Source organism: Hypanus sabinus, chromosome 5 (assembly GCF_030144855.1).
Source record: "Hypanus sabinus isolate sHypSab1 chromosome 5, sHypSab1.hap1, whole genome shotgun sequence".
Classification (NCBI taxonomy): domain Eukaryota; kingdom Metazoa; phylum Chordata; class Chondrichthyes; order Myliobatiformes; family Dasyatidae; genus Hypanus; species Hypanus sabinus.
Genome location: NC_082710.1, coordinates 78599165 through 78743343, shown reverse-complemented (window position 1 = coordinate 78743343; position 144179 = coordinate 78599165). Strand labels below are relative to the sequence as shown.

General features: G+C 40.6%; 1 protein-coding gene across 13 annotated transcripts; it reads right to left on the bottom strand.

Moving 5' to 3' along the window:
• Window positions 1-44984: 44984 nt before the first annotated feature.
• Window positions 44985-119764, bottom strand: LOC132394268 (zinc finger protein 420-like). 13 transcript variants are annotated; one of them, XM_059970186.1, is made up of 4 exons: window positions 117575-119764; window positions 116113-116383; window positions 110828-110875; window positions 97084-106053 (listed from the first exon to the last, which is right to left on the bottom strand). In XM_059970186.1, the coding sequence occupies exon 1, from the start codon at window positions 119516-119518 to the stop codon at window positions 118061-118063; it is 1458 nt and encodes a 485-aa protein (XP_059826169.1). In that variant the 5' UTR covers window positions 119519-119764; the 3' UTR covers window positions 97084-106053; window positions 110828-110875; window positions 116113-116383; window positions 117575-118060. The 13 variants fall into 13 exon arrangements, with proteins under 13 accessions (XP_059826172.1, XP_059826168.1, XP_059826166.1 ...); XM_059970189.1 differs by lacking the exons at window positions 97084-106053; window positions 116113-116383 and adding an exon at window positions 44985-45884; XM_059970185.1 differs by lacking the exons at window positions 97084-106053; window positions 116113-116383 and adding an exon at window positions 91266-95509.
• Between the last annotated feature and the right edge of the window lie 24415 nt (window positions 119765-144179).

The following is a 144179-nucleotide window of genomic DNA, read 5'->3' as shown; positions in this document are numbered from 1 at the left end:
TTCTCCTTTTTTGATTTTGCCCCCCCCCCTTTATGTTGCAACTCATGCTTTTGACTGCAATTTTGCCCTACCATCAGCCTCTCCTTTGTCTCAGGAGTCTCACTACACATTGCCTCTGTTTGTAAACCAACTACCTCATCTTCTGCCCTCACATTCCATCTCCCATCCCACTGCCAAATTAGTTTAAACCCACCCAAACTTTATTTCTGGTTAGCGCAGAGGCTGGTGCTGAGGTAAAAGACCAGCCATGGCCTTATTGAACGATGGAGCAGGCACAATGGCCTGAGTAAGACATGGTTCAGGAGCAGAAGTAGTAGAGGAGAGTGACAAATAGGGGGAAGAAATATTGTTCAGCATCTTTACAAACAGATAATTCACCTGGCCCTGATAAACACATCCAGGCCTGTTCAGAGCAGGATGGGTGGAAACAGCAGAAACTCTGCACATCATTTCCCAATCTCTCTGGTTGCATGTGTGGTGCTGGAGGATTGGAGGCTGCTGACATTGTGTCCGTGTTTACCAAAGTAAATGGGGATGGGCTGAGTAGTTACAGATCAGTCAAATTCCAGACAATGATTGGGAGGTAATTCTGAGTGACACCAGGAAACATTACTGAGAAAAGAATATTCTTAAACATCTTCAATGGAAGGTTGGACGATGTTTGATTATTTGTCAGGAGAGTTGATGAAGTTTAATCCTGGCAAGTGTGAGCTTAAATGTGAAGGAAACATACACATTTAATGGCAGGACCCTTCCCAGCATTAATATACAAATTGATCAGGGGGTCTAAGTTGAAACACAGATAGGCGGAATGGTAGAGGATATGTACAGTCTGTTTGCTTTCATCATTAGAAGCACAGTATACAAGAGTCAGGAAGTCGTGACTCAGTTGTAGAGTTTCTGCTCAGGCTACATTTGGAGTGTTGTGTGCAGTTCTGGTTGCAGGAAGAATTTGGAGGCTTTTTAGAGAGTTCAGAAGACGTTTATCAGGATATTGCCTGGACTAGGGAGGATGTGCTGTGAGGACCAGTTGGACAGAATTGGATTGTTTCCTCTGGAGCGTTGGACCTGAGGAGAGACCTGACAGAACTTCATAAAACTCTTATCTTTTTCTGAGAGTTGACACATTATGTATTTGAGGGCATAAGTTTAAGGGAAGAGAGGTAAAATTTACAGTAGATGTTTTACAGTGGTGGTTACATGGGACACACTGCCTTGGATGGGGCTGATAGCAGAGTTTTCAGCTTTTTAATACCAGATCAATTTGCAGGAATGGGGGGATATCGATCCTGTGCAGGCAGAAGGGATCAGTTTAATTTGGCATCATTGTGGGCTGAATGGCCTGTTCCTATGCTCAACTGTTCTGTCTGTGCAATGTGCTTGATGTAGTTCACATTGATGTTGGACCAATCCCACAGGGCAGAGTGATCCCACAGGATCTAAGGCAAAGTGACAAGTTGGATCCCACTCTGTATCAGTGAGACGGAGTGAGGGGAACTGTTGACAAGTGTTTTAGTGCCTGTTTGCAGTGGGACTCTCTGGTACCAGTGCTGAGGCCTTGCTTTGGATGAGAAGGAAACTCTGCTGTCAGTGTGGGCACCCGATGAAGGAGTTTGTAGATGTGACAATACTTTTCCATGTGGGTGACCATGAGGAGGAAAGCTGAAGACTGCAGGAAAGGGTCAGTGGATTGAGCAGGTGGGCAGGCAGGAGGCACATAGAATTTAATCTGGGGAAGTGAGGAGATGCAGGTGGGGATGGCAAACAATGCCGGGGACACACATAGGAGAATATGGGGAAGGCTGAGGAACCCTGGAGAGCATGAGGGCAGGTCATGTCTGAAGGCAGTCGGCAGGTCAGTCGATGGGTTAAGAAGGCAGACGGCAGACTTGCATTTGTTGTCTGAAGGCACAGAGTGCCAGAGCAGGGAACTCTGCAGGAACTGTATAAATGGAAGTGGGGTCTCAGATGCAGTCCTGGTCACCACACCACAGAGACATACAGAGACACCCACATCCGAATTATGAGCAGGAGTCCCCACTCTGCCCCGCCCACCTGCTCTGTCATTGATTGAGGTCATGGCTGGTCCCACTTTAACACTAAACTCCTCGTTCCTGTCTGCCTGCAAGAACATTTCACCCCCACCTTATAATTATCCTAATCTCTTGATTTTAAACAGATTCAAAGACTGCTCCTGACAACTTGTGAGTAAAATGAATTCCAATGTCTGAGGACAAACTAAGATTCAGAAAATGATCGTAAGCTCAGACTGGGCTCCAAGAACAATGGGAACAGCAGGTCTGCTGCATCAGGGATCTGTTTGTTGTTTGGAGCCGCCGTGGGGCTATCAAAGGAACCTGTGGACGAAGCAAGTAAGTAGAGACCGGCACTCAGCTGAGAGAAGGAGAAGCTGGGCTGGAGAGGATTAGGAGGAGCTGTCCTGGGTGCAGACTGTACTGTTGCCTGGTACTCAAAGGCATTGGAGTTGTGTGAAAACAGCGTGATTGACGGTCCTGGATGTTTCACTTGCATTTGCAAAACCCTGTTGAACATTAATAATGTGAGATTCCGCAGGCCTGTTTCCCTTGTTCAGTGGTGAGACGGGCGATGAGGCAAAAGCGTGGCCTTGATTGCAGCAAGGGCTAGGCCTCAAGCTGTGGGCTTACTTGCAGTTGCTGTCCAGGTGAGGCGACGCTGCAGGTGGTGTAGTGTGGAGTCCATGCTGGGTTGGGAGCTGGCCTCTCCCATCAGTGCTGCCCTCCAGTGTTTGAAAGCTGAGCCTACTGGGCCTGAACAGCTCCCTCAACAACTGGATACTAGACTTCCTGACTGGGAGAACTCAGTCAGTCCAGATTGGAGGCAGCATCTCCAACACCAACACGCTGAGCACGGGGGCCCCCCAGGGCTGTGTGCTTAGTTCACTGCTGTTCACTCTTGACCCATGACTGTGCTGCAACACACAGCTTGAACCACATCATCAAGTTCGCCGATGACATGACCGTGGTGAGTCTCATCAACAAGAACGACGAGTCAGCAGACAGGGAGGAGGTGCATCAGCTAATGGACTGGTGCAGAGCCAACAACCTGTCTCTGAATGTGAACGAAAAAAAAGAGATGGTTGTTGACTTCAGGAGGGCACAGAGCTACCACTCTCTGCTAAACATTGACGGCTCCTTGGTAGAGATTGTTAAGAGCACCAAATTTCTTGGTGTTCATCTGGTGGAGAATCTCACCTGGTCCCTCAACACCAGCTCCCTAGCAAAGAAAGCCCAGCAGTGTCTCTACTTTCTGTGAAGGTTGAGGAAAGTCCATCTCCCATCCCCCATCCTCATCACATTCTGCAGAGGTTGTATTGAGGGCATCCTGAGCAGCTGCGTCACTGCCTGGTTCAGAAATTGCACCATCTCCGACCACAAGACCCTGCAGGAATAGTGAGGTCAGCTAAGATCATTGGGGTCTCTCTTCCTGCCATTGCAGACTATATTACATGCTGCATCCGCAAAGCAAACAGCATTATGAAGGATCCAACGCAAACTCTTCTCCCTCCCGCCATCTGGGAAAAGGCACCAAAGCTTTTGGGCTCTCACAACCAGATTATGTAACAGTTTCTTCCCCCAAGCTATCAGACTCTTCAATACCCAGAGCCTGGACTGACACCAACTTACTGTCCTCAACTGTGCCTATTGTCTTGTTTATTATTCATTGTAATGCCTGCACTGTTTTCTGCACTTTATGCCAGGTCGGTAGTCTAGTGTAGCTTTTTTTTTCTTTGTTGTTTTTACGTAGTTCAGTGTAGTTTTTTACTGTTTTATGTAGCACCATGGTCCTGAAAAACATTGTCTCATTTTTACTGTGTACTATACCAACAGTTATGGTTGAAATGACAATAAAAAGTGACTTGACTTGATTTGATTGGTGGAATAACAGTCTGGATTGCTGGGAACTGTAACAGCAATCTGCATGTCACTCAGGGATTGGCCTATACATGTGATATCTTGCATAATAATGTGCTTTTCTTTCTCTTTCTCACAATGTTGAATGTATATTATGCACCTTGGCCCCAGAGGAATGCTGTCTCATTTGACTATATCCAGGTATGGTTTCAATGGTAATTAAAATTGACTGGATCTAATGTGATTTTAAAGGAATCCTCTCATCTTACACTCAAATTGTTAAACAGTGGTACCCGATTCTGGTTCTCCCACAGAAGAAAACTTCCTCTCCCACATGCTCTGTCAAGACCATTCAGGAAGGTGCATGTTTTATTTGGTTATAGGTTTATTGCTGACATATGGTCCAAGGCGGAGGAACAGTGTTTGTTGATGTTATACCCAGACAGACTATTCTACACACAAGTACATGGAGATAGAGCAAAAGGAAAATACCAACAGAATGCAAGACCCCTCTCTGTCTTTTAAACTCCAGATACAAGCCCAGACTATCAAACCTCTTCTCATCAGACAACCGGCCCATTGCCAATATTGGTCCAGTAAACATTCTCTGAACTGATTCTGGTACAGTAACATCATTGCTTGAATAATGAGACCAATTCTGTAGAAATAGCCTCAGCCTGTCCAATATAAGTGAAGCATAACCTCCCCACATTTGTATTCTGTTCCCTCAATAAAAGGTCACTTTCTGTCCACTACTTGTAGCTGCAAACAGGATTAGGAACAGCTCTTTCAGCCCATGATATCTCTACTGACAATGATGTCAGTGACTACACATAGAGGTGCCACAATAGCATAGTAGTGAGTACAACACTATTACAGCTCGGTGTCAGAAATTCATCCACATTGCATATAGGGTGGGGAAGGAAACTACATTTCCCTGCTCCTCCAGAACACCAGCTTTAGGTTACGGGATATGCAGGATCCCCCACTCCCCGGCTGCTTATCTAACTACCACACCATGCCCACTGCCACATTCTCTGAACTTTGCAATAATAGAATTGCTATATTTTAGGATGACCAACAGCTGATACTAATTAAAAACTGCACAACCTCTTATTGGGGGAAAAAACTCCCTCCATAACCACGTGTTATATCAGCCCTGAAGTTAATTCAAATCCTCTGGTGGGCAAGTACTACTACGGTATAATTCTGAGATAAGAGCCCACTGGCAGGGAACTTTAATACCTTCCTCTGTTGTGCTCCATTCCCTTGGGGTTTGAAATTCCATTCAGTAAGAGAATGATACTTAAGTTTAACTGCTGCCGTTACCCGAACCCATCATGATGCTCAGGGGAAGCCAGCAGTGTTCTCAGGGCATCACTGATCATGTGTTGGATGATAGGTTCCCTAAAGCACTCACCCATCCCTCAGGCAGGATTACTCCGGTACCCCTCTTATCCCATATACTCATTAACTACGGGGCCAAAGTCTCCGAGATCTTTGTCTGTAGTTATCCCCTAAACTCACTAACTCTTTAGCAGAGAATTCTCTGAGCTTTGTCGTCTCGAAGGTATCCACGTACCAGCCCCCACACATTCCAGAGCCTCCTCCCCAACCCCCTCCTGAGAGGAAGAATGTGTGTGTGGGAACGCGTCATCACTGGCCTGGCCCGTTCTGTTTTGAACGGTAATCAATTCCGGCGATCGTTTTGAGCATTAAACTGAGCAGTCCACACTACTGTCTCTCCGTCATTTTAATCATCCAGGCAGATATTCCCATCCCTAGCCCCACAGTAGGATCATCACCCTGCCTCGTCCTGCATGGCTCAAACCTTAACACGGTGGGGCTGCCAACCAGCTTGGCGCAAAGCGTCTTTGTACTGTAGTTTAAAGCTGACAAGCTAACTCTATATTCGTATCCTCTCACTTTGTAGCCCGACGCTGAGTCACGAACAATGATTCTCTCAGAAAAATGCAGCGCTTACCATTATGAATATTCCAATTCATTCTCAGTGAGTCTAATTCAGACTCACTATCGTGTAATACTGATCTGACAACCGTCGCAAACAGCCAGAAAGCATCCCGCCGGCTATCGTTTCTCCTGGGAAATCGCAAAGATTTTACGTATGGAAACAATGTGATGTCACATTTCAACCCCGGTGAAACCTAACCGGTCTGACCAATCAACTGGCATCCCGTAACCCATCAGAAAGTTAGCGACACTTCCAAAGCCACCCTGGGACTCTGCATCTCCCAAACGGAGGGTCCACTCTTTTAAAACAGCCTTTTAATGAAATACATTTCTGCTCAATTAATCATTTACTTACAAACAGTAAAAATTCGACCAAACATTCATGTTTTTTAAACAAAATATACTTTATTCAAAAATAAAATTATTTACAATGAACCATTCAATGACTTTCAATCCTTTATAGACGTTTCCACTACATTGTATACATTTCCACACTTCCAGCGCCTCGTGTGGTTCATCTTTACACACCATTGTTGATGTGTACACTCCCCGCCACCCGACACCTCCCACTCCCATGGGAGAACTCTAAACTGTGATCCTTCCCTACGGGGCACTTGCGGTGGCTGCACCAAGTTTCAGTGCATCCCTCAGCATGTATTCCCGCAGGCGAGAATGTGCCGGTCGTCAGCATTCTCCCACGGGCGTCTCCATGTGCTGGTAGACCATCAACTTTCGGGCCGACCAAAGAGCGTCTTTCACTGAGTTGATGATCTGCCAGCAGATTACGTGCTGAGGGACGCACTCAAACTTGGTGCAGCCACCGCAAGGGCCCGGTGGGGAAGGACCACAGTCTAGGGTTCTTTTCCCGCAGGAGTTGAGGGGTAGGGGGTCGGGCTGTATACCCCTGAACAAGTGTATGTAAATATGATGTAACACATCATATTTGATGTAACCTGGGTGGCAAAAGTGTGGGAATGTAGACTGTAATGGAAACATTTGTAAAGGACTGAGAGTCATTGAATGGTTTATTGTACATAATTTTATTTTTGAATAAAGTATATTTTGTTTAATAAAAAAATTCCCATTTTTCAAGTCTACCCGATGTTTTATATATACAGTAAACCTAGTTGTTACCGCATTTAAGTTCTTCCTTGCAGGATTATGTTCTAAAAGGTGTGATTGATTAGTTGGTAGGGGGATGTTGATGCAAGTTTTATAAGGGAAGGGACAGGACATAGAATTGTGGACGTAAATGTATGAGGCAATTGTAGGTGAAGTATTTGATTCAAGAGGTAGGGGCATTAAAGTAGTATATTTTCCCAAACACTGTGGAAAGCTTTCGGTTGATTTGTTGGGAAATGTAAGTATGGTTATAAAGTGTGGGAATTTTAACACGTAGTTAGTTCACCATGGGGCTTTTCTCAGATTGGTGATGTTTTGGTTACAGAACAATTTTAAATATTTCACATTTTGTGTGTGTTAATGGTGCAAGAGGTACGAGATGTTTCTTTATAATAGTTCAGAAACTGCTGTGAATTTAACTTTGGTTTTGAACATTTTGGCTGCTGTGAGATGTCACAGAAGATGAAACAATGGGGAGTGATTATTTCCCTGTTTTTATAAGCTTGGGTTTGGATTTGGAAAGGGGACAAGAGGCCATTTTCAGTAGGTGGAATTTAGTAAAGAAAATGGGGAGAAGTTTTAATGTTTTATGTTATGTCTATCTGAACTAAATGATGAGGATGATGTGGTTTTCTGCAAAGAAAGGTTGTCACATTATTCATCAAACTGTGGTGGAAGAGATGATATTAAAAAGGGTATTAATAGGGGAAAGGCTGTACCATGGTGGATGGAGGAGTGTGCAGAGGCAGTTATGGAGAGAAATGATGCATTTCGGAAAGTTAAGAAGTATCATACTCTCTGTTACTAGACCACCTACTAAATCTGCCTTAGCTCTCTCTAATTATGGTATCTCTGATATATGGTGTTTCCTTCATCCTACTGAGAGAGATTATTCTTTTTTTTCACATGTTCACCATTCCTTTACTAGAATTGACTACTTCTTACTCGATAACCAACTCATTCCATTTGTCTATTCTTGTGATTATCAGAGTATATTGATTTCTGACCGTGCCCCAATTACTCTGTCTTTAAACTTTCCTGGTCTCCCTCAGAGGAATAAACACTGGCGGTTTGATTCAACTTTATTATCGGATGATGATTTTCTAAAATTTATTAAGGATCAGATAACCTTTTATTTTAACACCAATACATCACCTGAAGTGTCATCCCAGATTGTCTGGGATTCCATGAAAGCATATTTGAGGGGTCAAATAATCTCCTATACAGCAAATCTTAATAGAAAGTCCTGTGCAGATCGATTAGACCTCACTAATCAGATTAAAGAATTGGATCAACTGTATGCTCAAACTAAGAATCCTGAACTATACAAGAAGCGTGTAGAACTTCAAACTAAATTTAATCTTCTGTCTACTCAACCTGTCGAACACCAACTTCTTGAAAGTAAGTGTCGCTTTTACATTCATGGTGACAAAACTGGTAAATTTCTAGCCAATCAGCTGAGGCGTTCCAAAGCCAAACAACATATTACAAAGATCTGGAAGGAGAACGGAGACTTTACATCGGATCACTTAGAAATTAATGACGCATTTAAAAATTTCTATTCTCGACTTTATTCCTCTGAATCTTTGAATGACAATATCTCTGTTGGTCATTTTTTAAATAATCTGAATATTCCTTCGCTTTCATCTGATCTTAAAGCCAAACTTAATGCGCCTATATCATCAGAAGAAATATCTTTTGCAATTTCTGCACTGTCCTCAGGGAAATCTCCTGAACCTGATGGGTTTCCCGTAGAATTTTATAAATCATTCTCTTCACTTCTTTCTCCTCAGTTATTCTCAGTATTATCTGACTCGTTTAATTACGGCAAATTGCCACTGTCTTTTAATGAGGCATCTATTATTCTTTTATTAAAAAAGGGTAAAGACCCAACAGAGTGTTCCCCGTATAGGCCGATTTCTTTGCTTAATGTTGATGTTAAAATCTTGGCTAAAGTTTTGGCTTATAGATTAGAAACTGTTATTCCCTCTATAATTTCTGATGACCAAACTGGTTTTATTAAAAACTGTCTTCCTTTTTTTAACATTCGGCATTTATTTAACATTTTATATTCACCTCCAACTGGGATTCCTGAATGTGTTATTTCCCTTGATGTGAAGAAAGCATTTGATCGTACAGAGTGGAACTACCTTTTTGCAGTTTTAGAAAAATTTGACTTTGGTCAAAGTTTTATCTCTTGGATCAAATTGCTGTATTTGTGTCCTACTGCCTCTGTTTTAACTAATTTTCAGAAATCCCAGTTATTTAACCTCAAACGTGGCACCCGTCAGGGATGCCCTTTAAGTCCCTTTCTCTTTGATTTGGCTATAGAACCTTTGGCGATAGCATTTTGAAATTGTCCTGAATTGACCAGGATTTGGAGAGGGGGTGTTGAGCATAAAGTTTCTCTTTATGCTGATGACTTATTACTTTTTCTTTCAAACCCAGCTACATCCTTACCTCCAATGTTTTCACTTCTTGACCAGTTTAGCCAGTTCTCTGGCTATGAACTTAATTTACATTAGAGCGAACTTTTCCCAATTAATAAAGAAGCACAAGAATTAACATTTCGTGATCTCCCTTTTAAAGTAGTTCATAATCAATGTACTTATCTTAGGATTACAGTCACAAGGAAGTTTAAAGATCTCTTTCGTGAAAATTTTGCCAATCTTTCATATACTATAAAACAGAGCCTGTTACAATGGTCACCTCTATCTATGTCTTTGGTAGGTCGTATTAATGTTGTTTGGTATGTTCTCCCTAAACTTTTATATTTATTTCAATCAATCCCAATTTTTATTCCTAAATCTTTTTTTGATTCCTTAGACTCTATTATTTTGTCATATCTGTGGAAGAATAAGCGCTCTAGAATTAATAAAGTCTATCTCCAAAAACCTAAAAAAGAGGGTGGCATGGCTTTACCTAACTTTCATTTATATTATTGGGCAGCCAATATAGATTATGCTACCTTTAGGTCTTTTTTCCATGGCCAACCCGAGTGCCCTAATAGGGCGGCAATGGAGTTGAGCTCCACTAAAGAATTATCTATCTCTGCACTTCTTGGCTCTGTACTCCCTAGCAGTTTGTCCAGATTAATAGTTAATCCTCTTGTTAGACACACTTTGTGTATATGGGCTCAGTTTAGGAAATTTTATGGTTTCCATGGTTTTTCTGTTTCTAGCCCTATCTTACATAATCACCTTTTTTTACCTACTACGTATGACTCAGCATTCCATGATTGGTATAGGAAGGGCATTAGACATTTTGAAGATCTTTTTATTGATAATCGCTTCACTTCTTTTCAACAGCTCTCTGCTAAGTTCAATCTGCCCAATGCTCATTTTTTAAGATATCTCCAAATTAGACAGTTTATTGTTCCTTTAATTTCTAACTTCCCTGAAATACCTGAGAAAAATGTTATGGACTTATTTCTTTCCATTAATCCACTAGGTAAAGGTTTAATATCATTTATTCGAGATAAATTAGCAGCCTTACGACATGCCCCTGTGGATAAAATTAAAATGGCATGGGAGCAGGATTTAAATACCTCCTTGTCTGATGAGACTTGGGACTCAATTCTCAAATCGGTTAATTCAACCTCTCTTTGTGCTCACCATTGCCTTTTACAGTTTAAGATTGTTCATAGAGCCCATATGTCTAAATCTAAATTATCTCGATTTTACCCTAACATTAGTCCGCTTTATGATAAATGCAAAAGGGGCGAGGCCTCTCTCATTCATATGTACTGGTTTTGTCCTAGCTTGGAGAAATTTTGGAAAGATGTCTTCATAACGTTATCGTATATTCTGAATCACCACCTAGAACCAAACCCTTTAATTGCTTTGTTCGGTTTCTGGGGTGAGACAGATTTATGTCTGAGTTCGACTAAGTGTCGAATATTATCTTTTGCCTCTCTCCTGGCTAGACGTTTAATCCTCCTTAGATGGAGAGATGTTGCCCCACCCACACATGCTCAATGGCTTAACGATATTATGGCATGCTTAGACCTTGAAAAAATTCATTATTCAGTTCTGAATTCGGATTTAAAGTTCCATAAGGTCTGGGGGAGCTTTTATTGAGTACTTTCATAATCTTCCTCTTAACTAAGGTTTTTTTTTTGGTCTCTTGCTTTCAGCTCCTTTTTCTTTTGGTAGTAGGCATTAATATCTTCTGTTGCTAAGTGTACTTACAGCTTTGGGGGTTTGATTGTCCTGATTTATATTCTCTATATTGTGTTGTGGTTTGTCTGGAGTTTTTTTTGTATTGCGGGGCTTGGGGAGGATACTAATTTTACTTGTCTTCAATTTGGGTGCTTTCTCAATTATCTTTCTTTGTATCATATTGTTATTGTATGTTTATTTTTGCACTGTATCAATGTTCTTCATTTCGATCTGGGTTTTTTTTTATCTGTAGTTATATAGAAAATGTATAAAAAAAACTAATTTAAAAAAAAAGTATCATACTCCGAGTGACCTTATGTAAGCATGACAGGTCAAAGGCCATGGCGAGGAAAGTGATGAAGGTTGTGAGAAGGGTTTACTGGAGGTAATATTGTGAGAGTATTGGAAGGACAAATAAACTTGGAGATGTTTGAGGATTGATTAAGGAAATGGGGGATTCATAGGGATCCCAGTGTTGATTAAAGAAGCTAATATAATTTTTACTGAAAGAGAGAATGTTGAGTTACTGGCATGGTCATTTGCTGCAACTCATAATCAAAATCAGTGAAGAAACTAAAGAATGTAGGGACAAGGTTTTAAGAAAATATCTCAATGTAGTGGAAACCAGCTGTAGCAATTAGTGATGTTGAGTTTTCTTTGTGTGAATTTAAGAAAGCTATTAGTAGTGCAGGTTAGATGAGTCCAGGAAAGGACGATATATGTTATTGTATGTTTAAACATATGGCCAACAACTCTCTTGAAATAATTTTACATTTTTTGAAACATAATTGGAGTTTAAGCCATCTTCCCTCCTCATGGAAAATGGCAATTGTCGTGTCTATTCAAAAACCTGGGAAGCACCACCCCTCCACCATCAGATCCTTCCAGTTATAGACCATTATCACTGATGTCCTTTTTGTTAAACTTATGGAATGTATGGTAATTGAGCGATTGCATTATTTTTGGGAAAAGAGACATGACGTAGTGTTGTTAACATACTGGATAAATTTGAGGGGCGAGCACTGGTTCCATGCAATATATCTCAAAAGCAATCAATATTTTTATGCAGAAGACTCAGCAGCTACTTTACTGCAGTGAGCTTCCAATATATATTCAGTGTCCATGTCAATACATGGCCTCCAGTGCTGTTGCAATGAGACAGTGGGAGGAACATCACCTTATATTCCATCTGGGTAGCCTGAAATTTGATGGCATAAACATCGATTTCTTGATCTTCTAGTCATGCTCTCCCCTCTTTCATCATTCCCCATCTCCTTTTCCCTCTTTCACCTTATCTCCTTGCCTGGCCATTGCCTCCTTTTCCCCACTTTTCACTTTCAATATTTTTTGTTAATATTATATAAATTGCATGGATATAACTGCAAAATTAATAAGGATACAAGTAATATGCATTACATTATATTTAAATCACAGTAATATGATCACAGTGTCCCATATTCCAAATCAATCATGTATAAAAAAAGATTGAATTATGAAATTAAATAAAGTAAAATTATTGTATTTTATTAAAAATATATCTACCCCCACTACCAAAATGAACTGGTTGGTGAAAAAAAGAAAAAAAAACTTACCATATAATATAATAATAATAATAATGGCTCAGATCCATACTTTAATAACAGTTCAAACAATATGAAAATAACTCAGAAAGGGTCCCCATAACAATAGAAAATCATGTTTTGAATCAGAAATCGAATAATGAATCTTCTCCAGATCAAGGCACAACATGACTTCAGATAGCCACTGAACATGCGTGTGCGGGGCAGCCTCCTTCCACTTGAGCAAGATCACCCTCCTAGCCATAAGAGACATAAAGGCCAATTCCCGCAAATTAGATTGCTTCAGTTTTGGAATACTATCCTCAGCAATTCCAAACATGGCAGTCAAGGGATTGGGTTTAAAATTAACAATTGAAGAGTACAGAAAACTTTTGAAATTCATCTATTCAAAATTTTACAAGGCTCGGACATGCCCAAAACATATGAATTAGTGTGGCCATTCCATTAGTACATCCATCACAGTAGGGAAATATCTACGTAGAAATGAGAGAGCTTGCCTTTAGACATATGAACTCTGTATACCACTCAGGATTGTAATAAAGAATGATGAGCACACAATGATGAAGAATTAATCAATTTTAAAATAGTCTTCCAGTTCTCTTCAGATATGACAATCTGTAAATCCTTTTCCCAGTCTCCTTTAATTTTATCTGAAGAGGTCTTTCTCAGTTCCAACAGCAGACCATAAATGTGAGATATTGAACCATTGTCGAAGGGTTTCAGATTAAAAATTGTATCTATTATCTTCTTAACTGGGCTTGTAGGAAATGTATGTAGTTGGTATCTTTAAAAATCCCTAATCTGTAAATATCAAATGAAGTGAGTATTGGAAATGTTAAATTTAATTGAAAGTTCACAAAAGAAGAAAAATCCCCTCCATCAAACAAATCCTGAAATCGTTTAATAACCAATCTATCCCATTCTTTAAAAGATTGGTCCATTAAAGACGGTTTAAAAAAAAACACAATTAGAAAGGATGGGACTCGAGGGAGAATCTCAATAAACCAAAATGTTTTCTAAACTGTAACCAAATCCTCAAAGTATGTTTGACCACCACATTGTCAGTTAGTTTATTTAAAGATAAAGCAAGGATTCAAGTAAAGAAATAATGGAAAATTTCATAACAGAATTGACTTCCAAAAAAACCCATATAGGGTAGTGGTCACCAACCTTTTTAAGCCCAAGATTCCCTACCTTTGTCTTAGTGAAAGGTGAGATTAACCCCAGATGCCCACGCATGTGCACCGGGGCAGAAAAGACCGGAAGTAAAACCCTGCAACACAGAAGTAGAAATAATGTATAAACACCAAGGGTACCAACCCTTTTTTGCACCTCGGACCTGTTTAATATTGACAATATTTTTGCGAACTGGCTGACCGGAATACACCGATACTCAAAGCAGGTTCCTTATGTCCAGTCTATTCCGCAATTTAGTTTTCGCGGCTCTCGGCACTTAGCTTCTGTCCCACTTGCTCACGTTTTTTCCGCTGAAAAATCTCAAAGCATTTGTCTTTAAGTGCAGGGTGCTTGGACTCAAGGTGCCGAAGCAGTTCCCGGCCCAAACTGCCCGCCAGATGCCTTGGCCAGATGTGGCTGGTCATGAGTGGGGTGAGAGGACAAGGTCAGAGCCGGTGATCCCCGTACTGAGGCCCCGGCGGTCGCAGTCCAGAGAGAGCGACTGACCAAGCAAGGGGTGTGACAGCATGTGCCCACCCCCCTTGTAGGATCTATCGGCCGACCAAAGTTTGCTTCAGTAGATCGCAACGTGGTAGCTGCTCTGATACTTACAAAAAGCTGAGGTCATCTGTGAATATTTTAGCACTAGGTTCCCCCACAAACATTCAGTGTGGTAAACAAGTTTAGAGGTGGCGCCCATCTGTCCGCGCTCCAGGCTATTTGCAATGGCACTTCCTGTCGGACGCCCGAGGCCAACCATTGATCCCTGCCGCAAGGTTATCACCGTGTGTAGGCGACTGATGACAATGCGTGTATTCAAATTCAGCAGTGGGCATGACAGGGAATGAGGAAAGGTGCAGCTGACTCATATTGTTTCCTCGCGGCCCAGTGGTTGGGGACTACTGAAGTACACTGTGTACTGCAGGGGAGCTACACACATGCACACTGAACGTAACTAAAAGCCCGCAAACCAGAAACAATTTCTCAACAGTATTTGTGTATTTATTTTTCATTTTTTTTTCAGGATCTACTGGGAAAGTCTCAAAGATTGACCAGTCAATCGCAATCAACAGGTTGGCAACCACTAATACAGGGCAATTCTCATGGTTAATGTAATATATCCAGAACGTAATATTTTGTATATTAACTGCCCAATAATATAATCTAAAATTGGGTAAGGCAAAGCCTCAATTCTGTTTGGTTTTTTGAAGGTGAACTTTATTTATTCGAGATTTTTTATTCTTCCATACATCGGAAGAAAGAATTTAATCTAAGGAGTCAAAAAAAAAGATTTAGGAATAAAAACAGGCACAGCTTGAAAAAGGGATATAAATTTACGTAAGATATTCATTTTAATAGAATTAATTTGGCCAATCAATGGTAAAGAGAGAGGTGACCAATTAGAAAGTGCTTTTTTTAAACATAATTCAATAAAGTTTAACATTTTTCCTTAAATAAATCTTTATAATTCTTAGTGATTATTACTCCTAAATACATAATTCGTTTTCTTAAAATTTTAAAGGGAAGGTTAATATCAGATAGCATTAAATTGTTTAAAGGAAACTGTTCATTCTTTTGTAAATTTAATTTTTATCCTGAGAACTGACTAAAGGTAGTCAGTAAATGGAACACAAGTGGTAAAGATGTTGTAACATTAGATATAAAAAGCAATAAATCATCAGCATAGAGCGACACTTTATGAATAGTACCTCTCCTTAAGATACCAGTAATCTCTATAGACTCTCAAAAAGCAATTGTTAAGGGTTCTAATGCCAAATCAAAAAGCAGGGGGCTCAAAGGACAACCTTGTCTAGTTCTAGGGTTTAGAATTCCGAAGATTAATCAGAACCTGAGCGGAGGGAAATAAACAAAGTAATTTAATCCAATGAATAAAATTAGGTCCATGATTTAAATTTTCTGAGGATGTAAAAAGTTGATTCCATTCAACTCTGTCAAAGGCCTTCTCCACATCCAAAGATAACACACATTCTGATACTTCCTTAGATGGAGAATGCATAACATTTAACAAACATCGTATATTAAAATGGGAATGTTGATTTTTAATAAAATCAATTTTTAATAAATCCTGTCTGATCATCCAAAACTATAGAAGATATAATATTTTCAAGTCTGTGAGCCAACACTTCAGATAAAATTTTAGTATCATTAGGTCTATACAAAGAACATTCAGTAGGATTCTTATTCTTTTTGAGAATAAGCGAAATGGAAGCTTTGTAAAAAGAGTTGGTAATCTTCCTACCTTGAAGGAATCTGTAAGGGTAGAACATGAATGTGGTATAAGCAAGGACTGGAGTTTAAAAAGATGAGTAAATTTAACAGCTGGGAGAAAGGAGAGAGAAACACGATGTGACAGGTTAAACAGAGAGGGGGAAGAATGAAGCAATGAGTTGGGAAGTTCATTGGTGAAAGAGATACAGGGCTGGAGAAGAGGGAGTCTGATAGGAGAGAGCAGAAGGTCATGGAAGAAAGAAAAGGGGGGAGAATGGGCAGGCAAGGAGATAAGGTGAGAGGGAAAAGGGGATGGGAAATGATGAAGGAGGGGAGAGCATGACTGGAAGATAAAGATTTTGATGTTCATGCAATCAAATTTAAGGCTACCAAGACAGAATACAAGGTGTTGTTCCTCCCACCTGAGTGTGGGATACTTTTAAAGCATATATCTGGGGTCAGATTATTTCTTATACTGCAAACATCATTTAAAAAGCTAACAAAGAGAGAAATGTACTAGCTAATCAGTTAAAACAACTGTATCGTAAATATGCTTCGGTACCTGATCCTGAAACATTGAGACATATTGAAACCAAAACTAAATATAATCTCCTTTTAACGTATCCAATTGAAAGCCAGCTTTTAAAAGAAAGAAGTCAATTTTATATTCACGGAGATAAAACTGGTAAGCTACTGGCTAATCAATTGAAGCCATTTATAGCCAAGCAGCAAATTAAAGAATTACATAAAATTAATGGGGATATGACAACTGATCATTTTGAAATTAATGACACTTTTAGGGAAATTTATTCCAAATTGTTTAGTTCTGACTCACTGATAATATTGCAATGAATAATTTTTTAGGTCAATTAAACATTCCTAATCTTTCAATGGATGACTGTAGGCAATTGGATCAACCCATTTCCCAGGAGGAAATTGCTCAGGTTATTCGAGCATTCTGGGAAATCCCCAGGACTTGATTCTCTGGAGAGTTTTATAAGGCTTTTTCCAAAGGGTCTCAGCCTGAAACGTCGACTGTACTTCTATCCATAAATGCTGCTTGGCCTGCCGAGATCCTCCAGGATTTTGTGTCTGTTGCTTAGATTTCCAGCGTCAGCAGATTTTCTCTTGTTTATTACTTAATGTCAACAGCATTTCATATGAAAACTGTCAAAGTCCCACTCACTTAGAAACATAGATAGGAAACTCGAGGTTCAGCAGATGCTGGGAATAAACTGTAAAATAACACACACAAAGTGCTGCAGGAACTCAGCAGGTCAGGCAGCATCTCAGCAGAGTAATGTTGGAAAAAGAGAGAGAGAGATACCGCTTCTACCTATTCCAATGATTCTGAGTGAGGCACAGAGAGATCTGTATCTACTGACAATTACCTTTATTGTTCAAACTAACAAATACATGAATTCATACACTAAATACCTTGTGTGTACACCTGCTAAGGATCCCTGACTCTCCTGGATAGTCAAAGAATAGCAAAGGTATTAACCGGGCAGAGGAATTTACGCTGGCCAGGCGCTCCTTGTTCCTCGTGGTCCCGATTCACTCTCCACGTGCTTCACGCAGGGTTCTTCTCGCTTGTATCTGCGATGGTTATTCTTTGAAGTTACCGCGACCGGCACACACAAAGCATCCACTTTTATATCCATTGCTTATCAATTCAAATGTTGCATTCCCGTGTCATTGGCCACAGGTCATGTGTTTGGCCTTTAACATCAGGTCATTGGCTCTGGTCCAAGCCAGCATCCATCTATTATCCTTTTCCCATCAAGGGACAGTTGCTGACTCATGGCTCTTTGTTTTCTGTCAGCAATGAGCTTGAATCGTCTCAGGCATTCACAATCCTGCATGTTATAGCCAACCAAAGAACACCTCACAAATAACTCCTTATTTGGAAATTACCTCCAATCCAGCAGATTACCTGAAGAGTCTTTGTGCCATCTTTAAAACACTAATCAAGTCCAGCATGTCAAGCTCACAAAATGGAGAATCGAGTGTCTTCACAAAATGGCAGCCTCTATCCCCCAAGCACAGGGCAAGAACAAAGACTGCTTCCACTGTCCTTGATTCATTTGAATTCACTGATTTGAAGATTGTCATTCTTTCTGGCCAACAGTAATAAACAGTCTAGACATGATCTTGTCCCATAACATTGACTTTATTCCTTTCCATAGATGCTACCTGACCTACTGAGATCCTCCAGCATTTTGCAAACATGAACCTCTTTTCAGTCAATTTTCCAAATGTTACTGAACTATCAATTGTAGCCTCATCCTCTTGGTCTGATTCCTTCCCACTACTCCCCGTAAACTCCAGCCTCCATCATATCCGGAGCCCCAAAGCCCTCATTTGTGCTGACCACTCTTGTTTCTGCTCCATTGAATATTTACCCACCATTCTGCAGTCATACTTTAGATTTCTTTATTGCAACAGTCCAGTTGTGCGAGGCACACCCTTTGAAATCTGTAAAAATGACCCAAAACATTGAATAGAGCAGGGCAGAAAGATTTTAACCACACAAGTCTTCATCCTTGATCCAGAGCCCTGAGGAATGAGGAATATTTGGGACAAAACCTCAGTGAATAATTGCTCTGCAGTTTACAGAAAGTCATGGAGGAAATTCAAGGTGAACAACAGATTGGTGACCAGTTGTAACTTGAACATTATATGGTGAGTGAGTGGTGAACAGCAGGGATGGATTCGAAAGCTCTGGTGTGGAACAGGAACTCCAGCAGGTACCAGGTGACTGAGTGGCCTCTCTATTGTACATTAGCTGTGTGACAGGCAGGAGGTACCTGAGACACAGGATTTGAAATGGAACTGATTTATTTGTCACAGATCCACAGTATTAAACCCCAGTGTATTTTAAGACTAACATCAGAGGAACAAACCCCTTCATGATGAAACAGGTTCACCCCGAAACTGGCATCTCTTCCAAGGCAATGAGCATCATGAACTTGTTTGTGAATGATATCTTCAAGCGCATCGGGGGTGAGGCTTCCCGCCTGGCCCATTACAACAAGCGGTCGACCATCACTTCCCGGAAGATCCAAACTGCCGTGCGCCTGCTGCTGCCCGGGGAGCCGGTCAAACATGCCGTGTCAGAAGGGACTAAAGTTGTGACCAAGTACACCAGCTCTAAGTAAAGCTTCCCAGTGGGATGATCAAAAACATACCGGCTCTTTTAAGAGCCACTCACAATTTCAGTGCAAGAGTTGTACAAAAATTTAGACAAGTTGCGCATATTTTGTGTCTGACTCTTACAAGAGCTAAGGTGAAGTTGGAGTAACCAGTTCATCTTCCTAGTATAATCCCGGTGCTTTATATTCCTCCCAATTCACTGACTGTGGTGAACTACGTGTGCCTGTCTGGACACACCCCCTGCTGACTGCTCCTTTGGCTCCTCCCACAGGCCCCTGTATAAAGGCGATCTGAGGCCTGGTGCTTGGCCCCAGTCTCCAGGACGTAGTATGATGGTCACTCACTCCTGGTTCCTTCTTCCAGTCAATAAAAGCCGATATCTCGCCTTACGTCTCGGGGTGAGTTATTGATGGTGCATCACTGACCTGGAATTGTTATGGCCCGATTCCCCATCAATCCGTCCATCTCGGTATCCACGTCGAGCGGAGAATTGGTGCCGTTGCTGTTTCAGTTGTGGGTTAAGGAGTTTATTAGTTATAGTTAAGTGGTTTCTCAATCTCATTTCCATTACAGGTTGCAAGAAATTAAGAGCACTGAGTTCCCAGACACTCCACTATTAATTACATTTGCAAAAAATGTGCCGGGTTTCAGTAACAGGAATTTGATTTTAAATGTAATTAGATTTTTGACGGAGATACGCCATTTTGCAGCTCATAGGGTAAGTCGCATTCTTAGCGGCTCACTTTTTTATGTACTTTATATCCCACTGACAGATGCCTATTAGCTTTGATGATTCATTACTTATACTGAAGGATTTCCAAATTAATTACAATGGCTGAAAAAAGTCATTCTGGTATTGAACTGAGAGGCGGCAAGACTTTTCCTGAAACGGAGCAAATGGAACAAACCAAGAAGGCGGAGGAACTTGTTACTTTAGCAGAAATATTTTTTTCAATACAAGACATGAAGTCGGAATTTGGGTCGCTTAATACCACGATTGATAAGCTGACAGGCTCAAATGGGAAGCTTGAAAAAGCTATCTCTACGGTTCAAGATTCTCTGAAAAATCTGGATTTCCAGCTTCAAACACTTCAGCAGACTACAACCGGAATTGAGAATGAACATGACCTATTCAAGCACTTTCTCAGCATTCACCTGAATTACATCCTCACCAATTGTACTCTCCCTGCATTATTATACAACTAAAGAAGCCATACTTTGAGAAGCCAGAAAAAAGCGAGTTAATCTTTAAATCGGCAGAAATTCGTATCGTTGAAGACTATCCTCCTGAAATCTTTGCCGAAAGAAGGAAATACCGAGAAGTCGTAAGTGAAATGTATAAAATAGATTTATACCCCTCTCTTCGCTACCCAGCAAGACTGATAATCTTTTCTGAAAAGTCTCAGTAACTGAGAATCTACTCTCCCCAGGAGGGATGGGAGTACATTAAAAATCTTAAATTTAAACCTACTGAATAAAATCTTAAAGTTAACCCATTTACTCAACAGGTAATTCTGAAGTATTTTGTTGTATGAGATGTATATGAATTTTCTGAGCTAAGTTTATTCTATACTTTTTTTAGTCTCTGGTATGGGATGTGGCTGATAAAATTTTTTCCCTATTAATTATTAGTATATACATAACTATTCTGTAGGGAACTTTTATAGTATTATACTCTGATGGTCTGCACAGGACCTGTCGCATATTAATCTTTTTATTTCTCTTATTTGTTTCAATACTAATATAGTTTTAGGTTTGTTATACTCATGTATTCTTTTTTCGAGAGAAAGAACTTTGTAATATTATTTGCTCGGATTTATTCTTTTTTGAATATGTGATTAAGATACTTTAGCTGATTTTAAGATGCCGTTGCCGATTATGTTTTTATTACTGTTAGACATAACATTGTAGTAGTCGAACTTTGTACTTTTTATTATGGCTATTTTGCGTGGGATTTTTGCTTTAATTTAATATACGTAGCTGCAAAATGGAGAATAGGGTCAAGGGTTATTAGTTTATCATGTGGCCAGCCTATTGGTCATTGGATTTCTCACCTTTTGGGAGGGGGGAGGGGGGCTATTACAGTAGGTTTTTTTCTTGATTGGGCAGTTCTTTTGATGGATTTTTTTCTCGTAAATACGTCATTCCTTCTGGTTGTATCCGTACCTCTTGGTGTAAACTGTGCTTGCGTAACATTTCTTTTATATAATCTTAAATTCAACTTTAAACATGGATGTTAATAAAATTAATATAATATATTGGAATTGGAACAGTGTGAATCACCCCATTAAGCGTAAAATGATATTTTCAGAAATTAAAAAGACAACGCAGATATTTTTGCGCAAGAAAATCATATACGGAAACAGGATGAGGACAGATTTTTTTCAATTTTGGAAAGAACCTTTGTACCATTCGCTGTCGGATAATAAAATAAGAGGCGTATCTATCTTTCTTAGCCCCCAAATCCCTTTTGTACACTTTAATACTATTACTAATTCGATTGGAAGATACTTAATCGTTACTGGTTTATTATGCGGGCAAAAGGCGTGTGTATACGCACCTAATGTAGATAATTCTGATTTTTAAAAAGAAACTTTTTTCTGAGTTATCGAATTTGAACGAATATAAGTTGATTATGGGTGGTGACTTTAATTGTTGGTTAAAACCAACGATTGACAGGTCATCAACCAATCCGTCGCTTCCTAATAAAGCGGCGGCCTGTATTAATTCTTTTTTATTAGAATATGGCCTGGTCGATATCGGGAGATATAAAAACCCAAACAATAAATATTTCTCTATTTTCTCACACGTTCATCATAAGTAATCCCGAATTGATTACTTTTTTTTAGACACACGTTTGTTATACTCCGTTGTTGAGTGTGCATATGACATCATTGCGTTGTCAGATCATGCGCCTTTAAACTTAACCCTGAAGCTTTTGGATAGCGTTTTTAAAATCTCACAGTGGAGACTGAATCCCGTACTGTTACATGATCCAACTTTTGTTAGTTTTATTAAGGAGCAAATTTCTATATTTTTTGAATTTAATACAACTGAAGGAATGTCAAACCTGGTTATATGGGACATGTTGAAATCTTCTATTAGGGGACAGATAATCTCATATTCAGCAGCTTTGAGAAAGAAAACTAAAGCGGAATTGTCAGTGCTTATTAATAAAATTAAAGACATGATAAAGCTTATTCAGTTAAACCTACAGAGGACCTATCTAAGGAAAGAGTCGAACTTCAATCACAGTATGATTTGCTTCTGACCTTTCCCATTGAACAGCAATTTTTTAAATCCTAAAGTTTATTTATATACATGGGGAAAAATCTGCTAAGCTTTTGGCGGGCCAGTTAATGGCTGGGAAGGTCAGAAGACAGATTTTAAAAATTCGTAGACCAGATAGAATTGAAACTTTAGATCCTTATGAAATTAATAAGATATTTATGGATTTCTATTTTAATCATTATAAATCTGAATTCTCTGATAGTACTATTACTATGAATAGATTTTTGTAAAGGTTAGATATACCTCAAATTTCGACTCAAGATGTTGATATATTAGATGCACCTATTAAACAAGAGGACACAGCCAAGGCTATATAGGTAGTGATAGCTGTGTGGAACGAGCTTCCAGTAGAAGTGGTAGAGGCGGGTTCGGTATTGTCATTTAAAATAAAATTGGATAGGTATATGGCCAGGAAAGGAATGGAGGGTTAGGGGCTGAGTGCAGGCCAGTGGGACTAGGTGAGTATAAGCGTTGGCACGGACTAGAAGGGCTGAGATGGCCTATTTCCGTGGTGTAATTGTTATATGGTTATATCCTGTATGCATTTAGGGAAAGCTCTGGGACCTGATGGTTATACAGTAGAATTTTACAAGCCTTTTCATGTGTTACGTACCCATGGGTATCTTGTACTTGTCACGTGACAGTGGTGTTGAAGCTATACTGGACCTAAGGTAGTGGTCTTGTGATGGTGAAGTGACGTCATTTTCCCGCCAGTAGAGATCATGTGACAGGTTTTTTTTACAGGGTATAAAAGGAGGACTCCTCCCTGTGAGGAGGGGCAGTTCATGGCTGGATTTGCCATTTTGACTCCATGCTACTGCGTGTTCCAATATTATGACGCAGTTTGGTTGAAAGATGGAGTTTTATTTCATGCCTAAAGTTTAAAAGGTCATTGCCAGCAGTTTCTTTATAATACTGCCAGTTAAAAGTCAGTGGAGAGTGAAGATCGGAGCTCGGGAGCTAAAAGAACGAGGAAAGTCGATTTCGACGATGAAACAGGTTCGACCTTGTTTGATTCGGAAGGAATTCGTTGGCTGTCCCCATGTTAATCCCTGCGAAATATAGCAGAAAGGATTGGGTATAGTTTTGTAAAGGAAAAGTCAGTGCCTTTAAGCCGTTTCATTTTCATCTTCGTAAATTCTCCGGGAAAAGTATAGTTCGACTGGGAACCGCAACAACATGACGTGAAAGAGAATTTAAATCATCTAAAAAGTCTCTCCTTTAATGGACTGTAAGTATTTTGAATTTTTGCAGTACTACTTTGAAGAACTGTTTAAGCTTTATTGCTTTAAGAACTGTTTAAGCTGCTGCACAGCAGCTGATTTCCGGTTACATTAGTGGTTTGTTTACTTTTTGGGGGTTTGTTTTTCAGTATTTAATAAATGTTTTATTTGTTATAAAAACCCCTGCCTCACTTATATATTTATTGTTGCTGAATCCGTAACACATGCAATGCTTATACCACATCAAACATTTACCAATTCTATATCCTCTGGGAACCTTCCAAAAACTTCTTATGAGGCATTAATTTCATTGATTCCTAAAAAAGGAAAAGACCCACTGGAATGTGTATCCTATAGACCTATTTAAAATGTAGATTTTAAAATTCTCTCTAAGATTTTAGCTAATAGATTTGAGAATTTTTGCCTAATGTTATCTCAAATGATCAAACAGGATTTATTAAAAATAGGTACTCACATTTTAATATTCAAAGATTGTTAAATATTATTTATTCACCCTCAAAGAATCTGAATGTATTGTATCTCTGGATGCAGAGAAAGCCTTTGATAGGGTGGAGTAGCCTTATTTATTTCAGGTTTTGAAGAGGTTTAAATTTGGCCCGTGATTTATTTCCTGTATTAAATTGATTTACCACGCCCCGGTGGCTGCAGTTATAACTAATAATCAAAAGTCTCCTTATTTTAGATTATATAGAGGAACCCGTCAGGGTTGTCCTCTTAGTCCTTTATTATTTAATTTGTGTTTAGAACCACTTGCTATGGCTCTTAGGGATTCTAATTCTGTGCAGGGTATTAAGAGAGGGGATGTACATAAGGTTTTGTTATATGTGGATGATTTATTAGTTTACAATTCAAACCCTAGGAAATCTATTCCTTTTACGCTATCTATATTTAAGGAATTTAGTACTTTCTCTGGATATAAACTTAATTTACATAAAAGTGAATTATCTCCTATTAATTATTATGATTATTATGATCAAGTACCTTTTAATATTGCTAAAAACCATTTCACTTACCTTGGTATCAAAATTACTAAAAATTTTAAAGACCTATGTAAGTATAATTTCTCCCCTCTAATTGAATATACTCATCAAGCACTTTCTAAATGGTCGCCTATGTTGATGTCATTGATAGGTCGAATTAATGCTATAAAAATGGTTATTTTACCGAAATTTTTATATATATTTCAAGCAGTTCAAGTCAAGTCAAGTCACTTTTATTGTCATTTTGACCATAACTGCTGGTACAGTGCAAAGTAAAAACGTTTTTCAGGACCATGGTGTGACATGACACAGTACAAAAAACTAGACTGAACTACGTGATATAAAAAAAACAACACAGAGAAAGCTACACTAGACTACAGACCTACACAGGACTGCATAAAGTGCACAAAAACAGTTCAGGCATTACAATAAATAATAAACAGGACAATAGGGCAAGGTGTCAGTATAGGCTTCGGGTATTGAGGAGTCTGATAGCTTGGGGGAAGGAACTGTTACATACTCTGGTCGTGAGAGCCCAAATGCTTCGGAGCCTTTTTCCCAGATGGCAGGAGGGTGAAGAGATTGTATGAGGGGTGCATGGGGTCCTTCATAATGCTGTTTCCTTTGCGGATGCAATGTGTAGTGTAAATGTCTGTGATGGCGGGAAGAGAGACCCTGATGATCTTCTCACTATCTGCTGTAGGGTCTTGCGATCCAAGATGGTGCAGTTTCCAAACCAGGCAGTGATGCAGCTGCTCAGGATGCTCTCAATATAACCCCCTGTAGAATGTGAAGAGGATGGTGGGGGGCGGGGGGAGGTGGGAGATGGACTTTCCTCAGCCTTCGCAAAAAGTAGAGATGCTGTTCCATCTTTTGTTCCAAAAACATTTTTTTGATAAAATAGATTCTATGATTCTGACTTACAAAATAACAAAAACTCTAGAGTGAATAAAATTTTATTTCAAAAATCAAAACAGAATGGAGGACTGGTCTTACCAAACTTTAGATTTCATTATTGGTTAATATTCGTTATATTACTTTTTGGATTTATGATATAGATAACCAGGATTGCCCTCCATGGTTACATTTGGAGGAAAATTTGGTAACGGAGTTTTCTTTAACTTCTCTATTAGGACCTCCCCTTCCTTTTTCATTCTCCAGATTAGGTAGACAAGCTGTCAACCCTATTGTTAAACATACTTTAAAAATCTGGTTTCAGTTTCATAGATTTTTTGAATTAAATAATTTTTTACTCTCTAGTAATATTTATTCTAATATTTTTTAAACCATCAACTCTGGATAAGGCTTTTTTAACATGGAAAACTAAAGAAATAAAAACCTGTTTAGATTTGTTCTTACCGGATTGTTTAATGTCTTTTTCGCAGTTAATGGATAAATATGACATCTCTAATACACATTTTTTAGCTACTTACAGGTTAGGAATTTTTTTACGTGATTTTCTACCGAATTATCCCTTGGCCTACTCTTCAAATTTGGCTTATGCTATTTTTCAGCTTAAACCATTTCAAAAACTATTAATAGCTATCATTTATAAACAGTTAATGAATGCTGGGATGTTGCCTAGTGATACGGTTCAACGCACTTGGGAACTAGAACTTCAACATTTACTTTCAAATGATCAATGGAGTAAAATTTATTATCTTGTTAATAATTCATCTATTTATGCACACCATTCCTTAATTCAGTTTAAGATAGTACACAGGGCGCATATGTCCAATGATAAATTGGCGCATATTTTTCCTAATATAAGCCCTATTTGTGACAGATGTAACGTAGAAGTGGGTACTCTAACTCATATGTTTTGGTCCTGTGTAAGCTGAAACAATTTTTGGAGGGATGTGTTTAGAATACTATCTAAAGTTATAGATGTGGATATTCAACCCAATTCACTTATGGCAATTTTTGGGATTATTCTAGGGGAAGTAGGTAGAGTATCTGCTTCCACTCAGCATCTAATAGCCTTTTCAACTTTACTGGCTAGGAGAGCTATCTTGTTATTACTGGAAAGATTCTAATCCACCTACTGTCTTTTATTGGCTCTCCTCCATTATGTCATGTCTAAGCTTGGAGAAAATTCTGATCAACAGTACCATGCCACCACCTCTTTTGCCTCCCTCCCTGTCCTTTCTGAAACACCTAAAGCCTGGCACTCGAAGTAACCATTCCTGCCTCTGAGTTATCCAAATCTCTGTAATGGCCGCAACATCGTAGCTCCAAATACCGATCCACACTCTAAGCTCATCTGCTTTGTCCATAATCCCCATTGCATTAAAATAAACACATCTCAAACCATCAATCTGAGCTCGTTCCTTCTCTATCACCTGTCTTTCCTCCCTCGCAGTCTCCAAGCTTTCTCTATTTGTAAGCCAACCGCTTGTTCCTCCATCACATCAGTTTGGTTCCCACCCCGCAGAAATCCTACTTTAGACTCTCCCCAAAAGCCTTAGCAAATCTCCCCGCCAGGATATTGGTCCCCCAGGGATTCAAGTGCAACCCGTCCTTTTTGTACAGATCACTCCAATGATCCAGAAATCTAATCCCTGCCCCTTGCTCCAATCCCTCAGCCACATAGTAATCTCGAGATCACTACCTTTGTGGTTCTGCTTCTCAACTCTTTGGAATTCCTCTCCTTATTGGAGTATCTGGAATGGCAGTTATGGAGGTAACATGCTCCACCTCAGGAGGTGGGAGATCAGGGAGTTGATCAGTGTCCCGGACAACTTCACATGAGGGATGTGCACTGAGGTGCAGCTCCTGACTGATGGTGTGAAGGAAATGGAGCAGGAGATGGACAGACCTAGAATTTCCAGGATGCTGAGACCAGAGATTCAGTGAGTTGGTCACACCTGAGGTCAGGCTGCAGATTGTTGGGTGACCACGACTGGAACAGGGAAGAGTCAGGCAGTGCAGGGTTTCCCTGTGGCTGTGACCCTCAGCAACCAGTGCACTGCTTTGGATACCCCTGGGAGGATGACGAACCAGAGACTGCAGCCCGTCAGGTTGGTGGTATTGACACCCCAGTCTGATGCTCCGCGGGAGGAAAGGTCAAGCAGAACAGTAATGACAGGAGACTCACAAAATGGGGGATGTGTAGGAGATTTTGTGGCAGCAACAGAGATGACACAATGGTGTGTCGCCCCCTGTGTACTGGGATCAGGCACGTCCCAGAAGTGCAGGATTTCCTGAAGATAAACTTGCTGGTTGAGTTGTTAGTAAGGAAGCCAAATGCAATGTTAGCATTCATTTCAAGAGGACTGCAATTCAAAAGCAAGGATGTAAAGCTCAGACTTTGCAAGGCATCAGTCCGATCACACTTGGAGTATTGTGAACTGTTTTGGGCCCCTTATCTAAAAAGGTACATGCTCACATAGGAGAGGGACTAGAGATGGTTCACAAAAATTATCCTGGCAATAAAAGGGTTAACGCATGAGCATTTTTTGATGGCTGTGGGCCCGTACTCACTGGAGTTTAGAAGAATGAGGGAAATTCATTGAAACCAATCAAATATTGAAAGGCTTAGAGTCGATATGGGGAGGATGATTCCAATAGTGGGCAGTTCTCAGACCACAGGGCACAGCCTCAGAATACTACTACATACTAACATAAGGAGCAATTTTCTTAGTAAAGGGTAGTGAATCTGTGCTGCCTATGTCAGGATGTTGTTCACTGACTATAGCTCAGCGTTTAACACCATCATTCCCACAGTCCAGATCAAAAAGCTATGGAACCTGGTCCCTCTGCAATTGGATCATCTACTTCCTAACCACAATCTGTGCAGATTGGTGATAATCCACATAGATTGTGTGGATTAATGGAGACCGGCTAACCCCTATTGACATCAATGGTTCTGGGGTTGAGAGGGTAAACAGCTTTAAGTTCCTTGGTATCAACACACCTGAGGATCTCACATGTGGATTGGTGATAATATCTCCCCCTTGCTGATGACCAGCACTGGTGTATCTCAGGTTTGAATGCTTAGCCGACTACTCTACTCCCCCTATATCCATGACTGTGTGACTAAGTACAGCTCAAATGCCATCTCTAAATATGTTGCATACAACCATTGTTGCTGGAATCTCAGATTAAGGTGACTGGGCATACAGGAGTGACATATACCAGCTACAACTTTGCACTTAATGTCAGTAGGACAAAAGAGCTGACTGAAGGATGGGTAAGGCGAGGGAACACGAACCAATCCTCAGAGGGATCAGAAGTGGAGAGAGTGAACAGTCAATATCTCTGAGGATCTAACTTGGTTGCAAAATATCGATGCAGCTACAGTATAAAGAGGGCAAGACAGTGGATATATTTCATATGTTTGAAGACATTTGGTTTGTCACTTTAAAACACTCAAAAACTGCTATACATGTATTCAATATATGTTATTTCTGTTTTTGTACTGTTTTTGTAATCTATATAATATACAATAATATAAAATATACAATATATAATATACAATAATATATAGCATACATATCCATATACACACAAGCTGTAATTTACTTATTCTTTCTGTATTGTCATGTAAAGCATTGAACTGCTGCTGCTAAATTAACAAATTTTATGACACTTGCGGTGGTAATAAACTTGATTCTGGTTCTGACTCGGAATTCATCCCCAAATATACCCAATGTGGCCAATTCATTGGGTATATTTAATGCGGAGGTTCCAGATTGTGGGGAGGAAAAGAGAGGTTGAGAGCATTCAGAGATCTATCATGATCTCTTATTCCTGGCAGAATGGTGCAGCAGACAGGATGGGTCTAATGGCCTCATTCTGCTCCTGTGTCTTATGGTCCAATGGTCTCGGAGCAGCTGCAGGACATTTGAAATGGAAGGTTGAGCAGCCAGACATCATGGTGGACGGTGCATGTTGGTAATAGCAACATAGGGAGGAGGAGGGATGTGGTCATGTGCAGTGAATTGAGAGAAATAAGACAGAAACTAAAAAATAGTAAGCTTGGTATTACTCCCAGTGACAATTGTTAGTGCAGAGAGGTATAGAGAGATACCACTGATGAAGGTGTGGCTGCGAAGCTGGTGCAGGGGCAGAGATTCAGTTTCATGGATCAACGGGGATAACTTCTAGGGATGATTGACAGAAACTGTTCACTCCCCAGGGTCTTCATGGGAAGGAACAGTTTTCTCCCTCCTAAAACTGCAGGGAATAGTTTTAACATGACAGGTTGGAGGTTTAAAGAGGATCTGAAGGGTGAGGTGATGGAGGTGGATAAAATTATGTGAGACATACAGAGGTTAGAGAGACAGAGTCAGTTTCCCTTGGTATGGGTGTAAAACTAAAGGGAATAGTTTTAATATGGGAGGGGGAGATTTGAAGGGGATCTGCAGGGTAAATATTTCACACAGAGAATAGCTGGTATTCCAAATGAGCCACCAGAGGTGGTGTTGGAGGCAGAAACACACAAAGTCTCTGTTCATGAACACTTCTCAGAAACCTATCATTCACTGTGTTCATCCTGCCCTGGTTCAGCTTCCAGGTGCTGGGTCCATTGTTGTTTTCCATCTGTATTAATGATCTTGATGAGAATGTGGTAAACTGGTTCAGCAAGTTTGCAGATGACACCAAGATTAGGGATGCAGTGGATAGTGAGGACAACTAGCAAATCTTCACATGGGATGTGGACTAGCTGGAAAAGTGGCAGGTGGAATTTAATCCACACAAGTATGAGGTGTTTTTGAACATGGGTTTAACGAGAGAAATGTGTGGTTTAAAGAGGATCTGAGGAAAACTGTCCTCTTTCCCCAGAAGGAGGTTACAATCTGGAACACACTGCCTGAGGGGGTGGTGCAAGCTGGTATTTAAGGACCATCTGAATGAGCATTTGAATCACCACAGCAGGGTAGGAGACAGACCAAGTGCTGAGTTAGTGGAGACAGATTCTCGATGCTCAGTATGGACATGCAGAAACCACTGACTGTGAAAGTGCAGTGGGAACCTGGAACACAGACTTCAGGGTGGTCTTACCTAAAACATTCAGAACCCAGGACGAGAGATTGTTATTGAACAATGGTCACATAGTGAACCAATCCCCTCAAAACGTGACCAAAATGCTCCCATTCCCTGTGCACCTGTAACAATACTTTTATAATGGAATTTGGTGAAGTACTCTGGTTAATACTAGGAGAGAAGGCTGACAGCTTCGTCACAGTGGGAGGGTGCAGATATCTTCTCAGAGGGTAAGGGAACAAGCTCACAACTGAGAATGAAGGTAACAAACCCCTCTGCAGTACAGGACTGCTGTGGTCGGGGTTGTACAGGATAGAAACAGACCCTCTGGCCCATCACATTAATGGTCCCCATCACGCACAGCTACAATAATCCCACTTTCCTGGGTTAGTTTCATATCCCTCTGGGCCTTGCTCACTGAAGTACCTGTGCATATGCCTCTAATTATACAGTTCCCTCAACGTGGCATCACAGGTAGACAGGGTTGTTTGTTCTACTTGCCTTGTCAGCCAAAGAATTGCCTCTCATTAGAGTTCGACAAAACTGTTTAAAGACAGATTAAAAGGGGATCTGAAGGGGAAATATTTCACACAGAGAATAGCTGGTACCCAGAGTTAATCTCCCAAAATAGAATCAATGACTTATACAGAAATGAAACAGTCCCTTCGGTACAACGCATCCACTCCGACCAAGCTGTCGACCTGAACTCGTCCCATCTGCCTGCATTAGGCCCATATCCCTCTCACCCTTTGCTATCCATGTAACTGTGCAAATATGTTTTAAATTTTGTATGTGAGGGAGAGAGAGGGTGCAGTGAGGCGCTGACAGACACTCACTGTTCCATGGGCAGGAAGAGGAGAGGCCGATTCCCACAATAAAGCTGAAACCCCCAACAAGTAGAGACCAACTCCACCATCTCAAACTTTCCGCACTGTGTCCGCACTGGACCGTTTCCGAGGAAACAACGTCGGTGACAGTGGGACCTCTGTGATGTCAGTGTGTGGTGTCATGTGACGGTGAATCACAAGTGGGGGGGGGGCAGAGGGAGCTGTCAATCAGTGGAGCCGCTGGGAAACTTGCGAGCATTGTAAATAGAATCGGTATGGGGTGGTGGGGGCGGCGGATTTCAAGCAACAGTGACTCTTCCAACCAACTCCGGGAATTGGTTGTGTTACAGACTGTAATATTCACATTTTAATTTCACTTTTCGGTCTTATAAATATTTAATGTTTGCATTTTGTATATTTTTGTGTGGATAATATTTTATAATTTTGGGTAAAAAAAGTTGGAACAAGATCACTGAAACTTTCACGAGAAAAGAGCGTCACCAAGAAAATATCATCAAAATATCGTTAAAGCCAAAATTCTAACCCAAAGTAAGTTGTTATCACAGTATGCATATGACGACATAGAGTTCAAATTTCAAAGTAAAATTTATTCTCACTGTACACACCTGTCACCACATTCAACACTGAGCTTCATTTTCTGCGGGCATTCTTAGCAATCCTATACAACAGGAATTGTGCACTGTAAATATGAAGAACTATAAGCTGTAAACAGTGGAAATTCATAAAAATAAATAGCAATAAATAATGAGCATGAAATAACAATATAACATAATCCTTAAATGAGTCTGAAATGAGTGTAACTATCATCTTTTGTTCAAGCTCCTAGATGTTTGTGGGGTAGTAACTGTTCTTGAACCTGGTGGTGCGAGTCCTGAGGTACCTGTACCTTCCACCTGATGGCAGCAGTGAGAAAAGAGCATTGCCTGGGAGGTGAGGATCTTTGATGATGGACACTGCTTTCCTACCGCAGTGATTCATGTAGACGTGCTCAGTGGTTGTGAATGTTTTACCCGTGATATACCGGACCGAATCCACTACCCTTTTGGGATTTTCCACTCAAAGGCATTGGTGTTCCTATACCAGGCCACTATGCAGCCAGTCAGCACGCTTTCCACCACACGTTTAGAAAAGCTTAGCAAGGTTTTCGATGACATGCTGAACCTCTGCAGAGACCTAAGGAAGTAGAGGTGATGCTGTGGTTTCTTCACAATAATATTTATATAATGAGTCCAGGACAGATCCTCTGAGAGAGTGACACACAGGAATATAAAGTTACTGACCTGCTCCACCTCTAACCATCCTTTCATGACTGGCTCATGAACCTCTGGTTTCTCCCTCCTAAAGTCACAATCAACCCCTTGGTCTTACTGACATTGAGTGAGAGGTTTTTGTTATTATGCCACTCAGTCAAGATTTAGATCTCCCTCCTATATGTTGATTCATCATCTCCTTTGATACAGCCCACAACAGTGGTGTAATCAGCAAACTTGTATATGGTGTTGGAGCTGTACTTAGCCACACAGTCACAAGTCAAAAGCAAGTAGAGCTGGGGGTGGGGGTGGGGGGGTAAGCACACTTCCCTGTGGTGCTCCTGTGCTGATGGAGATTGTGGAGGAGATGTTTTTGCCAATCCAAACTGACTGGGGTCTGCAACTGAGTAAGTCCAGAATTCAATTTCGCAAGAAGGTATTGAGGCCCAGGTCTTGGAGTTTACTGATTAGTTTTGAGGGGATGACGGTGTTCAATGCTGAGCTGTAATCAATAAAGGGCATCCAGATGTTTGAATCTTTGCTGTCCAGGTGTTCCAGAGTTGTGTGAAGAGCCAACGGGACAGCATCTGCTGTTGCTTCAGTAGGTGAATTGAAGAGGATCCAAGTCACCATTCAGACAAGAGCTGATATGCTTCAACACCAGCCTCTCAAAACACTTCACCACTGTGAATGTAAGTGCCACTGGGCAATAGTCATTTAGACAGATTACCATGCTCCTATTGGGCACCGATATGATTGAAGCTTCCTTGAAGTAGATGGTTTCCACACACTGCTAGATCGAGAGGTTTAAGACATCCAGCACAGGTATTCAGTTCTCAGCAAGATCTCAGCCAAACCGGATCCTTTCCTTGCATTCACTCTCTTGAAGGCAGCCTGCACGTCATCTTCAGATACTGAGACCAAATGATCATTGGGAGACATGGGGGTGGGTAATGGTTCCTCCCTCTTCTGGTGGTCAAAGTGAGCATAGAAAGCATTGAGCTCATCTGGAAATGAAGCTCTGCTCTCCCCTTTGTCACAAGATTTACCTTTGCAGGAGGTTCTGGCATTCAAACCCTGTCGCAGCTGTTGAACATCCATCTTTTATTCCAGCCTAGTCTGGAATCTCCACTTCGCCCGAAAGATAGCTTTCTGGAGATCACACCTGCACCTCTTGCAGAACTCTTCATCTCCAGACTTGAATGCCTCTGATCTGTGCTCAACAGGTTCTGGATCTCATTGCTCACCCAGGGCTTCTGATTTTGGAAAACCCTGAATGATTTTGAGGGGCACACGCATCCGCAGCTGTTTTAGTAAAGTCTGTAATGACGCCAATGTTATCGTTCAGGTCCTTAGATGAGTACTTGAATATGGTCCAGTCTGCTGACTCAAGTCAATCCTGTAACCGTTCCTCGGCATCCCATGGCCACCCCTCAGTTATCTTGATCTCTGGAGTCTTGCTCTTTAGGCTATGTCTGTATGCAGGTAGGACGAGCACAGCCAAATGATCCCACTTACCAAAATGAGTTCTCGGGAGAGAAAGACAGGCATTCCTTATCGTAGTGTAGCAGTGGTCTGGTGTGTTGGGACCTCTAGTGCAACCGGTTCCTACATATAGATTCATTTTCTTTCAGGTATTTACAAGAAAATAAATATAATGGAATTTATGGTAACTATAAACTGCAAAGACAGACAGACAGCCAATGTGCAAAAGAAAACAAATCGTGCAAATAATAAAAATAAATATTACTGTGAAATTCAGTTGTAGGATACTTGAAAGTGAGTCTGCAGGTTATGGAATCAGTTCAGTGAAGTTACCTATACCGTTTCAAGAACATTACTGGTGTAGCGTAATAACTCATTCTGAACCTGGTGATGTGGGACCTGAGGCTCCTGCAGGTCCTTCCCTTTCTTTCTTTCTAAATCTTTTTATTATTATTAGTAATATGGACAGAATATAAATGATATATTGATAAAGAAATTACCAACATACAAATTCCATTACATATAAAAAAACATACATAATAGTTACAATATAAATGAGTTTACCAAGACATAAGCCATAAAATATATGTATGAACATGGTAAATATAAATATTTCATAATATATGATATAAAGAAAACAGAAAAAAGAAAGAAAAAAAAAATATATATATATAATGCAAAACTAGCTAATCTACTAATCTAATTAATACAGAAGAAAAAAGAAACAAAAAAAAGAGAAAAAAAGGGGGCTGTTTATAATATCTCACAAAAATAAGTATTCATCAATGCCGTCACTTCCGGTCCTCTCAACATACATAAGCTAAGAGCTGGGAAATCAAATGAACTTGGCACAGGGTCATATTACATCATATGAAAATGTTGAATAAATGGTCTCCATAACTTTTCAAATTTAATAGAAGTCTCAAAAGTACCACTTCTAATTTTTTCTAAATTTAAACATAACATAGTTTGAGAGAACCAATTAAATACAGTGGGAGGATGAATTTCCTTCCAATTCAACAATATAGATCTTCTAGCCATCAGAGTTAGAAATGCAATAATTTGACAGGCAGAAGAAGATAAATGCAGTGAGTCTAACATTAGTAAACCAAAAATTGCGGTAATAGGATGAGGTTGTAAATCAATATTCAAAAACGCAGAAATAATAACAAAAATATCTTTTCTTTTCTTTTTCAATCTTTTTATTGAATTTCATATATAAAAGAAACATAATATAATAATAAATAGGTTATAAATGCATAAGACTTGAAATTGAATTAGTAGTAGGATAACAATATCCTATTAAAATATCAACATAGAAACATAGTACATTATCAATCAAGTCTATAATAATTATATGAAAAAAATAAAAAAATAAAAATAATCATCAAAAGAAAAAGAAAAAATTATAAAATACAGGCAAAAAATATAAAAAAATACTAAACTAAACTAACATGGGCAATAATAACAGTTTATTTGTATATGATAGTGCCAAAAACTCTGGAACTCCATACCTGAACAAGGATAAGTAAAGAGAAGGTCTGGAAGAGGCCAAATTAATTCATATGAAAATGTCGAATGAACGGTCCCCAAGTTTCTTCAAATTTAATTGATGAGTCAAAAATAGTGCTTCTAATTTTTTCCAAGCTCAGAAAAGAAATAGTTTCAGAGAACCACTGGAACGTGGTAGGAGGATTTACTTCTTTCCAATTTTGTAATATAGACCTTCTGGCCATTAATGTTACAAAAGCAATCATTCGTCTAATTGAAAGGGAAAACTGATTATCATCCTCATTTGGTATACCAAAAATTGCAGTAATAAAATGAAGTTGTAAATCGATATTCCAAACTGAGGAAATGGTAGCAAATATGTCCTTCCAATAGTTATGTAAAGCGGGACATGACCAAAACATGTGGGTCAATGAAGCCACATCTGAATGACATCTGTCACATTGAGGGTTAATATGAGAATAAAATCGAGCAAGCTTATCTTTAGACATATGAGCTCTATGTACAATTTTAAATTGTATTAAAGCATGTTTAGCACATATAGAAGAAGAATTAACCATTTGTAATTTTTTTTCCCATTTTTCTATTGATATATTATATTGAAGTTCTTTTTCCCATTCTTGTTTAATTCTACCTGATATTTCTGGTTGTATCTTCATAATCATATTATAAATAAAAGCCACTAATCCCTTCTGATAGGGATGTAAGGTAAAAATCATACCTAAAAAGTCCATTGAAGTTGAATTGGGGAAGGATGGTAGAATTTTATGTAAAAAATTTCTAATTTGTAAATATCTAAAAAGGTTAGATTTAGGTAACTCAAATTTGTTGGAAAGTTGGTCGAAAGACATCAAACTACCTTCAAAGAAAAGATCACGAAAACATTTTATACCTTTCCTTTTCCATATGCTAAAGGCTTGATCTGTCATAGAAGGTTTGAAAAAAAATTAAGTAAAATAGGGCTATCAAGAACAAAGTTTTTCAGAGTAAAAAATTTACAAAATTGAAACCAAATTCGTAATGTATGTTTGACAACAGGGTTGGATATCTGTTTATTGAATTTAACTAAATCGGCAGAAAGAGAAGAACCCAGAACGGAGAATAGAGAATATCCCTGTGCCTCATTGCATTCTAAATTTACCCACTGTGGGCACAATGGTGAATCCAAATCTGATTTCCAATAAATTAAGTTACGAATATTATTCGCCCAATAGTAAAATCTAAAGTTAGGTAGAGCTAAACCACCATCTTTTTTAGATTTTTGTAATTGCCTTTTACTTAACCTAGGATTTTTATTTTGCCACACAAATGAAGAAATTTTTGAATCAATGTTATCAAAAAAGATTTAGGAATAAAAATTGGTAAAGCTTGAAATAAATATAAAAATTTCGGTAGAATCATCATTTTAATAGCATTAATCCGACCAACTAATGATAAGGATAAGGGAGACCATCTTCTAGTAAGTTGTTGAATTTGATAAAGCATAGGTAGAAAATTCAATATAAATAAATCTTTATATTTCTTAGTAATTTTTATACCTAAATAGATAAAGTTATCAACAACTTTAAATGGTGTCCTTTCATTCAATAAAGTTTGCGCGTTTAAAGGGAATAAATCACTCTTATCCAAGTTTAGTTTGTAACCAGAAAAACTACCAAATTGAGCCAACAAGGATAAAATAGCGGGAATAGACCTGTCAGGCTCAGAAATATATAACAACAAGTCATCAGCATAGAGTGATAAATGGTATAATTTCTCATTACGGGTGATACCAAAAATATTAGGAGATTCGCGAATAGCAATGGCTAAAGGTTCTAATGCAATATTAAACAATAAAGGACTTAAGGGACAACCTTGTCTCGTACCACGAGATAATTGAAAAAAGGAAGATCTGTAATTATTTGTAAGAACAGAAGCAACAGGTTTATGATATATTAGTTTAATCCATGATATAAAATTAGGACTAAAATTAAAATATCTCGAAGTGTTAAATAAGTATACCCATTCAACTCTATCAAAGGCTTTTTCAGCATCTAGTGAAATAACACATTCTGGAATTGTGGGTGATGAAGTGTAACTTATATTAATCAATTTTCTAATATTAAAAAAGGAATTCCTAATAAAACCAGTTTGATCTTCTGAAATAATCTGTGATAATACCTTTTCTAACCTAATAGCTAAAATTTTTGTAAGAATCTTAGAATCTACATTTAATAGTGATATAGGGCGATAAGATGCACATAGAGTGGGACCCTTATCTTTTTTAAGAATTAGAGAGATAGTAGCTTCATAAAAAGACTGAGGTAATCTCTTCTTAACAAATGCATCATTAAAAATTTCACATAGCCAAGGGGAAAGCAAAGAAGAAAAAGTTTTTAAAAATTCTATAATAAAACCATCAGGACCAGGAGCTTTCCCAGAGTTCATTGATGAGATGGCCTCTCCTATTTCGGCCAGAGAGATAGGAGCATCAAACAAGCTACGATCTTCATCTGTCAGTTTGGGAATATTCAAATTGTTAAAAAAGTTATCCATCATGGACAGATCGCTGTCAAATTCTGATTGATATAAAGATTTATAAAAATCTTGAAAAGTGTTATTGATTTCTTTATGATCAGTAGTCAGATTTCCGTCTTGTTTACAAATTTTAATAATTTGTCGCTTAGTCGAAATAGCTTTTAATTGGTTAGCTAATAATTTACCAGTTCGATCACTATGGATATAAAATTGGGCCCTGGTCCTAATTAATTGATTCTCAATTGAAGAAGATAATAATAAGCTATGCTCCATTTGAAGCTCAACTCTTTTCTTATAAAGTTCTTTGGTAGGAGTCACGGAATAAATCTTATCAATTTCTTTAATTTTATCCACTAATAAAGCAATATCTAAATATCTTTGTTTTCTTTTACCAACAGAATATGAGATAATTTGTCCACGGATAAAAGCCTTAAAAGAATCCCAAAGTATTCCTCTGTCAATCTCTTCTGTATAGTTTGTTGAGAAAAACAAGTCAATTTGCTGTTTTATATAGGTGATGAATTCTGGATCTTGAAGCAAAGTAGCGTTAAGTCTCCAAGATCTAGTATTATTCGAAAAGTCCGAAATCTTGATAGATAACTTCAAAGGTGCAAGATCCGAAATAGCAATAGAATCATATTTACAATCAATAACATCTGTTAATAAACGATGATCAATAAGAAAATAATCAATTCTAGAATAACTGTGACATACATGTGAAAAAAATGAAAATTCTTTATCTTTAGGGTTCAAAAACCGCCAAATTTCAGTGATTCCCGAATCAACCATAAAAGAATTAATAAGTGAGGCTGATCTATTCGGAAGAATTCGAATAGGTTTAGATTTATCCATTGAAGGATTCAAACAACAATTGAAATCTCCACCCATTATCAACATATATTCATTTAGATTAGGAAGGGAAGTAAATAAACGTTTAAAAAATTCAGGGCAGTCAAAGTTTGGAGCATAAATATTAACTAAAACCACTTTTCGATTAAAAAGTGAACCAGTTATCAACAAAAATCTGCCCTGTGGATCAGAAATAATTTCATGATGTGTAAATGAAATTGAAGGGTCTATAAAAATAGACACACCCCTAATTTTGGCGGTAGAATTCGAGTGGAATTGTTGACCTTCCAGAACCTAAAAAATCGTTGATTATCCTCCCTCCTAATATGGGTCTCCTGTGCAAAAATAATATTAGCGTTTAGTCTATGGAATACTTTAAATATTTTTTTACATTTAATCGGATGATTTAAACCATTAGCATTCCAAGAGATAAAGTTAACAGACGTATCCATCATGCCAATACTAATTGTGTATATCATAAAAGGTTAAAAAGACACATAACCCATAAATCAGGAAGAAGGAACAATGATTCAGGAGCAACCGGAGAACATGACACCTCAACAATATTAATAATTTAAAGTCGGCCCATAAACTAAAAGCAAAAAAATAAAAAGCAAAAGCATGAAAGAAGATCCCTACCCGCTCCCCGAACCCCACGGAAAAAAGCCAAGCGGCAGGCACACAAACTAACACTAATATTAGCCCCATTTTCAAGATGGCGACTTCATGAAAAGAAAGAAAACAGAAACTATATAACACCCAGATATAAATACAGGGTTGTAAACAAAAAGAATATATATCAATCAAAATGAAAAAATAATATAAAAAAGCAAAAAATCATTAATAAAAAAGGACAACCTTTGAAGTTTAAAATAGTGTAATATGCCTTTAAAAAAAATCCATATTCAAATATAAGGAAATGACGTTTCAAAAACAAAGACTTATGGGAAGAAGAAACGACATTTTGAAAATATAGATGTAAATTCACCAATCTTATTTTTTTAAAAAAAGGTTATCAAAATAGAATTTTAAAAGGGTTCAATAACCATTACAATATATATATAAAAAAAGTTCAAAAATTCAAAACATTTGTCCCATTCTCAAATACAGGCAAATAAACGCTTATGGAAAGCAAAGTCTTATGGGAAGAAGAAACGACATCTTAAAAAATCATTATTACAAAGTCTTAACATGTATATCTAATCCAGAGGGGAAAAAAATAATTAAGAAAAAAGAGATTATAGTAAAGTTAAAAAAGCATCTGTAAATCATGATAATAATAATAAAAAAAAACCAGGTCTACAGACCAAAATAAAAAGCTATACCGCAGCTTCATAAGTTAAAGCCTAAAACGGAATGGCGTCTTCTCTCCAAAAGTTCTTCCACATAACACATAGTTCAAGTTGTACAAGAAGAGCGATATTCTTCAACAAATTTCTTCGCTTCTTCCGGAGTATTAAAGAAACGCTGACTGTTGTCGCTCAACGTAATTCTGAGATTTGCTGGATATCTTTAAGCTTGTTTAAGTCCAATCGAATGAACCTCCGCCATCACCGGTTTAAAAGCAATTCTCGCCCTCATTACCTCGAATGAATAGTCCTCCACAATACGAAACTTGTTGTTTCTGTGAGAAATCATACCTTTCTGACGAGCTGATCGAATTAAAAGCTCTTTCTCCCGAGGATAATGGAGACGGACAATCACAGCTCGTGGCTTGTCTTTCGCAGCCGAAAATCTCAAAACTCTGTGGGCACGATCGATAGTAGGTTTAACCTGCAAAGTGTCCTCGCCAAAAATTTCCCACAATAAATTAGAGAAATATTCAGTTAAGTCACCAGACTCGAGATTTTCGGGAAATCCAATAATACGCAAATTCTGTCTGCGAGACCGGTTTTCAAGATCGGTGATTTTAAACTTGTACTGCTCCACTATTTTAGCGGTCAATCGTACCTTCTCCTCCAAAGTTTCGATTGTACGTATTTTTTCACAAATTATCTTGTCAAGAGCCGCAAACTTTTCTTCATGACATTCAATAACTGCTGCCTGCGATTGAAGCTTGATATCAAATGATTTAATGACTTCTTCAAGCTCCGATATTTTCACAGTAAGTTTGTTTTCCAGACTTGCAAGTTTAGTATCCAGTTTAGTATCCAGAAGATTGGAGATTGCATCGAGAGTTATAGGGTCTTTAGACGATTTCTTAGGTACAGACATTTTAAGTTTGAAAAAATTAAATCCAGTGTTATTTTTAAAAAGAAAAATAAATCATAAATATCAACCCATATGATTAAGTACGAAAAGATTTGATTAAAGGGTGATTATAGCTTCAAAAATGAAGAGTGCCTAAAAGGCAGATGTCTACGTCGCCATCTTGAAACTCCCCCAAAAATATTTTTCCAATATTTCTCCAAAAATGAACAAGACCAAAACATATGAGTTAAAGACACAATTTCAGATTGACATCTATCACAAATAGGACTAATATGAGTGTAAAAATGAGCTAATTTATCCTTGGACATATGGGCCCTATGTACGACCTTAAATTGTATTAATGAATGTATTAATTAATTGAAGAATTCTATCCCAATTCTCACTAGAAATAATAAGACTAAGCTTTCTTTCCCAATCCTTTTTAGTCTTATAAAGAGGCTCTGAACGTATCTTCATAATTATATTATAAAGTTTTGAAATAAGCCCTTTTTGAAAAGGGTCTAATTCAAATAAACTCTCCAAAATATCTGAAGGCACAAAATTTGGAAACATAGGGAGTACAGAATTTAAAAAATGTCTAATCTGTAAATATCTAAAAAAAATGAAATCTAGGCAAGGTATATTTGTTGGATAATTGCTCAAAAGACATGAAACAATTGACTAAAAATAAATCAGAAAATCTTAGTAATCCCTTAGTTTTCCAAGCCGAATAAGCTTGATCTATAATGGAAGGGTGGAAAAAACAATTAGATACAATAGGACTATTTACAACGAATTGAGTCAACCCAAAAAATCTCCGAAATTGAAACCATCATTCGCAAAGTATGTTTAACTATCGGGTTGTCAATTTATTTCGGCAATTTAGAAAGAGCAAAAGGGAGAGAAGTCCCTAAAATAGAACCCAGAGCATAAGCTGATACAGATTTAGTTTCTAAACTCACCCAACAAGGGCCGAAAGATCCACCCCCATCTTTCAACCAACATAACAAATATCTAATATTGACTGCCCAATAGTAAAATCTGAAATTAGGTAATGCTAACCCGCCTTCCTTTCTTGTCTTCTGTAAATATATTTTACCTAACCTGGGATTTTTATTCTGCCATATATATGAAGAAATTTTAGAGTCAACATTAGTAAAAAAAGATTTCAGGATAAAAATTGGTATCGCTTGAAAAATATATTAAAACTTATGTAAAATAACCATCTTAATAGCATTAATCCTACCTATTAGGGATAAAGATAAAGGTGACCACTTATTAAACAAACCTTTAATCTGATCAATTAAGGGTAAAAAATTAAATCTAAATAAATCTTTATGGTTTTTTGTGATTTTGATCCCTAAATAAGTAAAAGAATCATTAACTAATTTAAAAGGTAAATTTCCATAAATTGGGACCCGTTTATTCAAAGGAAACAATTCACTTTTATTAAGATTTAACTTATACCCAGAAAACTCACTAAATTGAGCCAATAATGATAAAACTGCTGGGATGGATTTCTCCGGGTTAGAAATGAATAGTAATAAGTCATCTGCATACAAAGATAACTTATGAATATCTGTCCCACGATTAATACCCAAAATATCCTGTGATTGTCTGATGGCAATTGCCAAAGGTTCTAAGGCAATGTTAAATAGTAATGGACTAAGAGGACATCCTTGTCTAGTGCCCCGAAATAGGTGAAAAAAGGGAGATCTTTGATTATTGGTCAACACTGAGGCTACTGGAGTATGATAAATCAATTTAATCCATGATATAAATATCGGACTAAAATTAAACTTCTCCAACACATTAAATAAGTAAGGCCATTCAACTCTATCAAATACTTTCTCCGCATCTAATGAAATCACGCATTCTGAAGTGTCATGTGAGGGAGTATAAACAATATTCAACAATCTCCTAATGTTAAAAGAAGAATAACGATTTTTAATAAAACCGGTTTGATCATCTGAAATAATTTTGGGTAATACCTTCTCCAATCTAGATGCCAGTAACTTGGAAAAAATCTTGGAGTCTACATTCAATAAAGATATAGGTATATAGGAAGCACAGTTAGTAGGGTCTTTATCTTTCTTCAATATTAGAGAAATGGAAGCTCTATAAAAAGATTGTGGCAAATTCCCCAATCTAATGGCTTCCTCAAAAACCTTACCTAACCAAGGGGAAAGAGTAGTGGAAAAAAAATTTAAAAATTCAACTGTATAACCATCTGGACCCGGTGCTTTCCCAAAATTCATTGAGGAAATAGCCCCTTTAATTTCTACATCCGTAATAGGAGTATCCAATATCAAAAGATCATCAGATGATAATCTTGGAAAATTTAATTTCCCAAGAAAATCAGACATGGTATTGTGATCTTGAGGAAATTCAGATTGATACAGGGAGGTCTTGAAATGCCTTATTTATCTCATCATGATTAACTGTCAGATTCCCATTCTGCTGACCAATCTTAGTGATTTGACGTTTAACCAAAGCATTCTTCAATTGACTAGCTAACAGTTTACCAGATTTATCGCTATGTATATAAAAATCAGATTTAGTTTTCATTAATTGATTTTCAATTGAGGATGTAAGTAATAAACTATGTTCCATTTGAAGTTCAACCCTTTGTTTGTAAAGCTCCTTACTAGGAGCAATCGATTATTTCTTATCAATTTCTTTAATTTTATCAACCAATAAAAGAGTTTCCATCTTAGTACGTTTCCTCAAACCAACAGAATAAGAAATAATCTGTCCACGTATATACACTTTAAAAGTGTCCCAAAGTGTTCCGCAGGAGATATCATCTGTAGAATTAGTTGAAAAGAAGAAGCCGATCTGCTCCTCCATAAATTTTATAAAGTCAGAGTCTTGCAACAAGGTAGAATCAAATCGCCATTGTCTGGCATTAGAAGCTGTATCTGAAAATTTCATAGAAAGTAATAATGGAGCATGATCAGAGATAGCTATAATATCATAGTTACAACCGATTACCAATGGAATAAAACAAGAGTCTACAAAAAATAATCAATCCTCGAATAAGAGTGATAAACATGTGAGAAAAAAGAAAACTCTTTGTCTTTAGGATGCCGGAATCTCCAAATATCAAAAACTCCATTGTCAGTCAAAAAAGAGTTAATACAAGTGGCCGACTTATTAGGTAAAGTCTGAATAGATAAAGATTTATCCATCAGAGGATTTAAACAACAATTAAAGTCACCACCCATTATTAACTTATATTCGTTTAGATTGGGTAAAGAGGTAAATAAGGACTTAAAAAAGTCAGGACAATCCACATTCGGAGCATAAACATTAACCAAAGCAACCTTTTTATTACAAAGTAAACCCATAATTAACAAAAATCTACCATTCGGATCCGAAAAAATATCTTGTTGAACAAATGGAATAGAGGAGTCAATAAAAATTGAAACTCCTTTTACTTTAGCATTCGAATTTGCGTGATACTGTTGACCCCGCCAAAATCAAAAAAAACGAAATTTGTCCTCCTTCCTCACATGAATTTCTTGTACAAAAATGATATGAGCATTAAGTCTTCGGAATACTTTGAAAATCTTCTTTCGTTTAATTGGATGATTTAAACCATTAGTATTCCAAGACACAAAATTAATGGTCTGAGCCATAATTCTAAAATCAACCCTTTGGTATAGAAAGGGTTAACCAACTTATAAACTCATGCACCCGGAAGAGGAACAAAAGTAATGAGAAGACCCAGAAGTGATGACAACACAGACATATTTGAAGTTCAAAGGTCCTTCCCGATGGCAGCATTGTGAAGAGATGATGAGGTGGATGAAGGATGTTGTTGATGATGGATGCAGTTTTCTTGTAGAAGTGCTACTTGTAAATGTACTGAATGATGGAGAGGGCTTTGCCTGTGATGAACAGGGATGTATCCACTACATCTTGCAGACCTTTCCATTCCTGATATTGTGTTTCCATATCAGGCCATGATGCAACCAGTCAGGATACTCTCCACTGTGTATGTCAAAGTTTTATTTGACTTGCCGATTGTAATCAAACTTCTGAGTACAGCTGTAGCCATGCCTTCTTTATAATGGCAGTTATGGATAGTCCTGGGACAGACCCACCTCCAAACCCTGATGATGACTCACTCTGGACCTTGTTTCCTTCACCTGTGGTCTGTGACTAATTCTTTGTGTTTGCTGATGTTGAGTGAGAGGTTGTAGTTGTGACTCCATTCAACTAGATTGTCCGTCTCCCTCCTGATGGCAAATTTGTCACCACCTTTAATTCATCCACCAACAGTGGTGTCATCTGCAAACTTAAATATGGCATTGGATTTGTACTTAGCCGCACAATCACAGGTATAAAGTGAGTAGAGTAGGGACCAAGCACACAGCCTTGACGTGCACCAGTGCTGATGGTGATTGTGGAGGAGATTTTGTTGACTTTGAATGCAAAGTCCTTAACATGGACAGAAAATAGAAATTACAACCGTGGGAGAAGATTACATTAGAATATGAGAATTAAAATTAGATACTATTTCTCAGAAATATGAAAATAGAGGCCCCACTTCCATACTAACCAAAATCATCTAAGTTGGACCCATCCGGCTGCATTTGTCCCACATCCCTCTCAGCCTTCACTATCCGCATACCTGCCCATGTGTCATTTTACATTCTGCTATTGTACAAGCTTCAACCAGTTCCGCTTTCTGCTTGTTCCATAACCCCACCACCTTCATGTCCTTGTCCTTCATGTTTTAAATCTTGCCCCCTCACCTTAAACCTCTGCCCTCCAGATCCAATTGCTCTTTGCTAAAAATACGTTTCCATTCACACTATCAATAACCCAGATGAATTTATGTACCTCAAATTTAAAAAACCAACAGGGCTTTTGAAGGCATTGGTCAGACTGCACATGGAGTATTGTCAGCAATTTTGGGTACTTTATTGAAGGAAGGATGCATTTTTGTTGGAGAGTGTCCAAAGCAGATTCACGAGAATGATCACAGGAATGAAAAAGTTAACATACCAGAAGCATTTGATGACTCTGGGCCTGTACTTGCTGGAGTTTAGAAGAATGAGGAACAATTGCGTCATAACCTATTGAAGTGCTGAGTGAACGTGGAGAGAACGTTTCCTGTAGTGGATTAGTCCAGCACCAGATAGCGTAGACTCAGAGTAGAAGGACATCCCTTTAGAACAGAGATGGGAAAAATTTCTCAGTCCAGAGGGTGGTGAATCTGTGGAATCATTGCCAAATGTGAAGGAGGCCACACAGTGAGCACGGGATACACTTAATGACCTCAACAGGCCTGTAGGTGAAGATTTGCTTCTTCTGAAATGATTCTGGGATCCCGAATGATGGTGTAGGAGCAGGTGCAGCATATGTCCCGGTTCCATGGTGAAGTGCCAGCAGTGAGATCAGTGGGGATAAATGAATGGAGAAGGGAATCACGGAGAGAGTGATCCTGCTGAAAGTGGAGAGTGGGAAGGATGTGTTTAGTGCCAGGATCCTTTTGAGGATGGTGGACTTAACGTAGAATGATGTGCTGGCTATGGACTCTTGTGGGTTGGTCCATAAGGACGAGGGTACCTCTAACCCTGACAGGAAGAAGATGGGGCAAGGGGGTAATGTCTGAGAAATGGAGGGGGTATATGAGGCTGAGGATAGAAGCAATGAGAGAGGGATTAAAAACCCCTTTCTTTGAAGAGAGAGGACACAACAGATGTTCCAGAAAGGAAAACTTCAGCCTGGGAAGAGATGTGGCAGATACAAAGAAAAGGGCGGTACCTTTACATGACCCAGGGTGGGACAAGGTATAGACAAGGTAGCTGTGATCAGTAGTTTATAAATGATATCAATAGACAGTTTGTCTCCAGAGATAGAGATAGAGATACTGTGAAATTGGAAAGATGCAAGTGGATTTAAGGGCAGGGTTGAAGTTGGGGGCAAAGTTGATGAAATTGACAGGTTCATCATGGGTGCATGAAGCAGCACCAATATACACTTCAGAGTGACACAGAAAGAGTTGGAGTTCTATACAAGTGAAGGCTTGAGACATGGACTGATGTGTGTAGACAACAAAAAGGCAGGCATATCTGGGGCTCATGCCTTTTTCTTCTTTGGCCCTTTTATCTTTCCCATGTATCGCCTTCCAGTTTCTCACTTTCCCATCCACCTTTCCCCTCAACTGGCTTCAACTATCACCTTCCAGCTTGTACTCCATCCCCTCCCCCCACCAGTTGATTATGGTTTCATCCCCCTTCATTTCGAGTACAGATGAAGGGTTTTGGTCTGAACTGTCAACTGTGCATACCTCTCCACACATGCTGCCTGACCAGCTAAGTTTCTCCAGCATGTTGTGTATGTTGCTCTGTGTTTCCAGCATCTGCATATTATCGTCTGTATTTAATGACTGCGTACAGCGCTTTCACCCTGTTATAGGGAAGATGTTACAAAACTAGAAACTGTGAAGAAATGATCTACTAGGATTTTGGCTAGACCAGAGGTCGGCAACCTGCGGCTCCAGAGCCACATGCGGCTCTTTGATCTCTGTGATGTGGCTCCCCGTGGTTTGTTAGCTTTTGAAATGTAATTCGAAATTTGAAGATTATGGTGATCTTGTACAATATGAAAACTTTGCGGAGACACCGAACCGGCTCACAATTAGCTACCGTTCCGGCTAAGGGAGATAGTCTACGGGGGTTTGTGAGTACGTGTCTTTTGGAGCATCCGCGCCCACGGGGACGGGTTGAGGGAGGCTTTAAAGCAAGGCTGTTTAGTTCGAATAAAGTTACCTTTGACTGCAGTCTTTATTTTAGCGCTGCGTGTAGCACACCGCTACAACGTGTTTTTTTATCGCTATTAATATACATCACAACTTCCAATGCCTGACACCCGCCAGTGCGCGCATTCTTTTAATTCTTCGATCTAAGGTAGGCTACCTACGGAGTAACCTTCAACCCAACGTCTTTTTTTCGGAGTTCAAAATGTTTTTGTTGCATGCAGAAATGTAATTTCGTTTTCTCTGCAGGAGTTCATCAATTTCATAAATGCAACACATTATAGTTTGTTTATACATAGCATAAAGGCAAAAAAAACCCGTTGTATGCAGTGTTATTTCATTTTGTGGCTCCCAGTGTTTTCTTTTCTGTGGGAAATGGGTCCATATTGGCTCTTTCAGTGGTAAACGTTGCCGACCCCTGGGCTAGACACAGAGGGTGGAGATAGTAGGAAAGGTTCTGTAGACAAAGATTTTATTCCCTGGAACGTAGGAGATTGAAGGGTCATCTGACTGAGGTATGTAGTGAGGGCAGCCAAGTGATAGACAGGATGAAAGACCATTGTATTTTCCCAGGGATGAGGGTTGAAATCAACAGCACAGAACATTAATGGGGGGAAACAAGAGAGTTAAAATGGAATAAGGGGCAGTTTCTTCATACAAAGATTTGTGCATATTTGGAATTTGGAATGAGCTGCTGAATCACAGAAGTGGGCATATGAACTGCATTTAATAGTAATCTCCCTCTCCCTCTGGGCAACACAGTCAGCATGGACATTTGGCCAAATGCCTTGTTTCCATTAGAGTACAAGACATAAGCACAGAATTAGGCCATTTGGTACATCGAGTCTGTTTCTCAATGCTATTTGGTACCAGAGTAAGGAAGTCACACTGCAGCAACGTGAAGTTTGAAGCAGGCAAAACTTGGAGTATCGTGTGCAGTTCTGGCCATGCCATTACAGCAAGGATGGACACTCTGGAAAGGATGCAGACGTTTTACCAGAGTGTTCCCTGGATTCAAGTTCAGCAGCTCGAAGGAAAGGTTGGACAAACTTGTGATCTCATTAGGACCTCAGAGACTGGGGGGAGATCTGACATGGTTTTTGTTTTAATTTGGAGAGACATGGATAGGATACAGAGTCAGAATCTTATTCTAACTGTAGAAATGTAAAATACCGAAGGATCTGAAGATATGCTTTTAAGGTTGGAGGGGGAAATTTAAAGGCCATATGAAGAGGAGTTTCTTTTTTAAATTACAGGGAGTGATAAGTGCTTGGAATGGATTTCCATAGGTAGTAATAGAAGCAGATAGTCTGGTGGGATTTAAGAGGTGTTTAGGTAGACATGCATATGAACAGAATTGAGGGATATGGATGATACATGGGAGGGCATTTAGAATAAATTGGAATCATGGTTCTCACAATATCATGGCCAAATGGCTTTTCCAGTGCTGTACTGTGCTGTTCTATGTTCCTAGAGAGGGAATTATAAATACCAGAATGGAACATGAAATGTTATCACTGAGATTAAGAAAATTCAAAGGTATTTTAAAAATGTGTCAGTCTCTGGAACAATGTAAGAATTGGGGTTCACACTGCATCTTCCAATCTCTCTTGCAGTGTAACAGTGTAAAACTTCTTTGAGATTCATTCTAGCAGTTGAATTTGTTGATTAAATCTGTTTTTCATTTTAATCGATACCACAGAGAAAATGTCACTGGTTACATTGAACTAATCTTCAGGTACTTTGCAGCAGAGCATCCATAGCAACAAGACCGGACCATTCAATCAAACACTATTCTGTGATAAACATGTAACTTTCCACGCATCTCTGTGTGGGAGTGTTTGAATGGTGTGTATTGTTGTTCCACAAAACTGATACCCAATAAGAATAACCATGATAGGTGGATGCTGCAACTATTTGGTTTCGCTTGAACAAATGGACCCGGACTCGGTAATTCCACCGAGACTCACTTTATCGTTAATTCAGAGAAGAAAATAGAGAGTTACAAGAAATGCTTTATATTGTGCACTACCTACACCATTGGTTCCAAGGTTGACATAGCCGGAGGTGGTAATGAGGATAAGCTCTCACTACCTATAAAGTGCTTCCACATGGCTTACGTCTCAAATAGCCTCTGTCAACCAAGTCCAGCTCCCGGCCTTCACGTGGCAGAACTGTTCCTACCAACGGGAGAAGGGGCAAAGGTGGGTCTCTGGCACCTCAAAACCAGATGCTTTGGGCAGGTGGGGCTTGTTAGTCCACCTAGGAGAAGGAAAACTCTGATTTTAAAACCTCCGCTGCCTTGTGGCCACACCCAATCATGGGAAAGGCTATGGGAGTAAACCCTGAGAAGAAATCCAGAGCCGGAGTCCCATAGGCAGTCAATAGGGAGGACTTCATCAATCTATTGTCCAGCAACTCCTGCAGCCAAACAGGCCACCATCTGTAACGATCTTCGTGCCAGTGGGTGCTGACCTCCAAGACCGAGAGAGTGGGACTGTCTCCGTGCTAAGGCTTTTTCACTATAATATCTTCCATGCACAGGTCCTTGTGTTGTGCATCTTCATCTTCTTTCTCTCTTCAAAAGTCCTATGGCAATGAGAGAGCAGCGAACCAACAGGTGGAGGTGACCACTGATTTGCAGTTGCAAACCTGCACGTAGGCGGCCCTTGGACAGATGGTTGTTCTCCTCTAAACCCAGGACAGTAGGGGAGTCTAGCAGCATCCAGGGTGACTGGGCAGCCCTTTTTAGGACAGTGCTGCCCACCCTGTGATCAGGGAGGGGCCTAGAAAAGGTGGACTAAACATCGCCTGCCCTAGAACATCTAGCCAGTTAACCGCGACTGATGGATGACCTAATCATTACAGTCAAAATCAAAATCAAAAGAAAAAGATTCTCCGTCTAGGAGCATGGAATATTCGCACCTTAATGGATAAGGAAAACACTGCAAGACCTGAAAGGAGAACAGCTCTCATTGGTAAAGAACTTGCTCACTACAACATTGACACGGCAGCGCTGAGTGAAACCAGGTTGCAGATGAGGGATCCATCACTGAGCTTGCCAGCTGCTACCACTTCTTCTGGAGAGGAAGGGCACAGAACGAAGACAGGATCCACGGAGTGGGCTTCGCCATAAGAAGTACCCTGATGAAACAGCTCCCCGACCTGCCTGTTGGCATCAGTGAAAGATTGATGAAGCTATGTCTGCCCCTCAGCCAAAATCGACATGCAACTATTATTAGTGCCTATGCTCCCACCCTGACCAGCCCAACTGAAACCATAGAGCAGTTATACACCGAACTTGACTCCATCCTGCGCTCAGTGCCGGCCAGTGATAAGCTGATCTTGCTGGGAGATTTTAATGCCTGAGTCGGCCAAGACCATGATCAGTGGAGTGGAGTGCTCAGCAGACACGGAGTCGGGAAGATGAACAGCAATGGCCTTCTGCTTCTCAGCAAATGTGAAGACTATGACCCCACTATCACAAACTCAGTGTTCAGAATGGCCAACAAATTCAAGGCAACATGGATGCACCCTAGATCCAAACAATGGCATCTGATCGATTATGTCATTGTCTGTCAACGTGACATCCGTAGTCATCACATGAGCTATGCGAGGAGCAGAGTGTTGGACGGACCACAGACTCCTCCACACCACCCTCAAGCTACACATCGTTCAATCTCACAAAAAGCGTCCAAAGGCAGTACGGCCACCCTTTAACACCTCCAAACTTCAGCACCCTCCGTGTCTACGCGAATTTCAAAATACTTTTAAACAGAAACTATCAACAAACCAACCACTCACAGGTAACTCAATCCAGAAATGGAGCCACTTCAAAAATGCTATAAATGAAACGGCAAAATCAACCCTAGGCCGCAGAAAGCGCACCCACGAAGATTGGTTCAATGTTTTTTGCCATTTGCAGCTGTGGAGGCCAGGTTGTTTGGTGTATCTAAAGCAGAGATTGATAGGTTCTTGATTGGACATGGCATCAAAGCTGATGGGGAAAAGGCCTGGAAATGGGTTTGTGCAGGAGAAAGAAAGGATCAGTCATAATTGAATGTTGGAGCAGACTTGATGGGCCAAATGGCCTAGTTCTACTCATATGTCTTATATTCTTATGGTCTTCTGTTAACAGAAAGGCAGTATCTGTTCAGAAAGGGTAAATCATGTTTTACTAATATGTTGCAGGTCTATGAAGAGGGAACTAACATTTATGATAACAATAAAAAGGTGATATCATTTACTTGGGCTTCAGAAGGATTTTGCGAAGGTACCCCAGAAGAGGTTAATATGCAAATTACAGGATGTAGGGATTCAGGGTATGGGATGCGAATGTCTGCAGAATTGGCTCAAAAACAGAAAGGAAAGAGTTATGGTGGGAGGATCATTTTCACACCCGCAAGATGTTAAAAGTGGGATTCCACAAGAATCAGTTTTGGGCTGCTGCTGTTTTTATTTACATTAATGATTTGGAGAAGCACAGAACTAATAAACTAGTGAAGTTTGCAAACAACACAAAATTAGAGAGATGGGCTAATAACATTAAGGCAGGAGAATTAATACTGGTAGATCTAAACAAAGTCCTGATGGGGGCAGATAAATGACTGGTGAAAACTAATGTAAATAAATGTAAAATATTACATATAGGAAGTAGAAATATTAGATATAAATATATAATGGGGGGTCTTGAGTAAGAAAGTGCATTATATGAGTAGGATTTGAGTCTCCTGGAAGACATCACTATCAATATCTAGGCAATGCACTGAAGCAATTAGGAAGGCTAATATAATATTGGGCTAAATAATGCTCTCAGAGGGGTTCAGAGCTAGAGACTTTTCCTTAAGCTGTTCCATGCACTTGTGAGGCCACAACTAGAGAACTGTGTACAATTCTGATCTCCATATTTCGTGAGGGATGTGAAGGCACTGGAAAGAAATCAGAAAAGGGTGACTACGGTACTCTCATTGCAGGACTGCAGGTGTGAGCTATGCAGAAAGACTGAGAGAACTAAATCTATTTGGCCTAAGTTGACATATAAGGAGAGGAGGTATGATAGAGGTGTTCAGAATCATTAAGGGTAGAGGTAAGTAGGATGTCAACTGCTACTTCAAAGTTAATCCATCATCAAGGAAACGTGGAGAATGGTTAAAGGGAGATTTCAGACTAACATCAAAAAGCAATTCTTTACAGAGTGATTTGACAGATACACAATGAACTCAACATTTTCACACAGAAGCATAGACCGACAGGCACAGAATAAACCCCACTCTCACATTGTATCGGAGACTGACAGGTACAGAATGAACTCCACACTCTCACACTGTAGCATAGACTGACAGGTACAGAATGAACTCCACACTCTCACACTGTAGCATAGACTGACAGGTACAGAATGAACCACACACTTTCAGAATCAGAATCAGGGTTATTTTCACCAGTATGTGACGAGAATTTTGGCATTTTGACTCACCTCTTCAGTTCGCCTGCCTATCGCCTCTATAGTGGGCTCTTTCTTATCTTTTCCCCATGGACCACCCCTCTCTCCAATCGGATTCCTTCTTCTTCAACCCTTAGCCTTTTCTAACTATTACCTCCCAGAGTCCCACTTCATCTAATTTTGCTATCCACCCACCTTCTTCCCTTACCTATCTTTCCCTATCACGTTCTAGCCTAGCTTCTTCCTCCAATTTCCTTCCCTTCCTTTGTAGTCCTGATGAAGGATGTCTCAAAATAGTCAACTATTTATTCCTCCAGATAGATGGTACCTGACCTGTTGAGTTCCTTAGGCATTTTGTGTGCCCCACTGATCATTTTGCTAGGAATGACCATTTTTGCCCGTCATTCATCTGTAACTTATGTTCAGTTTTCCATTCTTTCCTCTTATTATTATAGACTGCAGTGCTGGACAGATCCTGCAGTTCTGGTGTTCACAACATCAAATAAAGGGAAAAAATAATAATCCAATTCTGACTGCCACTTGATTACACCTGATCAGTGACCTTTCTTTGTAGGTCCACCTTCACCCAACTATAATGTAGCTTATTTTTCTTTTTCTGAGCTGTGGTGATTGTATTACACTCAGAGTATTGTTGATATCCTAAGTGCATATGCAGTCCATTGTATCATTCCTGTTATTGCACGATGAAAAAAGCGTTGGCATTAATTGAAACTCTTAATTTTATTTGGGTTAATTTAATGTTTTAATTTTACATGGAGATTTGATTGAGGTGTTTTATCCATTTTTATACGTTAATATAATACTAACCTACACACATTTTACTGTTGTTAACACAACGGCATGCCAGAAATGCTTAACTACACAAACAAGACACACAGGCAGGACCATACCACAAACACAACGCAGGCAGAATTCAATAGGACAGGTAACATCTATGGAGAGGAGCACATATGTGACTATTTGCATGGAGACCCTCACGAGGACTTTAACAGGCCAGGTTACTAGAATATTGTTTTCATTACACCGTGACTGTAACAGCCATGACCCACCAGACCCGGTCACCCCTGTGTTCTCTCTCTCTCTCTCCCCCTCTCCCTCTCTCTCCCCCTCTCTCGCTCTCCCTCCCTCCCTCTTTCTTCCTCTCTCTCTCTCCCCACCCCCGCCTGAGCAGTAAGTCACCTCAGAATTCCGCTCATAATAGCATGAAAGTTTACTGTAGAGTCGATGAGACTCAATACCTCGAAGGTATTGGTGAAAGCTCAACGTATCAACAGCTGTTTCCCTCTTTCCATGTAAAATTGATTCTTCCTCTGCTGTCATCACATACTGAGGGAGCTAGAAATATATCCTGTTAATGCGATGAACGTCGTTTATGTTAAAGGTGCAAATTAATACATAAGCTGTGCAGTGCTATTCAGATTAAGCGAAAGAATTAAATGGTAATATCATTTGCCGCCATTTTATAAGTGAAATAAAAATACATAAAAATGTTTCCAGTCTTCTGAGGGACCACGAAAATTAATACTTAAGATGAGTTACCTTGGTACCTGCCACCTGATGTTCAATCAAGAAACATGACTCTTTTTAATGGGTCTTTCCAGACAGCAGAGAAAACGTAGTCACACATATGAAATACGAGTTTTGCGAGTCATGTCACTGCTAACTACTTAGCAATGTAAGGCACAGCGACTGGATTTCGGATATTGACTCTGGTGATGTGGTTCAGAAGATTAGAATGTTGAAGAGGACTGCAGAGTTGATAGGAATTTGTGTGTCAGAGGAACAGAGAGGAACTTCTGTGGACATGATAGATACATCCTGATGATATGTTGCCTCCCTGTTGCCAAGATCAAGGATGTCTCCGATCTGTGCCATGCGAGTCTCAGGGCCAGGGTGAGCAGCCAGAAACCCTGTTACAAATTGCCACCAATGACATAGGCACAGATGGTGAAGAGGAACTGACCAGTGATTTTTGAGAGCGTTGTAATTTAGGAAACTGGATTTCCAAGGTGTACATCTCTGAACAGCTGCCTGTGCCATGCACCAGTTACACTAAGAATAGGAGGATTTGGCAGATGAGCAAATAGTGCATGGGGCAGGGGTTCGGATTTCTGGATCATTAAGATCTCTTCTGGGGACAATATGGCCTGTACAAAAGGGGCAGGTAACACCTGAACGCGAATAGGCTCAATTACCCTTGTGGGCCGGTTGCCCAGAGTTGTACCGGTGGGTTTACACCAATTTGGCATGAAGATTAGAGCCAGAGTGATAGTGCTGAAGATGAGACAGTGCAGTTACAAACAGATACTGCTAGGAAGCAGAGGCAGACGATAGGGCAAAACTGCAGTCACCAGGATGAGTTACAATGCAAAAGGTGAAGATCCTGAGAGGCATGATTTATGAGCATTTGGAGAGACAAAATCTGATTAGGGATAGTCAGCATGGCTTTGACAAGGGTAGGTTGTGCATTACAAACCTGATTGAATTCCTTGAGAATGTAACAATACACTGATGAAGGTAGAGCAGTGGATGTAATACATAAGGATTTCAGTAAGGCATTTGATGAGGTTCCCTATGCAAGACTCCTTCAGAAAGTAAGGAGGCATGAGATCCAAGGAGACCTTTCTTTGCAGGTCCAGAGTTCGCTTGCCCACAGAAGGCAAAGGATGGATGCACATGGTTTGTATTCTGCCTGGAGGTCAGTGAGCAGTATCTTCTGCAGGGATCTGTTCTGGGACCACTCCTCTTTGTTATTTTTTTTTAATAAATGACTTGGATGATGAAGTAGAAGGGTGGATTTGTAAGTTTGTTGATGACACAAAGTTTGGGGGTGTTGTGGATAATCTGAAGGATTGTCAGAGGTTATAGAAGGACATCGATAGGATGCAGCAAATGGCTGATGAGTGGCAAATGGACTTCAACCCATATAATTGAGAAGTGGGTCATCTTGGTAGGTCCAATTTGAAGAAAGAATATAATATACTGTGGCATGCAAAAGTTTGGGCACCCCGGTCAAAATTTCTATTACTGTGAATAGTTAAGTCACTAGAAGAGCAACTGATCTCCAAAAGTCATAAAGTTAAAGATGAAATATTCTTTTCAATATTTTAAGCAAGATTAGTGTATTATATTTGTTTTGTTCGATTTTAAAGTGAAAATAAGGAAAGGAGCACCATGCAAATGTTTGGGCACCCCAAGAGATTTGAGCTCTCAGATAACTTTTACCAAGGTCTCAGACCTTAATTAGCTTGTTAGGGCTATGGCTTGTTCACAGTCATCATTAGGAAAGGCCAGGCGATTCAAATTTCAAAGCTTTATAATAATACCCTAACTCCTCAAACCTTGTCCCAACAACCAGCAGCCATGGGCTCCTCTGAGCAGCTGCCTAGCACTCTGAAAATTAAAATAAATTATGCCCACAAAGCAGGAGAAGGCTATAAGAAGGCAAAGCGTTTTCAGGTAGCCGTTTCCACAGTTTGTAATGTAATTAAGAAATGGCACTTAACAGTTAATGGAGGTCAAGTTGAGGTCTGGAAGACCAAGAAAACTTTCCAAGAGAACTGCTTGTAGGATTGCTAGAGAGGCAAATCAAAATTCCCATTTGACTGCAAAAGACTTATAGGAAGATTTAGCAGACTCTGGAGTGGTGGTGCACTGTTCGCAGTTCTACTGTGCAGTGACACCTGTACAAATATGATCTTCATGGAGGAGTCATCAGAAGAAAACCCTTCCTGTGTCCTCACCACACAATTCAGCATCAGAAGTTTCCAAAGGAACACTTAAACAAGCCTGACGCATTTTGGAAACAAGTCCTGTGGACTGATGAAGTTCAAATAGAAATTTTTGGCCACAATGAGCAAAGGTATGTTTGGAGAAAAAAGGGTACAGAATTTCATGAAAAGAACACCTCTCCAGCTGTTAAGCACGGGGTTGGATAGATCATGCTTTCGGCTTGTGTTGCAATCAGTGGCATGGGAAACATTTCACTGTTGGAGGGAAGAATGAATTCAATTAAATACCAGCAAATTCCAGAAGCAAACATCACACCTTCTGTAAAAAAGCTGAAAATGAAAAACGGATGGCTTCTACAACAGGATAATGATCCTAAACACACCTCAAAATCCACAATGAACTACCTCAATAGACACAAGCTGAAGGTTTTGCTATGGCCCTCACAGTCCCCTGACCTAAACATCATTGAAAATCTGTGGATAGACCTCAAAAGAGAGTGCATGCAAGACGGCCCAAGAATCTCACAGAACTACAAGCCCTTTTCAAGGAAGAATAGGTGAGAATCCCACAAACAAGAAGTGAAAGACTCTTAGCTGGCTACAGAAAGCATTTACAAGCTATGATACTTAACAAAAGGGGGGGTTACTAAGTACTGACCATGCAGGGTGCCCAAACTTTTGCTTCAGGCCCATTTCCTTTATTGTTATTTTTAAACTGTAAAAGATGGAAATAAAAAAAGTAATCTTGCTTAAAATATTAAAGAAATGTGTCATCTTAACTATATGCCTTTTGGAAATCAGGTCATCTTTTACTCGCTTAGCTATTCACAGTAACAGAAATTTTGAGCGGGGCGGCCAAACCTTTGCATACTACTGTAAACTGTAAGACTCTTGGCAGTGTGGAGGATCTAAGACATCTTGTGGTCCCTGTTGATAGGACTCTCAAATCTGCTGTGGAGTTTGACAGTGTTGATAAAAGGCATATGGTGTGTTAAAAGCCGTGAGGTAATGATACTGCTCTAGTAGACCTTGGTCAGACGCCACTTGGACTATTGTGCTCAGTTCAGTTCACCTCACTACAGGAAGGATGTGGATCCTATAGAGAGAATGCAGAGGAGATTTACAAGGATATTGCCTGGATCGGAGGGTGTACCTTATGCGAATAGATTGAGTGTACTTGGCCTTTTCTTCTTGGAGCAATTGATGATGAGAGGTGACCTGATAGAGGTATATAAGATGATGAGGGGCATTAATCGTGTGGTTGGCCAGAGGCTTTTTCCCAAGGCTGAAATGGCTGACACGGTGGGGGCACAGTTTTAAGGTGCTTGGTATGAGGTACCGAGAGAATGTCAGGGGTAAGTTTTTCACACAGAGAGTAGTGGGTGTGTGAAATGCACTGCCAGAGGCATTGGTGGAAGCAGATACAATAAGGTCTTTTAAGACTCTCTTAGTTAGGTACATGGAGCTTAGAAAAATAAAGGGCTCTGTGCTAGGGAAATGCTAGACTGCCTCAAGAGCAGGTTGCATGGTCGGCACAAGATTGTGCACCAAAGAGCCAGTAATGTGCTGTAAAGTTGTATGATCTATGTTATTTTGTGAGACTTTGTTTTCCTTGGTGCATAGGAAAGTAAGAGTGATGTTTGAGTCATAAAGGTCATAGATGGATGAATAAAGGGAAACTTTTCCATTTAAATCTGGAGGTTTTACATTTATGCGGAAGTGAGGCAATGCTTGTGGAGACTCTAAGCAAGGCCGGGGGTACATAACAAATGTTGGAATATGAAGAACCACAGAGGGCCAGAGGGACCCTGGAAAACATGAAGACAGGTCTCTGAAGATAGGGTGTTACGAACCCCATAACTGGGTTACTTACCAGCAAAGATAGAGGTGTCCATTGCAGTCTGATGATACTATTTTTAACAGTATTTATTAGCAAAAATACACAAAAATAATATCAATGCAAATATACAGATAATATACATCGTCAATACTAAACCTAAAAGTGGGGGTATAATAATAATCAATAAGAAATAAGCTGTATCATTGTCTAGGGGATAATGAATTGTCTGATGGAAATCTAAAGTTCATTTCAGTTCATACAGGCTGCCGTCGTTTGTTTGTTGCTGTGTTGCAATTGTTGGAGAGAAAGAGAGATAGAAGAATGGGAACAGTTTTGCCAACCTTCCTTTATGATTTCGATCCATCGGTGTCTCGTTGTTGTGGCCATTCAAGTGTGACCTCTCCTTTAGCTAAACCATTCTTCCATGATGAGCTCGCCACCCAGGCAAGGGAGGACACACACAAGCTCTCACTGGCTTCGCTATAAAACGCTGTCATTGGATTTCTAGCGTTTCTCCTGGTGTGTCTGAGGGGTGTTCCCCAGACCCCTCTTTTATCCTCATTCATGGGGTCTCAGATGTCAATCAGGTTAGGATGATGCAATCCCTCAACCAGACCACTCTGGTTGTCCCCTGAGGGGTTTCAATGAATAGTACAGTACTCAATACACAATTCCTTCTCCAAGATGCAATGGCAGTAATCAGTGGTTCCGTTCCACTTTGTTAGGAGACATTCCACCTTGTTATGTATTCTGCGTCTCTCTCTCTCATTTCCTGACATGCTGTGTATCTCTCTCATTTCCTGGGTCTCAGACCCGAAATAATAGCGATCTTGCGATTCTCAAAAAGGAGGGGGGGGGGTGACTTTGTACCCTTCAGCCCCTCAGAGTTGCTCCACATTTGTAATAAGGGGCTTAGTTTATCTGGCCATTTAACATATGGATGGAGGCCTGCCTTTGTCAGGTGAAGGTACTGAATGCCCGAACAGGGAGATTTGCTGGATCAGTAGAAACACAAGTGGAGCCACACCTTAAGTGCTGTGCACAGTCTTGATCATTGCACCACAGGGACACACCAATACACCAACATTAAAATTAGCAGGAGGAATCTCACTCTGCTGCAGATACAGCAGGATCTTTTAAGACACTGTTAAATAGGCACATGGAGCTTAGGAAAATAGAGAGCTATGTGGTAAGGAAATTCTAGGCAGTTTATGGAGTAGGTTACATGGTGAGCACAATATTGTGGGCCGAATGGCATGCAATGTTCTGTATATTTCTATGTTTATATGTTAGCCACACTTCTCCATTCAATATTCAACATGAATTTATTAGAACCCCAAATCAATATCCCCATGTCCCCTTTATATGTCAAGTACCCACTAACTCGTTGGAATGATATTCAAATCTGCACTCCCTTACGGGAAAAAAAACTGCAAAGTCACAGGAATGATTAAAAAATCACCCTAAGTGCACTCACCACAGGGTTTAATGACAAAATGTATCACAATATCATAAGACCAATTCTATATGATAGACTACTGGCCTTACAATCAACCACCTAAAGATTTGTAACTTACAATTAACGTTCTCTGCAACAGTTATGCTTTATTCTGAATACTGTTATTGCTTCAACTTGTAGTACCACAATACACGGAATTATTTTTTGACCCAGTATGTTAATGCACCGACAAGAGGAGGAGCCTGTTTAGATTCGATATTCTGTGAAATTCAGGATAGTATTTTGAGTAAGGTTGTTGTTGAGCCTTGAGGAACAAGTGATTATAACATTGTTAGTCTCGAACCATTTTGAAGGAGTATCTCACTGAAAAACCAAAGCCATTAAATTGAATTTCAGAAAGACAAAGTTTGTGCAGATATGGCAAATACTTCAGAAAGTAAACCGGATGGGAATGCTTGACGTTGAGTCATTGAAGGAACAATGGGTCGATTTAAAGAGGTAATGCATGCAGTGCAACAAAATGTTCATATGCAAGGTCAGAAGAAGCAATAAAAGCAATAGATTAACTCTGTGGATGAATTAAAGATTGACATAAAATCACTGCAGAGAAGACAGCTATATAAGGAATACAAAAAATAGTAATGATGTTAACCATAGAGCATATGAAAATACAAGAGCTTTTGTCAAGAGAGAAAGTTGGATTGCCAAAAGGCAGATTGAGAAAAGTATTGCTGATAATGCTGAGATTGATGCCAAGATTTTTTAATACGCTTTAGTAGTGTAAGGACCGTCAAAAAGGAAGTTAAGTCTATTACAGATAATAGTGGGATGTTCATTGATGCAGAGAAGAACATAGCAGATACTGTTAACTCATATTTTGCTACAGTATTCACCTGCAAAGTTGTAACAATATGCCAGTAAGTCAAAATAAAAATAAGGTTGTTTTAAGTGACTTGGAGATTCAGAAAATAAGATCCTGCTTCAGCTGAAAAGACTGGAAGTTAATAAATATCTAGGGTGAGACAACCTATATCCTGGGATATTTAAAGAAGTCTGTGATTAAAAATTCAAACCCCTAACAGGTATATATATATATTTTTTTAATTTAGCGAAGACTAGTGAAATGACTAGCGAGTGGAAATGGGCTGATGTTGTCCCGCTATATAAGAAGGGTGACCGCATTGACTCTGCTAACTGTAGACCATTAAACATAATGTGTATAGTAGGTAAGATAATAAAAGACTAACAAGGAATTAGTTGGAAAAGCAGCTGATAAGAAAAAGCATATTAGCTGAAAGCCAGAATGGGGAAAGAAATCATGTTTTATTAACATGCTGCTGTTCTTTAGAGAGGTGAAAAAAGTTTCTGTTAACTATTAATAGAGTGGTTGATATCATTTACTTGGACTTTGCGAAGGCTTGTGACAAGGTGCCCCATGCCAGATTAATAATCAAGTTGTGCGAATGGGTGCAGAAAATGCTCAAAAACAGGAAAAAAAAGTTATGGTGTGTGAATCATTTTCAAACCCCAAAGATGTCAAAAGTGGGGTTACAAAGGGATCAGTTTTGGAGCCACTTCTGGTTTTTAAAAAATTTAAATTAGCGATTTAGATAAAAGCACTTAACAAATAAACTAATTCAGTTTGCAGATGACACAAAATTAGGGGGACCGGCTGCTAACATTCAAGCAACCGAAGCAATAGTTAGATCTAAACAAAATATTGATGTGGACAGATAAATGGTAGATGAAATTCAATGTAAAAATGTAAAATATTACACATAGGATGTAGAAATATTAGATATAAATATACAATGAGGGTCTTGAGGTAGAACGTGCACTGTATGAGAAGGATTCGGGCATTTTGGTGGACTCATCACTATGAACATCTAGACAATGCACAGAAGTGATTAGAAAGGTTAATAAGACGTTCGGCTTTATAATGTGCTCAGTGTTTTTCATTCCTCTTAAGCTGTATAATGCGCTTGTGAGGCCACACCTTCAGTACTGTGTACAGTTTTGAACTTCATATTTTGTGCGGTAGGGGAAGGCAAATGAGAGAGTTCAGGAAGGGTGACGAGACTCATTCCAAGACTGCAGGGTACGAGCTATAAAGAAAGATTGAAAGAATTAAATCGTTTTAGCCTAATTTTGCCTATAATGAGAGATGACAAAAGTATTCAAGATTTCATGTAAAAATAAGGTGATACCAGCTGCGACTTCAAAATTAATCCATCAACAAGGACACTGGTTGAAGAGAGATTTCAGACTAACATCAGGAAGCATTTCTTTACACAATGAGTTGTGAACACATGGAACAAATTACCTTGTTGTGCAGTTGAGAGTAATACCTTAGAGACTTTCAAATCTAAACTCAACAGTTATTTCCTGTGTTACTGAACGATTCGTAATCCATTTTTCACTCTGCCGAGAATTATCAAAATGAATCCAATAGTGTACGTTAATAATCAGATGCATACATGACCTAGTCAGCTCCATTTTGGGTGATAGCCTACAAAGTACCCAGGACATCTTCAGGAAGCAGAGTCTCAGAAAGGCAGCGTCAATTATTAAAGACCTCCAGCTCCCAGAGCATGCCCTTTTGTCACTGTTACCATCAGGTAGGCGATACAGAAGCCTGAAGGCATACACTCAGCGATTCAGGAACAGATTCTTCCCACTGCCATAATATTCCTAAATGGACTTTGAAGCTTTGGCCACTACCTCACTTTTTTTAATATACATTATTTCTGTTTTTGCACATATTTTTAAAATAATCTATTCAATGCACATGATTGATTTACTTGTTTATTTATTATGTCTTACTTCATTTATTGTTTTTTACTCTCTTTCTCTGCTAGATTATGTACTGCATTGAACTGCTGCTGCTGCTAAGTTAACAAATTTCACTTCACATGCTGGTGATCATAAAACCTGATTCTGAATCTCATTCTGATTCTGTGAACAGTCAAAATGAATCCAACCGTGTACATTAGTAATCAGATGTGTGCATGTGCTGAGAACAATTGTACTGAATCCAATTGTGTACATTAGTAATCAGATATATGTATGGACATCACAGGCCGGCGGCCCCGTTTTAGACTCAGTGACTTCTGACATACTATTGCAACATAACTAGTATCATTCAAACTGGAAATGTGTAAAATGAATTTACATATCAGCTACACATGGCAAAATACAGTTCTGCAAAATGTAGTTGGAACAAAACATGTAGATAATTGTATATGATGATTCAATGCCTGAGTTGTGGAAATAAAATGTAAAAGATGTATAAACCCTACACTTTCACTCTGTACCAGAGACTGTCAGGTACACAACGTACCCCACACTCTCACACTGTACCAGAGACTGACAAGTACAGACTGAACCCCACACTCTCACACTATACAGACTGAACCCTACACTCTCACACTATACAGACTGAATCCCACACCCACATATGGTACCACAGATTGACAGGTGCAGAATAAAACCAACTGTCTCACACTACATCATAAACTGACGTGTAAATAATAAATCCTACAATCTCACACTGTATCAGAGACTGACAGGTACAGAGTAAATCCCACACTCTCACACTGTATCAGAGACTGACAGGTACAGAATAAACCCTACACTCTGACCCTGTACCACAAACTAGGAGATACAAGAGGACTATCACAATCCTACATTCTACGCATGTTTCTCTGGCTGTCTCTCTGCCCACCTGTCTACCTATCTGTCTGTCAGTCTGCAGATCTCTGGCTCTCTCTCATTCATCTAAAATTGTATCTCACACTTGTCCTTTCCTCGTTCACTTCCCACCATCTTGCATCTACTTATCTCCCAATTTTGAGTACAATTTTTGTTATTTAACCGGTCTGCCCATTCCTTTGCAGATTAAAATATTTCATCTCAGCTTTCTTTTGACAGATTTGAGATGCTCATAAAAGACAATTACATCAGCAATATCACTGTGCTGCCTTTATGGCAGTTATTTAGTTTATAATATTTTCGCTTAGTAATTCGTTTGTTAGCATTCTAGTTAAAGTTAGGATTGTTTAAAGTTGTCTGTGAGAGATTACGGCACGCGATGACGTCACACCCGGTTTCGCTGCGTTTTGTGGGAAAATACTGGTTTGGAGAAACGGAAAGGTGGGGGTCAATACATGTGCGAGCGCAAGCAGCGCCAGCAAAGTTTTCTCTCTGCGCACCAGAAACATTGTGAAAGCAACGCTGTGAGTTATGAGATAATTGATATGTTGAATTAAAATGTTAACACCAATCCTGTTAAAAGTAATGACGGCCGATAATGTTTATGTTTTCGTTAGTTAAAGAGTTGCGGATAGTTTGCGTTGAAGTGTATTTAAAGCAGTCAATGGCGTAGGTAGATTCTGACTGTATGCTTCACTTTAATGTAATGTAGTTGTTGTAGTTTTACTTTTGCAAGTATTTACGATGTAATTGTAATATCAAGAAGAAAACAAATGCTGTACAAATCTTGTATTGTTTTGTCAACAGTTTTCACCATACGTCAATGTGGAAGAGTGAACAGTAAACGGTTAATCTTACTGTGATCCTGTCGTTATTGACAAAGGTTTAACTCGGTGTTCAGCTCGTCGTTCCGTTACACCCAAGCGAGAACATTACAATCACACACAAAATACTGGAGCAACTCCACAGAATTCCTTGTTGTGCCTTCGTTTTCCAGTATCTGCAGATTTTCTCCTGATTCTACATCAGCAACGATGCCATTTGGCCATTTCCATCCATGCTTTGTTCTCCATATGTTATAGAACCATAGAACACTACAGCACAGTACAGGCCCTTCAGCCCTCCATGTTGTGCCAACCCATATAACCCGTAAAAAAAGTACTAAACTCACACTACCCCATAACCCTCCATTTTTCTTTCATCCATGTGCCTGTCCAAGAGGCTCTTAAATACCCCTAATGTTTTAGCCTCCACCACCATTGCTGGCAAGTCATTCCAGGCACTCACAACCCTCTGTGTGAAAAACTTACCCCTGATGTCTCCCCTGAACTTCCTTCCCTTAATTTTGTACACATGCCCTCTGGTGTTTGCTACTGGTGCCCTGGGAAACAGGTACTGACTATCCACCCAATCTATGCCTCTCATAATCTTGTAGACCTCTATCAATTCCCCTCTCATTCTTCTACACTCCAAAGAGAAAAGTCTCTGCTAACCTTGCTTCATATAACTTGTTCTCCAAACCAGGCAACATCCTGGTAAATCTCCTCTGCAACCTCTCCATAGCTTCCACATCCTTCCTATAATGAGGTGACCAGAATTGAACACAATACTCTAAGTGCGGTCTCACTGGAGATTTGTAGAGTTGTCCATGAGTAGACTGTCCTTCTCCAAATGCTCGTAGATCTCTGTATGCTTTCTCCATTTTATCCCTATTCGGATCTACGTGTGTACGTGTCTGCATGTGTTTGTGTGTCTGTCTGTCTGTGTGCGTGTTTGTGTGTGTTTGTGTCTGTCTGCGTGTGTGCATTTGTGTCTGCATGTTTGTGTGTGTGTCTGTGCGTACGTGTGTGCGTGTGTGTTTGTTTGTCTGCCTGTCTGCGGCCAGGAAGGAGTTCAAGGGCTGAAGGATGGTTCAAAATGGGAAACTGCAGGGATAGAAAGTAGGGGTTGGTCAGTGTTGCTGGTCTTTGTTTAAAGATGAATAATTAGTCAAGAATAAATGAAATCTGTAAATGTAGCTGCTCCGGGACTAAGCTCAGTCTTTGTGATTACAGTTACTGGCCTCATTTCCACCAGAGACACGACTGAGGTAATGACCATGAATTTTGCCGTATGTGTGTTCAATTGGCTCAATATTTACATGAGAGACCATGGTGTTGAATTAAAGTGTTTGTTCTAGCAACAGTAAGTGAGAAAGTTAGTGAGGTGTATAACTGTATATCTGGAGACTGATCCTCTGCATAAATTAGTGTTGTTGTGAAGCATCAACTCAGTGTCTGCCAGAGCTCAGGAGGAACAAAAATAGCAGATTCTCACTGAAGGGTAGCTCAGAAGAGTAAGGAAAGGCAGTAGTAATAGGGGACTCGATAGTTAAGGGGTCAGATAGGTGATTCTGTGGACGCAGTCAGGAGACCCAGATGGTAGTTTGCCTCCCTGTTGCCAGGGTCCAGGATGTTTCTGATCGCATCCAAGATATCCTGAAGTGGGAGGGTGAGAAGCCACAGGTCGTGATACATATAGGTACCAATGACATAAGTAGGAAAAGGGAAGAGGTCCTGAAAGGAGAATATAGGGAGTTAGGAAGGCAGTTAAGAAGAATTACTGCAAAGGTAGTAATCTTGGGATTATTGCCTGTGCCACGCGACAGTGAGAGTAGGAATGGAATGAGGTGGAGGATAAATGCGTGGCTGAGGGATTGGAGCAGGGGGCAGGGATTCAAGTTTCTGGATCATTGGGGCCTCTTTTGGAGCAGGTGTGACCTGTACAAAAAAGAAGGGTTACACTTGAATCCTAGGGGGTCCAATATCCTGGCAGGAAGGTTTAATAGAACTGTTAGGGAGGGTTTAAACTAATTTGGCAGGGGGATGGGAACCGGAATGACGGAGCGGAGGAGAGGGAAAACAGAAATAGATCTAAGTTAGTGAGCAGTAAAGACAGGCAGGTGATGGAGCAAATTTGCAGCCATTGGGATGAGTTGCAGTGCAATCAATGCAAAAAGTACCAAATACTGGACTGAAGGTGTTATACTTAAATGCACACAGCATAAGGATTAAGGTGGATGATCTTGTTGTACAGTTACAGATTGGCAGGTATGATATTGCGGCCATCACTGAGATGTGGCTAAAGGATGCATGTCTCTGGGAGCTGAACGTCCAAGAATACATAGTGTATCGGAAGAATAGGCAGGTAGGTGAAGGGGGTGGCGTGGCTTTAATGGTAAGCAATGATATTAAATAATTAGAAAGAGTTGACATAGGATTGGAAGGTACAGAAACTTTATGGGTTGAGCTAAGAAATCGCATGGGTAAAAGGACCCTGATGGCAGTTATCTACGGGCCTCCAAACAGCTGCAGTGATGTGGACTACAAATTACAACAGAAAATAGAAAAGGCTTGCCAGAAGGGCAGTAGGGGATGTCAACATGCGAGTGGATTAGGAAAATCAGGTCAGTACTGGATCTCAAGAGAGAGAATTTGTAGAATGTCTATGAGATGGCTTTTTAGGACAGCTTGTTGTTGAGCCCACTAGGGGATCGGCTGTACTGGATTGGGTATTGTGTAATGAACCAGAGGTGATTAGAGAGATGGAAGTGAAGGAACCCTTAGCAGGCAGTGATCACAACATGATTGAGTTCACTGTGAAATTTGAGAAAGAGAAGCCGAAATCTGATGTGTTGGTATTTCAGTGGAGTAAAGGAAATTACAGTGGTATGAGAGAGGAACTGCCAAGGTTGACTGGAAAGGGACACTAGCGGGAAGGACGCCAGAGCAGTAGTGGCTGGAGTTTATGCGAGAAGTGAGGAAGGTGCAAGACAGATATATTCCAAAGAAGAAGAAATTTTCGAATGGAAAAAGGATGCAACCTTGGCTGACAAGAGAAGTCAAAGCCAAGGTAAAAGCAAAAGTAGAGGGCATACAAGGAAGCAAAAATTAGTGGGAAGACAAAGGATTGGGAAGTTTTTAAGAACTTACAAAAGGAAACTAGGAAAGTCATTAAGAGGGAAAAGATGAACTATAAAAGGAAGCTAGCAAATAATATCAAAGAGGATACTAAAAGCTTTTTCAAGTATATAAAGAGTAAAAGACAGGTGAGAGTGGATAGAGGACTGATAGAAAATGATGCTGGAGAAATTGTAATGGGAGATAAGGAGATGGCGGAGGAACTAAATGAGTATTTTGCATCAGTCTTCACTGAGGAAGACATCAACAATATACCGGACATTCAAGGGTGTTGTGGAAGAGAAATATGAGCAGTCACAATTACTCAGGAAACTGAATAGTCTAAGGTAGATAAATCTCCTGGACCAGATGGAATGCACCCTCATGCTCTGAAGGGAGTAGCAGTGGAGATTGTGGAGGCATTAGCAATGATCTTTCAAAAGTCGATAGATTCTGACCTGCTTCGGGAGGACTGGAAGATTGCAAATGTCACTCTGCTATTTAAGAAGGGGACACGGAAGCAAAAAAAGAAATTATAGACCTGTTAGCTTGACATTGGTGGTTGGGAAGTCGTTGGAGTCGATTGTCAAGGATGAGGTTAAGAAGGCTTATGAAAAGATAGGCAGAACTCAGCACGGTTCCTTAAAGGAAAATCCTGCCTGACAAACCTAAAGCAATTTCTTGAGGAAATTACAAGTAGGCTAGACAAGGGAGATGCAGTGGATGTTGTGTATTTGGATTTTCAGAAGGCCTTTGACAAGGTGCTGTACATGAGGCTGCTAAACAAGATAAGAGCCCATGGACTTACGGGAAAGTTACATACATGGATAGAGCATTGGTTGATTGGCAGGAAACAGAGAGTGGGAATAAAGGGATCCCATTCTGGTTGGCTGCTGGTTACCAGTGGTGTTCCACAGGGGTTCGTGTTGGGGCCGCTTCTTTTTACGTTGTATATCAATGATTTGGATTATGGAATAGATGACTTTGTGGCTAAGCTTGCTGATGATACAAAGATAGGTGGAGGGCCAGTAGTGCTGAGGAAACAGTCTGCAGAGAGACTTGGATAGATTGGGAGAATGGGCAAAGAAAGTGGCAAATGAATTACAAAGCTGGAACGTGTACGGTCAATGTACTTTGGTAGAAGAAATAAATGGGCTATTACTTAAATGGGAAGAGAATTCAAAGTTCTGAGATGCAACGGGACTTGGGAGTCCTCGTGCAGGATACCCTTAAGGTTAACCTCCAGGTTGAGTCAGTGGTGAAGAAGGCGAATGCAATGTTGGCATTCACTTCTAGAGGAATAGAGCATAGGAGCAGGGATGTTGAGGCTCTATAAGGCACTGGTCAGACCTCACTTGGAATACAGTTTTCGGCTTCTTATTCAAGAAAGGATGTGCTGACATTGGAGAGGGTTCAGAGAACATTCACTAGAATGATTCCCGGAATGAAAGGGTTAACATATAAGGAACGTTCGACCGCTCTTGGACTGTACTCCTTGGAGTTTAGAAGAATGAGGGGGGACCTCATAGAAACATTTCAAATGTTGAAAGGCATGGACAGAGTGGATGTGGCACAGTTGTTTCCCATGGTGGGAGAGTCTAGTATGAGAGGGCATGACTTGAGGATTGCAGGGCGCCCATTCAGAACAGAGATGCGAAAAAAAATTTTTTAGCCAGAGGGTGTTGAATCTATGGAATTTGTTGCCACAGGCAGCAGCAGAGGCCAAGTCATTGGGTGTATTTAAGGCAAGAGATTGATAGGTATCTGAGTAGTCAGGGCATCAAAGGTTATGGTGAGAAGGTGGGGGAATGGGACTAAAGGGGAGATTGGATCAGCTCATGATGAAATGACGGAGCAGACTTGATGGGCCGAATGGCCAACTTCCGCTCCTTTGTCTTATGGAAATGTTGTATGCAGTCATCCCACAGATACGAGAAGTTTACTATTGTTTTATTTCAGACTTTGGAAGTCCCGGTAAACAGTAGTGTCCGCTGCCATTGGTGGAAAATGATGTTTAATTCCAAAGTTGTGAATTTTCCTGTCGCTGCCACATTCCAACCCAGTTTTCGTAATTCAGGGATGGAATGGAAATACCAGGACTGTGGATTCTGGGGTCTGGATCTAAAGTTAAACCGCTGTGGGAATTCAGTAAATCCGTCAACAACTGTGGAATTGAACAGGTGCAGCAGCATTCCACCAACGATTTGTGATCAATACTGGGATGTTCGGTTCTCTGATCTTTTGGTTTTGTAGCAGCTGCACTGCATTTGCAAATAACATGTTTATACAGTTTGGGAGATTATACCAATTGATTGTCTGCTTTGTATGTGAGCGAATGTCTGAGTTAGGTGCAATAACAAGCGATCGACTGGTGATAACCTTTGGAAATGTGAGGAGTTCTATGTTGTAGCACGAAACGCTATAAATTTTTAATAGATGTGTGCGTAATGACTCAATATATAACAGCAGATGGGCAACACAATGGACTTATTGCTGAGCCAACTAAAGCAAGCAATGTGGTTCTTCACAGTTATCAAAACTGAAATGCATTCTGTTTTATCTACATCTGACACAGTTACATACTGGATGCTGCATTCCTCTCTGTGTCTCCCAGTGATGAATGATTCAGTGGGAAGCGTCATGTCTGTCTGTGAGGTTGTGTTAGACTGCACTCTATCTATTGGAATCAGTCAATGTTCTGTTGTAGAGTCAGTGAAGTGGCAAATGCTAGAATACAAAACAAACTCAGGGAATACTGGAAGCAGTAAGCCTCAAGCAGCAAGCCTCAAGCAGCTTGTGTCAGGGGTCTCTCTGAAAACAGTTCTGAGGAGAGATATGCAGTGTATAATGCAGGGTTCCCCAATTAGTTTTCCACAAGGGCCAAATTATGTCAAGCATGCCAATCCAAGGGCCAAAACGTCCAGGGTTTTTTTCATTGTGCCAGTAAGTTGCTTTATGGACAGATGTTGCTGCTGCTATTACCATTATTATTATTATTATTATTATGAGTTGTAGTAATATTAGAAGTAGTGGTGGTGGTGGTAGTAGTAGCAGTAGTAATAATTTAGACCTGGGGCTCTGAAAGCCTGTGTTGTGGGTGACAGAAGAAAAAAAAGACAGTCTTGAAACAAAAAAAAGTCCAGAATCAACCATTTAATGATGACTCTAGCAATCAGAACTGTCAGCTGTGGCATTGAGAACTCATCTGGGACTTAAAATACACACACACACACACAGACACACACACACACACACACACAGACACACACACACACACACACACACACACACACACACACCCTTCCACAGAAGTTTCAGTAGTACTGCCTTTTCCACTCTTTCTGTTCTCTCATTTAATCTTTTAATTAAGCTATGTAGCATGTGAAATATGAAGTGTAGCTATTAATGAAATCATCAGTGTTATTGTTGTTGTAATATTATTATACCACAATAAGATTGACAAATGGACAAAAATTAATTGATTCACTCACCAATCAGTGAGAGAAGTGACAGCGACAGGATGAGGCAATCCTTCTGTCGGGCCTGTATTCTGTTGTGGCAATCCTGAGGCACTGGCCAAGATGTGCATTGGAGAGTCTGTTTCTGTCCTGCTTCTTGATAGAGTTCATTGAAGAAAACGATGCCTCACATATGTACATGGAGGAAAACCATGTGAATAGGAGCATTGCAATAGCTCTCGCGTTTTTGAATGGAGCTTGGGGAACCACGTTGATCCGAAAGTCACTCACCCCAATGTCCTTGTGTTGTGCTTTGATCAAATCAGATGTTCCCATTTCCAAGACCTCCATCTGAAGAGTTGCCTCATCTATGGAAGGCACTAGTATTTTGGCCTCTGCAGTCCACTGGCCATCAGCCGAAACAGAGAACGACTTTCTCAGGAAGAGGAGGATGTCACCTGAGAGTTTAGGGGAGCTTTCAAATCGTTCCCTGAAGTTTTCTGCCAGGCTCGTCACGAAATCTTTCATCATTGGATCCTCACGCATTTCGTTCTTATTGCAATGCTCCAGCAGACGTGGAAAGTGCAACTTTATCCTGTGAATGTCTCCCTCCAAAAGGTTAAGCTTTGACCAGAAAGCAGTAGGCACGTGCTCTAGGGGGCGTAGGTCAAGTGTACAGTGTGGAATGAGGTTTAAATAAAATAGAACAGCGCGTGCTTTATTTGCATGTTCACATTAAGTGCAAATGGGTCAGCGTGGCCCAGACATTTGTTTCTTGAGGTCCGGACCTGGCCTATTGGTGCAGTCTGGTCTAATGGAAGAATCCCGCCATCAGCGTCCGGATTTACTGATTTCATCCAGACGAGACGCGCTGTTGGAAAATGTTCCGGTTCCAGTATTGATTCTGAGGAGGTAGTTACCCAATTATAGCTATCCGCTGCCACTTCACATTTCGGGCATCAGTAAGGAATCTTGACTGTATATTACTATGTAAACTCCTCTGTCTCCGCCAGCTCTGTGCCCTCTCTCCTCCCTCCACCGGTAAAATGGAACAATAAGGTGGAAATATTACAAGATCCCCTCAAAATGCTGCTCAGTATTTTCTCAACTTGCTGTTCCCTAACTCTCTTCCAGAGAACTTGGTGGTGATAGTGATTCTGTCCCGGGGAAAGTGCGGTCTCTCCAAATGTGTCACTCGCTACCTGTTCGGAATGGCAGCGGTCGATCTCCTGGTCGTTATCTCGAATGCACTATTGAAGTGGACTGCTGCGATTCATCTCCCTCGATCATTCCTCCGAATCACTCCTGTGTGCAGACTCGATATGTGGTTGGTGTTTGCGAGCAATGCGACATCATTCTGGCTTTCACCGTCGATCGATTTGTGGCTATTTGCTGTGAGAAACTGAAAACAAAATGTTGCTCCGAGAGAACGGCGGCTGTGGTTATCAGGACAAGAGAGTTTGCTGGCCTGTTTGCAGACTGTCCCCTGGGGCTTTGTATACGAGGCTGGAGAAACAATTGATGGTATTCCCTGAGATTGTGTTCCTGCACCAAGCTTCACAATCTCTCCCTCATGGGTGGCATTTGAGTTGTTTCTTCACATTTTAACCCCTTGTGTCCCATTCTTATTCATCTTGCTGTTCAATATTCTGACTGTCACGCCGATTCTAGCGACTAGTCGAATTCGCAGGGGGCTCTGGGGCGAAAAGAGTGGAGAGAATGACAAGTACCAGGAGATGGAAAACCGACCAAATCCATCGTTTTGCTCTACAGCATAACCGATAGTTTTATATTGTTGTGGAGAACACTGGTGCCATTTTCTGTCTACAGGCGTATTTCAATTAGTTTTGTTGATTCTGTCATGGATCCCCGTTACATTATACAACACACTTTGCTAATTCTGCAGATTCTCAGTTCCTGCACCAACACGTGTATTTACACCTTGACTCCGAGAAGAACTAAAGAATGCGGTGAAATACCGACTGAATCGTATTTTGAAACTCATGAAATGTGATTAATGAATGTTGTAAAGTATCACAATTCAGTTGTCTTCATGCTCCCTATTCTATACCCTTACTTGAAGGTAAATAGAATCAATGTGTTGAACAGAGTTAAAAACAAACACGAGAAAGTCTGCAGATGCAGAAAAATACTAAACAACTCACACAAAGGCAGATATTGATGAAGGGTCTCGGCCGGAAACGTCGACTTTTCCTCTTTTCCACACACAAAATGCCAGAGGAACTCAGCAGGTCTGGCAGCATCTATGGAGAAGAATAAACTGGCGACGTTTCGTGCCGAGGCCCTTCATCAGAGTCCTGTCAACTGTTTACTCTTTTCCATTTTGTGTATGCAACAAAACAGTTACAAAACAGCTGTTTACAGCTGATCCCGACGGTGTCACTGGCCTCACGTTCCCCTTTGCACCAAAACTTCTGCTGTGTTAAATTGAAGCTTGATGCAAGCCTGTTTCCCGCTTCCCAGTTCTGACAAAACTGCCTGATCTTGGCAGATATTTTCGTCTGTATCAAGCACTCCTGTTCCTGTCATAACCCATCCTTTCCTTCACCCTCTTTTTCTCCTTTTTTTCTCTACTTGTCGGTTCTCCTACTTCTCTGCTACCTTGAACTATCTTTCTGTAAAAGTATTTTGAGTTTCACAATTGAAGAGAAAGTTCAATCTCCTCTACTTGAAACTCTGTGATAGAGTTTCAGAGATACTCTAAACAGAGATAGAGAGGGAGAGTGAGAGATAAAGGCTGCATCCACACTGGACCGGATAATTTTGTAAAAACCAGTTTCACATAAAAACGATAGGCGGCCACACTATGCGTTTTTGAAAATATCTCTATCCACATTGAAATGGAGATTTCGGCGAATCTCCTCCTACAGTGCATGCGCAGGACACATCTACCGAAAACAAGTGACTTGTTGGTGTCAAATCTCGCCATAAAAGTGTGCGCTTGTGTAGTTACAGACAAGAAAAACTTAAAACGACGGACAGCTGTTGGCTCTCGCGCAGGAGAACTTAAAAGATTAAAAAAAAACAAATACTGGAGCGTACGGAGGCAACCGACAGAGAGTTCACGGAGAGATTGACCTGGCTGATGACAAACAGTGAAAAACTGACTAACTCTGTTGTATTAATAAAGCACCTTGTTAAATGTATAAAACATGTCTGCATCAGTGTTATCTTGTATTTCTGTACAATGTTACATTAGGCTGTTACACATCTATTGTCAGAGAAGTACCCGCATAATTAGGTAAACCACCTTTATACGAGCAAGGACAGAAAACAGAGCAAAGTGAGTATACTTATTTATTCAGTAAGTTATGGTCAAACTATTTGGTGAGTACATTTCTAACTCTTCTGGCGTCAGTCTTGTTGCTGTCTGTTCTGAAATTGTTAGGTTGCATTCAAGAAAACAATGAAATGGCGTGCTGCCGTCTGATAGCTTTTTCAGAAGTCTCCAGTTACCCCATCCACACTGTTCTGCCCGAGCAACATTTTCAAAAATACCCACCCTGGAAAGCGTTTCTGAAAAGCTCCGGTTTCGGGGTATGAAAACGCCATTTTAGTGTGGACAGAGGATAAAATTGAAGAGAAAAAGCTTCGGTTATGGATTTATCTGGTGTAGTGTGGACGTAGCCACAGTGAGAGAGGCTATGTCCACACTAGACAGGATAATTTTGAAAATGCAAGAGTAGGAGGAGATTCGCCAAAATCTCTGTCTCAACGTGGATAGGGATATTTTTAAAAACGCATACTGTGGACGCCTATCGTTTTTACGTGAAACCGGCGTTTTCAAAATTATCCAGTCTAGTGTGGATGTAGGGAGTTTAGAAAATTCCCCTAATATTGTGTCCTTTTTTTGTGGATGACTCTCATCATAATACTTTCCCACAGAAATTCATCAATTGCAAGGGCCATGCCCCAATTTGTTACAACTTTACTGCTGTCCAGTTCAGCACTCTTCCCACAGCTTAGCAAGCTATTGCCCCTGATGTACCTATCCAGTTACTCTTTGAACCATCTGATTGGTTATTCCCACCACCTCTGATGAACCACTGTCAGTGAAGAAATTAAATTTTTAGTCATGTGCCACTTTAATCCGTTGTCCACTGGGCCTCAAATAATTGACCAATAAACAGAGAACAGTACAGCACAAGAAAAGTCCCCACAGCTCACTGTGTGTGTCTTGACCATGATGCCAGTTTAAACTGTACATTTACCTGCATGTGGTTTGGGTCCCCCAATGGGCTAAATCCCCTAAAGATTTACCCACCTTAATACTCATTGAGAGACCCAACATACTTTAACCTTCTCCTTAATATCAAAAGGTCTGAGAATATCACCATAATATCCCACTCCCACTCTGGAAGGGGAGAGGCGGAGGGAGAGAGGGAGGGGGAGAGGGGAGAGAGGGAGGGAGAGCGAACAGACTGTGCGCGACATTATCGAAGCTGTGGTCACCTCCAACACTGAGATCGGCTTGCTTAGTAGATGATCCGTATTATTTTGGTTTCTGTACTGCTACTACTGTGGACATTCGATTTTTCTTTCTGTATTAAAATCATACAAATTCTAAAAAGTATTTTCTTTAACACGTGTGCAATCTCCTTTGCTTGGAAATGCAGATGTAAATATTATGAGCTGAATCACAAAAGAACACTGAATGAATTTTAACACCATTTTCATGACGAATAGGCTATCAGATAAGTTCATGAATATACAGGGTGATGAATATGAATCACATGCAGCAAAAATTTTAGCAGGGGGTGTGGCACAGACAGGAAATGAGTGAGTTTGCAGGAAGGTGTGCTGCCTACATCATGCCAGGGCCAAGGGTGTCTCTGAGAAGGCATAGGCCACTCTGAAGGGGCCGGGTGAGCAGCCAGAGTTCATGGTCTTTATCAGAAATAACAACAGAGAGAAAAGGTCTCGCAAAGAGAAATTAGACAGTTGGACAGAAAGTTAAGAAGTAGGAGCTCTGGGGTGGTGATCTCATGGTTAATTCCAGTGTCACGTGTGTGTGAGGAAAGAGATGGCAAGGTTGTACAGTTAAATGTGTGGCTAACAATCTGGGGCAGGATGGAGGGCATCAGGTACACTGATCACTGGGCTCTCTTCCAGGATCGGTGGTTCTAGTGTAAAGAGGATGAGTTACACCCGTACTGAAGGGGAGCTAATATTCTGGAAGGGAATTTTGCTGGAGCCGCCCTGAAGAGTTAACATGAGGAATGCAGAGCTTGGTGTAGGGGTGGGGTTGAGAACTAGAGCTACAGGTCAGCAAGTCGCACTGAGCAAAATGTAGAGATGAGGTCAAAGAATGCCAAACAGAATTCAAGATGAGGCTTCGTTAATGAGCACAGTGACACTGAAGCACAGAAGTGTGTTTATGTCGGTGGAGGGTGTAGAACAGTTAAGGCAGATATACATAGGGCCTGATTTAATACATGGCACAGTGATTCAGCCATTACAGAGAATTAGCTAAAAGTAGGCAGTACTGATATCTGAACATTCCAGGATTCAGGTGATTCAGAGAGTAAGATAGATTAGTGAGCTGTACTGCTGATCCATCAGAATTGCAAAAGGCCGTGGTCATCTCGGAGGCTTATCCAAGAAGATATTATGGGTAGAACTCGGGAATAAGAAAGGTACAAGCACTGTGATGCAATTATACTGTAGGCCTCCTAGTAACCATATAACAATTACAGCACAGAAACAGGCCATCACGGCCCTTCTAGTCCGTGCCGAACGCTTACTCTCACCTAGTCCCACTGACCTGCACTCAGCCCATAACCCTCCATTCCTATCCTGTCCATATACCCATCCAATTTTACTTTAAATGACAATACCAAACCCACCTCTACCACTTCTACTGGAAGCTCGTTCCACACAGCTACCACTCGCTGAGTAAACAAATTCCCCCTCATGTTACCTCTAAACTTTTGCCTCCTAACTCTCAATTCATGTCCCCTTGTTTGAATATCCCCTACTCTCAATAGAAAAAGCCTATCCATATCAACTCTATCTATCCCCCTCATAATTTTAAATACTTCTATCAAGTACCCCCCTCAACCTTCTACGCTCCAAAGAATAAAGACATAACTTGTTCAACCTTTCCCTGTAACTTAGGTGCTGAAATCCAGGTAACATTCTAGTAAATCTTCTCTGTACTCTCTCTGTTTTGTTGACATCTTTCCTATAATTCGGTAACCAGAACTGTACACATTACTCCAAATCTGGCCTTACCAATGCCTTGTACAATTTTAACATTACATCCCAACTCCTATACTCAATGCTCTGATTTATAAAGGACAACATACCAAAAGCTTTCTTCACCACCCTATCCACATGAGATTCCATCTTCAGGGAACTATGCACCATTATTCCTAGATCACTCTGTTCTACTGCATTCTTCAATGCCCTACCATTTATCATGTATGTCCTATTTGGATTATTCTTACCAAAATGTAGCACCTCACACTTATCAGCATTATACTCCATCTGCCATCGTTCAGCCCACTCGTCTAACTGGCCTAAATCTCTCTGCAAGCTTTGAAAACTGAGTTCATTATCCACAACGCCACCTATCTTAGTATCATCTGCATACTTACTAATCCAATTTACCACCCCGGTCAATTTACTGGTTGGTAAATCCAATTTAACGAGCCTAACGAGATAATTGGAATTTCATTGGTGAATAATTTAAGCATTATAGTTCTGGAGGTTCTCAGATGGTCATTGATGATGTTACGGATTCAGCAACAACAAATATATAAGTGAGGCAGGGTTATTTATAACAAATAAAATATTTATTTAATACTGAAAAACAAACCCCCAAAAGTAAACAAACAGCTAATGCAACCGGAAATCAGCTGCTGTGCGGCAGCTTAAACAGTTCTTAAAGTGATAAAGTGAAAACAGTTCTGAAAGCTATGTTGCAAAAACAGTTCTTCAAAGTAGTACTGTGAAAGTTCAAAATGCTTATAGTCCATTAAATGAGAGACTTTTTAAGACGATTTAAATTCTCTTTCACGTCATGTTGTTGTGGTTCCCAGTCGAACTATACTTTTTGTGGAGAATTTACGAAGATGATAAATGAAACGGCTTAAAGGCACTGACCTTTCCTTGACGAAACTGTACCCAACCCTTTCTGCTATTATTGCAGGGGTTAACATGAGCACAGCCAATGTATTCCTTCCGAATGAGGATCAAACAAGGTCAAACCTGTTCCACTGTCGAAATCGACTTTCCTCAATCTTTTAGCTCCCGAACTCCGATCTTCACTCTCCACTGATTTTTAACTGGCAGTATTATAAAGAAACTGCCGGCAATGACCTTTTAAACTTTAGGCATTAAATAAAACTCCACCTTTCAATGGAACTGCGTCATAATATTGGACCACGCAGTAGCTTGGAGACAAAATGGCAAATCCAGCCATGAACTGCCCCTCCTCACACGGAGGGGTCCTCCTTTTATACCCTGTAAAAAAAAACTGTCACATGACCTTCACTGGCGGGGAAATGACATCACTCCACCATCACAAGACTATTACATGTCCAGTATAGCTTCAACACCATTGTCACGTGACAAGTACAAGATACCCACGGTATGTAACAATAAGGATAAGACTGGACCTGCAGGTGGATGAGTGCAAATTTGGTTAAGGTAAATTACAACAGAATTGGTGAGAGATCGTAGAGAGTGGTCTGTGAGCCAATATTACTGGTAAGTCCATGTCTAACATGTGAGAGTCATTTAGAATTCAGCCAGTCAGAATTCAGGACTTCCCTGTCCCTGTGAGGAAGGTGGAGGAAGATGGGGATGCTCAGAAACTTAGGATGATGAGATATATTGCATTTAGTTAAAAAGTAAAAGGAGGCATTTATAAGGTTTAGGAAGCTGAGGTTGGACAGGTTCTTGGAGAAACACACAGAAAGCAAGAAACAGGTAACATTGTGAATCAGGAGAGTGAGCAGTGACCAGAAAATGTCCTTAATGAGGACGATCAACAAGAATCCCAAGACATTTTATGCATTCACTAAAAACTGCAGTATACTAGCCAGAGGACAGGACCACTCAAGGACAAAGAAGGGAGATTATGTCAGAAGCCAGAGTTAGCATGCGAGGTACAAAATACTTTGCATTGATTAGTGTTTACAAAGAGAAGGACATAGAGGAAAGCCAGAGATTATGGTGATATTCCCAGACTTTTTGATATTAAGGAGAAGGCTAAAGTATGTTGGGTCTCTCAATGAGTATTAAGGTGGGTAAATCTTTTGGGGATTTAGCCCATTGGGGGACCCAGACCACATGCAGGTAAATGTACAGTTTAAACTGGCATCATGGTCAAGACACACACAGCGAGCTGTGGGGACTTTTCTTGTGCTGTACTGTTCTCTGTTTATTGTTCAGTTATTTGAGGCCCAGTGGACAATGGATTAAAGTGGCACGTGACAAAAAATTTAATTTCTTCACTGACAGTGGTTCATCAGAGGAGGTGGGAATAACCAATCAGATTGTTCAAGGAGTAACTGGATAGGTACATCAGGGGCAATAGCTTGCTAAGCTGTGGGAAGAGAGTGCTGAACGAGACAGCGGTAAAGTTGTAACAAATTGGGGCATGGCCCTTGCAATTGATGAATTTCTGTGGGAAAGTATTATGATGAGAATCATCCACAAAAAAAGGACACAACATTAGGGGAATTTTCTAAACTCCCTTCGTCCACTGGATAATTTTGAAAACGCCGGTTTTACATAAAAACAATAGGCATCCACACTATGCGTTTTTAAAAATATCTCCGTCCACATTGAGATGGAGATTTTGGCGAATCTCCTACTGCACAAGTGCAGGACACATCTACCGAAAACAAGTGACATGTTTGGTGTTGAATCTCGCTATGAAAGTGCGCGTTTGTGCAGTTAGAGACTAGCAAAACTTAGAATGACAGTCAGCTGTTGGCTCTTGTGCAGGAGAACTTAAAAGTAAAAAAAAACAAATACTGGAGTGTACGGAGGCAACCGACAGGGAGTTCACGGACAGTATGACCCGGCTGATGATGAACATTGAAAAGCTGACTAACTCTGTTGCATTAATAAAGCACCTTGTTAAATGTATAAAACATGGCTGCATCATTATACTTATTTATTCAGTAAGTTATGGGTCAAAGTATTTGGTGAGTACATTTCTAACTTCTGGCATCAGTCTTGTTGCTGTCTGTTCTGAAATTGTTAGGTTGCATTCAAGAAAACAATGAAATAGTGCGCTGCCTTCTGACAGTGTTTTCAGATTTCTCCGGTTACCCCATTCACACTGCTCCGGCCAATCCGGTGTTTTCAAAAATACACACTTTGGAGAGCGTTTCTGAAAAGCTCCAGTTTTGGGGGATGAAAATGCCATTTTAGTGTAGATGGAGGGTAAAAACGAACAGAAAAAGCTTCGGTTATGGATTTATCCAGCATAGATCATCTAACACTTTGCACTTCATCCGTACCTTCCCCCCACCACCTTCTTCCACTGACTGCTCATCTATATTTCCCAGTCCTGATGAAGGGCCTCAGACTGAAATGTTCGACTGTTTACAATTTTCCATAAATGCTGCCTGATCCAGGTATTTCCTCCAGCATTTTGGGTGTATTGCAAGTTAATGGGAATGATGTTAGGCAGGAATGAAGCAGAGCAAAACTCTGGTGCAGCTGTGATCGGGGAAACTCACATCTGACCTATGAGAGGTAATTAAAGACAAGTGCTTCAGATTTTAAACTCCTTATGTGAGAGCAGAAGACAAGGATTTAAGACTTGATAAAATTGGATGATCAGAGATGATGCAGCTACTGTCAAAAGAGAAAAGGATACATAAGAATAGTTTAGGAAGTGCAAATTTGACAAGGCCCTTGATAAATATGCAACAATATGCAAATTAAACAGTATATCAGCAGGCTAACGTATGCTGGGGGAGGGAAAATGATTTTGCTGAGAACCAAAGTTAAAAACAAAAGGGGCAGCACGTAGAATGTAAGAATGTAGACAACTCAGTGGTCAAGAAGCAAAGGTATGCCCTGAGGCAGAGGAACTGGGCAAAGCTCAAAATGAATGTTTCCGGTCAGTATTCATCAAGGACAATGTCATAGAGGATAGAAAGTTCAGAGAGGATACGCTGATATTCCACAGCAGCAAGGAAGCAAGCAAGCATGCAGGTACAGCAGGCAGTGAAGAAAGCTAATGGCATGCTGGCCTTTATAACAAGAGGAATTGAGTATAGGAGTAAAGAGGTCTTTCTGCAGCTGTACAGGGCCCTGGTGAGACCACACCTGGAGTATTGTGTGCAGTTTTCATCTCCAAATTTGAGGAAGGACATTCTTGCTATTCAGGGAGTGCAGCTTAGGTTCACAAGGTTAATTCCCGGAATGGCGAGGCTGTCATATGTTGAAAGATTGGAGCGACTAGGCTTGTATACACTGGAATTTAGAAGGATGAGAGGGGATCTGATTGAAACATATAAGATTATTAAGGGATTGGACATGCTAGAGGCAGGAAGCATGCTCCCACTGATGGGTGAGTCCAGAACTAGAGGCCACAGTTTAAGAATAAGGGGTAGGCCATTAAGAACAGAGATGTGGAAAAACTTTTTCACCCAGAGAGTGGTGGATATGTGGAATGCTCTGTCCCAGAAGGCAGTGGAGGTCAAGTCTCTGGATGCTTTCAAGAGAGAGTTAGATAGAGCTCTTATAGATAGTGGGGTCAAGGGATATGGGGAGAGGGCAGGAACGGAGTACTGATTGTGTATGATCAGCCATGATCACAGTGAATGGCGGTGCTGGCTAGAAGGGCCAAATGGCCTACTCCTGCACCTACTGTCTATTGTCTATTGGCACATTGGTAACAATCTGGTGGGAGCCTTTGGACTTCCAAAGACCTGATTAATCACCAGGACTGGATAGATTACGGCCTCATTCCTGCCTAACATCACAGATTACTGAGTGAGTGAGGCAAGATAGCAGATTGCTATTGCCTCAAAAGATATATTTGACGTCTTTGTTTAATTACACATGCTGTTCCAGAGGACCGGAGATGAGCAAATGCTGTTCCCTTGTTTAACAAGGGCGACAGAGAAACTGCACCAGGAATTTACTGCAGACGTGGATAATGAGGAAGTTTGCTGAAAGATTCAGGAGAACACAGACCACCTGGAAATGTGGGTGGAGAAATGGCAGGTTAAGAGTTGTACTCTGGGAAGTTAAAATATAGAGTTTCTCTTCAGAATTCCTCTCCCTATTGAAGTAGCAAGAATGACAGTTTTGGCAGTGACATGCTCTGCCTAAGGATATGTGTGATCACGGATTCTATGTTACTATGTTTGGGGAGTCATGTTTGATAAATTCCTTAGATTACTTCAAGGAGGTAACTGGAAGATTAGCATGGTGGATGTTTCCTGTATGGATTTTTGCAAGGCCTTTGACAAATCCCTCATGGCAGATTAGTCTAACATGTTAGATTGCATGGGCTGCAGAGGGACAGGACTGACTAGAGTTATACTAATTTATACTGATTTATCCAATTTTATCTCATCCTACTTTTCTGCATTAATTACATATCATGCTCACTGAAAAATCATTGTGTGATAGAGTCTTGGAGTCATATACACCAGTGTTTTAAAACAGGCACTTCAGCCCACGTAGACTCCTCCATACTAGTATTCTGTCTCATCCTATCAAGTGGAGCCTTGATCATAGGCCTCCAAACCCCTCCTAACCATGAAGCTATCCAAATTTCTCTTGGATGTTGAAGTCATACCCATATTCAGCACTTCTGTTGGCAGCCTGTTCAACAATCTTACTACCCTCTGAGTGAAGATCTTCCCCATCCTACTCCCTTTAAACAATTCACATGGATGTTGGTAGATAATTTGTTTCTGGGAGTGGAGACAGAGAGATCAAGAAAGGGTAGAAATGCAACAGAGATGGAGCAAGTGAACTTGAAAGCCTGTTGGTAGTTGGTGGAGCAAATACTGAAATTGATGTGTCCACATGAATGCAGGAAGAGGTACCAATGCAGTTCCATTGTATTGGACAAAAAGCCGGGATGTACTACTGATACAGATTTGGAAATTTGATTGCCCCAAGAACACACAGAAAAAAAGGAACTAGGGGCCCTTTGGCTCTATTTTGTCACGGGCAAATTGCGAGGAGGTAAAGGAAATGTTATCGTGGATAAGTCTCGGTTCTTCCTGATGAAGGAGAGTGGCGGTGGAGGGAAACTAGTTCGATCTGTTATCAAGAAAGATGCAGAAAGCATTGAAATTTTGGTAACGGACAAAAGTATATATGCACCGCCTATTTCTGGTGAAAGTGATGCGGATAATAAAGGAGGTGACTGAAAATTTTTGAAGTGGTGTAGACTATGCGAAGTGTCACAGATGAAGGAAGGAAGGGACTGATTCGAGGGGAAAAGAATGGAGTCGAGAAAATGAGGACTTGAGTTGTGGGAAGCAGTAGGCTGTACCAATAGGCAAAGTGATTCAGTTTGGTTGGTTAAACTTGGGTAGAAGAAAGAAACGGGAGTTACAACATTGGAGGCTGCAGATGGGACATCTCTGAAAATGTTCAGATCATTGCCGGAGTGGGAGAACCCAATACTGTTAATGGGACCCTAGTTTAAGGGCATATAACAGGAGCTGTCAGGAAACTACCAAATGACATTGCGGCCATTGCAGAGAATTCATTCAGAGAAGGGTAAGACTAAATGCTTACAAATCCTGTATTTAGATATTTTAGGAAACAGAGAGTAAAGAGTAAGGTGTGTTATCATTGAAAATATCACAGCTGCACTCATCGGAGGCGGGGTTATTGGAGTACTTATCAGCTGGGTCTACATGGACAGAACCACAAAACAGGAAAGGTTCTATCCCTCCAATGGGAATATACTGCAGCAACTTCCTCTCCCAGATATGCTTGCAGGTTAAGGAATGGTGCAGATAAACAGGAATGTTGATGAGTGGCGCCTTTACTGCAGAATATTTAGAATATTTAGAAGGGGCAGGAATTCTTATGTGCATCCAGGAGGATTTCTTAAAATATTATGTACATTTTCCAACCACAAGAGAGCCCATGTTTGACAGCATTTGGAAATGAGCTTAGCCAGGCGACTGATCATTTGATAACGGAACAACTTCGCGAAAAACAAAGAAAACAAATCTACAATATTTAAGTTAGTCATGAATGGACATTGCAGTTGAGAAATAAATAGTGCAGTGGGCAATGTGAAAATCAGTTCTGAACCAGGGATCGTCAATTGGAAGCAACTGTTTTTGGGAAGTCCACATCTAACATGCGAAAGGTGATTTAAAACCAACTGCACAAGATACAGGACAGATATGTTCCAATAAGTTGGAAGGGCAAAGGGTGCAAAATGAAGGATCATTAGGTTACTCGAGTACATTTTGGAGAGGGAGTGTTGGGCATCTTGAAGAACATTAAGGAATGTCCTCAGTGCTTAATGGAAGTTAGTCCCATTGCATTAGGTTTTAATAATGAAGTAGAGGGCGATTTTATCTTTGCACATATTGACATATTGTCACTCCCATATTTTGAAGAGGATCAGATGGGTTAGAGCTTGTGAAACCTGTTCAGGGAATTTTCCTTATATTAAGCTCCCAGATGAAGAGCGTGCAATCCTGGATCTCTCATTAAGAAACGAGACAGGCAGGTGACAGAAGTGTGTGTAGGGGAATATTTTGGATTTAACAATCACACTGTGATTCGTTTCAAGGTAGTTTTAGAAAGGGATAGGTCTCGTCATCAAGTTGAGTTTCTAGTTTGGATTCTGGCTAATTTTGAAAGCATCAGACAAGATATAGCAAGTCTGGATTGAGGCAGATTATTTTTGGCAGCGGTTAATTGGTTGCTAGGACATCAAAGATGAAATTTTGAGAGTACGGAGTTTGAATTTCCCTAGCGGGATATAAGGGAAGCTTTACGTAACTTGTTTTTCGAGGGCTATTGAGGTCCTGCGCAGGGGTGCCTATAAGGTGAAAGCAGCAAGAAACTAATTAGATCATTCTGAATATACAAAATCAGAGCCCATTTAAGAAGTAAATCAGGAGAATGTATGGATAGGCAGTGAATTGCCCTGGCAAACCAGATGATGATGAATCCTAAGGGTTTCTCCAGATACATTGGGAGCAAAGGAGGTAGTTAATTTTATTCCATTGTTTATGAAAGTCTTAAGGCATAAGCCAGGTCATTAGAGTTTGGTCAATTAGAAGTATAATTGATCAAAAATATAATAGTTTGGATAGACAGGAATTGATCTAGAACTTCGTGCATGATAGGTCTTTTCTAGCCAATCTTAACAGAAGGGTCGTTTTGTAAATTTGCAGTTGATACACGGAGTCGTGTAGCTCTGGGTAGTATACCAGCTGGAAATTTATTAAGCTGATATAGATCAGCTATACAGTTGGGTGACGAAACGGCAGGTGTGGTTTCATCCGGTCAAGTTTGAAGTGTTGCACTTTGAGAGATGAAAGGTAAAAGGACTGTACACAGTAAATGGTAGAATGCTTATTGGTCATGACGTATAAATACATAATTTGGGTAAAATCAGTTGTTCCCTGAAAACTGGCTGAGTCAGTTGATAGAGCAGGAAAGCATTGTGCTGTAAGTTGTGCTGTCCTTTTCATGTCAAGACATGTAGTACAAACGTCTGGAAGATATGGTACAGCGAAATAAAACTCAAGTCCCACCATGTCTGAATTATTGCATTTACTTCTGGTCATCTCATTATTGGAAGGATGCTGATATTTTAAGGAGGTGCGGGTGATGTTGAATAGAATATTGCCAAGATCTTAGGGCATATTTACTCCGAGAATGTTTGGATATACTTGGGTTAAAGTATCTGGAGAGGGGGAAACAGGAAGAAGACCAGATATAAGTTTGTATGATTATAAAGGACATTTGTAGAGTGGACAGCCAGCGTTTTCCTCCAAAGTTGAAAGTCTAATACCAGAGAATGTGCAGTTAAGTTGCTATGGGGTAAGTTCAAAAGACTCGAGCAGGACGCATGTAGTTGTACGTGCCCTAACAGCGGTGTCAACAGAACTTTACCAAGAGGGATTATCACAGATTGGTGGGGTTCAGTTAAAAAGGGAGCACCAATCGTGAGTTAAATAGCAGGGAAGGTTCAGGTTTAAAAAGGAGACACTGCCCAGTGGAGTGGTCATCAAAGGAATGATCTGAGTCAGAGTGGTAGGGCTTAGGCTCAATCGAGCTTCAGCAATAATGAGTCGAAGCGAGGTAAGGCACGTGTGAGAAATAGAAACAGGAAGTATGTCTGTGAGGCCTGTGAATTGTACTGGGTGTCAGATGTGGGAAGTTCGGGAGGCTTCTAGCCTCCCTGACTGCCACATCTGCACCAGGTGCAACAAGCTGCATCACCTTAGGGATTGCGTTAGGGAACTGGAGATGCAACTTGATTACCTGGGAAAGTGAGGAGCTGATAGAGAGGAGCTATAGTCAAGTAGTCACACTGGGCCCTCAGGTGGGAGATAAGTGTGCAATAGTCAGGAGAGTGATGGGCAGGAGTCAAATAGAAGAAAATACTCCTATGGCTGTCCACATTAACAATACGTACTCCTGTTAGAATACTGTTGGCAGGGACTGACTACATGGGGAAAGCAAGAGTCCGCCCTGTGGTTCCGAAGGGTAGGGAAAGGAAGAGGGCAACAGTGATAGTACTCTGTAGTTAAGAGGTAAGACAGGCGATTCTGTGGATGCAGGAAAGAAACATGGATGGTAGTTTGCCTCCCAGCTGCCATGATCCAGGAGGTTTCTGCTCATGTCCATGATATCCTGAAGTGAGAAGGTTAACAGCCAGATGTTGTGGTACACATTAGTACCAACAACAGAGGGAGGAAAAGGGAGAAGGTCCTGATAACAGAGTACAAGGAGTTAGGAAGGAAGTTGAGAAGCAGGACCTCAAAGATAGTAATCTCAGGATTACTGTCTGTGCCACGTGATAGTGAGTATAGGAATAGAGTGAGGTGGAGGATAAATGCTTGCATGAGGGATTGGAGCGGGGGAAAGAATTCAGATTTCCAGATCATTGGAACCTCTTTTGGAGTAGGCGTGACCTGTACAAAAAAGATTGGTTGCACTTGTATCTAAAGGGGAAATAATATCCTGGCAGGGAGGTTTGCTAAGGATTTAGAGTGCCAGGATTTAGATGTTTCAGAAAGGACAGTGAGGGAGGCAAAATAGGTGCATGAGTGGCATTGCTGCTCAGAGATAGTGTCACAGCTACAAGAAAGGAGGAAATCACAGAGGGATTGTCTACTGAGTCTCTGTGGGTGGAAAGGGGACAATCACTCTACTGGGTGTTGTTATAGACCACCAATAGAAACAACAATATCAAGGAGCAGATAGTGAGACTGATTCTGGAAAGAAGTAATAATAATGGGTTGCCATGCTGGGAGATTTTAATTTCCCAAACACTGATTGGCATCTCCCTAGTGCAAGGGGTTTAGATAGAGTGAATTTTGTTATGTGTGATCAGGAAAGTTTCCTGACACAATATGCAGATAAGCCTACAAGGGGAGAGGCTGTTCTTTATCTGTTGTTGCGAAATGAACCTGGTCAGGAGTCAGGTCTCTCAGTCGGAGGGTATTTTGGAGGTAGTGACCTCACAATTCTATCTTCTTTACCATAGCATTGGAGAGGGATAGAACAGATAATTTCAGAAAGTCTTCAATTGGAGTAAGGAGAAATGTGAAGCTTTCAAATAGGAACTTGGAATCATAAATTGGGAACAGATGTTCTCAGGGAAATGTACAGCATAAGTTTGAAAAATCTTCAGAGGATATTTGCATAGATACATTTCAATGAGGCAGGGAAATGATGGTAGGCTACAGGAAGTGTGATGTCGAAAATGTAGTGGAGAGGAAAAGAAAAGCTTACAAGAGTTTCAAAAAACTAGTTAATGATGGAGATCTAGAAGATTATAAGGCTAGCAGGAAGGAGCTTAAGAATGAGATTTGGAGAGCCAGAAGGAGGCATGAGAAGGCCTTGGCAAGCAGGATTTAAAAAAAGGCATTCTACAAGAATGTTAAAAGCAACATGATAAGACTGGAGAGAATAGGACCAATCAAGTGCAACAGTGGAAAACTGTGTTTGGAACCGGAGTAGATAGCTGAGATATTTAATGAATACTTTACTTCAGTATTCACTATGGAAAATGATCTTGGTGAAAGTAGGGATGATTAAGAGTCGATTGAAAAACTTGAGCATATTAAGAAAAATAATGTGCTGGAGCTTTTGGAAAGCATCACATTGGATAAGTCTCTGAGACCGGAAGAGGTGTATCCCGAGCTACTGTGGGAGGCGAGGGAGGAGATTGCTGAGCCTCAGGCAATGACTTTTTGCATTATCAATGGGGACGAGGGAGATTCCAGAGGATTGGACATTTGCAGATGTTGTTCTATTCAAGAAAGTGAGTTGAGATAGCGCAGGAAATCATAGAACAGTGAGTCTTACTTCAGTGGTTCTTAAGTTGACGGGAAAAAATCCCTGAGAGGCAGGATATATGAACATTTGGAGAGGCATAATATGATGAGGAATAGTCATCATGGCTTTGTCAAAGGCCGGCTATGCCTTACGAGCCTGATTGAATTATTTTGAGGATGTGACTAAACAAAGGTAGGGGAGCAGCAGATGTGGTGCATGTGGATTTCAGCAAGGCATTTGATAAGGTACCCCATGCAAGGCTTATTGAGAAAGTAAGGAGGCATGGGATCCAAGGAGACATTGCTTTGTGGATCCAGAACTGGCTTGCCCACAAAAGGCAAAGAGTAATATTCTATGTAGACGGGTTATATTCTATGTGCAGATTAGTGACCAGTGGTGTGCCTCAGGGATCTGTTCTGTGACCTCTACTCTTTATGATTTTTATAGATGACCTGGAAGAGGAAGTAATTGTATAGGTTAGTAAATCTGACGACACAAAGTTTGGGGTATTGTGGATTGTGTGGATGTCTGTAAGGGGTTACAGCGGAACATCTATTGGAATGCTAAACTGGGCTGAGAAGTGGCAGTTGGAGTTCAACACAGGTAAGTGTGAGGTGATTCATTTTGGTAGGTCAAATATGATGGCAGAATATTGTACTAATATTACACCTCTTGACAGTGTGGAGGATCAGAAGGATCTTGGGGTCTGAGTGCATAGGACACTCAAAACTGCTGCACAGTTTGACTCTGAGGTTAGGAAAGCATATGGTGCATTGGCCTTCATCAATCGGGGGATTGAGTCTAAGAACCAAGAAGTAATGTTACAGTGATATACAGCTTGGTCAGACCCCACTTGGAGTACTGTGCTCAGTTCTGGTTGTTTCACTACAGAAAGGATGTGGAAACCATAGGAAGGGTGCAGAGGAGATTTACAAGTATGTTTCCTGGATCAGGGAGCCTGCCTTATGAGAATAGGTTGAGTGACCTTGGTCTTTTTTCCTTGGAGCGACAAAGAAAGAGAGGTGACCTGATAGAGGTGTATAAGATAATGAGAGGCATTGATCATGTGGATAGTAAGAGGCTTTTCCCTAGGGCTGAAATGGCTATCACGAGAGCGCACAGGTTTAATGTGCTTGGAAGCAGGTACAGAGGAGATGTCAGGGGTATGTTTTTTTTTTACGCAGAGAGTGGTGAGTGCGTGGAATAGGCTGCTGGTGATGATGGTGGAGGTGGATACAATAGGATCTTTTAAGAGACTCTTGCATAGGTTCTTGGAATTTAGAAAAACAGAGGCCTATGGGTAACCCAAGGGAATTTGTACATTTTCTGATAGCATTGTGGGCCAAAGGGCTTGTATTGTGCAGTAGTTTTTCTATGTTTCTATGACAATTTATGGCTTTTTCACATACAGACCAGTGAGAGGCTGGAATGCCGAGGCAAATTGGACAGGGGTATCGATTGGATTCTTGAATTTATACATAGATGTACAGATAGTCGAAAAATATGGAGTTCAAAATGCACAAGATCTGAGTTTTATACCTGTTTAGTTACAATATAAATTAGTACGGGGCAACACCGTGAGCCCTAGGGTGTGTTTGTGTTTTCTCTTCTATATTGTATGCTCTGAGTTCCATTTTCCATGTTCTATCTGCCATGATCTTCTATGTTTTAACCAATGGTCGCAGTTTCAACCTAAGGGCTTTGTCACGAGGACTGATTTGGGTTAGCTTGCTTCCAAGCATTCAATAATCTCGTGACGATTCCGTCCAAAAAAAAAACAGTCTAGGCTGTTATGGTTATTGAAGACGGTTACAAATAGATTTTTGATATCATGTCAATGAAACTGATAAGTGCATAAAGAATGAGTTCAAAAGTTCATCATCGAGTTTGACAAAGAGAGCAGGTTGGAGGGCTGGGTGACCTGGAAGCTGATTGTTTTTCTGATGTTTTGATGGTCTTCAGTCACAGTCCATTCAGCATATTTCATGAACTAAATAAATGTAATCTCTTCCATGTCATACTAACTTCAACAGTTGGATAACACATGGGCAAGGATTCAATGTTTCTAATTAATTAAAATTGCTAACTGTGCCAAATTATTTCATTGTATGTTACATGCCTCTTTTTATTTTTAAATATACCATTGCAATATTTGAAATACATACATAGTGACCAATTTATTAGGCACCTCCTATATCTAATAAGGTGGCCACAGAATTCATGTTCCAGTCATTCTGGTGCTGTAGACCATCCATTTCAAGACTCAACATGTTGTGCATTTTGAGATGCTGTTCTGCGTAACACTGTTGGAATGCACGTTTATTCCTTGTACCATCACTTTCCTGTTATCGTGGACATTTGACCATTCTCCTCCGACCTCCCTTATTCTAAAACGCTTTTGTACACAAAACTGTTGTTCACTTGATGTTTCTTTTTTGTTTTTTTTAAATGTATTTAGCTCTATTCTTTGAAACCCCTAGAGACTGACGTAAATACGAGAGCGCTTATGAAGTATCCCGGCTAGTACCAACAGTCATTCCACAGTCAAAAGTACTTAGATCATACTGTACACATTTTCTCCCCATTCTAATTCTTGGTTTGAACAACAACTGAACCTCTTGAGCACGTCTATATTTTTTATTCATTGAGTTACAGCTAAATTGCATTAACAAGCACGTGAGTAATCCACAAGAGCTGGAAACTACTAGATATGGGGAAAAGTAAAATGATGCATTATTCTGATCTCCCATTTCTGAATCTTCATAATTACCATGAACCCTATTCTCTGTTAGAAGTGGAAGTGCAACCGATTGTGGTGAAATGGAATAGAAAGATTAGAAAGAAGAGAAGACACATGCTCTCCAGACAGGTTGAGAGAAGAATCTTAACTTTGTAGTGATGTGCTACACACAAAGCTAGAAATAATGACATGCAGTCTATAAGTTGCAGTCAAGACTAGTTTATTCAAACTTCGCGGCACTGGATTTTACGCAGTTCTATTCCCACCCTCTCCAGGCAGAAATTACGTCAGAGGTGCAGTACAAAAGTCTCTTCCCACGCGTGGGCTTTCTCCCCTTGCTGGTGAAGAAGAAGGCCCAGCACCATTTTGGGCTGGCCTCTCTGCTGACCCGCCCGCCATTTTGGGAGCCAGTTCACCTACTTGATGTTAGAAGTGCCAGGGCACGCCATCAACTGTACAATAACCAGCAGGGAAGGGAAAAGGGAACCATCTTAACGGCGCTCAGGATACTGACAACAACTATAACCATAGCTGCTGTTCTCTCGTTCTTTTAATGTCCGGCAACAAAAGGCTCAGAATTGATCGAAAGTAAATGAGAGGGTCAACGACACCGATCAGTCCCTGGTTGTAAAATTCAGCGGTGTGCTGAAACTGCAGGCTGATTTGCAGTGTGATTTCTTCCTTATTTCCTTTTTGTTCCTCCAGTGTCCTGTCCAATTTTATCTTCCTAAACTTGCATATGACTCCTCTTATATTTTTAAGCAACTGCAATATTTCTCATCATCCTAAGTTTCCCCATCGCTCTCTACCTTTGTAGTGTTCTCATTCAGGTGTAAGAACTCTGAACTAAATACCGAGGTAAACCGTGGTCAATGAAGACAGGATCGCAGTAAGATTAACTATTTACTGTTTACTCTTCCACATTAACGTATGGTGAAAACTGTTGATAAAACAATACAAAATATATACAGTATTTGTTTCCTTCTTGATATCACATTTACATCATAAATACTTGCAAAAAATACTACAACAAACTATATTACATTAAAGTACAACATACAGTCAGAATCTACCTAGGCCATCAACTGGCTTTAAATACACTGCAACACAAACTATCCAGCAACGCTTCCAATAGCAAAGAAAATAAACTTTATCAACCGTCATTACTTTTAACAGAATCAGCGTTAACATTTTTACTTCCACATATCGATTATCTTATGAACTTACAGCGTTGCTTCTATGATGTTTCTTAGTGCGTAGAATGAAAACTTTTCTCGCTCTGATCCTGCACACACAAGCCCCCTCCTTCCCGTTTCTCCAAACCGGTATTTTCCCACAAGACGAGGTGAAACCGGGTATGACGTCATCGCATGCCGCGATGCATCACAGACAAGGGATTTATTTTCAACAACCTTAACTTTAACTAGAAAATAATTACAAACGAATTACTAAAGCGAAAATGTAATAAACTAAACGAAAGCCTTACAGGCAACTCAACCTTTCTAACTGGACATGAAGTCCTGCAATCTGATCAACTGGACTGTCGGTGATTCTCACATGTCAAACATGGACTTAACGAGTAACATCAGCTCCCAGACTACTCTCTATGATTCCTTCCCAATTGTGCTGTAACTTGCCTTCCACAAATTTGCATTCATACATCATGAAGTTGGTTTGTTACCTCCTCAAAAACTCATTCCCCTGCATGAAGCACGACCTCACAAAGCCAAATTGTCCAAATTGTTCTTCTCCAATTACTCACCAATGAGATCTCTGAGAATCCTCTCCAATTGTTCAGCCTCCATTAATGCTAGAATCACAGCTTCACAATTACCTAGATTATCCCTATGACCTATTATCCGTCTCTCTCCCTGTCCCTCTCTCTCTTTTTCTCTCTCTCGTTCAGCCTCTCTCGCTCTCTGCTACAAGTAAACGTGATGGTACCTTGTCTTCAATTGAAAACAGTTAAAATTCTGTTACAGAAATATAGTTCAAGGTGGCAGAGCGGAGAAGAACCTACGGGTAGAGAAGGAAAAGGAAAGAGACTGAAAGAAAGGACGGATTACGACGGAACAGGACTGATTGAGCAGACGAAAATATACCTCAAGATAAGGTAATTGTCAGAATCAGGAAGCAGGTGTGACAGGTTCGCTTCAAGCTTCAATTTAACAGTACGGGAGAAAAAGGGGATTTTTGTCGGAAGGTGAGGCCAGCGATGCCGTCAGGATCAGCCGTTTTGTAACTCTAAGGCAACACACACATAATGGAAAAGAGTAAATAGTTGATAGGCTAGGGCCTAAACCATCGACCTTTTATTCTTTTTCCATAGATGCTGCATCGTCTGCTTCCTCCAGCATTTTGAGAGTGGAAAAAAGTAAATAGTCGACGTTTCGGCCCGAGACCCTTCATCGTGAGCTGATTTTGTGTATGTTTTTGTTTAAATTTCGAGCATCTGCAGATTTTCTCGTATTTGTTTTGTAACTCTGTTCGTCGCATTGTTTCCATTTACCCACAATTGGGGCTATATAAAAGGGAGCATGAGGGAAGGTGGACTGTAATACTTTACAGCATTTCTTTCTAGAATTTCAGAAGTTTCAAAATCCGATTCAATGGGTATATCACAAGATTCTTCAGTTCCTCAGGGCGTAAATACATGTGTTAGTGCAGGAACTGAGTCTGCAGCATTGCCAATGTGTATTCTGTGATGTAACGTGGATCCGTGACAGAAAGATAAACATAACATTGATATCCGTTGATAGATAGAATATACCAACCGAGTTACCCATAACAATAAGAAACTGACGGTTATGCTGAAGAGCAAAACGATGGATTTACGTCGGTTGTCCATCTCCTGGTCCTTATTACTCTCTCCAATCTTTTGTCCCCGGAGCCGCCGGCTGGCCTGAGTAGCCGCTAGGATCCGCCTGACAGTCAGAATATTCAACAGGAAAATCAAACAGAATGGAACACAAACGACTAAAATGCGGTGAAATATGTCAAATGCCGCCCATGAGGCGGAGTTTTTGTAGCTCGTTGAAAAAAAACACAACCCTGGGGAACACCATCAATTATTATACAAGGCTCCAATGAAAACCTCCAGGGGACATTCTCCAAACAGACCAGCACGCCCACTGTCCCGATAACTGCAGCCTCCGTTCTCTCAGTGCAATATTTTGTTTTTAGCTTCTCACAGCAAATAGCCACAGATCGATCGACGGGGAAAGCGAGTCAGCCAGACTGAGGTTGCAGTGATCCCAAAAATCAGACAATCACGTAGTATGCATAGAGGGGTTATTTCTAGGAATGATCGGAGAAAGTAAATCCAAGCTGTCCACCTCAGCAGCGAATCCACGATAACGACCAGAAGATCTGCCGCTGCCATTCCCGCCAGGTAGCGAGTGACACATTTCGAGAGACCGCACTTTCCCCGGGACAGAATCACTATCGCCACCAGGTTCGCTGGAAGAGAGACAGGGAACAGCAAGTTGAGAAAATACCGGCAGAAGCCAATGCAGCAGTTTGAGGGGATCCTGTAATGTTTCCACTTTATTGTTGCATTTAACTTCGGAAGGGTTGAGAGACGGCGCGGAGCTAGCGGAGAAAGAGAAGGAGTGCACGCAGTAAAATAAAATCAAACATTCATAACACTTTCGTGTACAACACGGAACTCCTCACATTTGTCGAAGTATTAATGACAGTTCGTTGTTGCACCTCACTCAATCGCTCACATAATAAGTCGACAATTAATTGGTATGATTTATGCAGGCTGTATAAACACAGTATTTTCGGATTCAGTGCAGCTGCTACAAGACCAAAAACAGAGACCGGAACGTCCTCTTATTGATCACAAACCGCTAGAAGAACGCTGCCTCACCTGCTCAGTTCCGTAGGTGTTGGCGGATTCGCTGAATACTTGCAGCGGGTTGTATCCATGTCCCAGCATCTGTATTCCTGATGTTTCCATTCCATTACTGAAATACGGAACACTAGAACTGGGCAGGTGACAGGGGAAACCAGCGACAGGGAAATCACAAGATTGGAATTGAACAGCTACACTCACCAAAAGCAGGTGACACTGAAACTTACCGGGAATTCCAAAGGCTGAAAGTAAGGGATAATAAACTCCTCCTATCCGCCAGATAATTGGATACACCATTTCAATGTGAACCTGTAATTTCTGTTCCTCTCGAATTCACAGCTCCGTTAGACTCTGAGCTGATACACAGGGCCTTTATACAGAGGATCAGTCTCCAGAGATAAGGTTATTCACCTCACTAACTTCCTAGTTACAGCTGCTTGAACACATTAATTCAATGTCATCGACTATGATGCAAATATTAGGTCGACTGAACACATCAAAATTCTTGGTGCATTACCTCAGCACTGACTGGTGGAAATGAGACCGGTAGATTATAGAGACTGAATTTTGTCACGGAGGAGCTACAATTACAGATTTCACGTTATTGTTGGCTGAATATTCATCTATAAACGGAGACCAGCGACACTGACCGAAACCCACCTACTGTCGCTCCCCTTCTGCAGTTTCCTATTTTAAATTGTCCTTCAAATCCTTCCTGGTTGCACAGAAACACACACACACACAGACAAACACGAACAGAGATACAGTAGAGAGAACAAGGTCAGAATTGCAACGGTTAATTGACCACATTGCTGATGTAAAAATAGGAGATAATCTGCAGATGCTGGAAATCCAAGCCAAACTACAGGAGCTCTGCTGAGATCCTCCAGCATTTTGTGTGTTGTGATGTTACTGGTGCAATAGTCTTTTCAATCTGCAAAGGACAGGCCAGTCTGATTGAATGATCAAATAGCACTCTAAACTGCCAGTTGAATAGGTGAAAAATGGCTGATTGAGATAGAACATTAGTGGGGGGGGGGGAGAGAGAGAGAGAGGGAGAGGGAGAGAGAGAGAGGGGGGGAGAGGGAGAGGGGGAGAGAGAGAGAGGGAGAGGGGGAGAGAGAGAGAGAGAGAGGGAGGGGGAGGGAGAGGGAGAGAGAGAGGGGGGGGAGGGAGAGAGAGAGGGGGGGAGGGGGAGAGAGAGGGAGAGAGGGAGAGGGAGAGGGAGAGAGAGAGAGAGAGATTCCTAGAGTGTGCATTGTCATATTCTTTCTGTATCTCCTCGTTTCTGCAAGAGGTTGAGAATGTGGTGTTCATCCTGTACCTGTCAGTATCTGGTACAGTGTGAGAATGTCTGTTCATTCTATACCTCTCAGTATCTGGTACAGTGTGAGAATGTACGGTTCATTCTATACCTGTTAGACTCTGGTACAGTGTGAGTGTGTGGTGTATATTCTTCCCCTGTCAGTCTCTGGCACAGTGTAAGAGCATGGAGTTCGATTTGTACCTATTAATCTCGGGTACAGTGTGTGTGGGGTTCGTTCTGTACCTGGCAGTCGCTGGTACAGTATAAGTGTGTGTGGTTCATTCTCTGGTATAGAGTGAGAGTGTGGGGATCATTTTGTACCTCTCAGTCTCGAGTACAGTGTGAGGGGGTGGGGTTCATTCTGTACCTGTCAGTTTCTGATACAGCGTGAATGTGTGGGATTAATTATTTACCTGTCAGTTTATGATGTAGTGTGAGACTGGGGGTTTTATTCTCCACCTGTCAATCTATGGTACCATGTGTGAGTATGGGATTCAGTCTGTACCTGTCAGTCTCCGGTACAGTGTGAGAGTGTGGGGTTCGTTGTGTACCTGTCAGCCTCTGGTACAGTGTGAGTGGGTTGGAATCATTCTGTACCTGTCAGTGTCTGGTACAGTTTGAGAGTGTGGGGTTCATTCTGTACCTGCCAGTATCCGGCATAGAGTGAGAATGTGGTATTCATTCTGTACCTGTTAGTCTCTGGGTCAGTGTGAGAGTGTGGGGTTCATTCTGTACCTGTCTATGATACAAATTGATAGAGTAGCGTTATTTGTGTAAATTCCAGTTTCTGGTACAGTGAGACAATGTAGATTTCATAATTCTTTTTGCATTTTGCTGCCAGAGTGTGGCTTTGAATCATATATAATTATTTTTGTGCTTTTTTTTCAAATACATTTTGCAGAAATATTTAAGCTACCTGTAGTTGATACATCGTGCCAGTCTGAATGATGCTTGTTATGTGGATTAGTTGTTTCTGAAATGGGACTGTCAGTCTACAATGTCCATGCACACAACTCATTATTCATATAGTCTATTGGATTCAGACCATTTGTTCTCAGCACATACTTTTCCTCTGGCAGGTGTATTTCTCTTCACATTTCTATTTGTCAAGCCACTCCTCTAGCTCGTGGCCACATCCATAAACTGTGGCAAAGGCGTCTCTGACGGTGACCAGACATGTCTGGAGCAGGTGTAGGATGTCCCATGTTGGAAAACCAGTGGGGCAAGCTGGGGGTTGTCAGGTGCCCAATCGGTGTAGTGTTTCTGATGTTTGGTATGTCAACTTCTGAGTCCATTTGCAAAGGTCGAGTTTTTCATGGCAGCTGAGTTATTGCCTGGGAGGAGTGAGGTGTGGTCATTGTTCAGATCCCGTGTTGCTGTTCCAGTATTGTCGCCATTTAATATGTTCGTCATTGGAGCCAAGGTTTTTACAGGTTGTAGAAAGTGTCCATGGGTCTTTGCATTAAAAAAAGTTTCCTGATGTTAACCTGAAATCTCCATTTAACCATTCACCACCTATGGCCCTGTGTCTTTGTTGATGGATTGATTTTGAAGAAGCAGTAGTTATCCACCTTACCAATAGCCTTAATGATTTTGAAAACTTCTACCTATCTGCTCTCATTCTCTGTCAGCTTAGGCTAAAAGGGATAGTGAGAGAATCAGAGTGGACAGCTATGTGTGGAGCCAAAAGAGATGGGGGAGATTTTGAACAATTTCTTTTCTTCGGTATTAACTGAGAAGCATATTGAATTGTGTAAGGTAAGGGAAACGAGTAGGAAAGTTATGGAAACTATGATGATTAAAGAAGAGGAAGTACTGGCGTTTTTAAGGAATATAAAACTGGGTAAGTCTCCAGGTCCTGACTGGATGTTCACTGGGACCTTGAGGGAATTTAGTGTAGAAATAGGAGGGGCACTGAGAGAAATATTACAAATATCATTAGAAACAGGGATGGTGCCGGAGGATTGGCATACTGCTCATGTTATTCCACTGTTTAAAAAGGGTTCCAAGAGTAAACCTAGCAATTATAAGCCTATAAGTTTGACGTCAGTGGTGGGTAAATTAATGGAAAGTATTCTTAGAGATGGTATATATAATTATCTGGATAGACAGGGTCTGATTAGGTGCAGTCAGCATGGATTTGTGCGCGGAAGGTTATGTTTGACAAACCTTATTGAAGTTTTTGAAGAGTTTACGAGGAAAGTTGACGAGAGTAAAGCAGTGGATGTTGTCTATATGGACTTCAGTAAGGCCTTTGACATGGTTTCACACAGAAGGTTGGTTAGGAAGGTTCAATCATTAGGTATTAATATTGAAGTAGTAAAATGGATCAACAGTGGCTGGACGGAAGATGCCAGAGTAGACCGGTGACTAGTGGTGTGCCTCAGGGATCTGTACTAGGTCCAGTGTTGTCTGTCATATACATTAATGATCTGGATGATGGGGTGGTAAATTGGATTTGTAAGTATGCAGATTACACTAAGATAGGTGGCATTGTGGATAATGAAGTAGGGTTTCAAAGTTTGCAGAGAGATTTAGGCCAGTTAGAAGAGTGTGCTGAAAGATAGCAGATGAAGTTTAATGCTGATAAGTGTGAGGTGCTACATTTTGGTAGGACTAATCAAAATAGGGCATACATGGTAAATGGTAGGGCATTGAGGAATACAGTAGAACAGAGTGATCTAGGCATAATGGTGCAGTTCCCTGAAGGTGGAATCTCATGTGGATAGGGTTGTGAAGAAAGCTTTTGGTATGAGTACAGGAGTTGGGATGTAATGTTAAAATTGTATAAGGCATTGGTAAGGCCAGATTTGGAGTATTGTGTACAGTTCTGGTCACCGAATTATAGGAAAGATGTCAACAAAATAGAGAGAGTACAGAGAAGATTTACTAGAATGTTACCTGGGTTTCAGCACCTAAGTTACAGAGAAAGGTTGAACAAGTTAGGTCTTTATTCTTTGGAGCGTAGAAGGAGGTGGGACTTGACAGAGGTATTTAAAATTATGAGGGGGATAGATAGAGTTGACGTTGATAGGCTTTTTCCATTGAGAGTAGGGGAGATTCAAACAAGAGGACATGAGTTGAGATTTAGGGGTAGTTTAGGGGTAACACAAGAGGGAACTTCTTTACTCATAGAGTGGTAGCTGTGTGGAACGAGCTTCCAGTAGAAGTGGTAGAGGCAGGTTCGATATTGTCATTTAAAGTAAAATTGGATAGGTATATGGACAGGAAAGGAATGGAAGGTTATGGGCTGAGTGCGGGTCGGTGGGACTAGGTGAGAGCAGGCATTTGGCACAGACTAGAAAGGCCGAGATAGCCTGTTTCCATGCTGTAATTGTTATATGGTTAAAATGATTTGATTGTTTTCAATATTTTTGCATTGCTCACTTGGGGTGTGTCTAGTCGCCATTCTCTGAACTCTCCATCACATCATTCACTTTTCCTGTACATCCCTCACAAAATATGGAGACCAAAATCGTTCATAGTACTCAAAGTATGGCCTCACATGTGCATTATACAGCTAAAGGAGAACGTCTCTGGACATGAACTTCACTGAGTGCATTGTATAGTCCAACATTCTATTAGCCTTCCTTTTTGCTTCTGTGCATGTTGATAGTGATATCTATTCAGATGCCCAAATCCTTCTCATACAGTGTACCTTCCTACTCAAGACTCCACATTTCAGCTTTACAACTAATATTCTTTGCTATATGTAATACTTTAGATGAAATTCCACTGAATTTCATCTGCCATGTACCTGCCCACATCTGGATTTTGCTTATATCTACCTGTATTGATTCTGCTAGCTAAGCAGTATCAGCCCGATCCCCTTATTTTCTGTCATCTGCAAACTTAACTAGTTTATTTGTTATTTGCTTATCCAAATCATTAATGTAAATTAAGAACAGCAGCGGCTCCAGAACTGATCACTGCATAACCCCTCTTTTAACATCTGCAGCTGTGGAAATGATCCTCTCAGCGTTACCTGTTGTTTTCTGATTTTGAGCCAATTCTGCACCCAATATCTCACCTTAGTACATCTTCATTCAACCATTTAGCTCGTTTTTCATTGCTTCCCCCGACCTTGGGTATGAACATTTCCTGCACTGCGTGTATACCTCTTTATATTGACCCCATTGTTCTTCAACTGACTTATGATAAACCATTTCCTTCCAGTTTACCTACTGAAGCCTTTGCCACATCTGCACAAACTTGCCTTTCTGAAATTCAATTTAATGGTTTTGGATTTCACTAATACACATCCCTAAAATACTTTGTGACTAACAATGTTAACGTCACTTGCTCCAAAGGCCTCAACAACATCCGTATTCAAAATTTTATCCTGATTGTTACAGAATATCAGATCTAGGTAGGCCGCCCCTCTTGTTGGTGTATTAATCTACTGGGTAAAATAAAAGAATCCAGTGCCTTGTGGTAGTACGAGCTGAAATAGTAATAAAATAAAGTATAACAGCTGCAGAGAAAGCTAAATCATTAGGTACAAGATCATTAGATGGTAGGCTGTGAACCCAATAGTACATCATCTCCTGCTAGAGTTATAACAGTGTTATGAAAGTTGTCATTAAGACCCGTTATATGTGCTTTATAGGTGATTTCCTAATCGTGTCTGTGTCTCTGTAACTTCTGTTTTTCCCAGAAGACAGATGGAAGTATAGATCTGAATATCTTTCAGATAGAGGTTGGGGGGGAGGGGGTGGGGTACTTGACAAAAAAAATCCTCTGCTCGCATCGCCTCACTTCTGCATAGATGTGTACACTGCAGGTTTAAATGGAAATGTTTCCTATTATTCATCCACCTGTGACAATCACGACTCTTCAAAAATCTCAAATATCAATCTTACCTTCCGGTTTGCAGGTAAAAAGGGGGAAGAAGTGAGTAACAGTGTATATAGAGGTAGGAAAGAGTTAGAAGAGAAGGACCTTCAATTAGTAATCTCAGGATTACTCCTAGTGAGCAGAATGATCTTGGGGGTCCAAGAAAGTGACTTGAAAGCTCCTTGAAAGAGGCTGCATGTGTTACTTATGTGGTAAGGAATGCTTGCTTTTATTAGTTGAGTTATTGAGTTCAAACATCAAGATATTATGTGGCAACTTTAAAAAGACTTTTAGACTACATCTGATGTATTGCATACAGTTCTGCTCACCCTGCTATAGGAAGGCTGTTGAGGCATTGGAGATGAGGTAGGAATGGGTGGCAGCAGAAATGAAAGAGTGGTTTAGGATATGCAACAGGGGGCAGCGTTTCAATTTCTTCTATCAATGGAATCTTTTCTGGGCAAAGGTTGACCTATACCTGAACTGGAAGGGAACAAGTACACTGGCTGAAAGGTTTGTTAATGCTACTGAGATGGGTTTAACTTATTTTTGCAGAGGGCTGGAAATCAGAAAACGAGGTCAGTGAGTGAAGGATCGGACATGAAGGGAGATGTCAGGGAAAGTATGGAATAGGAAGAATCAAATAAATAGGTATGATGATCCAGATAATTTGAAGGGCATGTTATGGGTAATAGTGATGAGAGATGGGCAATAATGGACGATTAATTAAAACAGGCGTTCGAAGTTTCAGAAAAGTTAGAGGAGGAGGCAAATGAGGAGAAATTTGCACAACTAATCAGGACAATATCACAGCTGCACTCAATTGGGTAAGACTCAAGAACAGGAAGGCTCTAGTCAATCTGATGGGATTGTACCTGTATACCACCTAATATTGGGTAATGGGCCTATCAAGGTGGCAGACCTCTTTGTGGGTGAGGAGTTAAGCGACAGTGACCACAACTTCTTTGCTTTCAGGATAGCTATTGATAAGGATAGGAGAGCCTTAAATTCGATAAGGCAAATTAGGAGGGCATTAGGCGAAACTAAGAAGGGTTCATTGGGAACACCTTTTCTCTGACAAATCAACATCAGACAATGGAAGAGTGTTTAATGATCGGTACAGGAAAAGAATGTTGCTGTTAAAAGAAAGTCAAGGGATGGAAAAATAAGAGAAGCTTAAGACATCAGGAGAGTTGATAAATTTAGTCAAGAAGAAAAAGGAAAATATATTAATCTTCGGAAATCAGGATAAAACGAAGTACATGAGGATGATAAAGAAGCCAGAGGGGGAAAAAACACTAAAATGAAATTATGAAAGCCAAGAGGAGCCATGAAAAGTCCTCAGCAAGTAGAATTAATGTGTCACTCTATTGATACATCAAGAACAAAAGGATAATTATGGAGAGGTTAGGACCACTCAATGATAAAAGGTAACATTTGCTTGTAGGTGGAGAATGTGAGTAAAATACTTAATAAGTAATTTGCTTCAGTATTTACCAAGGAAAAGGATATACAGGTCCAGAGATCAGTGCTGCATGCATAAATATGTTAGGGTGTTTGGAGTTCAAAAAAGAGGAAATCTAGGATTTCCTAATGAGTATTAAGCTAGATAAATCCCTAGGGCCTGATGGAATTTACCCCAGGTTATTGAAGGGAGCAGGAAAGAGGATTGCTGGGTCCCTGACCCATCTGCTCATTTCCACTTTAGGCTCAGATAAGGTCCCATAGGTTGGTGAATGCCTCTATTTAAGAAGGGAACAAAAGAAAATCCTGGGAACTACAAATAAGTCTCATGTCAGTTGTACTGAAATTGCTGGAAAAAATTCTTAGATATAGGAGCATGTGGAAACCTATATCCTATTAAGGAAGAGCCAGATTGGTTTCGAGTCGGGCAGGCCATAACTTAGCAATCCAATTGACAAAGTGACGAAAGAGAGTGATGAAGGTACAGCAGCAGATGTTGACTACATGGATTTTACTAAGGTGTATAACTAAGTCCCTCTCAGGAGACCGATACTGACTATCAGTATGTATGTGGTCCTCAGTGAATTGGCTGTTTAGATTCAGAACTGATTGCGCATAAAAGACAGTGAGTAGTAATTGAAGAGACTTATTTGAGATCAAGGTCTGTAGTTAAGAGTTTTCTGCAGGGATCTGTGCTAGGGCTTCTGCGTGATTTCGATCAGTTGCAGATATGGGCAGAGAAATGTCAGATGGAGCTCAGCCCAGATAAATGTGTTACACCTTGGTTGCAGAAATATGAGGAGACTGTAATCAGTTTATGGCAAGATTGTTAACAGTGTTCCTGAGCGGTCTTGGGGCCCACGTTTGTAGCTACACAGGTTGATCATATGGTTAACAATGCTTATAGAATGTTTGCTTTTATTGAGGCCTTGAGGTAATGTCACAAGGTAATTTAAAAAGACCCTGGTTATGCAGCATCTGAAGCATTACATACAGTTATGCTCGCTCCAATATAGGGAGAATATTGAAGTAGTAAAGAGGGTGCAGAAACCACCCTGCTTGCTGTGTGGTTTAGACATGCTATTAGGAGAGGCTTGACAAACTTGGGTGGTTTTCTTTGGATCGGTGGAGGCCGAGGACAGATCTGCCAGAGATTTGTAAGATTATATGATTATGCAAATCGAGCAGAGATGGGTCCCCCCCCCCCCCCCCCAGGATAGAAATCTCAAATAACTGAGGGCATTGGAGGTGAGAGGGTGTAAATTCAGAGGAGATGGGAGGGTTAAATGTGATTGCGTCCGTATCAAGGATTACTTTGTGGGGATTTATTGATTTACTTCTCAGTTGGTTCTGCACGACATGGCGGGCTGAACCGTCTTGTCCTGTGCTGTAGTTCAATGTTTTGTTCTATGTTCCACAATGTTTTGTTCTATGTTCCATGTTCAGAAGGGACGGTATCTAGTGGCCAATGGTCTATAGCAGGAAACTGGTGCAGTTTTTATTCTCATCATCTACTCCTTGGCCTGTGGGTCTGTCGTCTGAGACCTTGTGTCAGGGTGAAGCAGTTTATAAGCGAAGTTCTCAGTCACCCCAAACCCACTGATGCTCTTGGTGACTTTTGCCCTCTGCTTGATTCTACGAACTTCTTTAATTTGAAAGGGAGGACCAAGGAACCCTGGGAATGTTCAGCAGGCTATACCGAATTCCTGAAGAGAGAATGTTATCAGTTGAAAAACTGCCCTCAGAATGGCCCAAAATAATTCTGTTAGTTCAGCTTTATTGAGTATAGAGGTCCCGAGATCAGATACGATCAATAGGCGTTTTCTGCAGACAGAATTAAAATTATGAATACTTGTAGGAATTGCTATGACAGCAGTCCTGTTAAACAACAACCTTGATTAGCATGAAGTAGAATTTCCAAGGCTCAGTATTGCAGTAGAATTTAACAGCCAGAGTCCTGGGTTTTATAATTAGATGTTTTGAGAAGGATGGTGATGAAGTCCTGGTGAGTACAAGTCCAGCCACAAACTGTGCTGGTGGTGTGTGAGGTTTGGGGAGTGTGATAGGTTGGTGCCATTTGAATTGTGACGAAAACTGAAGAAACTACTGGAGACAATGAACATGGAAACCAAAACTGACAATGCTGAAAACACACAGCACTTTGCATAAAAAATAGCCAAGCTAACTGCTCTATATGCAACAGCCATATGATTTTCTCATATTTGTGATATCACTCCTTGAACCTTGCGGTGAAAGAAAAGTCAGTTTTAGGTGTTTGAGCCCAAGGAATGGATGTGAGAAATTCCTGCAGAGAAGTCCTCGGCCTGGAATGATTGATGCTAACGAACACGATTGTTTTCCATTGTGCAGGAGATGACTGCAACCAATGTAGTATCATTCCTGCGGTTCCCAGTGAATGTAGTTTCAACAAAGGCAGGCTGGTCAGGGAGAGATGTCATCATTGGCAAGTGAAATGACAATGAGGAGACATGGAATGAAGGTGAATTGTCAGGAGATGACGACGATACCTCTGCTGGGCTGGATTCAGGAAATTAACAGATTGACAGCTGAGTGAACAGGGGATGCAAATTTGTTTCACAAATATAGTACTCCAGCTATGCCTGAATTAATCTATCGCTCATTATCATCCCATCCAACTGTTCTTTAGTTCTATTCCCAGCTCCCTGCCATCTGTGAACATGGAGTGTTTAAATATAGTTCACTTGGCCAGGTGACTTATATAGATTGTCAGTAGCTGTTCCAAAGCTCCAATCCCTTCACTGGCCCAAGAGTAAATATCTGCCACTGAGAAGAGAAGAAAATCACTTGGTCTGTTTCCAGTCAGTCAAAAGATCCATGTCAGCAAATTTCACCCCGAAATTATGTCCCTTAATTTTAGAATGGGAAGGAATATATGAATTACTTACTCTGTAAATACAATATATCTATGTATATCAGTTATATGTGCGGTCATATATTTATATTTTATTGTTTGTGTTTTAATATATTCTTTATATTATTATGTTATTTTATTATTTTGCATCCAATCCAGAATAACAACTATTTCATTCCCCTTTATACTTATGTACTGAAAATGACTTTAAACAATCTGAAACCCAGTTTGTTGAAAGACTTCTGGAGACATTAGCCAAACACAGGCAAATGGCTCCTAAGTCAGTATGGAGTTCAGCTGAATGGCCTGTTTCATGGTTTATAACTTTATAACTCTAATAGTTCAGATAGTTAACACGAGGAAATCTGCAGATGCTGGAAATTCAAACAACAACACACAAAATGCTGGTAGTTCAGACAGTTACCTATTTTCGCTATTTTATTTTATATATGTAACCTCGCACACTATTTCCACACCCTTTATATATAGTTTGTAAGGTCCCCTTATGGCTTTATCTGTGTTTGCTAAATAACAGATTTTAGCTTTTTCTCTACACCAACTGTTTTGTAATAAAAGGTTTATTTTTTTTCCCCTTGATTCCATAAATGCTGCTGTCAAACTTGTTACGCACTGGGTTTTCGTGTGTTTGCAGATCTAAAGAATTTTAGAAGATGGCCAACGATACAATCTCTCGTCACAATCTGACTTCCATTGATAGAATCTAGAAGATGATGGCACAAGAAGTGAATCCAGAAGATGATGGCACTAGAAGTGAATCTAGCCTTTGACGGAATGCCAACCAGCTTCATAAAACAAGTGAACAGGACGCAAACCGAAGACACTATCTCCCCGACCTTACAAAACACTTGTGGTGGTCAGCAGTCGATATCCTCAGCTCCAGGGTATTTTTGCAGTGATCCCTCAGAACTGTCTCCTGGGCTGAATAACATTTAGCTGTTTCTGTAATGATTCTCATCCTTTTTCAAAATCACAAGTGCTGAATAATTTTCAGCAGCTTCAGTTCCATTTGTGATTTCCCAAGAAATAAAGCATGCCTCTTCTGCATACACAAAGACATTAAAGAATGCATAGGCCATAGAAACCAATATACTCACAACAGGAGTTCCCTGGCAATGACTATCTCCAGCAAAACAAGGTCCAATCATCTATCAATGGCATTTAATATTTCTACTGTCATGATTGATGTGATACCGGAGCATTTGGGGTCATTTTCAGCATGAGGAATTAAGGAGTCCCTTTGAACCTCTGATTGCCAAATTTTCTCACAGTTTGCTAAATGGTCTATGTCATTATTCCTTTTACCCAAGTACATGACAATTTACTTCCATACACTGCCTTCCATCTGACATTCCTTTCCACATTTTCCTAATCCTTCCGAGTCTTTCTGCAGGCTTGACTTCCACAACATAAATTGTTCCTCCACCTATTTTCGCATTGTCCGCAGTCTTTGCCACAAAGTCAAAAATTCCATCGTTAAGATTATTAACCGAAAACTTGAAAAAGTAGCGTTCTCAAAACAACCCTGGCGGAACACAAGTCACAAACAGCCATCCAGAAAGTGTTGCCTTTATTACCACTATCCTTGCTGGTATCTTTCCTGCATACTGCTATCTTTGCTGGAATCAATATGCTCGGATCACCTTAAGCTTCCCCGTGTAGGAAGCCTTTTCATAGGCCTTCAGAATATCTATGCAACCAACATCCTGTCAGTACCTCCAGCTACACACTGTCTTTTTGTGCGTTTCCCACTAGCTGCCAGTCTGTGGTTTGTATTGCCATATGCTCCTGATCTACTCCAGCCTCTGTATTACTGAGTACTCTGTCGCCGATCTGTACGTCATTATTACCTGTATTGCTGCCACCTGTGTCTCATTGTGCTCCACTTATCATCTGCCTCTCTGTTTATTGCTCAATGTATTTCAGTCGTGCATTTTCACCTGTTGGTTGCCAGATTATGCCAGTGAACTTTCCTGAGCCTTTCCAGCATTCATATCTGTACTCTGTCTGAATATCAACTCTGCCTGTTTCCCAATTCTAGGTTTTAGAATTCTCTGGATGTTTTGATCTCTGCCTGATCATTGACGCCGACTTTGTTTGCACCTTGGGATTTGTTACTCAATCAATATCACTGTGTGCATACCACTGGGTCTGCAATTGGATCCCTGCTCAATAATCCTGACACCTAAAACTGACTCCACTGTCTATCTCATCTGTGATATCCTCAAAGAATTTAAATATTTCTGCTGAAGGAAACCATACTGACCTCCTTATTTTATCACGTGCCTCCAAGAAACCGAGAACTCATCCTCAATAATGGACTTCAACATCTTTCCAATCACCGAAAGTATGCTTGGCTGATAATTTTCTATCCTTTTTCTCCCCCCATTCTTAATGTGTGGAATGGCATTTGCAATGCTCTGTTTTTTTCTGGAATCATACCCGAATCTAGTGGTTCTTGAAATATCTCTAATCATGCCTCTACGGTCCATTTGGCTACCTGTTTTAGAACACCGGGGTGTAGTCCATTAACTCCAGGTGACCTGAAACCTTGAGATACACCAGCTTCACAAACACATTTTCCTCAGTAATACTGACAATTCTCACTTCTGCCCACTGACTCTCTCCAATTGCTGGCTCTTAAATATGTTGGGCGTTCCAATCACCATTTGTTTCAGAAGCCACATTTATCAATATATAATTCCCTGATAATTCACAATGTTCACCTGCTCCCTTATCCTTATGCAACAGCCAAAGGAGAAGCTCAGGCTGCCTACTTATAAGTTGAAGTATAACGATCAAGGATCAGATCCTTTTGTAATCTCCGTCCTTTCCTGCAGGATCCTGACAAAAGCGTCGATGATTGTATTTGAGAGCGTGGACACAGACCATAAGATATACAAGCAGAAGTAGGCTATTCTTCCCATCGAATCTGCTCCACCATTCAATCATGTGCTTATCCAATTCTTACAGTCATCTGCATCTCATACCCTTTGATGCCTTGACTGATCAAGAATCTATCTATCCCTTCCTTAAATACACCCAGTGTCTTGGCATTCATAGCCGCTCGTAGCAACAAATTCCACAGATTCACCGCCTTAGAATTTAAACTACTATGGGCTGTGCAGAAACACAAGTAATTGTTATTTTACCCTTCAGACACATTATATCGATTCCCAAGGTTCATGTTATATGTAAAGGTGTAAGTTTCAATGTTCTAGGCATGGAGTCATCATTAAAGTGAACTTATTCTGAAGAAAAGATAAAATAAGAATTGGAATGCATGCAATATAGCGGAAAAGGAACTTCATGAGCTGGGATCTGAAAGAGAAATGAGCACAAAATGATGGAAAATGCTCCACGGCATTTGGAAGAAACTGAACTAATGATAGACAGCCTCATGTTACATATGAATTTGTTGATACATCTTTCTCTGTTTCTTCAACCAATTACGGCCTTAAGATTCAAGACAATCTGTTTCCCTCAACAGTGGTCCTAATTATTGAGATTTGGTGGTAATTGTCTGATTCAAAGCATGTTTCAGTATTTGATGGAAAACTAAATTAATATCTAATTTTCTTAAGTGGAAGAAGAAATTCAAAAAGATCAATGAAATTATTTTGCCAACAGAACAGGGTGAAGTGGTTTTACAAACATCTTATGAAACCATAAGATATAGGAGAAAAACTAGGCATTTGGCTCATCAGGTCTGCTCTGCCATTTTATCATGGTTGGTCCATCATCCCTCTCAGCGTTAATCACCTGCCTTCCCCCCACATCCCTTCATGCACTGAGTAATGAAGACCCTATCAAGCTCTGCCTTAAATATATCCAATGGTGTGGTCTCTACAAGTACTTGCGGCAGGGTACTACATATAGTCACCATTTCACGACTATATAATTTTCTCCTCATCCCCGTTCTAAAAGGACATTGATCCATTGAGGCTGCGTTCTCTGGTCTGTGACATCCCTACCATCAGAAACATTCTCTCCACATCCACTCTATCAAGGCCTTTAACATTCGATAACTCTCCATGAGGTCATCCCTGATTCTTCTGAATTCTAGTAAGTATCCAGAACCATCAAACACCCTTCACATGACAAGCCTTTGAAACTCTGAACATTTTCGTGTGCCTGCTTTCCCTCTCCACTACTCAAATCTCCAGCAACATTATAGAGCGATAATGGTATAGTGGTAAAAATAGCTGCCTTCCAATCAGCTGACCCCAGTTTGATTCCCGGCCACTGCAGGTTTGTTCTACATAACAAATAATGTCTTACATGGAACACAATCTACGCAGAACTCCAAGGGCCAAGTAATCGACTCACTCTAATTGATCCATTTATTGTCATTCACTGTGTAGTGGATCAGAGATAGAATTAATGTCCCTTAGCACTTACCATTAAATTTGTGAACGGATCAAAGCTGTTCTGACTCTATTCCAGAACCTACAAGCAAAATAGGAAATAAGGGCAGGAATTATAAAGGATTGCCAGGATGTTGCACAATTATTAGAGTGTTTGAACTATTAGGAGAGGTGGGACCGACTTGTTTGTCTTCTTTGGAATGTCAGAACCTGACGGGAAACAACAGGATTATGAGGTGGAAAATTATGAGAGACATAATAGTCAGAATAGTTTTCCCAGGGTAGAGATTTGCAATTCTAGAGGGAATAACTTTAAGTTCGGAGTGGGAGTGAGTTTAAAGAAGATGTGCGGCTCACGTTTTTAGACAGAGTGGGGTGGGTGCTTGGAACGGGCTGCCAGATTTAAAGAAGGAAGGACGTACGATGTTTTTAGATCGACACATGAGTATGTAAGAGTGGAACGACATGGATGGAGAAAATCGCAGATGATGGAAATCCAAGTAACACATATAAAATGCTAGTAGAACTCAGTACAACAGGCAGCATTTACGGAAAAGAGTTAAATCGACATTTTGGGTGAGTCACTTCATCAGGACTGGAGAAAAAAAACCGAAGATGAATCAGAGTTAGATTGTGGGGAGAAGGCTGGAAGGGACACAGGGTGCGTGATAGGTGGAGTGGGGGGGGTGTGGGTATGGGTGTGATGAAGTAAAGACCTGGAACGTTGATCTGTGAAAGAGTTACTGGGCTAGAGAAAGTCTAGCTTTTTGCTGTGAACCCATTCAGGGTAAAAAAGTTGCATTCATTAGCCTATATGCCGCAACTATATTCAAGGTTGAATGTTTCCCTCAATTACCTCACAATTACTTAACTGACTACCAACTATATGTTGGTTCAGACATATATGCTTTGGTAAATAATAACCTCGATAAATCTTCCTCAACAGAGCTTCCTCAAGAATCTGCTTCCAAAGCACTTAACCTTTTTCTAATGGATTTAAATTTAACTGATGTGTGGAGGGTGCATAATCCATCTGCTAAAGACTATACCTTCTTCTTCACAAGACATAAAACTTTCTCTCAGATAGATTACATTCTTATATCCCCCAGATTGCTGCCTTTGGTACATTCAATAGAATTTTTGCCCAGACATCTATCCGATCACAACCCAGTCTACTTTATCTACTTTTCCATATCTACTTTTAATTACGGCAGAATTAAAAATAAGGCTACTCGGTGGAGGTTTAACTCCACCATTCTAAAAAAACTGACGAATTTCTAACACAACTGAGAACAAAACTGACGGAATTTATAAATTTAAATAAAAAGTGTCTCAGATATGACAATGATTTGGGCCTCCATCAAGGGTTTCTTACGAAATTAACACCATATGGTTCAGTTCCCACCTACATAAAAGCTGGTTTCAAAAGATTTCCACCCTAGAAGAACAATGTAAGGTTTTGGAGAATGATCTCAAAAGGAGATACACATTACTAAAAGAAAACGAGCTCAAAACAAAACAGGCAGAATTCAATGACTTATTAAGAAGCAGGGCAGAATATATGATTTAGATAACCAAACATAAGTATTATGCAGAAGGCAGCAGACCGAGCCATCTTTTGGCACAAATGCTCAAACAACAGGAAGCTAAAAGGTCTATACCAGCGATCTGATGCGCTAAACATGGCGTAGTATCTTCAACAGAGGACATAAATGAGACATTCAAGAATTAAAGAACTTCATACAAGTGGCTCAGTTCCTTCGGAGAATGACTTCACAGATTTCTTCAGTGGATTAGACCTCCCTACGTGGTCATTAGAGGACACCAAAACTCTGGAGACTCCCCTATTACATTGGATGAGCTACTTAAAGCAGTCAAAGCTACATATAAGGGCCATATGCCAGGTATAGACGGCATACCTGTGGAACTTTACCTTGCACTTTGGGATATTCTTGGACCAGTATGGTTAGAAACATTAAATTATGCTTTTGGTAATGGCACTTTCCATAGAGATCTAAACACAGCCCTGATCACAGTTATACCTAAGACTGGTAAGGACCCCTTGGAGTGTGCCAATTACTGTCCAATCTCCTTGATAAATGCCAACCTCAAGATATTTTCTAAAGTCTTAGTCAGTAGACTCGAGACAGTAGTTGGGAAAAAAAATTAGCCCAGATCAAACGGGCTTTATCAGGGGATGTCTCTCATCTGATAATATTCGCCAGCTCTTACACATAATGAGTGCAGCACATAAATTCCCGCCAGCCTGTGGCCTGCTATTTCTAGATGCTAAAAAGCCTTCGATCACCTAGAATGCCCATATCTTTGGAGAGTTCTAAAAGAATTTAAGTTTGGCGACAAATTTATCAATATGATTCGAACACAGTATGCTAATCCTTCAGCACGGGCATGTGTGGGAGGACGTTTCTCAGAGTTATTTGACATAGGACGGGGCACATGACAAGAGGACCTTCTGTCTCCTTCAATTTTTGCTATATCTATTGAACCGCTTGCACATTTAATTAGAAACTCTCCCCAGATCTCCCATTACAATAGGTACAACATCATGCTCACTTTACGCTGACAACACACGTTTATATGGCAAATGTTCAACAAACTCTTCACTATGTTTTAAAAACACTGGAGCAATTTGGATTTCTTTCAGGATGCAAAGTTAATTTGTCAAAATCAACACTGATGCTGATTAATACAGAAAAAAGTAAGGTATTTCTCCCTCCCCAGATTAAGGTTACAAAAGAAGTCCTCCACTTGGGTATTAAAGTTAATACTCCCCTAGCATCTGTGGCTAAAACAAATTACTCTTTAATTTAAAAGAAAATAGAAGATATTAATAGATGGAGACCAGCCGGCATCAGTCACAGCCCGTATATCAGTCATTAAAATGAACATCTTACCCTGCATTAATTTTATCAGCTCAATGATCCCACTTGCGCTTCCAGCAGAATATTGGCAAAAACTGGACTCCTTACTATGATGCTATGCTTGGAATGGTAAACGACCCAATATAAAGTGACCAGCTCTACAATTCAGAAAGTCGGATGGGGGATTGGCATGTCCAAATTTTAAACTGTATCCCTGGGCATCTGTATTAAAAAGTCTTAGCTATTGGATGGAGGAGGATAAAGTTTTGTCATGGAAAAATATAGAAAAGAGCTAATAGCACGAATAAGGTTGAAGGACTTTCTCCTTATAGGTATGTCTACTGTAAAATGTGATTTGTATTACAGTCCAATTTTAACCCATATGCTACAAGTGTTTAGAGCAGCAGAAAAATTCCTAAAATTTAAAAGCATATGGTGCAAATCACCTCCAATATGGAACAATAATCATTTTCTTTCTGGGGGAAACTATTCACTAACAGAACTTGGAAGGATAAAGGTATTACTACTCTTCAAGATATTAATAGGGCAAGTACTATCAAGAACTGGTATCTCGATACAATATTGATAAACATTCTCTTTCTTCTACTTTGGAGTAAGATCAGCTTAGAAAGCCTACGGGGTTCCCTGGGGGTCAGATTTAAAGGACCACCCCATTTTAAGTTGGATACAGAGTTCTTCAAGACAAATAGTGTCATATATCTATGATAAAGTAAACTCCCAGAAATATATGCCCACATCAGGAATGAAAGCCTGGGATAGGGACATATCTGAACTGGGACAAAACTTAGACTGGGATGCAGTTTGGAATAATGCTGCCATTGCTTCAAAAAACCCAAATCATCCGTATATACACTTGAAATTTTGTCATAGAGCATATCTAACCCGAGAATTAGACATCAAATGGGACTGGTTCCTGACCTATATTGCTCATTTTGCCCCCACAGAACCATTGGCTCTTTTATACATGTTATATGGGAATTTCCAGGGGTTTTTGGTTTGTGGGGGAAGTTCTTACAGAACTAAGGGGGACACCGCTGCACATCTTCTAAATGAAGACTCCCACCTTTCCCTTACAGGAAAAAATAACACACAAAATCTGGCTAGCAGGCTTGACTGCAGCTAATAAGATTGTAGTCCAGCATTGGAAACCTCCTCATGATATTTCGAGTACTCACTGGCTTTGAGCTTTTTGGACATTGCTTACCTGGAATTATTGTCAGCAAGAGTAAATGATGCACGACCAAACACAGTCTTAATGTGGACAAATTTGATAACAAACTTAAAAGATCTTCTGTTAAAATAGGAATGTTCTGCCTGTTTGTGCACTACCATTCAGTTGGTTGGTGAAGGGGAAAGGGGTGGGGGGGAGAGAGAGGGGTGGAGAGGGGATGGCGATGAGGGTTGGGGGTGGTGGCTGGGTTAAACAGCTCAAAATGTAATCGGCAACTGGTTGTATTGAATGTAATTTGTTGGTGTTGCAATAAAAATTAGTGATAAAAAAGCTGAACAGGTGTGTATATGCAATTGTGATGAAAAAAAAACAGACCAGAAAACTTAAATGAGAGGCCAACTCAGAAAAATGAATCATCACTATGGAAGAAAACATTAACCAGTGGAATGAGTATGACCTTCCATGGGAGACATCCCACTGATCTGAGCAGACGAGATGTTGATAAGGGAGCATCGAGCACCTGACTGAGAGTTGGAGACCTCTTCCCAGTGTCACATACATGCAACCCTGTAAAAGTATCAGCAACAATAGAACAATATAAACATAACTTATATAGAACACAACAATAGAACAATATAAAAATAAAGTCCCCAAACTTCTTCGAGCTCAGGTGGCAAGAGTTACAGTCTACGGTGGTATGTCAGAAAAGTTCAATTCAAATGCACAGAATTGTTATTATTGTTATGAGGGAGATATTTGTAATCCAAAGGCAATGTTGTGAGAAGGCAACTACGTTGATATTCCACAGATTCTATGACAGCAATACAAAATAACAATAGCAGTAGGTTTTATCTCCAAAGTTGTTCCACTCCACACACGAATTCAGCTATGGGACATCCCAAGGTGGTGGCTACAGGATATTCAAACAGAATCCACACATGGTTTATCACCAACAGTAGCTCATCACAAAGGGAACCACCACCCAAGCAAGAGTCAAGACACCAGTAGATTCCACAAGGTTACCCCAATCACACACAACGTGATAGCCACTTATCCAGTTCCACGACATACGAAATAACTCCAATAGTGATTTGCCACAGGGGTGCCTTTCTTCAGTGAACTACCACACCCAAAGGGTAAACACACACGTGGTATTCACAAAAGTTTTCCCCTCACCAGAGAACCCACACCTGTAGATTAACTGAGTGACAATCATACTTTTGTAGCAAATGGAAACAAACTCACCCTCAAGGGCTACTTGGAGAGAGTCCAAACAGTGATCTCTTGGTCACTAGATTTCTTCTGTTTCAAACCTTCCTCTCCTCTTCTCTGCAAACTTTTTCTAGTTGCAGAAAACTTGTGAGAGTCATTTATCAATACTCAGGATCGATCTCAACTCACCCCTTTTGGGCTACTGAAAGTTTAAACCAGCGACCGACTCACTGGTGTCTTCCATTGACCGAATCCATCTTGACTCTAACTGTGCATGTCTGTGTCCTTGTAAAAAGTAAACAAGCTGCAGAGAAACCATAACATTTGATTCTCCATCAAATAACTCCACCTCTCTCTCTCCCTCTGGAGCAGCTCAAACAAGTGTCCAAAAGTCAATCTCATTCTCTCGGCGTTTTAAAGTGACAGTCCACAGTAAAAACTAACCCTAAGGGTACATAACACCAGAAACAGAAAAGTTCCTTGCAGAAATACAGGACAAGGTGATTAACAAAAAGAGAAACAAAAATCAAAAACACATACAATACAAACAAACAAGGTAGTAAGTGTGGAAGATGTGCCAAGAGAAACCAGACACAATCCAACACATTCCAGGATCCTGCAGCAGTTTAACTCAATCTGATTACTCAAACGCATCTCTCCCATTTCACGCACATCTGCTCTCACCCCATCCTCCCATCACCACCCTAGGGATAGGGATCCCCTTGTCCTCACCTACCACCCCACCGCCCTCCAGGTCCAACATATAATTCTCCATAACTTCCTCCACCTCCAACCGGATCCCACCACCAAGCACATCTTTCTGCTTTCCACAGGGATTGCTCCCTACGCGACTCCCTTGTCAATTCATTCCCCCCCCCCCATCCCTTCCCACTGCAGAGGCCCAGACAGTCCTTCCAGGTGAGGTGACACTTCACCTGTGGGTCGCTGTATGATATACTGCGTCCAGTGCTCCTGGTGTGGCCTTCCATATATTGGTGAGACCCGACGCAGACCGGGAGTGTTTCACTGAACACCTGTGCTCAGTCCGCCAGAGAAAGCAGGATCTCCCAGTGGCCACACATTTCAATTCCACGTCCCATTCCCATTCTGATATGTCTATCCATGGCCTCCTCTATTGTCAAAATGAAGCCACACTCCAGTTGGAGGAACACCACCTTATATTTCGTGTGGGTAGCCACCAACCTGATGGCATTTCTCTAACTTCCTTTAATGCCCCTTCCCCTTCTTACCCCATCCCTTATTTATTATGTTTCCCTTTTCTTTTCTCTCTCTACCCCTCTCACAATCACTCCTTGCTTGCTCTCCATCTTCCTTTGGTGCTCCCCTCTCCCTAGGCCCCCTGTCCCATGATCCTGTCTCTCTCCAGCCTTGTATCCCTTTTGCCAATCGCCTTTCCAGCTCTTAGCTTCATCTCTTCCCCTCCTGTCTTCTCCTATCATTTCGGATCACCCCATCCCCCTTTCAAATCTCTTACCATCTCTTCTTTCAGTTAGTCCTGACGAAGGATCTCGGCTTGAAACGTCGACTGTATTTCTTCCTATAGATGCTGCCTGGCCTGCTGTGTTCCACCAGCATTTTGTGTGTGTTGCTTGAATTTCCAACATCTGCAGATTTCCTCGCGTTTGCATTTTTAAATTATAAAGCTCAATCGTTTAATCACATATTGTGTACTGTTTGTTACTTCGGGGTACTGATTTGTAACAGGGGACACATCACGCAGCATCCACCCAAATGAGATTTCTTAAGTTTGGCCTGGCTGGGGGGCTATTACCCCCTATATTAAACTTCTAGCTGAAGCTAGTTACATAAGGATAGATGACTGAGTGAATCGCTTCCCACATTCACAGCAATGTGAATTCACACTCACCATCACACTCTCCCCAGTGTGAACTCAATGATGCACATTTGTTTGATTTGGCTGAGTGAAATTCTTCTCAAAGTCTGAGCAGGAGATTGGCCTCTACTCAGTGTGAACTCGCTGGTGTCTCTGTAGTTGACATGACTGAATGAATCCCTTCCCACACACTGAGCAGGTGAATGGCTTCTCCCCAGTGTGAACTCGCTGGTGTCTCTGTAGGTGGGATGACTGATTGAATCCTTTCCCACAGTCAGAGCAGGTGAACGGCCTCTCCCCAGTATGAACTCTCTGATGTACCTTCAGCTTAGATGACCGAGTGAATCCCTTCCCACAGTATGAACAGGTGAATGGCCACTCCCCAGTGTGAACTCGCTGGTGTGCCAGTAGTTGGGATGAACAAGTGAATCCCTTCCCACATTCTGAGCAAGTGAATGGTCTCTCCCCAGTATGAACTGACTGGTGTGCCAGTAGTTCGGATGACCGAGTGAATCCCTTCCCACAGTCTGAGCAGGTGAATGGCCTCTCCCCAGTGTGAACTCGCTTGTGTCTCTGCAGTTGAGATGACTGTGTGAATCCCTTCCCACACACTGAGCAGGTGAATGGCCTCTCGCCAGTGTGAACTCTCTGATGTATCTTCAGTTGAGAAGATGAAGTGAATCCCTTCCCACAGTCTGAGCAGGTAAAAGGCTTCTCTCCAGTGTGAACTCGCTGATGTACCTTCAGTTGAGATGACCGAGTGAATCCCTTCCCACAGTCTGAGCAGGTGAATGGCCTCTCCCCAGTGTGAACTGACTGGTGTGCTTGCAGGCTAGCTATCTGTGTGAATCCCTTACCACAGTCTGAGCAGGTGAATGGCCTCTCCCCATTGTGAACTCGCTGATGCACCTTCAGTTGAGATGACGAAGTGAATCCCTTCTCACAGTCTGAGCAGGTGAACGGCCTCTCCCCAGTGTGAACTGACTGGTGTGCTTGTAGGTTAGCTAACTGAGTGAATCCCTTCCCACAGTCTGAGCAGGTGAACGGCCTCTCTCCAGTGTGAACTCGCTGATGTACCTTCAGCTTAGATGAGCAAGTGAACCCCTTCCCACAGTCTGAGCAGGTAAACGGCCTCTCTCCGGTGTGAACTCGCTGATGTACCTTCAGTTGAGATGATTCAGTGAATCCCTTCCCACAGTCTGAGCAAGTGAATGGCCACTCACCGGTGTGAACTGACTGGTGTCTCAGTAACTGAGATGACAAAGTGAATCCCTTCCCACAGTCTGAGCAGGTGAATGGCCACGCTCCGGTGTGAACTGACTGGTGTCTCAGTAACTGAGATGACAAAGTGAATCCCTTCCCACAGTCTGAGCATGTGAACGGCCTCTCCCCAGTGTGAACTGACTGGTGTACCTTCAGTTGGGATGAGCAAGTGAATCCCTTCCCACAATCTGAGCAGGTGAATGGCCTCTCTCCAGTGTGAACTCTCTGATGTACCTTCAATTTACATGACTGAATGAATACCTTCCCACAGTCAGAGCAGGTGAATGGGCGCTCTCCGGTGTGAACTCGCTGGTGAGCCATTAGGTCAGATGACTGAGTGAGTCCTTCCCCACAAATTCAGCAGATGACCAACCTCTGTCCAGTGTGAACTGACTGCTGTGTCCACAGGTGGGAAGACCGACTGAATCCCTTCTCACACACAGAACAGGTGAATGGCCTTGTCCAGTGTGAACTTGCTGAAATACCTTCAGTTGAGATGACCCAGTGAATCCACTCCCACTGTCTGAGCAGATGAATGGTTCCCCCACCCCCCCGTGTAAAATGACGGGCATACCAGTCGGTCAGATGATCAACTGAATCCCTGCCCACAGTCTGAGCAGGAAGAATGGTTGATTGAATCCCTTGCTCCACTTCTTAAATATCTGAACAGAGACAGCAAAACTGGCGTGTTGCGTTCGAGATTCCCGGAGACAAATTCCTTGTCATTTTTAACCTGTAAAAAGATTTACAAAATCCATCAATACGTATAGGACAACATTTCAGATGAGATCACTTGAGTTGTCAAGGCATGATCTGGCATCACACTGTTACAGTGAATTTTAACCTAAGTTGGAGAGAGAAATCATTTTCTAACTGGGCACAGTGCTGGTATCTGGAATGATCATAAAACTCTCTGATGCCCTTCCTGTCTCTATAAGAGTGGGACATTTCTGCCATCTCCAATCTGTGACCTGGCTCAGTTTGACTCTCTCCATTGGTATTATTCCCTGTTCCCACTGAGCTGCATGGGTTCCTGTTCCCACAGTAGCTGAAACACTCTCACACAAATAGCCAGCAGTGCATTCCACACACCCACCACTCTCTGTGTGAAAAACTTACCCATGACATCCCCTTGGTTCCTATTTCCAAGCAGCTTAAAACTATGCCCCTCGTGTTAGCCATTTCAGCCCTGGGAAAATATCTCTGGCTATCTACACAATCAATGCCCCTCATCATCTTATACAGGTAGTCCTCGAGTTATGAACGTCCGACTTACTGACAATTCATACTTACGCACTGAGGAAGGAGAATGCTGTCCGCCATTTTAAGTCGTTGCTGTTGACACTGTGTTAAGTGTGTAACTTTGTATTTGGCTTAAATGTTTCTTAGCAAGATTCACCCTGACCCAGCACCTCCCCCCTAAACCCCCCAGTTCCGGTCAGCTGGTGGCTCAGTCAGATCAGCACTGGGCTTGAGAACGGAGGTTCCCGCGTTCGATCCAGTGACAGAACGCTCCCGTGCCGGGTTGATGTCAATCCAGTGACACCCGTACCATCTGTGCCGGGTTGATGTCGAGCTCACAACTTGACCTCGTAAAAAAAAAACACTGCCACCTGGAATATTCTGGAGGATCAAATACCCAAACCCAGCACAGCCCTCACTTGTCCCATTTAACCTGTGGACTTTAGGACCTGGGAAATTCAGTGCAGTAGTCCTTAGGAGCCAGCGGAGATTGGTACCCGCCGCCCACAGTGTTTTTGTTCCGTTGATGGGAAGCGATCAGAATTGAAAATGAAGTGGAAATAATCAAGCGTTTGGAAAGAGGTGAAACGCCATCAGTCATTGGAAAAGCATTAGGCTACAGTTGGTCAACGATTGGAACAATTTTAAAGTATAAAGTGAGAATAATGGAGCATGTGAAAGCCCCTGCCCCGATGAAAGCTACAATTATTACTAAGCAACGCAGTGGTTTAATTATTTGAATACATACGTTTCTTAAGTGTTTTATATGCATAGAAAGGTAATATTCCCAGCGAACTCGAACTGGCTCACAAAGCGGCGCGTGCCGGCATTGAGGCTGGTCGCAAAAAAGGCACCTTACTTCACCAGCAAGGGGAAAAGCCCTAGCGCGAGACGGGACTGTGATCCAGGGAGGGTGGGATCAGGAAGGCTTTAAAGTGAGGCCGTGAAGTTTGAATAAATTTCTTTCGCAACTGCACCTCGCCGAATCCGTGTTGTTATTTCAGCGCTGCATGTAACACACCGCTACAATAGGTGACCCCGATGGTCCAAACGATATTTGGGCCGAAGATGAACGACGCTGCATCTGTTCATGCAGTTTTGTTAAAAATGCCAAGCTTTTGGACACTGCGACCTCACCTATGATTCCAGCAAGCAGAAGCCCAATTCCACATTAGGCAGATAACCTTGGATGCCACGCGTTACTACTACCTGGTGAGCTCCCTCGACCAGGAAACAGCGGCCCAGGTTGAGGAGTTCATACAGTTGTCCCCAGCGGACGGCAAATACACAGAATTCAAAGCCTTGTTCATAAGGACTTTCGGACTCTCACGGCGCGAGCAGGCTGCCCGCTTACTGCACCTGCATGGTTTGGGGGATAAGCCACTGTCACCTTTGATGAATGAGATGCTCTCCTTGGAAAAAGGTCACACACCCTGCCTCATGTTTGAGCAGGCATTCCTGGAGCAGCTGCCTGAGGACATACGCCTGCTGCTGTCCGACGCGGATTTCAGTGACCTCCAGAAGGTGGCAGCCTGGGCGGACTTGCTGTGGAAAGCCAAGAAGGAGAGTGGTGCATCCGTCACAGGCTACAACACTGGACCGCTACCCTGTGCTGCACATTCAGGACTTTGCAACAAACCCGCATGGCACACGGATCTTCTCCAAGGTAGACTTCATCTGGGGATACCATCAAATCCCGATGCATTCAGACAATGTCCCCAAAACAGCACTTATCACCCCTTTTGGCCTTTTCGAGTTACTCCACATGCTGTTCAGCCAAAAGAATGCCGCACAGACATTTCAGCGGTTAATGGATACAGTGGGACGCGACCTGGACCTCGCTTTCATCTATTTTGACGACATCCTCATAACCAGCAGCAGTCGTCAGGAGCGTCTGTCCCACCTCCGTCAACTCTACGCCCGACTCAGTAAACATGACCTGATAATCAACCCGGCCAAATGCGTTCAGGCTTGACACCATCAATTTCCTGGGCCACAGGATTACTAAAGATGGGGCAACCCCTCTGCCTGCCAAGGTAGACGTGGTCTGCCATTTCCCCCAACCCAACACAATCAAAGGCCTTCAGGAATTCGTGGGTATGGTGAATTTCTACCACCGCTTCCTCCCTTCAGCTGCCTGAATCATGCTGTTCGCCCTGATGTCGGGTAAGGGCAAAGACATTACCAGGGACAAGGAGTCCGCCGCCGCTTTCATTAAAACCAAAGAAGCCTTAGCAAATGCCGCTATGCTAGTACACCCCAGAACCGACGTCCCTACCACCCTCACAGTGGACGCATCTAACACGGCAATCCGTGGAGTGCTGGAACAACTCATTGAGGGTCACGGGCAACCCCTGGTGTTTTTCGGCAACCACCTACGACCACCCGAGCTCAAATATAGTGCTTTCGACTGGGAACAGTTGGCGCTATACCTGGCAAACCGGCATTTCAGGTACTTCTTAGAAGGTAGGCCTTTCACCGTGTTCACGGACCACAAACCTCTTACCTTTGCGTTCAAGAAAGCATCCGGGGGTGGAGTTTCAAGATGGCGACGTAAACATCTGCCTTTTAGGCGCTCTGCATTTTTTCAACTATAATCACCCTTTAATCAAATCTTTTCGAACTTAATCATATGAGTTGATACTTTTGATTAACTTTTTTTTTCCTAAAACAATACTTGATTTAATCTTGTCAAACTTAAAATGGCTACAAGCAAGAAATCGTCTAAGGATCCTTTATCCATCGACGCAATTTCTCATCTTCTGGATGCTAAACTTGCAAGTTTGGAAAGCAGGCTAGAAAGTAAATTGGAAAGTAAACTGGCAAGTTTGGAAAATAAGCTTACCACGAAAATATCTGAACTTGAAGGAGTTGTTAGATCGCTTGATACTAAGCTTCAATCGCAGGCATCAGATATTCAGCGGCATGAAGATAAGATCACGACTCTTGAAAAATTAATTTGTGAAAAAGTACGTACAATTGAAGCGCTGGAGAAGAAGGTACATTCGACTGCTAAAACAATAGATCAGTATAAGTTTAAAATTACTGATCTCGAAAACCGATCTCGCAGACAGAATTTGCGAATCATCGGGTTCCCCGAAAAAGTTGAGTCCGGTGATTTAACTGAATTTTTATCTAAATTATTGTGGGAAATTTTCGGTGGTGAAGGTTTGCATACTAAACCTGTTATTGACCGCGCTCACAGAGTTGCGAGATTTTCGGCTGCGAGTGGCAAACCACGAGCTGTGATTGTTCGCCTTCACTATCCTCAGGAGAAAGAGCTTTTAATTCGATTAGCTCATAAAAAAGGTATGATTTCTCACAATAGCAACACATTTCGAATTGTTGAAGATTATTCATTCGAAGTAATGAGAGCGAGAATCGCTTTTAAACCAGTGATGGCAGAGATTCATTCGACTGGACTTAAACAAGCTTTAAGATATCCAGCGAATCTTAGAATTACGTTGAACGACAACAGTCAGCAATTTTTTAACACTCCGGAAGAAGCGAAGAAATTCGTTGAAGAATATCGATCTTCTAGTGCAAGTTGAACTATGTGTTATGCTGAAGATTTTTTGGAGAGAAGATGCCATTTCATTTTAAGTTTTAACCTATGAAGCTGGGTTATAACTTCTTACCCTGATCTACGGGTCTGGTTTCTTTTTTTTACTATCATCATCGTTTATAGATGCTCTTTTAATTTTTTATAATATCTTTTTTTTTATTCTTTTTTCTGTTTCTGATATACACGTTTATATTTTGTAATAAGGATTTACTTTTTTTAAGATGTCGTTTCTTCTTCCCATAAGACTTTGCTTTCTGTAAGCATTTATTTGTTTGCCTGCACTTGGAAATGGGACGAATGTTTTGGATTTTTTGGACTTTTTTTTATATATTGTAGTATCTATTAAATCTTTTTTTAATCCTATTTTGATAACTTTTTTTATTAAATTTTTTTAATAGATTGCTGAACTTACATTTATATTTTGTAATATGGCTTTTTCAAAATGTCGTTTCTTCTTCCCATAAGTCTTTGCTTTTGAAACGTCATTTTTCTTGTATTTGAACATGGATTTTTTTTTAAAGGTATATTACACTTTCAAATTTTAATGTTTATACTTTTTTTATTAATGATCGTTTGTTTTATTATATTATTTTTTTTATTCTGATTGATATATATTCTCTCTTTGCAACCCTATATTTAAATCTGGGTGTTATATAGTTTTTTTTAAATCTTTTTATGGAGCTGCCATCTTGAAATGGGGCTAATATTAGTGTTAGTTTATGCGCCTGCCGCTTGGCTTTCTTTCGAGGGGTGGGGGGAGGGGGGAGGGATCTTTTTTCACGCTTTTGCTTTTTATTTTTTTGCTTTTAGTTCATGGGCCGACTTCAAATTATTAATATTGGTGAGGTGTCATGTTCTCTGGTTGCTCCTGTATCATTTTTCCTTCTTCCTGAATTATGGGTTATGTGTTTTTTTTAACCTTTCATGATATTACAATTAATATTAGCATGATGGATAAGTCTATTAATTTTATTTCTTGGAATACTAATGGTTTAAATCATCCGATTAAACATAAAAAAAAATTAAATTATTCCATAGACTAAATGCAAATATTATCTTTGTACAGGAGACCCATATTAGGAGGGAGGATAATCAACACTTTTTTAGGTTCTGGCAGGGTCAACAATTTCATTCGAATTGTACGGCTATAATTAGGGGTGTGTCTATTTTTATAGACCCCTCAATTTCGTTTATACATCATGAAATTATATCTGATCCACAGGGCAGATTTTTGTTGATTACTGGTTCACTTTTTAACCAAAAAGTGGCTTTAGTTAATATTTACGCTCCAAATTTTGACTGCCCTGATTTTTTTAAACGTTTATTTACTGCCCTTCCTAATCTAAATGAATGTATGTTGATAATGGGTGGAGATTTCAATTGTTGTTTGAATCCTTTGATGGATAGGTCTAAACCTATTCGAACTCTTCCGAATAGATCAGCTTTACTTATTAACTCTTTTATGGTTGATTCGGGAATTACTGAAATATGGCGGTTTTTGAACCCTAAACATAAAGAATTCTTGTTTTTTTCACATGTATATCATAGTTATTCTAGAATTGATTATTTTCTTATCGATCATCGTTTATTAGCAGATGTTATTGATTGTAAATATGATTCTATTGCTATTTCGGATCATGCACCTTTGAAGTTATCTATCAAGATTTCGGACTCTTTCATTAATACTAGATCTTGGAGACTCAACGCTACTTTGCTTCAAGATCCAGAATTTATTGCCTTCATAAAACAGCAAATTGACTTATTTTTTTCAACAAACTATACCGAAGAGATTGACAGAGGAATACTTTGGGACTCTTTTAAGGCTTTTATTCGTGGACAAATTATCTCATATTCTGCTGGTAAAAGAAAACAAAGATATTTAGATATAGCTTTATTGGTGGATAAAATTAAAGAAATTGTTAAGATTTATTCCGTTACTCCTACCAAGGAACTTTATAAGAAGAGAGTTGAACTGCAAATGGAACATAGCTTACTGTTATCTTCTTCAATTGAGAATCAATTAATTAAGACCAGGGCTCAATTTTATATTCATAGTGATCGAACTGGTAAATTGTTAGCTAATCAATTAAAAGCTATTTCGACTAAGCGACAAATTATTAAAATTTGTAAACAAGACGGTAATCTGACTACTGATCATAAAGAAATTAATAATTTTTATATTATTTTTTATAAATCTTTTTTATAAATTTTATAAGATTTTTATAAATCTTTATATCAATCAGAATTTGATGGTGATCTGTCTATGATGGATAATTTTTTTAACAATTTGAATATTCCCAAACTGACAGATGAAGATTGAAGTTTATTTGATGCTCCTATTTCTATGGCTGAGGTAGGAGAGGCTATTTCATCGATGAATTCAGGGAAAGCTCCTGGCCCTGATGGTTATGTTATAGAATTGTTTAAAACTTTTTCTTCTTTGCTTTCCCCTTGGCTAAGTGAAATCTTTAATGATGCATTTATTAAGAAGAGACTACCCCAGTCTTTTTATGAAGCTACTATTTCTTTAATTCTTAAAAAAGATAAAGATCCTACTTTATGTGCATCTTATCGCCCTATATCGTTACTAAATGTAGACTCTAAGATTCTTACAAAAATTTTAGCTATTAGGTTAGAAAAGGTACTATCACAGGTTATTTCAGGAGATCAAACTGGTTTCATTAGGAACCGATACTCCTTTTTTAATGTTAGAAAATTGATTAATATAATTTACACTTCCTCACCCACAACCCCAGAATCTGTTATTTCATTAGATGCTGAAATAGCTTTTGATAGAGTTGAATGGACATACTTATTTAATGCCTTGAAGAATTTTAATTTTAGTTCTAATTTTATATCATGGATTAAATTAATATATTATAAACCTGTTGCTTCTGTTCTTACAAATAATTATAGATCCTCTTTTTTTCAATTATCTCGTGGTACAGTCCTTTATTATTTAATATTGCATTAGAACCTTTAGCCATTGCTATTCGTGAATCCCCTAATATTTTTGGTATTACCCGTAATGAGAAATTATACAAGTTATCGCTCTATGCCGATGACTTGTTGTTATATATTTCTGATCCTGATAATTCTATTCCCGCTATTCTATCCTTGTTGGTTCAATTTGGTAGTTTTTCTGGTTACAAATTAAATTTGGATAAGAGTGAACTCTTCCGTTTAAATGCACAAACTTTACTGAATGACAGGATACCATTTAAAATTGTTACTGATAATTTTATTTATTTAGGTATAAAAATTACCAAGAAATATAAAGATTTATTCAGATTGAATTTTTTACCTATGCTTCATCAAATTCAACAACTTACTACTAGATGGTCTCCTTTATCCCTATCATTGGTTGGTCGGATCAATGCTGTTAAAATGATGATTTTACCGAAATTTTTATATTTATTTCAAGCCTTACCAACTTTTATTCCTAAGTCTTTTTTTGATAGCATTGATTCAAAAATTTCCTCATTTGTGTGGCAAAATAAAAACCCCAGATTAAGTAAAAGACAGTTACAGAAATCTAAAAAAGATGGTGGTTTAGCTTTACCCAATTTTAGATTTTACTATTGGGCGAATAATATTCGGAATTTATTATACTGGAAATTAGATTTAGATTTACCATTGTGCCCACAGTGGGTAAATTTAGAATGTAATGATACACAAGGATATTCTCTATTTTCTGTTTTTGGTTCTTCTCTCCCTGTTGATTTAGTTAAACTTAATAAACAGATATCTAACCCTATTGTCAAACATACATTACGAATTTGGTTTCAATTTCGTAAATTTTTTACTCTAAAAAACTTCGTTCTTGATAGCCCTATCTTACTTAATTTTTTCTTTAAACACTCTTTAACAGATATATGGAAAAGGAAAGGTATAATATGTTTTCGCGATCTTTTTTCTGAAGGTAGTTTGATGTCTTTTGATCAACTTTCTAACAAATTTAAATTACCTAAATCTAATTTTTTTAGATATTTACCAATTAGAAACTTTTTGTATAAAGTTTTACCATCCTTTCCTAATTCAACTTTGATAGATTTTTCAGATATGATTTTAACTTTAAATCCCTGTCAGAAGAGATTAGTGGCTCTTATTTATAATATGATTATGAAGATACAACCAGAGATATCAAGTAGAATTAAACAGGAATGGGAAAAAGAACTTCAATACAATATTTCAACGGAAAAATGGGAAAAAAATTTACAAATGGTTAATTCTTCTTCTATATGTGCTAAACATGCTTTAATACAATTTAAGGTTGTACATAGAGCTCATATGTCTAAAGATAAGCTTGCTCGGTTTTATTCTCATGTTAATCCTCAATGTGACAGATGTCATTTAGATGTGGCTTCATTGACCCACATGTTTTGGTCATGTCCTACTTTATATAATTATTGGAAGGACATATTTGCTACCATTTCCTCAATTTGGAATATTGATTTACAACCTCATTTTATCACTGCAATTTTTGGTATACCAAATGAAGATGATAGTCAATTCTCCCCTTCAATTAGACGAATGATTGCCTTTGTAACATTAATGGCCAGGAGATCTATATTACAACATTGGAAAGAAGTAAATCCTCCTACCACATTTCAGTGGTTCTCTCAAACTATTTCTTGTTTAAGTTTAGAAAAAATTAGAAGTTCTATTTTTGATTCATCAATTAAATTTGAAGAAACTTGGGGACCGTTCATTCAACACTTTCATATGAATTAATTTGACTTCTTCCAGACCTTTACTCTTATTATTCTTGTTCTGGTATGGAGTTCCGGAGTTTTTGACACTATCATATACATATAAACTATTATTACTGCCCATGTTAGTTTAGGTTTTTTTTTAATTATTTCCTTAAATATACATTTTTTCTTATATTTTATACTTTTTTTTTCTTTTGATGATTATTTTAAATCTTTTCATGTATAATCAATATAGATTAGATTGATTATTGTATGATCCTTTTTCGCTGATAGTTTAATAAGATATTGCTATCTTGTTACTAATTTAATTTCAAATCTATTGTATTCATAACCTATTTAATATAATATTATGTTATGTTTTTTTAAAAAAAAACTAATAAAAAAGATTGAAAAAGAAAAAAAGAAAGCATCCGACCCCTGGTTGTCCACCAGCAGCGACATCTGTCCTACATCTCCGAATACGCGACAGATGTCCGGCATGTCTCGGGAAAGGACAATGTCGTGGTGGACGCCCTCTCCCGCCCTAACATCCAAGCCTTGTCCCGGGGGTAGACTATGAAGCACCGGCAGGGGTGCAGCAGGCAGACGAGGAGATCCCTAGTTACAGGACTGCAGTCTCCAGTTTGCAGCTCCAGGACCTCCCCGTAGGCCCAGGTGAGAGAACCCTACTGTGTGACGTCACCACTGGCCAACCCCGCCCCATCGTGCCGGCAGCCTGGCGGCGGCACGTTTTTGACTCCATTCACATCTTAGTGCACCCCTCCATCAAGACAACCGTCCGGATGGTGGCCAACAGGTTCGTTTGGCACGGACTCCGCAAGCAGGTCAGTGAATGGGCCAGAACGTGCATGCACTGCCAAACAGCAAAATGCAGTGGCACACTAAAGCTCTGCCGCAGCAGTTCCACCCCACCCGCCAGCTTTTTGACCAAATTCATGTGAATATCGTGGGCCCCCTGTCAGTGTCGCGAGGAGCGTGGCACCTCCTGACTATCGTGGACCGGTTCACAAGATGGCCAGAGGCGGTCCCGCTCACCGACACCACCTCCAAATCTTGCGCCCGGGCTCTGATTGCCACCTGGGTATCTCGCTTTGGTGTACCGGCCCACATTACCTCCGACAGAGGCGCCCAGTTCACCTCCAGCCTGTGGTCAGCTATGGCCAGCCTTTTGGGGACACAGCTGCACCACACAACTGCCTACCACCCACAGTCGAACGGACTAGTAGAGCGTTTCCACCGTCACCTGAGGTCGGCTCTCATGGCCCGCCTCAAAGGCCCTAACTGGGTGGATGAGCTTCCCTGGGTCCGCACGGCGCCCAAAGAAGATCTGCACACCTCGTCGGCCGAGTTGGTGTACGGCGCACCCCTGGTCATCCCAGGAGAGTTCATACCAGCCCCAAGGGTGCAAGAGGAAGAACTCACAGCAGTCCTGGGCAGACTACATGAGAGGCTCGGTAACCTGGCCCCCCTACCCACTTCGCAGCATGGGCAGAACCCGACCTGCGTACCCAAAGACCTGCAAAACTGTAAGTTTGTTTTTGTACGGCGGGGTGGACATCGGGCACTGCTACAGCAGCCCTATGAGGGGCCGTTTACGGTGATCAGAAACAACGGGTCCACATTCGTGCTGGACATTGGGGGGCAAGAGGAGGTTTTCACGGTGGACCAACTCAAACCGGCCCATGTGGACTTGGCGCAGTTGGTCGAGATTCCCGCACCGCGGTGCAGAGGCAGACCTCCCAAACAGAGTCCGACCCAGACTGTGGACATTGGGGGGTGTATCGCCGGTTCTGGGTGGGGGGGGGGGGGGTTATGTGGCGACCCACTTCCCAGCGCACTCGAACCGGCGCGCATTGAGGCTGGCCGTAAAAAGGGCGCCAAGCCTGCTTCACCAGCAAGTGGAAAAGCCCGCGCATGGGACAGGACTGTGAATACGCATTCCTGCCCAGGGAGCACGGGATCAGGAAGGCTTTAAATCTCTTTCGCAACTGCACCTCACCGACTCCGTGTCATTATTTCAGCGCTGCGTGTAGCATATCGCTACTCTATATAATATATATATATTACATACTAAGACAAACCTTTGACTAACTGATGCTAAATAGTACCAGATGTACTTGTTCCGACTTAAGTACAAATCCGACTTAAAGACAGACTCAGAAACGGAACTCGTTCGTAACCCGGGAACTGCCTGTACACCCAAAAAAAGGGCTCTAAACATAAACAAGGGAAATATACATTGCTTTGAGGATTTGTTAGAAGTATATAAAATTATGAGGGCTGCAAGCAGGCTTTTACCTCTGAGGTTGGGTGGGATGACAACCAGAGGTCATGGGTAAGTGGGGAAGGTGAAAATTTAATGGGAACATTTCAGAAAGCTCTTTACTGAAATGGTCGCGAGTGTGTGGAATGAGATGCCAGCACAAGAGGTGAATATGAGCTCGGTTTCACCATTTAACAGAAGCTTGCATGGGAGCCTGGATGGTAGGGGTATGGAGGGCGACGGCCCCGGTGTAGGTAGTTGCATTAGACAGCTTAAATGCGAAGCTTTTAGAAACCAACAGAAGATGACTAAAAAAAAAGACAGATAAGCTCAGGGCGTGGAATTATGGTGTCATAGTCATTAATGAGTCTTGATAGCACCCAACAGTCTGAGGCATTTAGAGGAACAAGATATCTGAGGCCTCAATATCTCTTGAAATCCAAGGTTCCCTGCACCAGTTACCTTTCAACTTTTATTTTGGCAGGCATGTACAAACTAGACACCCTCAAAACAACTTCGGAAGGCCTCCCACTTACAAGCACTCCTTTGCCAAAAATCAGCCTGTCCCAAATCACACTTGTCAGATCCTTTCTGATACCATCAAAATTGACCTTTCACCAATTTAGAATCTCAATCCATGGTCCAGACCTTTTTCCATATTTACTTGAAATCTCATGGCATTATGATCACCATTTTCTGTCACCAGCCCTGGATCATTTCCTAACAGATTACTGCACACTTCTACTTCAGGAATTCTACGTACTGATTAAGGGCACATTTGACACACTCTGCCCCATATAGTTCTTTTACTGTATGGGAGTCCTTTCACCAGTTAAAATAACTCACTAAATTAACCTCTCTTTCTTGGCATGGTCTGTGACCTCTCTACAAATTTGTTCCTCTAAATCCCTCAAATTGTTGGGTGCAACCAAGTCCCAATAATGGCTACAATACCATAATTCCCTGTCCTGAGCTCTTCTGGCTTTCCTACGATGCTTCTTGCATTGTGATATACACAGCTCAGCACATTCATCACACCATGCACAACCATTTGATTGCTGACTCCACCTGAGGTCTGAACAACGTCTGACTGGTGTCAAGAAAACAACCTCTCCCTCATTGTCACAAAAACAAAGGAGCTAATTGTGGATGACAGGAGGAATGGAGACAGGCTACCCCTATTGACATTATTAGATCTGGGGTTGAGAGGGTGAACAGCTTTGAGTTCCTTGGCATAAACATCACCAAGGATCTCACCTGGTTTGTACATACCGGCTGTGTTGTGAAAAGATGGTTCACCTCAGATGGTTGAAGAAGTTTGGGATGAGGCCCCCAAACCCAAGAACTTTCTACAGGGACTCAACTGAGAGCATCCTGACTGGCTGCATCACTGCCTGGTATGGGAACTGTACTTCCCTTAATCGCAGAACGCTGTAGGGAGTAGTGCGGACAGCCCAGCGCATCTGTAGATGTGAACTTCCCACTATTCAGGACATTTACAGAGACAGGTGTATAAAAAGGGTCCAAAAGGATCATTGGAGACCCGAATCACCACAACCACAAACTGTCCCTGCTGCTACCATCTGGGAAGCAGGACCACGGCAAAGGATGAACAGGCTCCGGGACATCATCATCTACCAGGCCTTCAGACTGATTAATTGATTTCTAAGTTATATTGACTGTTGTATATAGGAACTATCTATTACAAATTATTATAAATTACACATTGCACATTTAGATGGAGACATAATGTAAAGATTTCTACTCCTCATGTATATGAACGATGTATGTAATAAAGTCAATTCAATTCATCCTCTCCACTATCTGTTCTGTCACTCTGGCTCCCATTCCCCCTACAACTTATTTTAACCACATCACCCCCAACCCCAAACTAGCACTAGCAAGCCTTACCACTAGGATATTAGTCCCCTCTTGTTCTGTTCCTCTAACTAACTAATCCCCTAACAACCCATTGACTTTCCTCTGCCAGGTAATCCCCCCCCCCAACAGTTTGTAAAATGGTCCACCTGCTGTTGTGTGGGATGGCCACAAGAGTACTCTGTGATAGGTATTTAAAATCATTCCCCTTCCTGACTCTCACCCAGTTTCCTGCACCTTGGGTGTAACTCACCCCACTTCATGTCACATCTATCAGCCCCTCCAACTCCTGGATAATCCAGAATTCTTCCATTTCAAGTTCCAACTCCTTAAAGTCTAGGGTTACAAGCTGCAGCTGGATGCACATCTTGTAGGTGAGGGCATCAGGGACACTGGAGGTCTCCCCATCTTCCCACCAATGTCCCCTCTAATTTGTAATGATCAGTGTGCACATAAATGTTGGACTGTACATTTTTTAACCCAGAGACAACATGTGAACAGTGAATTTTATATAGAGAGGGATTCATTTTAACAGTTAGCAAATCACTGCCGATAAGAACTTTGATCTCCTCTGGGTTCGACCAAGTTCATCTGCACTCTCGCACAACCTATTTACAACGGGTAATGAAGGATTTTCTAACCAGAGCTTTAGCACATTGTCCATTGTGGCTTGCTTGCTAAATTATGCTTTAAAAAGTCAGATTTCCGAGGTCACCAGGAGACGCTCATGGAGTGAGTACTGTTTCAGATTCGCTCCATAACCCTTATTTAACTTACTTTTACCTACACCAAAAGATTCTTGCTACTTTTTTGGACTTATCTTTAAGAGTGTACTGTGAATTTTGAAGAAATGAGTACAGAACTGGCTTTGAGATCGAAAGGGCGAGACCCTGGGAAAGATTCTAAAGGTAACGGAAAGAAAAAAAAGACCGATCCTAAGCATACTGAATTGACTTATGGTATGTTATTGGAGCTTTTAAATGTAAAATTTGAAGAACAACGACAAACTTTCAAACAAGATCCAAGATCTCAAGCTTTCCAAGATTCTATGGATAAGACTGATTCAGTAGTTAAACAGCAGCAAGCTCTAATCGCAACTTTGCAAGAGGACGCTTGGAAGCGAGACTTGATAATCGAAAAACTGGAGCAGAAATTATCTTCGACGATTAAACAGGTGGAAACACTTAAAGCCAAGAGTGTCGACTTTGAAAATCGGTCCAGAAGACAAAACTTACGCATACTTGGTCTCCCGGAAGGTATTGAACAAGGGGACCCCTTGAAGTATTTTGTTCAACTTTTAAAGGATGCGTTCCCTTCTGTATTCCCAGACAGTCCTCCGTTACTTGATCGCGCCCACAGAATTATGCGCCGATTTTCAAGTTCTTCATCTAAACCACCTGTTGTAATTGTTTGATTTCATTATGTGCATGTCAAAGAGCAACTTATTCGTGTGGCTCGGCGTTTAGGGATGGTTAAATTCAAAGATTTCGAGTTTAGATTAGTGGAGGATTTTAGCCCAGAAGTAATGAAGGAAAGGCTTCTTTTTAAACCGCTGATGTCCAAATGTTATGAGAAAAATCTAAAACCTGTGCTTTTATACCCTGCGAAGCTCAGAATCTCGCCTCCGAATGCACCACGGCGTGTTTTTCTCTCCACATCTGAGGCTCGAAGCTTTCTGGATGAGAATTATCCTACTGCTTTGGACTCTCGTTTCTAATAAATGAGTGATTTTTGATCTTTACAAGATAGTTTTTGTTTCCAAAACCAGATTTTGTTTCTGGCTATTGGTGTAGGTTTATTCTATATTTTATATTTTAATTATAGTTTCTTTTCTACGTACTAATCTTCTTATTTTACTTACTTTAACCACTGTACTTTTGGTCATTATTATTAAACCTTTGAAGGTGAATTTTTTTAATGGTTTGATATATATCCTTTTCATTTTTTGTGTGACTAAGATGGTGGTTTCTTCTCTAAAATATTTCTTGCTTTTTTTTTGATTTCGCCATTTTTTTTCTCTCGTCTTCTTCCTATAATGCATTTCTTATCACATATTAACTTTTTGTTTGGGTTTTAACCCGAGTTATAAGTTATTAGTATAGTGATAATTACTTTTTTGGAGTTTGGGTGGATCTTTTTTTCTCTCTTTTATATATTTGGAGTTGCCTTCTGCTGACACGGGGGTAGATTTAGTATCATTCTTTTTTCTCCCCAGCCTTCTCCAGGTTCGGGATGGACTTTTTGTTCTTGAGTGGGGGGTGGGGGTCTCTTTTCTAAATCTATTGTTCTTCTTACCAGTTTTTTTTAGTTTTTTCATTTGGGCTGATTTTAAACTACTAAAATGTCCGCGATGTCGTCACTTCCAGGTCCGCCCCTTATTTTTGATCCTCTTCCGGGTGCATGAGTTCATAATTTGGTTAACTCTTTATATACCAAAGGGTTGATTTTAGAAATATGGCTCAGACCATTAATTTTGTCTCTTGGAATGCTAATGGCTTAAACCATCCGATTAAACGGAAAAAGATTTTCAACAAGAAACTCATGTGAAGGAAGAGGGCAATCAACGTTTTTTTAGGTCTTGGAGGGATCAACAGTACCATTCGAATTCGAATGCCAAAGTAAAGGGAGTTTCAATTTTTATTGACTCCTCTATTACATTTGTCCAACACGATATTATTTCGGATCCGAATGGTAGATTTTTGTTAATTACTGGGTTACTTTATAACAAAAAGGTTGCTATGGTTAATATTTATGCTCCAAATGTCGATTATCCCGATTTTTTAAAGTCCTTATTTACTTCTCTACCTAATCTAAATGAATATATGTTAATAATGGGTGGTGACTTTAACTGTTGTTTAAATCCTTTGCTGGACAGATCTATATCCACTCAGACTTTACCTAATAAGTCGGCCACTTACATTAATTCTTTTTTGACTGATAATGGAATTTTCGATATTTGGAGATTTCGGCATTCTAAGGACAAAGAGTTTTCATTTTTCTCACGTTTATCATTCTTACTCGAGAATTGATTATTTTTTTATTGACTCTCGTTTTATTCCATCTGTAATTGGTTGTAATTATGATATTATAGCCATCTCTGATCATGCTCCATTGAAACTTTCTATTAAATTTATGGATACAGCTTCTAGTGTTAGGCAATGGCGATTTGATTCTACCTTACTGCAAGATCCGGATTTCATTAAATTTATGAAGGAACAGATCGATTTCTTCTTTTCAACTAATTCCACAGATGATATTTCTTGCGGAACACTTTGGGACACTTTTAAAGCATATATATGTGGACAGATTATCTCCTGTTGGTTTGAGAAAACATATTAAGAAGGAAACTCTTTTATTGGTTGATAAAATTAAAGAAATTGACAAGAAAAAAAAAGTGTTGTACTTGACCCTTCTATTAAATTTGAAAAGACATGGAGACCATTCATTCAACATTTTCATATGATTTAATGAGACCCTGTTCCAGTTTTTCCAGTTTTGATTATACATATGTTGACAGGATTAGAGTTGGTGACACTGATGATTTTGTATTTTTTTTTATAGATATTACAAACAGCCCATTTTTAAAAATTTTTTTTTCTCTTTGTTATTAGGTTGTTAGATTAGTTTTTCTAACATAATTTTTATTTCTTTTTCTCTTTTTTTGTTTTTTTTTACATATATTATTATATAACCTAGTTTTGCTTTGTTTATATGTTATTTGTATCATTCATGATTTGGGACGACTTAATTATATTGTAACTATTGCTTGTGTATCCTTTCATGTTTGTAATCCCACTATTTATGTATTAATCTTATTATGTTGATATTAATAATAAAAAGATTGAAAAAGAAAAGTCAGATTTCCAAATATCACTCCACATCTTCACACTTGTAAATTCTCCAGCAACTTTTACATCAGCACAATATGCACAGGTATCACCAGTTTCTATATTGAACATAAATATTTGCCCTGAACTCTCCTAAGGAAATGCGGATATATAAAAAAAACATTTTGAACCTATGTAACCATGGCTAAAAGAATACTTGGGATTGAATAGGAATTTTTGAACTAAAGTATACTCCGTCTTCAGCAGTTAGCTAAGACAGGCTCATTACCAGTTCTCTGCGGTTTGCAGAGAGACACACTGAGAGCTGTTAACATTGTACCCTTGCTTGAGTAAAGTGAGGAGGATTCGCCGATAAGGACAGGAATGAACATCTGTCTGTAATTAAATCAGGGCCTTGCAAAGGGAATAACTGATAAGGACAGGACAGTACAGTCATCTGTAATTTAGTGATTTAGAGAACTCCCTTATTCAAGTAATTAAGTTTTGCACCAACAGACTTGGTGGGCGTACTAGTTCAAATAACATCTTGCAATGGTAATATATGGGGCTTACTCTGTATAAATATATGTCTGTAACCTGACTAAGTCAGTCCACTTGTCAGATGGCGGCAGTGCTTACTTCCCTTTGACAACAGGGTCTCAAACTCCTGAAGGAGAATGTGCAATAAACTATGGTGACGATAAGAAGCTGGTCACTCTAATTTTATTTAGATTCAACTTTAACATCTGGCGTCACGAACAGGATCCCAATTTAGGGAGTGCCAAGCAGACGGGCTGAGTAAGCGGCTGGACCACTCTGGGGACTGCGGAGACTGACCGGGCGCCCAATAGGTATTTTACCTTTTGTCGCTCTCTGTTCACTCCTTTGTAAGTACAGTCCCGCACCCAAAGCTGATCGCAGACCTTGATGGATTCGGGAAAGAATCTATCGGGAGACTCGTATAAGGTAGGCAAATTTTTATTAAGTGGGCAGGAGGCGGACGTGCTGAGTAAATTTATCAATTGAGCAAGAGGTGCCAACTGGGTAAATTTATTAAATAGGCAGGAGGTGCCTGCCGGGTAAATTTATCTGATTGTTAATTGAGCAGGAGGCTTTGTGCCGGGTAAGTTAGTCAGAGAACATGGGTCAATTCCAGTCGATTGAGACGAGTGGGCCAGGAACAGCGCTACATGATATGTAGTTTTCCAGACTAGGAAAAAGATTTATGAATGTTGAGTGCAGCGCTGAATAAGAAATTGGGGAGCAAAATGTGACCACTCGAGGGGAACCTGGGATATTACTTCATGAGAACAAGCAATAAATTTGATATGGAAAAAGAACTGTGGAAAGAAGTGGAAATTGTTGAAAGGGGAATGGAAGGAAACGGCAGATGTAAAGTGGATGAACTCAGCAGGTCGGGCAGCATCTATTGAAACGAGCAGTCAACGTTTCGGACCAAGACCCTTTGTCAGGACTGAAGAAGGAGGGGGCAGGGGCCCTATAAAGAAGGTGCCAGGTGAAAAACCAATCAGAGGAAAGATCATGAGGTGGGGGAGGGGAAGCAGGGAGGGGATAGGTTCTTCACCTGGCACCTTCCACCCTCCCCCACTTTCTTTATCGGGCCCCTGCTCGTTGACTGCTTGTTTCAATGGATGCTGCCCAACCTGTTGAGCTCATCCAGCTTTTGTACGTGTTAATTTGACCAGAGCGTCCGCAGTGTACTTTGTGTTTACTAGATGTAAAGTGGGACTTTGCCAGCTGGTGGCATAGTAGGTCAGCTGGTGGCGTAGTCAGCGCTGGACTTCGGGGTGAGAGGTCCCGAGTTCGAAACCAGCCAGCTCCCTTGCACACTTGCCATCCATGCTGGGTTAAGAGCTGGTGATCTCTTTTCAAAAAACTCACCCAGCAGAAGGTAATGGCAAACCACTGCTGTAACTTGCCTCGTATGTCACAGCAGCATGGAAGGAAATTGTCTGCTAACTGGAAAAAAATCTGGATGTGACATACCTCTAAAGCTGAACAGTATATTATTAGCAAGTTGGAGGAATAACTTATGTGACAAAGGGATAGAGGTACGTACTGCAGAAGGAACACCAAAGGTTGGGAGACGCTAAAAGCGGAGTGTGAGTGGGTGGATGGGCTTTGAAAACAAGAGCAGGAAAAACAACGTAAGCAAACCAAGGCCGGCCCAGATAGGAGAGAAGGACAGGAACATCAGTCTAAAGTTCAAAATGATAGAGAAACAAGGGATCCCGAACCCATGTCTGGCATACCGACCCTGTTTGAGGACAGTGACCGTGATGATGAGTGGGCACCCACCGTACCCCCCACCTTACCAAGGGCCAAGTGCACCCAGTGCTCCCGAACCCCAATCCTCCCAGTATTCAGATACAATGGCTGCTCGGGTAAAACAGCGGCGGCAGGTAAGGGAAGGTCCCTATACCCTGATATCCTGAAAGGGAAAACTGAGGATTATTCCGTGACAGGGAGGGAAGAATCCAATAAAACCCCAGAGTTAATGGCTCCACAAAGACAATTGCCCACCCGAATGCTGCCCAATCCATGAGCAGTAGGAGGGACAGCTCTCAGTGATTCCTGTGTATGCAGCCTGGAAGCCTCAAGAAATGATCATTATCATGAATCAGGCCCCAGATAGAAAAGAAAAACCATCACAGTTTGCTCACTATCTCCTCAGTACTATACAAATGTTTAATGCAACCCCGCGAGATTTATTCGGTCTCTGCTGCGTTTTTTCTCACAGCTGATGACGGCCGGAAATGGAAGGCAGAATTGAGATACAAAACATATCAGGAGTTACAGGCGGGAAACCATAGTGAGAATGAACAGACAGACCAGATTATTCAAGCCTTGGAAAGGGCTCTCCAGCAACCTGCAAACATCACTAAAGTACTTGAATGCAAACCTAAGCCTGGGGAATCGGGACCAGACTATTGGGTGCGATTTGTGGCCTGCTATGGCACTTTGGCAGGAGACCAAGCCTTTAATGATAGGAATCTGTCCCCCCAGTTTAATGCTTCATTGCTCCAATGCTTACCAACTAAGTTAGCCAACATGATTCAAACAAATAATATGCATTGGTCTGACAATGACCGAAATTGAATGCAACGAGTTTTGACATCCAGCTTTTGAATCCTGATCAACCCCGAAGGGAACTAATGTTGAAGGTGAATATGTTCAGCGGGAAGAAGAACACGAGCGGGCTACATCTGGGGATCAGAAATGGGAACAAAAACCTCCCAAGGGACAGGTGGGGACAACAACCCGTTTAGAAATTGACAAGTAAGGATGCTTCCTACCATGAGTACCACCCCTCAGGAAGAGCCTAATGTAATATTGCAAATTGCTGGAATTCCAATTCCGTTTATGATTGATACGGGGGCAACCACAACCACTCTCGACCAGGAAACAGTATCCGAAGGGATTCCAACTATCAGACGCCTCAATCACTCTGTCTGAGTTTGAAGGCACGGAACGTATGTATTCGCATACCCAGCCACTGCAGGTGGAATTCCAGGGGAACCAGTGTGAGGTTTCATTTACAGTCACCACCAGTCTGGAGTGTAATCCAGCAGGGAGAAACTTGCTCTGTCCGTTGGAAGTCGAGATTCTATGCACAGACAAGGGTATCACCCTGGAACTAGTGAACAATCGACAGCTTCCCCATTTCCAACCCCACAGTGGTGGGCACTTAATCTGGACTCCACTGCGTGTGAACCCCTTCTGCCAGTGGCCGACCCTCATGTGATTTTGCGCTATGACCCAACTGAGGAAAGCCAATATTATGCACCCCTCGGGTGACTGGAGAGGTGAAAGGGAGCGAGGGCAGTGCATTACTGGCCAAAGTTCTGGATTTCCTTTGGTGACAGACAGGACTGGTGGTTCCCCATACCACTGTTAGGGTTTGCCCTGGGTTCAAGCCTAGGGTTCCTTGCTTTACACCCTGACAAAGCAAGCCTCCAGCACTGAGGGAAACTGGCAAGCCTTGGCCATGGGCTAACTCCAATACTGGAAGAAGCTGCAGGTGAGGACGGGACATCTGGTAAGACACTCTTTCAATATTGACTGAACCCAAGATGTTGTACCCTGAATATTAAAATGTGAATACCTATTTAAATATTATTTATTCTTTCTCAGTTAAAGAATCTGAATGTATTGTTTCTCTCGATGTAGAGAAAGCTTTGACAGGGTGGAATGACCTTATTTGTTTTAGGTCTTGGAGAAGTTTAATTTTGGTCAGGGATTTATTTCCTGGATCAAACTGATTTATCAAGCCCCGATAGCTGCGGTTACAATGAACAATAAAAAATCTCCTGATTTTACATTATATAGAGGAACCCCTCAAGGTTCTCCTCTTAGTCCTTTATTATTTAATTTGGTTTTAGAACCACTTGTTATTGCTCTTAGGGATTCTAACTCTGTTCAGGGTATTAAGAGAGGGGATAAAGTACATGAGGTTTCACAAATGATTTATTAGTTTACATTTCAGACCCTAGGAAATCTATTCCTTCTATGATATCTATATCTAATGAATTTAGTATTTTCTCTGGATATAAATTAAATTTACAAAAAAGTGAATTATTTCCTATTAATAACTATTCTGATTATTATGATCAAATACTTTTATATTGCTAAAATGATTTTACCTATCTTGATATTAAAATGACAAACTTTTAAAGATTTATATAAGTATAATTTTCTTCCTCTAATTGAATATACACAACAAACGCTTTTCAAATGGTCGCCTATGACGATATCATTAATTGGTCGAATAAATGCTATAAAAATGGCAATTTTACCGAAATTTTTATATATGTTTCAAGCTGTTCCATCCTTTGTCCCGAAAACGTTCGATAGAATAGATTCTATGATCCTGTCATATATCTAGACTGAGTAAACCTTCATTGCAAAAATTATAAAAAGATGAAGGATTGGCATTACCAAACTTTAGATTTTATTATTAGCCAATTAATATTCATTATATCACTTTTTGGATTTGTGGTATAGATAATCAGGACTGTCCTTCATGATTGCATTTGGAGGAGAACTCGGTAAGGGGGTTTTCTTTGGCTTCTTTACTGGAAGCTCTTCTTTCTTTTTTGTTCTCTAGGATTGGTAGACAAGATCTTAGTCCCATTGTTAGACATACATTAAAAATTTGGTTTCAGTTTCACAGATGTTTTGACTTAAATAATTTTGTTCTCTCTAGTAATATCCATCTTAACTACTTTTTTAAACAATCAATTCTGGATAAGGCCTTTTTAATATGGCAAACTAAGGGAATAAAAACTTTTTTTAGATTTGTTTTTAGAGAATTGTTTAATGTCTTTTTCGCAGCTAGTGGATAAATATGATATATCTAATGCACCATTTTTTAGATATTTACAAGTTAGGATTTTTTTTTTAAAACGCAATTTGTTATCGAATTATCTATTTGCTCATTCACCAAATATGATAGATGCTATTTTTCAGCTTAAACCATTTCAAAAAGGATTGATAGCCATCAAATATAAACAGCTAATGAATTTACGAACTATGTTTGATGGTAAGGTTAAACGTGCTTGGGAATTGGAACTTCAGGAGTCACTTTCAGATGATCAATGGAATAAAATTTATCATTTAGTTAACAATTCATCTATGTGCGCCCATCACTCCTTGATTCAGTTCAAGGTAGCATGCGTCAAAAGATAAACTAGCGCATATTTTTTCTAATATAAATCCCACCTGTGATAGATGCAACACAGAGGTGGCCATCTTAACTCATATGTTTTGGTCTTGTATAAAGTTAAATAATTTCTGGAGAGATGTTTTTAGAACGTTATCAAAAGTCATAGGTTTCTACCTACAAGCTAATTCACTTACAGCAATCTTTGGGAAGCAGGAAATGTTTCAACTTTATTGGCTAGGACAGCTATGTTGTTGTATTGGAAAGATCCTAATCCACCCACGGTTTTTGCTTTGGCTCTCCTCCATTATGTCCTGTTTAAGCTTGGAGAAAACTAGAAGTCAGATGTTTGATACACCTTTTAAATTTGAGCAACCTGGCGACCTTTCATTCAATATTTTCATATGATTGTGGCGGCCCACACATGCGGGACTCGAACCTCCATCGGTAGCAGTGGGCAGACATGCGGTAGTGTGTTTGGAACTACCCACTCAGGATGGACTTTCCGGGGACAGTCTGATGTCACGTCCGCCCCGCGGTTTGCAAGGGCCCCTGGAAGGAGAGATTTAAGCACGCGATTTTGATTCAGTAAAGGCATTCTGAGTTCAGCTCTCTCTGCCTCCGTGTGTTCCTTTAGTAGTGCGTTGCATGCGACTACATGATCTAATTTTTCTTTTTCAGGTAATTTTTTTCTTCTCCGCGAACTTTCAGATTTGACCAGAAGGATTTTTCCTTTTTTTTGTAATTATATCCTCCAAATGGACTGCCAGTCCTCCTTTTTTTTTTGTTTTTGGTTAGTGGGTTTTCTTTCTTTCTCAATAATAGAAATTTTGAGTCTTTTTGTATGAATTGTTAAAAGGAGTTGTGGTTCCTTTTTCTTATATTAGTTCAATATTATGCAGCGCTGGGCAATTTTAGGCCACAAAGTCAGCTCAGCCAACTGGCCCCCACCCCCCCCCCCCTGTCTGGATCACCGTGAAAGAAAGACAGACTCTCCAATCCATTCCGCGATATCCCCTCAAGCCCAGCGGAACAGGCTTGTGCTCCTGCACAGTTTTTACCAATATTGGATGATTATATACATAATTGTATACACCCGGGAAACGAGGGAATGGTTGGTAACCTGCAACTTGCACACCGGGTACGACTCCCTTGCCAGGTTGATCTTTTTCGTGTCTACAAGTTGATTTTATTGAATTGCCTAGAGTATGTTGCTCTTGATAATGCTTAGTTATTATAGATGTTTTTAGTAGATGGACTGAAGCTATTCCAGCTACCAATAATACTGCTATGACTGTTGTGAAGGTATTCTTACGGGAAAAAATTCCCAGATTCCCAGCATCTACGGCCTGCCAGAGATGCTGAGCTCTAACAATGGCCCACACTTTGTGGCGAAAATAAATGAAGAGGTATGTAATGAACTAGCTATCAAGCAACAATTCCACTGTGTACACCACCCACCTGGCATAGTGGAAAGAGCCAATGGCACTCTGAAGAGTAAATTGGCCAAACTAACAGTTGAAACTGGACTCACTTGGTTGAAGGTCCTACCGTTACCCCTATTCCACATGAAGGTTACCCCACGGGGAAAACAGTGTTGTCACCAGCTGAAATCATTTATGGATGGCCCATGAGGACACCCTGGGGACCAAGACCTTGTGTACCATTGCTCTCAGAAAGTCTACCAGCAGAATTGGATATGCATAGCCTAAGGCAGGGGTCAGCAACCTTTACCACTGAAAGAGCCACTTGGACCCGTTTCCCACAGAAAAGAAAACACTGGGAGCCGCAAAACCCGTTTGACATTTA

What these genes read in the sequence shown, in the direction of transcription:
- LOC132394268 (XM_059970189.1), bottom strand. Translation starts at nt 119,518, where the DNA reads ATGGCTCACCAGCGAGTTCACACCGGAGAGCGCCCATTCACCTGCTCT.